We start from the raw sequence: 144179 nt of genomic DNA on the forward strand, positions 1-144179 counted from the left end.
TCTTTTCCATTGACGTGGGCGTTCCCAGCGAAACTCCTATTTTCCAGCTGCTATTCTCTTTGGAGTAGGTACTAAAAAAATTTTTTACATTACCATTAGGTTAATTCGAAATAAAAAAATGAAGTATCACTCGAGGAATAAAATTAATATAAAGCAAACAACGAGTTATTTTACAAAGGGACCGAGAAAACGCCCATCAATCCACAACATGCTACAGATGTCATTCAGCCTGTCAATCAAAAATGGAAAAAATACTATTTTGAATTTAAATCATTCAAGTACGCATACACCTCGATGATAACACAATCTTAAGTGCGCTACAATATTACTATTTACAAGACTTCCCCTAACCTTCTACTGTTAAGTAGCTTTGAATGACTTAAATTCTCGTCTGTGCTCCTTGGGTCTCATCACTTAATGATTTATGTCGGCAATTTGAACACGAGACACCAATCTAATGCTTTAAGTCCATAAACAGCTCAAAAGTAATTTTCTGATATTTAAGAGCGCTTTAATTTAGAGGCGGCGCTTGTTGGCAACAGAGTAACGTCGCGACGACACTTTTTTTCAATCCCAGTAAAAAAAGAGTTTGAGCAGGAACCGAGTTGTGTATATGTAGCAGGGGGGTCCGGCTGCATCTGGGGGGTGACTGTTGATTTTTGTATCCCATTTTATTTTTATTTTTTATTCACTCCTAATTGTCCTCACTTCGATAAATCCACTGCGGACACGCGCATCTGGACGTACAGCTTTTCGTATAGACCATGAACAAACTCTATGTAGGGAATCTGAGTCCTTCAGTGACCGTGGAGGACCTGAAGCAGCTCTTTGGCGAGAGGAAGCTTCCCGTGACCGATCAGGTCCTGCTCAAATCCGGCTATGCTTTCGTGGACTTCCCCGACCAGAACTGGGCGATTAAAGCCATCGAGACTCTATCGGGTAAGTGCGTTTTATATTGCTGAAAGTCTGGGCTTACATATACACACACACATACATATAGTACTGACACCACCTGACCTCTCGTGCGCACTTTCTTGTAAATTTAAACAAAAGTAACAATCCCGCATCCGTCTCGCGCTGTTCCACTGTCAGAGTTGTTCACGCGATCGGAGCAGCGTGCGAATGAACGCCCGCGAGCACAATCACAATCGCGCTTCCTACACGCGATACAAGTTGGATTTTTGATAGATTTCTTGAAATGCACGCTCGTTTATCCAAGCCGGTGTGCTGAATAGGTGCGACTTCTCATCCTTGAGCCCATAGGAATGCATGTGATGGGTCTGATGTTCGGGTGGTAGGCATAATTATTTTTTCAGTTATTATTTTTTTTGGATTTTATTGAAAAGAAGCGAGCGAACTAACCATGAAGAAGGCGTCACATGCGTGTTCCTATGATGTCCAGGTATGTTTTTACGAGGTGCCTTAAAGGTGGGTGAAGGGGGTTTAGAGGAAAGTGCTAATAAACAGGTAGCTGGGGGGAGAGACGGAGGTGAGATGCCAATTTTTGTGCTGCGCCAGGCCACTCATACACAACAGGACCCAAGATGCACAACACCTCTATATTCTTATTGCGTGTGAGTGAGTCGTTTGCACATGCCCACGGACAGTAGTACAGCTCTAAACATACTTCAAAATATACGAAACATTTAGGACGAGCCTTTATCCTTTGACCTCTCGTTGTCTGTTCTTCAAACTCTCCTCATTGCTCGTATGTGGTTTGTGGGAGTGGAAAGCATGGCTGCCCATTATTCTTCATCGTATCAGTTCATCAAGCATTTCGCATAATATTATCAACCATAATAAAAAATAACATAAACGTACTACCTTGCACGTAGACGTCATAAACTCATTACAGTGACGTGCATTTATAAACACAAACTTGCATAAATACAAATAGCTACGTCCTATGTCATTTACGTTGCATGTCCAAGTTGCGTGGCGGCGAGGTCATGTATTTATTGGTCAGTTTAGATATAAATATGACAGAAAAGCTGAAATATGTAAGTTTAGTCGATAATGTACTGGAATGCTCAAGTTATGTGTACGTTTGGATTGTATTTATGATCATTTTGTTCTATTTCCTGCTCGCAGGGAAAGTTGAATTACATGGAAAAGTGATAGAGGTCGACTACTCTGTTCCTAAAAAATTAAGGTAAACAATTTTGCTTTATTTACTATTATTTGTAATTCAAAGCAGGATACACTGTACTGGCAAACATCTGCATTTGGGAGTTCTGTAAAAGGTTATCTTTATGAAGTGAGTTGTGATTTGTACTATGTTCAGGTAGTTATTAACCATTAAAAATGTTGTGTTGCCTATTAAATATTGCTATAGGCAGAAAACTCCCTGTATGTTTCGTATGTTATTTTAGTGGTTCATGATGTTGTGATGAATGCATTTCTAGACAGGGTTTATATAATTGCAATTTACATTTTTTTGCTTTTTGGGTCGTTTGATAGTGGACTTCAAACGTAAAAAAATAATAAAAATCACTAAATGCTCTCAGGAGGTGTTTCCATGCATAAGGAATTTTATAATATATTTTTTTATCCGCTAGTTTCAAGATCAGTTGATGTTTTTACGTATAGCAATTTAATCTACAATAAATCGAGGCAGTTTATGCAGACACAGTAATGGAGTTTTAAACCAAAAACTGCGATATAATGGTTTTGTTTCATCTTTTGAAAAAAATAAATGAATTCTTATTGTTGAATTGTACAAGAGTAAGATCATTGTGTGTGTGTGAGCCTGTGAGCTCGCGTGTTTAGGCCTTTCGTGGGCCACGTGATTTCCCCTATAGTCGTTCCACGGGAGGGCAGCATAGAAATGCCTAGAAAAGCCCCAACCTTGAGAGTTGATGGATTATTTTAAAGCACATGCACAGACGTACAGCTTATGAATATCGGATGGAGTCGTCTTCCATACACGTCATCATAACCGCGCAAAGCGTTTCCAAAAATGAATCATATTAGTTTTGAGTTGTGGTGGTAAAGCGTTTTGAAATTGGTCTTTGACGCCTCAGAGGGTCACTGGTTACTCGGGAAGAGTGTTGCATAATGTGCACAGTCAAGATGGCCAGTCTTTGATATGGAAGAGTCGGCCATGCTGCTGCTGCTGCACTCAACCTAACATGACTGAAAGCAGCATGCACGAGGAGAATGTGTGTAGCGCGTTCTAGAACATTTCACACCGATCTAGAACCAGAGGTGAAATCTGAAGCGAGGCTGAACTCCTTATGTTACACATATGCGATATTTGAACGTGTTTATTGCGTAATGTAATCCTCACACGCCTCTCTCTCTCACACACAGGGCGTGTGTGTGTGTGTGTGTGTGTGTGTGTGTTTTATGTGTTAGCTATGTTGCTTTTCGTGCCCATGTCGCCGGTAATAAAGATATGTCGCTTTTACATTAATGTTTATGTTGTGCTGCATTTATGTACTAATTGACAATGTATATATTACTTACTCATTAGGTGGGGCAGCACACAAGCTGTTGTTGTTTTAATTATATTGTGTAATCTATAATGCGAGGTTTTAAGTGTTATGCTGAAAATTGAACGATACAGAACTGTGTATTAACACATTTCTAAATTTATATGATATTCCAGTCTTACACGGAGCTGATATTGTAATCTGTAGTTTAATAAAGACGAACCAGAATGAATAGTTTTGACGTCACACTGGTATTTATGATGTATTAATGAAGGTGTCACAATAAAACAGAAGGTGTCTGTTCATGAGTATAATGAGACTTGTCAGTCCTGTATGCAGCTTACACCCTGCCCCACCTGTTTACATACGTGTTATTATACAATTTTAATTGTTAGTTATTGTTTGTGTAGCACTTGGACATTTATTCTATGCAAGACTGTAAAAAGATATGTTTTAAATATTTGTACATAATCAAAATAGTCAACTCAATTTTATTACTATTGCATTTAAATTAAAATGACATAAAATAATATTTTTATTTGATGTTTATACTATATTATATTTCAGTAAACTGTGTTTAATTTACACAATAGTTTAAAACATAAATACACTTAATTCAGCTGATTTGATTACGATTTAATTTTGTGTTTTTATATTATATATAAAGTTTCTAAATTAAGAAATAAAAAAAGAACAGTAAAATAATACAATACAAAATGCATGTTTATTATGGACTTGACAGCCACACAATGTTAAGTTTAATGAGTGAATATACTTTATTAATTAATTATTTCTTTGCAGAGTTATTGTTTTTTGTATTTGCCATTGTTTTCACTTGTCCATTGCAATAAAACAAGCCAGATCAGGATTTTACTATTTTAAATGCTTTAAAAACCTTGCTTTCTGTACATTAAATTACATAACTTAATTATATCATACAAATCAAGTAATTTAATATTTAATAAATTAGAGTTTGATGAATGTAAGTCATTATAAGTCATTATCTTTTTCTCCAGTTGTCAAATTTAAATATCAGACAAAAATAAAGAATGATTTTCAAAACAACATTAGTTACATTTAGTTTAAGATGTCTTTTTAGGGCAGAAATGTGTTAGTCTTTATTTTGTTCTTTTATAAAACATCTGCTGCAGCAGTTTGAAAGTTTTACAATAGATTTGGAATTACCAGTGCTTTTTATTGAAATATGAAACTTTTAAATGACTAAATAGTTTACCTACAATAAGCAGTAATAAACAAAAAGCATAGAGTTGTGCTGGAGACTGCTGTTTATTTGTGTAAAGTGAAAGCATGGAAAGGTGGAGCAGAGCTCCAAGTATGCAACAGATTGCATAACATGCTTTAGACAGGTTCACATGTACCTCCAGTATGTGATCAATTAAATTATCAATTACCAGTGCATGAATAATTTAATTATACCACTTATATTCACTCAAGTGGCTAAATTACATGTTATTTGGACACGGTTTATCCACCCATTCGATTAGTCAAACCACCATGTTTTACTTTTTTTTTTACATGTTTACTTTCATATAAATGTAATCACAGTTAAGATATGATTTAATTGCATGTTTTTATAATTGTCTAATTTGTTTAGGTAGTCTTTATTGGTTGCTAGACAGTAATTACTAATTCATCTTTAGTTTAAACCCTTTATCGAGTTGCCTTTTTATGTGAATTTATTAATAGACACAAATAGACTCTTAATCAGAATGGTAAAGGTTAGACATAATTTCACTTTTCATTTGTCAAAAAATGTGGCTGAATTTATGTGTGATAGAAAGGCTGATATTTTTTAAACTACTTTGTAAAAATTAACTTGTTTTGATATTAAACAGAGTAGATTTTTGTTGTTACTTAAAACTAAAACTAAACATTAAATTTGTGAGACAATTTAAGTTGTTAAATTGAATGTAGTTAAGTCGTAAAGTGTATAAAATGGATGATCACGCTAAATTCTTATAAAAGCATTTTATTTTATTTTTAATTTAGGATTTAAGTGAAATGATTGTTATTGTTTGATATGATTTTAAAAGGTGAATGGTGATTATTAATAGTTCTTACCTGCACATTTAAAAAAAATAAAAATAAAGATAGCAATTATTTTGACATTATAAAGAGTTTTATTAGGGCAGTTTAAAACTAGTTAAACCTATACTTTGATCAACCCTGTTCTTTATCAGTTCATTTATACATTGCAATTTTAATAGCTATATCTGGATGGCTAAAAATTATTTTTCTCCATTGACTTATGGGTTAAATAGATTGAGATACATACTTAGAAAGGGAATCAGTAAAAGTGGGTTACGAAGTTATTGAAATCTGAATTGAGGGCTAGTCACAAAGCCCCAGGGCATTAGAATCTAAGAGATGAAGTCTTTTCAGTAATGCCCCTTTCCATCATCAAAGCTTTATTGTCACTTTTGGCAAGCCCATTACACTCCTGTCTGTAACACTTCCTGGAGTATTTGTGTAAAATGATAAAAGATCATTTAGAACGAATCCTACATCAAGTGGATTCTCATCAATGTTTGATGTAAGTGTTACAATACGGTTTCTGAAAAAGTATATGTAACAGACAAGAATTCATATTCATTTCACATTTGTCATGAGCTTGCTAGAACTTAAGTAATTCATTTTATGCATTAGTCTTGTTTGTTTTCTCAAATCTCAAATGTGTTTGCTCTCAGTGAATGAAACATTTGCATTATCCTTTTCTCCGTCCGCAGGTTCATTTTGTGTTCGTTTTTTAACTTAGTATTTTTCAAGCTTGAGTCTCAGTTTGTTGGAGGTTTAAAACAGGCACCTGCATGTATCGTTTCCCAATCGTTCCCTATAAAATGATGAGATACTGTTTTTGTTACCTAGATCTACTAACCTTAAAAAGGAGCTCACAGACGTGCCATGTATTCTTATATCTGTTAAAATTATTTTTCAGTGGGTTGCTCAATGCTTTGCTATAGATAGATAGGCTGCTTTCCTGGACATCAGCAAACTTGTTTACTTTCTGGACAAATTATGCTTTGTTACTTTGATTTTTTAAATGCATTCTGTAATTTCCCACGTTTTTGCGCCGGTACTGTGACACGTAATTACTCATTTGTTAATGCTTTTATTGATATAAAGGGTGCAGAGGGTAGAAAGGGGATTATATCATAAAGAATGTGAGAATGATTGTCGCAGAAGCTCTTTGGTGTAATCTCCCATGAAGAGGCTTTGGCTATCCTCACCGGCTCTTATCAAATATTTGTTTGTAGACTAGCAGGCTAATGATAATGCTTTTTTGGATTTTATATTAAAGAATGTCCTCTGAGTGGCAAATAGATGATAGTTAGTGGTTTATAGCTGTAAAGAGAGCATGTTTGCTAGCTTTGTTGTCATTTGTATGTACCTTCCCAGACCAAAACTTGATACCATCAAATTAAACTGCCGACTGCCCATATGGCAGCAGGAAGCATACTGTAGGAAAGGTATTGAACTGTAATCTGTACAGGCTTTGTTTCTGTAAATATAATCAGATTTAATCTGTGTCTTCGTATTTTCGGAAGAAAAGGTTCAGTCATGTATTTATACAAAGCAATGTTTATTATTATTAAAATAGAAAGATAGAAACTTAACAGAGATAATTATTTGCTGGGATTGGCATGTTTTTATTTAATTTTCTTGTTATTTTATTATTTAAAAAAGTGTATATTCTAATATATATGGTGCTGTAAACTAAAGCATGGCAAGCCCTAGTTGTCATAGAAGTATGTTTTTGAATAGCTTAGACTTGGGGAAACCCAACATTTATAAGGGGATCTCTCAGCTGAGCCGGGTGCTGGTGGGCGGTAGTGGCACGAGCGTTCGCACATGGTACAGTGGCACTGCTCTGGGGTCTGGCAGGGCAAGCGGGGGAAACGGGCAGCTGAGAACCCAGCAGGTGCCGTGTCTTGCACTTCAGCCCTGATTGGCTCATTTTTTGTCTGAACACTATAAGTGTGTGTGTCTGTGTGTTGAACAGTTGTGAGCCCCCAGCGCTGAGATGTGTCAGACCACCTGTCCGGTAAAACCTCTCCCTCTTCTAACCATTCTTGCTCATGGTACTATCAACGTTCATTTGTTGGTCCATTGAAGATGGCAGCGAGTTTTTCCCAATGCCAGCTATCTTGTCCTTCTAAACAGCTGTCACGAGAAATATGTATCATAGAGAGAGAAAGCTGTGAATATTTAATCGCAGCTGCATCAAGGACACGCTGCCTTGTATTGCAGCATCGAGGAGTGCGTGTTCTAAACCCGGCGGTGTTTGCAAATATTACCAGTGCTTTTTACCCAACAGTGATTCCTATGGTAATCCTATGGTCGCTATGGCAAACCGAATAGGAGGCTTTTTGTTTTTTCGCGAGGTCACAGACGGATAAAAAGGACGCTGTTGCATTCTTTAAAGGTGGATGTACTTTTTTCTATTTTGGCGTATAGCTGCCCAGAGAGGAAAATTTTATTGCTCTGTGGTTGTTCTTTCATATCTCGGGAGACTCAAAGAAGTGTTCAGTTATGTTTTATTTAAGGGGCAACTTTGTCTCAAAGTTTTCTCCTTGAGGGAATTAGAGATGTTGTGGAGACAGGTGAGACTTTGTTGTCATACAGTAAGAGTACAGGTACACATTTTTGAAAATAAAAAAAATGGTTTTGGAGAAATATGCTGATATGTTTTGGAGTTAAAAACTTTTCTGACATTGTCGTGAAACTCTGCATTTTTTCTTTTCCTATTATGGAGGGTGCCATAATAAATACTGTTATTCAGAAAGGTTTTGGCTTTTGTATTGTAATTTGTTTTATTTTATTAAATAAAAATGTTAAAATCTTGTAACAATTAAATGATTACTGTCCATCCATCATGATCCACCTGCATCTCTTCATTTGGCATTTAGAGCACAATGTATCTGGTGTTAGTGGGGTCTTACCCTGTGCAACCGCAGGACGTTTTTTATTCATGAATCCCACTCATCCATCGTCCATTTACATTTTGCCTCTCCATATGTATGACTGGATGGGCATCAACAACACGTCCTCAGAAACCTCTGAGCGAGTCAGCACCCACCAGCTTTCTGGACACAACTCTGAGTATTGTTTTGTACCGTTTGATTCGTTATGAATGAAGAAGCAGTTTGTGTGAAGCAAAGAGATGGAGGGATCCCAGTCATGCACAGGCCTTAAGAAGTTAACTAATGTTAATGACTCATTCAAGGTGTGTGCTTGGATGATCATGGATTGATAATGTTAAATTTTGGCATAAAATTAAGTTGTATTTAATGTGCAATTTTTCAATTTGTATATAAGGATTACACAGCTGTGTCGAAACCAAGAGGTCTCCAGGTTTTGCTATTGTGCATCCTGGATTTATTTGTGAGCTTTTATCAAGTGAGCTGTAAATCCCATGTGACTACTGATGCAGGAAAATAATATAATGAGAATGCTGATTGGCTGACGGCACCACAAAAGCTTGCACAGTTCGAAGTCCTTCATTTACTCTAGCTTGAGTTGTGATGTCAACGACAGCAGACATGGAAAATAAGTTACCTCAGCACAGCAGTAGTAAGACAAATACTACAAAATAATCAAATATTTGCAATTTGTATGTTTTATTTAATAAACAAGGCAGATATTCTCTATATTGTCACTCACATGAAAAATGTTGTAGTATATTTTAGTGTTTACTGCAGTAGACTGTGGTAAATTGTATGTTTTAGTAGGGCTGGGCGGTATATCGAGTTTTGGTAATATATCGTACAGGATGGGCCAGTAGCGTCTATATGAGTATATGAGCCACGTTCTATGCTATGGCTCTGACAGAAATTTGCATTGTGGCCGGATGTAAACTTTCTGACCAGCTTGTGGAGATGTATTTTATTTTCAAACGGAGGCAAAGCCTTACATTTTATTGTCATCATGGTGGTTTAATACGGGTGTTTGTGGCATCTCACGTGGTTTTGACGTGCATGTACTGTATATATTTACTGTATATTTTTTTCCAGTTTGTAAAAAAATTATTATATTTCACCACCTATCCCAAAATGCCCGAGATATGCATTTCTGTCAATTTCATTTAGCCCTGTTTACTACATTGTCAGAAAAAAGGTACACAAGCTCTCACAGTAGGGTACTTTTTTAAAGGGTGCCGCTTCAGCGGCAGCCTTTGTACATTTTCTGATAGTGTGCACTCTATTTTGTATTTTTTACTATATAATACCGTTTTATTTACCAATAGATAAACTGTAGTGAATAATACTGTAATATACTTGAAATTTGTCTGACAGTTAATTGCCTAATAAATTGTGATGATTATGGTGATAAATTGCCTGTTTTAGGACTTTGACGATTATGACGATTAATTGACTCTTTTATTGCTTTGACATTTAATGTTCATACATTTTTTGTTTTTGTTCACACAAATATATATATATATATATATATATATATATATATATATATATATATATATATATATATATATATATATATATTTTTTTTTTTTTTCATAATTAATAAACACAATAAAGTGTCTGAAGATAAATAATCAAAATAAACTGACTATACCAGAACAGGCCTTAATCAGCAGGGTTTCCCACAGAAAATGTGTTAGTTAAGGTGGTAAGGCGAGTGTGCGGGACAGAGGGCGTGGCAATCAAAGGGGCGGGCGTCTTGATGAAAATTAAAATATTTTTATTTAAAACACTCAAATAACTTAATTTTGAGGGACTATGACAGAAAATGGACACATACTAGATTATTAATGAATTAAATGTTTTAACAGATACCTCTAATGGGAAAAGCTGCATGATGAAGTGAAACTAAAGGGTTAATAAACACAAACTAAAGCAGATGTAGTAGAACGTCTGGTGAACGATGATAGATAGCGCAAAGATGGTAAAAACTGATTATTTCTCACTATTAATTACATTATCTTAAAGAAGTGTAACTACTGTAGCATGTAAATAATGCAAATAAATAGCATGAGCAAAAGGGCTCAACAATTATTTCTAATCGACAGGCACGTGCCACCTAGCTAGCAGGTTGCTCAAACAACAAAATCAACAGCTAACTTACTTTAAATTTGCAAGAACTATAGACGAATACAATAACATAAGTCCACTTACAGTTCTCACGGACACGCGTTTTATCAACTGGCCATCCTCCAGACATGACGGACCACGTCTTTATCTCATTTCGGCCATGTGGCGAACGTCCACTCTATTCTCCGAGATGTTTTATCAACTGGCTAGTTATCCTCCAGACAGTGACGGTCCAGACCTCGTCTTTTTCATTTTGGCTGTGTGGCGTGCGTCCCCGCTCGCGGTGTGAAGCAGGTACGTGCTATTCTTCGAGATGAACTTGACGGCCTTTTGTGCAGTGAATTATTATTATTTTTTGGATGACCTAGTTGAGGCGGGAGGGTTTCCAAGCTTAGGCGGGCCACCTGAACTGAAATGTGCTACGGGAAACCCTGAACAGCAGCCAGTTTAATAGGAGACATCTAGTACTGTCTTGTTATACAGGCGCTGCAGCTCCCCCTTGTGTTTTTAAAAGAGATGCGCAGTCATTGCGGTGATCTGAAATAGTCACTATGAGGTCAAACAATCGCGATGAGCAATTATTTAATAATTGTGACAGCCCTAATATTTGATAAAAACACAATAGTATTTTACAACAGATTACTACAGTGAATACATCAGTATTTTTTCATGTGGGCAACTTTGAAGAAAAATGCTTTTTGTGTCCAGATGGTGTTTTTTTATCATCTACCTCCAATTCTCCCATGCTGACCAACTCTGACCCCTTGGTAGAAACTAATTAAAATTGATTAAAAACATTTTACACGAAAGCGTCTGGCGTTGCAGAAAAGGGAGAGAGGTCTTCATAATCGTTCTTCGGGAGGGAGTGAAGCAAATTAATGTAAAAATATTGTGATATAAAATGCTCTTTTAATAAAGCGCGTGGGCTGTCTGCTCATTACATAGATAAGTAGTTTATTGTGTTATAAAAGCATCATCTTACATTATGTCATCGTACAACCACACATGCCACATTCCGTCTTCAATCATATGCTGTATTTGTGTCAGTAAGTTGTTTTGAACGTTTGGTAAATTATTTAACTGCTGCTGCTTGTTAAATTCCCATTAAGTCATATTGAGATGATCATTAGCTGTTGGCCTCTGGGCTCTTGTTTAGCATTGCTGAATCGGTGCTGGGAGCTGCTGGCAGAGGGCAGTGTTTCAGAGGTGACAAACAGTCTTACCTGCTATGTGCTGGTGACACACATAAAGGCACGTGTGAGTCAAGACGCTCAGTCAAGTGTACTGAAGGTCTTTATTGCTTTAGGCTCCTTATAGACGCTCTGTTGTGGGTTCAGTTTGACAATGGACGAAACGATGTCAGTTGCACCGTTTTTGGACAGTGTGTCTTTGTCACCCTCTTGCTGACTTAAACGCCTCTGCCTCAGTCTTCATTGTGGGAATCGGTCAATGAGTACATTGAATGAAACTGTCACTGATAAACATTTAGCCTGTTCAAGATGACTTTGAAATGATCATGTTAGCGAGAGGCTGTTGGTGATAATCTCACAGCGTTATAAACATGTAACCGTTCAATTGACGTTCAATGTTTGCTTAGGCTTTGTTGTATTTGGTTGATTTCAGTCGTTGATGTGCTAGCTTTGAACGGTGCATGTTTAGTCTGTGAGGTAAAGTTTTTCAAAGACTTCAGTCATCTCACACAGACTTTACAGACACCATTGTGTGTTTATTAGCCTTCTATAAAATCTTGAAAAAATACAAAGAGGGACGTATCCCAAACAAGTTGAGACAAGGAAGAACTTATTAAGAGGCACAATGCAAAACAGAGTTCACTTGTTTACTGTTGTCAAGCCATGTCCCAACTTGTAACAATGAATTTAAGTGACGCAGCGTCACAGGTATGTGTATAATGACTGTGTTTATTTATTATTGACTGGAATTATCCCCCTGCCTACATTTTTGCATAACCTGAAATACATTTTATTGTTTCATCTTTCGGTTGGAGTGTCCATTAGAAACATCGGAGGCGCTTGTTTTTTCTCCGTTTTGATGCGGGTTCTTTCAAGGTTACAAAGCAAAAAAATACTAAACGTTAACGGCATATATTTTTCAGTTCATGCTTGTGTGACTGACTTTGGGGGATAAACGTCTGATATTGTTACTATCTTTATTCGGCCACGATTTGTCGAGAACTTGTTGAAAGCATAGTGCCGACTTACAAAAGAAAGAGTAATGAATGATCAAAATGCATCTGTATGCCTTAGTCGGCTGTGATTAATTAAAATTAAACCGCAAGGACAGCGCAAGTCGCTTAGGCATGCTAGACATTTTCATACCAAACAGCACAAATTGACTTAATAAAGACGAGTGGGTATTATTTTGTGTATGTGTCTGCTTCGTAATTTTTTTCGTAAACCAAATGCCTCTATCGGATATTCCATGAAAATGTGCGTTTCAGGTTATGCCGAAATGTAGGCAGTGGTACGTATGGTGACTGAACCTGGATTTGAATAGTTGCATCTCTTGTTTATTTTCTATTAAGAGAAAGAGACAATAATCAAATGAGACTAACCTTTCATTTTTGAAGTAGGTGACTTGGTGTTTATGTGTTGCAAAGGCCATGTTTTGAAAAATTACACAGCGTTTCCATATTTTATATACTTGCCAAATGTCCCAAAAGTAACCATGCTTTTACTACAAATAAAACATGGTTAGCATGTTAAACCATAGTTACCACAAAATAACCATGGTTTTGCTATAGTAACCATATTTTAGTTTTGTAGTAAAACCATTGATTTACAAATGGTAATCAGTACGCCAAAAAACATTATATTATCAGGGGTGTGTAAAGACCTTTCATAATGAACCGTTATGTTTTTATTACCTTAGAATGAGATGTTTTTATCTACATACACCGAGGATCCTCTTACGTGGAAGTCGCCATTTTGTGCTGCCATCTTTCTACAGAAGCCCTTAACGGACAAACTTTTTTTTACTAAGTTGTCTCCGACGATGACATGTTTTTCCGGCGATGACTATCATAGCTTCTCTATGCCATTCAAAAGCGAAGGGTGAGCAGTGGACTGAGCCATTGGTTGCAATTCGCAACCTCACCACTAGATGCAGATTAAATTTACACACTGCACCTTTAAGTAAATAATCATGGCAAGTTTTAGATATTGAACTTATCGTCGCTGCCCGATGAAACTCATGTATGTCCAAAACAGTTACTTTTCAGGAAGTGAAAAACACACTGTATATCAAAAGCAGTTAAATGTAGTGTTGTCATACTTGGTACGGCATCTTTACATGTAACCATATTCTTGCCAGTGTAATGATATAATCCACATTTGACCAAAATTGAGTTTAAATGGACATACGTGCATATTTTACAGTAACTGTGGTCGATACGTGTTCTTCCGATCATTAATTAGAATGGCCAAGTCGCGTTTCATATTGACAGATGAATATGCTCAGTTTATTAAATAGCCTACGTCTTAGTTAAATACGCGTACTTTATTTAATATTAATTATAAGTGTATTAAATGTCTCTTGCAAGCTATGAAGGGACAATGAATCAATACACTGACATGGTAATGCTAGACAGCAGGGGCGTCAGTTTGTGTTGAAAAGTGGTGGGGACAAAAGATCAGATAAAAAACATTATTGCAGGATGGGGAAAATATTGAATAACGGCGCATCAAAAATGAGCATAGCGTAGGCTAGTCAACAACAAAAAAATAGTCAGCATAAAACCCTCAACAATGTCGACTGCACCCATGTAACAGTCCCTGCAACACCAGCTCAACCGAACAATGCCAAAGCACCATACCGTAGAAAACAGCAGCGCGTTTAGTCAATGATTGCAATGAATTTCATTACATATGTACAAGAAAACACACCATAAGCATACAATGCAACACATGTGACCCTGGACCACAAAACCAGTCTTAGGCATCGCTTGATTTTTCAGAACATTTTAACCAAACGCCTTCAAAAAGCGGTGGGATGTTCCCAGTGTAAATAACACTATGCTAGACAGATACTTTATTTGCACAGTCCTACCGTAATTTAGTCACTCCTAGACGTACATCTGGCGTCAGGGGGAACGTTTAGCTCGATGAAGGAAAGATATTGTCTCACAGGCTATGTTTATTCGGCTATATCCAGTGCTGAGCTTCAATGAAACTTTACGAGACCGGCGAGACGCTTCACAGGCGGGAGACACGTGGCGTGATTGACAGCTTTGAGACCAAATGGATATACGTGAAAATTAGATGACATGATTTTACAACTTTTTATTGGCCATTTAGGTATGTGACGCATACTGTATACAGAAATGAACCTGGACATTCAATCCGTCTAAAAATCTCAAAATCTGCAAAATGGACATACGTGGTTTTCATCGGACAGCGACGTTATGTTTGTAAGCTTCCTAAAACGTTACACATTGCCTCAACTACTTGTAAGTTGAAACAAAGCGCATCTCTACGTTTATTTAACCTCCTAAGACCCGGGTTTTGGTTTGTCTTTTTTCAGATTTCTACCTGCTATTTTGGGGTTACGAAGAACCAAGAAATATAATGACCAAATTGTTTTCTAAGAACATAAAGAAGTGTAATTGTCCATGTTTGTGTACAACAGGTTCCAGTTACACAGAATTAAGTATTATGGTGCAAACATTAAAAAAATTCATGTCCACATATGTGGACATCCAGGTCTTAGGAGGTTAACTCACATTTTTAAGGCAGCAGGTGAACTTTTGTTGTTTAATTTAACCAGTTTGAAATGTTTTACAGTGTTGAAATAGTCTTACTCACTTTTGGACATATGTCATATGCCTACTTGCATGCTTTGTTAGTGCGATCCCTGGCTGTTAGATAAACACAAGGATTCAAAATGGCAGCCGGCATTGACAGAGCATTTCTCTCAGGTTCCTCTGTACAGACTCGTAAGTGACTCAGCTGTCAAGTTCATTAAGTGATTCATTCAGAATGTATTGGGTCATGCTGTTGACTCAATCGTCGTAAGAAAACAAGTAGCATGTGGACTTGTGCGGCGGCCTTGTGGCCGTAATGAAGAAGTGAATTGCTAGAAAGGCATTTACGTTTATTTGACCCCTCTGTGTATTCATTAAAGTCTCTCACTCACTTTTGAGGATCCAAACAGTGATAAATCCTCAGTGATATTGTTCTGTAACCGTCATGTTGCTAGGATACAAAATGACTTCAGTTAGCGGTCTGATATTGACCATGATGAATGTTTCATGTTTTTCAATCCACTTTGAACGTGTTTATTAGGCCTAATAAATGCTTTGAATATCCCGTTCACCTTGTTCAGCCAATAAACCTTAATTTGTATCTTTCTTTTTTATTCGTCTCTCAGACCATTCAGCTTTTGTGTCCTGGAATGTAAATGTCCTAGTCTTTCCCAATTTTTACAGAGACTTAACTTTTTCTAAGATGAGAGACAATTTGACACATGAACAGCTTTGGCAGGTTTATTTTTTCAGTGCCCCCTAATGGTTTTGTTAGATAATGAAACATTTTGTAACCAGCAAGAATCACAAAGTACACTGTGATGTCACTGATACATGGAAAAGTCTGACTTTGGCTGAATTCCTTAAATTTTAGGATGCTTAGAATGAAGTGGCAGAAAAACTCAGGTTGTTTGAAGAGCTGTTAGAGGTGCCATGGTGCTATGATAGATCATGTTAACTTGTGTAATTCAGGTAATAGGCTTTATGCCCAGCTGCACTACTTCCTGAACTTTAGCCAGCTCCTTGTTTCCTGTCTGCCATTATTGGACCAACTGATTAATCCAGGTGTTTTTGACCTCAGTAGTCAAAAACAAACTGATTTATCCAGGTGTGCCTGACCTCAGTAGTCACAATAACAATAATCAGACACACCTGGATTAATCAGTTTGTCCAATAATGGCAGACAGGAAACAAGGAACTGGCTGAAATTCAGGAAGTAGTGCAGCTGGGCATAAAGCCTATTATCTATTCAGTATAAACATTTAGTTTGTTTTAAAAATAGGTGCTGTGCTTAAGATAACAGCGCCCTCAGTAATAATTTAAATAGTATTTTTTTTAAATAAAAAGAGGTTTGTGGCAACTGGGCAATGACTATATTAGGGCTGCACGATATATCGCATGCGACACCACGCACATTACGTCAGTAATGCCGGTTCCTTGATTGGTATTGGGTCGCCGGCAGCTGCTTTCGGATGGCGCGACGTTGGCTGTACGGAGCCGTGGTTCCCTGGCAGGCTGGGCCATGTCACATACATATCGCAGGCGATACATCCGCGATAATTAATGCGAAATTGCCCCGATTATCAGTGAATTACTATAAACATTTTTTAACAATTTGTTTACACTTTTTTAAACACTTTTTATTAAAATATAATAAATAAAATATATATACAATAAAAAAGAATAATAAATAAAATACTGCTGCAAAGTTCTCCACTAAATAACATACTTTTAAAAATGATTTTATAACAGTAGGTAAATCTTTTATTAACCTTCTCTTAAACTTTTTCTAGTAAAACCTTGCACTTAACTAACATTTATGAACTATTAGCCTACATTTTTTGCCACCAAAAAATGTTTCTGTTTTGATTTATTTTGGATTTTTTTAAGTCACAGTATTGAATTGGTTATGTACCATCTCTGTATAAAAATAATATTACTGCTCTATGTGTAACTGCAAAGCAAGCAACATCATGATATTCTACTTATTATACACTCATATTGAGATGTGTGAGTTGCATACATAGCTTTTAACACGCGCTTTTAGACGTGACACGTAAGCGGCCCCGTAAACGTTTACATCAATTATCAAACGAATATACAACCAAGTAAATACAAATCTTTCTGCGTGCCGAATTATGTTATATGTTTGACAGAAGACTTGCGCTGAACGCAGAGACTTCCGCCACTTAATACGTTCGTGTGGAAACACTAAAATTGACCTATGTTCCGCACACAAAAGATTGCATTCGGCCATTCGGTGCACATGTGCACCGTGCCGAAAGCCCTGTACCGAAACGGTCCAGTACAAATACACGTACCGCTACACCCCTACTGTCAGAAAATGATCTCCTGTAAATTTGTGAAAAGTTTAGATTTGTATAGATTTTTTGTCTTAATTGTGCAGCCCTTTCTATTTATATGCATTGATGCATAATACAAGGATGATTAGATGAAGGATCATGGATGGATGAATTTGTGGATATCTATCTATTATAGGATATATAAACAATATCCACCTTTAGTATATAGACAGAATTTTATTGAATTATTTGTTTAAACAACATTTTCTAGCAGGTGTTACAACAAACCCTCTGTTTGTTACAATTAAAGGAACAGTATGTAGGATTGTGGCCAAAACTGGTACTGCAATCACACAGCTGGTGGCCAATACACAAAATGACAACATAAACATCAGTTGAGGGCTGCAACTCCACTTTTAAAATGACAATATCCTGGCTGGACCACTGTTGTCAGTGATATAAATATTTGAAATGAAAATGATTTCTTAATGTCTAGTGACATATCAGAGCCATTTTATGATTAATTGATATACATTTCTTACATACTGTTCCTTTAACTTTACCTATGGGCTAAGTTGTAACGTTTGGACTTTTGTAACTTTCTGTGTAAGTGTACGATAACAGTAGGTCCCACAAACAAACTTTTAGTGTTCATTTGTAGCAAAGATGTGGGTGTTGATTGTGTAAAAAATATTAATCTATCTTAAATAATTTTTGAAAGCCAAAGCCAAAAAGCGTTAGTTTGTGCCCCGCTATCCCCTACATATTAGGACCTTTTTAAAGGGTACAGGGACAGCTAGGGACCATTTGTTCTTTCAATAAAGTTTTATTTTATGTTACTGATAGTTGCTGATAGTTTAGACATCATATTAGCTATATGATCTGAATTGTGTCATAGCTAAATTCTGTTGGCTTGAAGCAGTATTTGGCGTTGTGAATGTTTGGATATGTACAATGTAGGGCTGCTGTCACAGTTGATGCACATTATCAATTGGTCATTGCGATCAATTGTCTTATGTAAATAATATATATTAATAATAAATAAAAATATTTTTTGCCATTTCGTGTTCCTTGATAAAATTGTATAATAGCCAAAAGACAAAAATGCTTAGTGGGGGTTAACTAACAAAGCTACCGGTAACCAAACTATGATTCTTAGGTGCTGTTTAAGTCTGCAGGGCCAGTTTGAGAAAATTTGTTCAAGTTCTTTATAGTAATATGACACTACAATTTAAAGAGGACATATCATGAAAATCTGACTTTTCCATGTTCAAGTGCTATAATTGGGTCCCCAGTGTTTCTATTAACCTAGAAAATGTGAAAAAGAACAACCCAGTAACTTAGTTTTGGTAAACCATTCTCTGAAAGAATGAGCAAAAATAAACCATTATCAGTTTAGCTTCCCTTGTGATGTCAGAAGGGGATAATACCGCCCTTTGATCTGCACTGTCCAACCACAGCACTGTCATTTAGTGCAGAGATCAGCTCATTTGCATTTAACAGGACACACCCAAAATGGCACATTTTTGCTCACACCTACAAAGTGGCAAATTTAACATGCTATAATAAATTATCTACATAGTATTTTGAGCAAAAATTCACATATGTACTCTGGGGACACCAACGATTTGTTTTACATCTTAAAAAAGTCTTGTGAAATGTCCCCTTTAAAGTGCACAGTGAAATAATCATGATGAGTCAATTATGTAATAACCTCAACAGAAGTGGTACATCCTAGAACGAACACAATTTACACACCATCACATCTAATTCAAGGATAAATCTTGTTTTTTTTCTTCACATAAATTTCCTTCAACATTTCATGTCACCTAAAGAGATGTACTTGACATTCTTCTTTTATTTTTGCAAACTGAGCTGCTATATTGTATACAGAGACATGTCACACTGTTGAAGCTGATGGTCTGTAACTCTTTGCATACAGGTGGATCCTGTGTGTCAGATAAATGTCACTTTATGGAGTGGGAAAACTTGCGTCCACTCAGAAAACCCACAGGCTTGCCAATGGCAGTTCATGCTATCATCTGGCAACTGACTGAGCCAACTGAGTCTCAGACGAGCTACAATCTGTCTCGTTCATTCTTTCTGTCAACATCCCTTTTTAAGGCAACACTAACATTTGAAAACGCTCTCTACTACTTCCTTGTTCTTTTTCAGGTCTGTAGTTTCTTTAAAAAGCTGAAGCGTCTTCACCGCTGGTGGTCTTCTGGTTCTGCTCCTTGCTAAAGGTTTAACCTTAGTATTGGGTGTGAGAGAGGCCCTGTCATGTGGCATTGAGTTCTACCAGTAAGCCCACGACCCTACAAGGACTTAAATTGCTTTAGTATCAAATTAGAGATTTCAGAGTAATTTAAAACAGCTTTAAGAATGATAAATGTGGCGTGCATTCATTTAAAGTAAGTGCTGCCCTGTTAGGTGTTACATCTACAGGAAGATTATCTGTTGTTTCTCTTTAGTTTCTCATCACTACACATCTGTGTCAGTTTTATTTATAATAAAAATTCTGTCATCATTTTCTCATCCTCATGTTGTCCTAAACCCTTTATGAATTTCTTTTTTCAGATGAACACAAAATAAGATAGTTTAATAAATGATGGTAAGCCAGGGCTCCAGACTGCCACCAAATGGGGGCATTTTGCCACCAAAATTTCAGAGTGTGCCACTGAATTTTACATCCAGTCGCACATGTGCGACCAGTAAATTTGACCTTTTTTGTGACAATGAATTTGAAACAGCACATTGTACTTTCTGCATCATTAAAGTATTTATTAGTAATACAGTGGAAATTAGTAGAAATGTGAATATTTGGTCAGCATGTTGATTTACGATGTGTGCCCCTAAATTTTCAAGTTGCGCCCCTAAAATGTTCAGTTGTGCTCCTAGTGAAAAAAGTTAGTCTGGAGCCCTGTAAGCACACAGCTGATAGTAACCATTGACTTCCATAGTAGGAAAACAAACAAGATGGGATTCAATGGGTACCATTAACTGTGCGCTTACCATCATTTATCAAAACATCTTCTTCATTATGTATAATCAAGCATCATAATATTTTTTTCCTACTATGGAAGTCAATAGTTACAATCAGCTGTGTGCTTACCATCATTTATCAAAATATCTTCTTTTTTGTTCATCAGAAAAAAATTCTTACAGGTTTTAAATAATTTTTGGAAGAACTATCCTTTTTACATCATATAAACTTATGATTACGGTCGCCTAAGCAATCATGCATTAACTCATAACATCATAATGTTTATCATCTCATGATGAGATATTTAGGTAGTGATGCTCAGGCATGATTTTAGTCTTGACTTTCACCCAGATTACCGGTTCTTTTCACATCCCCAGTGTTTTGTAAAGTGTAATGCTTAAAGTGCCTGCTGACTTCTGCTTGAATTTACATCATTGTAAACCGAGACATAAAGTGATCTTGATGCCGCAGGCCCACTCGAGTAAGGGCTGCTTCCGCTTGCTGCCCGAATACTGCTGAAGTGTGCAAAGACATTAAAATAAAAAAATTAATAAATGCTCAGACAAAAAAATACTCTTATAAATTTTAGTTTTTAGGCACACTGTGCTTGTTTTATTAACCCTCTTTAGAGATATTGTGATGGTTGTAAACACTTCTTCCCACCTCATCATGCTGTCTCAACCATTAATATCCTGACAAGCACTTTAGCGGAACAACTCTTTGTGTTTCTGTAATCGGGTGGCTATTTACGGCATTTGTGTCTCGAAGAGGAGAACCAGCACATCACCGTTGGTTGGGGAAGATGAAAGCGCAAATAACCGATAAATACTTGCAGATTCTGTTGGCATTTTGCGCGGCTGACCCATAAAACGGAGCAGGACTGGAAACAGCTGGCCGACTGTACATTTATTTACCCAACAACAATTCTGCACCATTCTCTTTCAAGGCAAACTCCCTGCGTGCTGATTACTTAATGCATCAGTGCACTAACATCCTGCCCTCCCTCCTTCTAAATCCTGTGTTTTCCTCAGCTCTCTTTAGTTAGCCGAGGGTTTAAGTAAACAGTCAACTGAATCTACCTGCAGGGACAGTGTGGTGGTTATGCTATTTACTCTGTAGTATAATGCAGTAGTTATTTCTCTTGTCATTTTTTTTCATTTAACGTTGGATCTGATTGGGATTTATGGAGGTAAGTGCTACTGTATGTAGTGGCCAGTCTGTCATGTGATGACCAGCAGGTGATCGGAGATGCACTGATAGGATTTATTAGTTTTAAGAGATAGATAAGGACAGCAAATCCGCAACGTATTTAGCTTCAGTGTGACGTATTTCCAAGCGATGCAGCACATTTAGTGGGAAATAATGTGGGTCAGGATTTTATTTTTTAGGATTTATTTGAATGGAAACGTTCTGACTGAATGTCGTTGTTTGAATGTCATTATTGTATTTTACTGTATTGATATGTGACCCAGTCTGTGTACTGTTTGCTACATAAAATCATCCTACATAATGTAAAGAAAATATAAATTATTGCCTGAGTAAAGGCCATGTCAGAGATTAAAATGAATGTTAAATTAAATGACTGTAACAAATACAGGGTCACATTATATAAACAAATGTAGAAATAGGTAATACCATAATAGTATTATTATAATACTAATTTGTACTAATATAATCACTATAATAATAATAATAATTTATTATAATATTGATATTATATTATATATTTTTTAATAATTGTATTTTATTTGTCATATAAAAAATTTAGTCACTATGTATTTAGTAATTTTTTTAAAGGGTGAGTTTTGAAACATAAAATAAATGACTTCTGGAGCGTCATGCTCCAAAAGTATCATACAAGTTTGGTGTAATGGACAGAAGATAAAGAAAGAGAAATAGACCTGCAAACATGTCACAAATAAATATAATGATGCAAATGTAATTCTGAATCTGTGTTTGTGCTCTTTGAGTCGGTGCTAATCTGTGACAAACCCATTTTCAAGAGCGCATAAGGAAAACATGTTCGCCAAAATAACTGTTATAACAGCAGTAACAATTTATCTGGGCAAATGATGGAGTTGTTTTTTTTCAAAAGCATTACCCAAACGTTACCCAAAACAGGTAATGTTACCCAATAAAGGTAAACAAACCATTGATACTAAAGCTTTACATTGGAGTGGTTTAAACAAGATTTGTTACAATTTCTACAGCTGTGGATAGTCTCAATTTCTCCCAACTAAAATGTATACAGGAGCACAGGTGTCCTTATTTAACACGAGTGCTGAAAAATCCTACATAATTATACAGTGTGTACTGTACATTGAATTTGTAATGCTGCAGCTGTGGTCTTTTTCCAAACATACTGTATGACTCAAACATTCAGATTTATTTAATTATTTTGTAGACATATAATGACTATCGTGACAACTTTACTGCTCTGACCTTAAACATAAGTTTAATGTGTAAAGAACTTGATTTTTGGGTTGTAAAATATAAGCTTGTTTTCTTCTGTTTGAGCAGCCTCCCAATAAAAAACTGTTTACTCTCTTCTGAGCCTTCTGTTACATCAAGATGCTGTTGGTGTATTTGTGCTCGTGAGTTTGCTGTCTATCTGTTTCAACGTCTGTGCGTCCATGCTAGAGCTGCATGTGCAATTAATTGTTTTTGATTTTCAATTTTTGATTCAAACAAAAGATAATCGAGGTCAAATTATTTTTGTGCGCTTGAAATTTTAATTGCGTACTGGCACTTTGCAGGCACCACTACTTTGAAACATGTCGCCTATTGCAACACTTACTTAATAAAAAGGTTAAATAGATGCATGTTTTTTAAGTCACAGAGTAACCATGTTAAATAATCATAATTATGATTTAAAACATAAAATAACCGTAATTATAATTTTGCTCATAATCAAGCAGCACTAGTTCATACACTTATAGCATTGAGAGCTAATAAATCATGAAATCATAAAGCATGTTCATAAATCCATGTAAATTAAGAGTTTAGATCAATTTTTAGCAGTGGCAGGTGATTTCTTTATTCGAGGGCGCACGATGCGAAGTTCGTCACAACATGTATGTAGCCCGTCATGTGTGTGTTTCGTAATTTCAAAATATGTGTTCGGCGCAAGGAGTGAACCGATGTGCATCATGTGTCTTGTCAAAATAAGTGCCTGCTGCAGACGCGTCTACACTTAAAAAAATATATTTTTGCACCTTGTCTAATTACCTTAAATGAAACAAGTTAATACAACACAATTTTTTTTTGTCTCAACCTATTTTTATAATGTTCAATCTGCTTAAATTTAAAAAAATTACTTGAACTTAATAATTTTATATTGGGAACACATTAATGATTTTTGTTGCTATTACTTACTGGGCCCTGAATCTGTATTTCCCAGCATGCTTTGCATGCAACTGCCTTTGGAGAGTAATTTTTTTATTAAGTGTTATTTCATGCATTTTTTGGTAAAGAGAAAGACTTTATAGTGTTTAATGTTGGTTTATCTTATTGATTTAGAAGAGTTTGTGTTATATTTTTACAACTTGTTTGGTTACCATTGTGCAGAAGAGTGGTGCTTGTGGTTAGGTTGTGGATGTGACGTACTTCTTTAACTGTGTTAATGCCTGTTTGAAGATCAATCTCTTCTGACATGTTCATCCAATCTGTCATTAGCATGCTAACGTGTGCTTATGCTAATTAGTATTATATAGAAACTGACAATTGGTTTAACTAGACTTTTTTGTTTGAATGAACTTGTTTTGTCTTTGTTGAACAGACCAGAATTAATTGCGTGGAAAAGTTTTCCTTAACTGAATTAAGTTTATTGAACAAGATATTTTTATGACCAATGAAAATATATTTATTAAGTTGGTGCAACAAAATATTAATTGTTTAAATTAACTTATCGTATTCTTGTTGTACAAGCTAAAACTAATTTTGTGGAAAAGTTTTCCTTAATTCAATTATGTTGAATGAACAAAAATTTTTTTGAGTGTAAAGGGTTTATGATAAAATCAGGGGCGTCATGCAAATTTTTTTTTAAGGGGGCACAGTGTGCACAGCTCACAGAAATCTTTGCATACACAGACATGAAACGAAATATTATAGAGCTTTCAGTGTTTTCCATGGCACTTACATTTCTAAGAATTGAACACCCATGCTTTCAATCAAAAACCTCCAAAATAAAAGTGTTGACTAACTTTCATATCAAATACTGTTCAACCAAATAATGACATATTGGTATCATATTTACATCTGAAACGTTTTATTTATTTAAGTTTTAAAAAATTACTTGTTTAATTGTGTCATTAATGCATTTTGCACAACAACTGCATTATCCTATAAAATTAATGTAATTTTAAATCCATAAAGTATATAAACAACGAAAATGACATAAGCTATAGCCACGTCATTGATTTTAATGTTCATTAATGATTTAAAAAAAATTATTAGAGGAACACAGTATACTGCATCAAATTTTTTACCGCATATGTGAACATGTGTGATTCAGCGCCCCTGTGAACTCTGACGAACTTTGGCATTGTACCAGGATGAATCTAGAAATCTACTAATATAATGTCGAGACTGTCAAATTTTAAACCATATTTTCTAAACAGAGGAGGTTAACTGCACATTACCGTACTGGGGTTTGGAAATGTTGTGAGCTGCCACCAGAATAAAGTAATGTAACACGATCAAAACACTATCAAACAGCGAATATCTCCGAAAAGTGACAAGGATGCAGCACAAAATTGATAATATTGTGCATATTAAACTTCTTTGATTTTGAGGTTGCATGCAAAATGTTTGAATGGGCATGACACCTCTGGATAAAAGAGACGCTCACCATAATCTCATGCGTAATCAGAGTTTACTGTTAAGGGAGTGTCTTGCGTGTATTTTGTGAACGTGAACGTCTCTTTTATCATAAATGGTTTTGTCGCGTGTGCAGCAGGCACTTATTTTGACAAAACACGTGATGCACATGGTTCACATGACTCAACAAACACATATATTGAAAACACCAGCAACACACATGAGACTCCGAAAACTTATTTTGAATTTGCACCCCTCGGAAAAAAACAGTCACGAGCCGCCACTGATTGTTGGATAATATCTGATATGTGAGATTAAGACAAACCCTAAAACATTTGTAGGAATGTGGTGCTCATGCTTCTTTAGAGGAGACTGAAAAATTAAAAACTAGATTGTGAATTGCACTTAATAAAGCTTTATCCTTTCCTTGTGTAGTTTTTAAAGCATTAGCAGCATTCATAATACAATAGAAATTGGCAGTTTTTAAAACACATTAAATGCATTGGCTGCAAAAAACACATGATCAGGGGCGCACTGTAATGGAGATCAAGATTCAAGATTTTTATTTGTCACATACAAGTTTTAAGGCATACAACAAACAGTGAAATGTAGGTCTGGCATACTCTTTTTAGACTGTGCAAAAATAGAGAAGAAGAGAAATAAGTAAGAAGATGATTAATAAAATATATACAATATATTAGGCTACTACACAGATCATGTGCAGAGATGTAAACAGTGTACAGTGAGAATGAATTAAATGATGCAGAAATCAGTTGATCTAGTATATTTTAGAAGTTTAGCCTTCTGTGTCTTCCTGTGGCAAGTAGAGTTTTTTTTACTGCAATTTGGTCATTTTGGTTTCATTTGACTAATTTATTTCGACATTCAGGGTCAGTTTAGCCTGATGTAAACACTATGGGGCCGTTTCCCGGACAGGGCTTATCCTAGTCCCAGACTAAAATGCATGTTTGAGCTGCTTGAATTTAAAAACACCTTGTCCTGTTTAATTTTAACTAGTGCTGGGCAAAGATTAATCGCGATTAATCGCATACAAAATAAAAGTGATTTTTGGCATAATATATGAGTATGTGCTGTGTGTAATTATTATGTATAAATAAATACACACACATTCATGTATGTATTTAAGAAACATTTACATGTTTATGTATATTTATTTATATTTTTATATATTCTATATTAAAAATAAATGTAAAAAAATTATATATAAAACAATTCTGAAATGAATATATGAATGTGTGTGTGGTTAAATATACACAATAATTAGACACAGTACACGCACATATATTATGCAAAAAAAATCACTTTTATTTTGTATGCGATTAATCGCGATTAATCTTTGCCCAGCACTAATTTTAACATATTTCGTTGACATTATTTTGTCACACCTGTAGTGTTTTTGTAAGGTATGTTTGTAAAAACTTCATAAATAACCTAATATTAATAAGGCCTAATCCTGGATTAACCTAAACCCTGTCTGGGAAACCCCCCTATGATCAGGACTTTTAATTTTATCCTAAAATTCTATTATAATTCATTTCTAAATGAAAACTTTGTGTTTTATTGTTACAGCATTGCTTGCTTGCTTGCTGTGCAAATGGGTATATTTATAAATGAAAATTGCCTACATTAAATTCAGATGAATTTACACAAGGTTTTGATATTCGCCAAGGCATTTCTTTTATAATAATTGTAATGCATTGGGGAATATTCAAATAATCTTGCTGATTTTGTCTGGAATATGTGAAGCATTTATGAATTTACTTAACATTTGTGTGTATAGTAGACTTACATGTTAAACATTTTAAAAATCTTATTCAAGGGTGTTTTGATGAATGAATTTGAGCCGTAAGACATTGTTGTGGTTGCTGGTTATAGGCTGTTTTAAAACCAAATGAAGTATTGCCCTTACCATGACAGTGTATTCATCGCTCATTCTTCATTTTCTATTAGCAACCGTGCTAAAAAATTAAGTGTTGTTACTGTAGGATAACTGACAGATATTTAACAAATAAGGCAAACACACTTAATGGCTATACTGTAACTCATTGTGCAAAACATTTACCCCTCTTAAAAAAAGAAGTAAAGACTTCCAGGTTCCTTTATGTCTTATAACAGACTCATTACTCACAGCACTCAGTTTTAAGTCTGACTGTAATTGTTATGAGATTTATTGCTGTAGACCGTGGATTTGTTGTAACAGTAACTGTTAAGCTGTCAGCACGCTCGAGGACAGAATGCTAAAACTCTCCCTGAGAAGTTGCATTTTTAAATTCAACCTGTTTAAAGCGCTGCCCCTAAAAACAAAAAAGTGCTTCCTCCATGTGCCCATGAGAAACATCTGCCTCATGCACACTGCATAATAATGTGGGATCCCAACCGGGCAGGTGAACACGCTGCATTCTCATTAGTCTTTTCTCTGAGAGACAGAGCGACTGTGTGTGAAAGAGAGAGAGGCCAAAAGGGTGTGTACACGTCTGGCCTTATGGAGAAAAGACAGAAAGAGATATCGATGACATCTTTCATTTTGCCCATTAAAGAATTGTGGTATCGATTTGACCCGTGAGAACCAAAGAGTTAAGGGGAAATATTGCTGCTAGTTTTGCGGTGCTTTTTTGTCTTGTGACTTTTATGTTAATAGTGAAAATTGCGTGATCAGATTCTGTGTGGTTTGGCCTGTTCACACTGTTATAGTCACATATTTGACCCTGCATGTGAAAATCCAGCTGAAGTCATTTTTTTTGGTGGTTTAATGTAAAGAACATTCTGTAAAATAAAACCTTGATATCTTTAATATTGACTAAGTGAGGTCAAAAATTTTAAAGATTAAAAATCCATGAGTGAAATCAAACTTTGATGCTCTTAATCTCAGAACTAGATTGCCTGGATATCACGTGACTTTTGCCAGCATGGTTTTTTTTATAGAAGCGTAACAAAAGTACACAGTGTTCCAGTGACTCTCGTGAGAATCACTTCCTATCGGTAGTAATGTGGTGACATCTGAAGACGTCAATGCATTGTAACAGTTTAAGTGTAAGGAAGTCATTCGTGTGTGTCCTTCTAGATGCATCTTCAGCAACTTATCTAACAAGAAGGCTGACCCACTCATTTCTTAACATGTTAACCAAAAAGATCTGAAGAACCAGTGTTGGGGAAACGACTTTGAAACTGTAGTTAGATAAGCTTCAAGCTACTTGTCAGTAAACTGCAGCCAAGCTACCCATCTGAAAAAGTAGCTGAAAACTACTTTGATTTTTTTTTACAATGACATTACTTTACAAATAACTGAATATAATTGTTAATGAAGAATGTTTAAAGAAAATGGTTTAATTTGGGGTTTAAATCAATGTAATGTAATACAATATTTTAGTATTGTTTTAATTTGTGAACTACACAATATACAAATATTTATCTTAAACTGTCAGTCTGCGAATTTGCCAATGAATAAGCATAAAAAATAGAGAGCAGCAAAACATTTTAAATGACTAAGAAACACTTTTTTCAGCTATTTATAATAATAATTATGAATTGTTATTAACAATTATTAAAACAAACTATAATTAATTCATGTTGTTTGATAAACGCATAATAATTATAATATAAGTTATATCTGGATTTATTTTTCTGTTTGATTGACAGATTGCAAAGCAGTGGAGCAAACCCAACGTTATGTTCTTATATGTTGTTACAAAACTGTGGCAGGAAAGATTCGATTTTGAAATAATGGGAAAGAGGAATTCATCACTGTACTTAAAATAGAAATAGGCATTTGATATTGAAGCAATAAAGCGGGAGGATTCATTTCAAATGGTTATTACTCACTTGCAAACAGACAAATCTTTGGTTTGCACAGTAAGCTTTACTGTTTGTTTCTTTGGACTATACCCCGCGTTTATTTAGAAAATGATTTCACAACATCCAAGCCCAAGAACAAACATTTAATCTGGAAAGGCAAGTTATTCAACTAAACAATAGCACAGAACAGCAGGCTGAATAGATGTCTGTACACGTTAAAGTAACATAAACAGTTATTTACATGATAAACAATAGAGCATACAGAACATACCTGGGAGGCTGAATAGGCTAAATTAACACAACAAGCCAAATCAAGTTCAAAAAGGTCCCAAAGTCATTCTGCATCACTGTTGAATTACATAAATACAGGAGCAGAATATGCGGACTCTCGCGGCTGTAGACGGTAATGCTTTCTCTTGGTTCATATAAAATCATTTTGACGTATAAGTCACACCTGAACTTAAGTTCCAGGACCCGCCAAATATGAAAAAAGTGCGACTTATAGCTCGGAAAATATGGTAGATAAAATAATCTGGATTTGGGTTAATTTGATTAGAAATGTTTGAGTTCATATACATTTTTTTAACTATATTGACTTTTGATTGCAGACTCATCTGTGCTCAGTTTTGACAATCTTGAAATCTCACCCGAGTCTTTTTCTTAGTAAAAATATCTGAGACACATGCAACTTTAACCTTTTCCCCGCTATTGATAAGTTATCTTGTCAATTAACAGAAAACATTTTTGTGCCAATGACACTTACTTGACAAGTTTTTACGGTAATCTGTAATTCCGCTATTATCCACTAGATCTTACCCAATTTAGAAAAAAACTGAAGTAAAAATGAATTTACTAATTTTAAACTCTGCGTATGTTTTGATAATCGTTCTGAATCTGATCTCTAAAAAAATTCAATTATTTAGACTTTTTGCTCAAAATGTTGTGTTTTTGTTGTATAAAGAGAACAAATAAAGATTATGAAACATTTTTCTGTTCTTTCATTTGATACATTTCTTTGATGTATGTTTATATATTTATTAGGGCTGTCAATCTATTAACATTTTTAATTACATACTCTTTGATTAATTAGTCTAAATTAATCTTATACATAATTTTGCTGTGAAAGTATTAAATATTTCAAGTTAAATGAATCAATAAATAATCAGCATTAGTGACATTAAAGTTCAAAAACTCTTTTATTATTATTTTTACTATTCAAATAATGGCCATAACAATCAACAAAATGACCTACCGTAATATGCTATGGAAATAAATTCAAAAGTGCTTCAGGAAGATTATTTAGCAAAAGTTTAACAGTGCAATTGCAGGTTTTTTTTGTGCAATTGAACATAAACCTTAAATAAAAAATCAGCCCCTTTACCTTTGGTATTACGGGACGTGCTAGGTCGTACCTCCGGATTAATGTTAACTCCTGTATGCTTTGCATTGATGTGGTACTTTAGAGTGAATGAACTCTAAAGGTGTTATTTAAAAATTCCTTGCTGCAGACGACTTTATTTTTATCATCACTTCCATCAGGCCGTTTTTTATAAGTAAATATTGCAATCAATGATACAGTCACCACCGGCGTGTTCTCGTCTCCCTCCTTCATTTAACAGTCGAATGGTGGCTAGAACGTTTACAGGTTCAAAGGTCAATACGGAATGGATTAATCGGCGTTATCTTTTTACGCGTTATTTTTTTTAGATTAATTAATCAAAATCAACGAGTTATTTTGACAGCCCTAATATTAATAGAAGACAATTTCCTATGAATATCACAAAAAATGCTGGCGGGCAACTTTAAAAAAAAAAAGTCTGGCGGGCAATGAGTTAAGCAAAAGTCTTCTTGCCACCCCATTTAGTCCCATTAATGTCTAGGTGAAATATTAAAGAAATATGTGATTATTGGTGGTGCTTATAGTATAGTAGTGTGTTGATTGTGTCATGTTTTAGCGTGATACAGAGTTTTTTCATGGCTTTGTTGTTGCATCTCTAAATACATTTGAATTTAAGCAGAGCGCCATCTTCATACACATGCAGATGCTGCATTGTTTTGCGCTGTATTTGTAAAATCTTGCACCGAAAAAAGAAAGGTCCCGCACACTATCCACTTGCAAAAATAGAAATTGCTTTATTGCAACGTTTCGATCTCTCAATCTTCTTCAGGCATCAAACATATATTAAATATATAGGTCACTTCCGTGTATTTAAAAAGTTATCTTACATACACGGAAGTGACGTATATATGTAATATATGTTTGATGCCTGAAGAAGATTGAGAGATCGAAACATTGCAATAAACCAATTTCTATTTTTGCAAGTGGATAGTGTGCGGGACCTTTCTTTTTTCATTTGTCAATATTTGGACTTTCGTGTCCTGCTCTCCTACGCCCCTATCGTACACAGGTGTGCGACGTTGATGTGATTAATATCTTGCACTGTACATGGCACTATAGTACAACAACACAAACATATTTTTCACATTGATAATCAGGTAAGTAGTTATTTTAATGAGAATGCCTGGTGGAACTGTAAGAGCAAAGTACGTTGTAATTTTTTATAAACCCTATCAGTTCAAATCTTTATTCACTACACCACAGCACTACTTAGCATTTAAGGAAATGTGGACTGCCACATTAAAATCCCCCATCATGGGTGAGTAAAGTTAAAAAGTTCATTCCAGTGTCTCCAGAACTACGTTTCCACATTTTTCCAATCTCTTCTCCATAATCTCTTTGCATCCAAGAAAACCATGTTGGAAAGAAAACACGCAAATATAGATGCTTCTTTATCATGGAGCTACTGGGGATGAGGAATTCAACCCAGGCTTTTTACGTTCCTGTGCATCCAAAGCTATAAAATCTAGGAATGTAAGCTTTTTAAAGCGTCTGCTTGGCTTCACAGACCAAATACGAGACATTTGAAGTAGGATTCTATTTTATGCATCTAACTTAGGGGGGAGCAAATGTTTCTTAAACTTTTAACAAAGCTCTTCTTCTGTTTCGAATCTGTTTTACTCTTTTATGAGGCCACACTGTGGGATGTATAGGACAGAGATGGAATATTGGCCGTCTGTGGCTTGCAAGCTGCGAGTCGTCTGATGTGAGTTTTGCACTGTGTGTGTGTATGTGTCCTGCCACCCATATGGAGTGGAGCCACTATGTCTCATCTCTGGTTATGAGTGCATTTTTTGTTTCGGTAAATGGTACTTATCATACACGTTTGCTTCCCCTGTGAATCTGGTGTGTGTTTTGTTAAATGTAACATTAAATGGCCATTGTGTTCGTCTGTGCTGCTTTCCCATCTAATTGGCACCTGTGCCTGCATGTTGGCTGGTCGGCAAGAGGATTAAAGCTGAATATTTTAGTGCTAAAGAGAAACAATATTAATGAATGTTTCTGGTGTGATTGTTAGACATTTGTATTCATTAGCATTGTTACCAGGGCTCAGGTGAACCTACGCTCTTAAAAATAAGGGTGCTGGTGATTGGGCAAATCCAAAACCGCTCCGAGTGAATTGCAACCAAATGTGGTATTTTATGCTTTTATGACTGGCAGTGTTTTTTCACTGCTTGTTCTTCCGTACAGATTGCAGTCCACTTCTTGTCTTTGTTGTGTCCACAGAAAAGAAACGTGAGGTATGCCTGCTTTCCTCAAACTTTATTCTCCAATGGGGAACAGCTGAAAGGTTTTTGCTCCGTTCGACACGGCATCAGACGCCTCTGCTCACGTGCCCGTGGCTTGGTGATTTATGTATGGTGAATAAAATTTTGTCTGGCTGACAGCGATGATCGGACGGTGGTCGTGAACAGGTCTGAGAGGTCCTGGCCTAAGGTGAATGGTCCCATTCTGACCCGTCCGCTGCACGACACGCTAAGCGGTGAACGTTCCTTCGCACGGTCGGCGCGGATGTGAGGATCTGTATGTGAGCGCGTGCATGCCGACAGGGTTTTCGAGCTCCTGCGCTGCAGCTGGCTGCTGTAAATATTAGCTTTTCAAATGAACGTGGCCACCCTCAGATATTCAAAGGCAGAAATTGAGCAGCATGTTTTTTTATTTAGTTGTCTGGCACCCTTTTCTAAACCAGCAGCAGACAGCTTGGTTGCGTTCGACAAACATAAGGTAAGCAGCGCATTCAGACTGCATCTTCTAGTGCTGGTGGTTTTGGACTGGGGTGAAGGGGTCTGTGAGACTGGTTGCACAAGGGCATTGGGTTCAGCTCCATTACACATGAATATAAACAAATACTGGGTGAAGAGTTTCGAAAATAACAAGCTAATAAAGCTGCCCCCTCCCGATGGCACATCATAAATTGATCCTCAGAGATCCAAAACTTCTCCATGTTTGCTTGTGAGCTCATTCGTAGTTTCTGAGTGCTTTTATGTTTAAATGGCGGCATGCATGTATTTATACAATCTGCTGAAGTGTTTTTGAACTTTTTTGATACTATTAATAGGCACAGTGGGGAAGGCACAAATTAATAGGACTCAAAACATATCAGCACCATCCATGCATACGCATATCCATTTGCACTAACCTCCAAGTCACACAACATGGTATCCATGTGTATGCAAATGTGTTGATGGGTTTATTAAAGGTAGACACTATTGTGTGTCTACCGAAAAGTGCTGAGGCTTAGCAGGATCATCCAGTGATGGGCAGGGCGTGTGCATCTGAGCGAGTGTTCGTCCAGGAAGGGCTCAGTAATCCAGTGCCACCACAGGCATGCTGAATATGAGGAGCCCCTGAAGAGTTGTGGAGAGCACTGTCACTTTTTCCACCCTAGCAGGGTGGAGGAGAGATGGAGGAGAAGAGAAGGAAAGAACATGGATGGTTTTAGCGGTTAGAAAGCGAAAGAGCGAGAGAGACAGAAAAAAAGGCCGTCCACTTGTTGCGACGTTGGCACTTGAACCTCAACACTGGTTGCCGCATGGCATGAAAGAGCATTGAACCATCACTGACATTCCTTCCTTGCCTTAGAAATCAACCCGCAATCTCTCTCTTGCTTTTTGTAGAAAAGAGACACACTTTTATTATATTTACCTTTTAAAGACCTTTAAGACCTTTTGATAGCAGAGGCATTTATATGAAAAAATATAGCAAAATTGTTTTGTGGTGTTTAACGCACATATAAATGTTACAGAACATGTGCTTTATTGAATGAAAGTAAAAACGATCGAATTCAATAATTAAAACGACAGAAATGAACTACATTGAAAAGCCTCGGTGTACAATAAGGGACATGCGACATTTAAGAGTGGTGGGTATTTCAAAAATTAATATAAATTATTCCCATGCATCGATTTGAATGTTCAACATTTGTAAATCCAAATGAATCCATATGGAATATAATCCCGACAGTTTAGGATACGATCTTTGAATTTTAAAGTCGAAATTATCTTATTTTTACACCGCCGCGCTGGAGGCATAGCAAACTGAAACAAAACTTTAAAGACACAAATATTACGTTTACGTGTAAAAATATTTAAATGAAACCCTTCAATTGAAAGGTCCACTAATAATCGCCTTAACTCGAGTTTCCATGTTAGAATTTAGAAATATTAAAAACTTAAGCAAACAACAACAAATATGTTTTCTTACCACTCGCCCATTGTAGCAGTGAGAGAATTTGGCCATTGATAATTTAATATTTATATGCTAATGAATTAAATTATGTGTGTTTACAAGGCGGAGTTCTAAGAGCATTCAGCTGCGCACAATTTTAAGATCATTTGTGATTCATACACCTGGAAACATCTGGAAAAGAGGCGTATGCACATTTTTTTGTGCGTACGTACCTTTTCTCTGAATCACAAGTACGATCATTTCAGAAATGGTCTTAGATTAAATGTAGGATAGTTCCTACATTGCACTTTTATAAATGTGGCCCCAGGTTCATGATTGGTTTGAAGACGGACGTTGTCATCACCTAACGGAGGAGATTAACAGAATTGACATCTAATCACAAGGAGAAACCTCTCGCAATACTATGGGACAAAAATAAACTTTAACCTGCTAACACTTGAGCTTTGCTTTGTCTTTTTTCAGACTTAATTGAACTAGAATAGAAGCAGTGTAATTGTCCACGTTTGTGTACAACAAGTTCAAGCTACACAAAATAAGGAATTATGGTGCAAACAACAAAAACAGGTCTTAGGAGTTAAATAAGAATAATACACATTTTTTTGCAAAAACGCCATTACGGTCTGGGCCAAATGTAACTTAACTAAATGATATTATTGTGTCTACAGCAAAAAGTCTGTCAGCTGATGCAAAGATAACATTTATTCATGCATTTGAAAGGTTTAATCTGTCCATTTTATTGACTTATCCACTGAAGAGTTGTAGAAGATGGATACACTGAAGCCTTTCCCACCATATCTGACTGCTAGGCATTTTAAACACTGAATTTTATTTTGAAATACTGTTATTTAAAGGGGACATATCATGAAAATCTGACTTTGTCCATATTTAAGTGCTATAATAGGCTCTCCAGTGCTTCTATCAACCTAGTAAACCAGTCTCTGCAGGCACGTGAACAATTAGGTCATTGAAATTTGGCTCCCCTTGTGATATCAGAAGGGGATTTTATTATATAATACCGCCCCTTAATCTGCACTATCCAACCATGTCATTCAGTGTAGAGAGAAAGAGAGAGAAAAATAATTGACAGCACAATTGTGTTTCAATTTCAACAAACCACCATCATTGTGATCAGCTCATTTGCATTATAAAGGACACACCCAAAACGGCACATCTTTGCTCGCACCTACAAAGTGCCAATTTTAAAATGTTATAATAAATTATCTATATGGTATTTTGAGCTAAAACTTCACATATGTACTCTCAAAGATTTATTTTACCTCTTAAAAAGTCTTGTGAAATAATCCCTTTAATACTTTGTTTTGTGTTACAATGATAAATTCCTACAAATTAGAAACAACAAAATAAGCATCTGCCATTCATTTTTTAAATTTATATTTAAACAGCAGTATATTAGAGAATATTAGATGTCCACATTTTTTTTTATTTCTAAATATATTTCTAAATATATATTTAAACAGCATTATATTAGAGAATATTAGATGTCCACATTTTTTTTTATTTCTAAATATATTTCTAAATATATATATTTTTGGATTTCAAATTAAAGTTTAGACAGCAGTATGAAAATGTTTTATTTGTAAAGTGCTTTAAATTTCTTTCAAAGAAAAATGATCACACTACCTTTTCTCGGGCAGAGGCAGAAGATATTACACTTACTGAGCATATCCTAAATGAATGTCATTTTTTATTAAACTATTTTGTGTAGACCTCTGGTCTACCCTATGTAATGTCAGAATGAAGTGATGGAGGTTTGGATGTACTAGCCGAACTGGCACGAACTACTGGGATATCCCAAATTGCCCCTCCTCAACAGGAGGCTTAGAAGAATTGACAGTTCACAGGCCACAGGGAAGCCAAGGGTGATGCGTCTGCTACAGCCGAGGCTTACACGGCGTGGAAGAAGTGTCACGGTTTACAGAACTGTGTGAGTGCTAGATTTCACGTGGAGCACAGCTCTCTACTGGTGTGAAAAATTTCTCAGGGCAGCTTTAGTCTGTATTAAATTCCCTTTCTATGTTTGTTTTCATCAAAGTCTACCTGTAGAAAAGAGATATAATGAACGTTGAAAGCACCTCTCACATGTCTCGTTCTTGCTGTCTCTCTGCTGTTTGAATGACTTCCCCCGGCCAGCTCGGTTCCACTCATTTTAATGTAGTTGTTAACAGCTTGCGGTGGAGCGGTTTGTGTGGCTTTGGTGTCGGTAAGCTTGCAGGCTGCTGGGTAGTGTCGGACCCGACGAATGAAGGAGAGCAGAAACAGTCTCGCTGGCGAAAGCGAGTGAACGTGGGACCTGCTCACTTAAATAATCCATTTGAGTCACTCGCTCGCTCATACGCTCTCTCTCTCTCCCAAGCATGTGTCATTGGATAGGTGCCCGCAGTGAAACGTTGAGGATCGCAAATTTTATAGTGATGTTTTTACATGACAAAAGTGGTATCTGTCAATAAATGAAAGCACATTTTTTCAGGGCATATATGTTGTTTTATAACATTAATGTCATTGTTCATATTAATAATCATAAAAATGTATAAAGGTAAACTGTGCCAAACTTTTATCTTAACTAAACTTTCACATCACAATGGTCACTGTGGTTTATTGTTACCTGCGTCATCTTTGCTGAAAATTGCTGATTTCCTTTTTACCACATCTCTTTCTTTCTCTTTCTATTTCTCTACCACACTCTCTCTTTCTTTCACTTTCTGTCTATGGTCCCTCATCATCTCTTTAACTTTCAGTTTTGTGTCTCTTTCACTTTCTGTTTTTTTCTCTCTCTTTTGCTTTCTTTGTGTCTCTGCTTCTCTTTCTCACACACTTTCTGTTTTTCCCTCTGTCTCCGCAGGAGTCGGAAGATTCAGATCCGGAACATTCCTCCTCATCTGCAGTGGGAGGTAAGTGTGTAAGCGCTTAGTGTGTGTGTGTGTGTGTGTGGTCAGGATTCAGTGTGCATCTTCTGTAACTGACAGTACACATTTCGATGCTTGAGAATTTCCCATCCGTATACACACTTGCACTTCCTCTGCAAAACACATCCATGTCCGGGCACAACAATAAGGGCGGACCGATTGGCTCAGTGCATGTGTATCTGAGTGATGAGCCTTGATGAATTCAATGACAAAAATCCTTATGACGCAAACACAGCAAGTTTTTTTCTCAAGTTGTGTGAAAATCTAGACTAAAGACTTATAATCTAATTATTAGATTATTAGGAGCAGGGTGTGATTGCTGGGGGGATGGGGGGATTATCCCCCCTCTTGTCTTTATATCCCTGCCTCTAATTAATTATTTTTATCCTCTGATTTATGGTTAATAAACAGCCATAAAAAAAGTTAATTTAATATACTGGTAAGTTAAAATGCTACCACGCAATAGTGCAAACAACACTAAAATCAGGAATGTAGTGTTACTGTCAGCGCTTCCGCTCCTGTGGCAATAGGTGACAGGTTATATCATGATCCTTTTTTAATCCATGCCCAGATTTTCCAAATGTCACTAAGTACCAAGTTTATAGCGCGAAAACAGCCAAATAATAAATGAAAAGGATTCCAAGCAGCATATCATCGTATTTTTACAGAACCAAATCCAAGAAATAATACATGAGAAAACAAATCCAAGAAATAATATATGAGAATGAAACAGCAAAAACTACAGTCAATGGGATCGAGGGGAACTCCCAGGATGACACAGGAAAACAAAAAAGTCTGTCATCAAACAGGCTATTTTCGAAGTCTGACATCTTGTCTAAGTAGGCATATATAGCCTATTTATTGTTTTATTAAGATTGCGGCGTGCATTGCATTTTTCCTATTAAATTAAAAGTATTTTTTAATGTCTAGCGCAAAGCATAAAGAAGGAATGCATTCTGCACTGTAAAAAAATCCGTTAAAAACTGTAAAATAATACCCGTAAATAATAACTGTAAAATACTGGGCACGATAAATTACAGAAGTTTTCCATAATACAAATTTTTTTCCTGTAATTTTACATTATGCACAGGTTAGGTTCCGTAATTGTTTTATTTAAGGTGCCGTAGAATGGACAACTGTATTTATCTCGACATAGATGAATATTAAGAGTTGTGTAAATAGTAATGACATATTGTGAGCCTCAAACACCACTCTTAGATGTAAACCTTGTGCATGCAAAAGACCTCTGGATAACAGGCCAATCTCAACATAACATCGACCATGACGTTACAGTCAAGATGCACGCCCCAACTTTAAATTAATTAATTACAATGTGGTTACAATGCTAAAACCAAAGTGATAACTTTTGAGTTAGCACTATATGCTAGCGTTTAGGCTAAATTATTGATGTTACAGTTATGTTTTGCAGTTCCATAATGAAAAAACAAACAAACAAACTTACAACTCAGAAACGTCCATTTACAATCTCCAAACAATTGATTATTCCTCAAATTCTGTATCTTTGTCTGATGCAAGGCTGTGTCTATTTACACACACACAATCAGAGCAGAGCTCAACATTATTATTCATGACCACTTCAAATAAGGTAATAATAGACCATTTTATTCTAAAGGCAAATCCTAGGGTTGTAAATGGACATGTAAACAGTCTCTGGGTAATTTTTGCACTTAATAAAGTCACATTCCTTCTATGTAGATATCAGAGAACAATTTAACAAATTATTTCAATGCATTCTATGGCATCTTTAAATTTCTGTAACAGATGCCAGCTAGTCAATAATAGCTGTGCAGTAAAAGTAAACCGCACTTCCTAGTTCCTACCTCAAGAATTGCTCTGGTGACAGACGTTATCATGGCTTTAGTCTTCTTGTTAGAGCGTCCGACTCTCATGCCAGACCAGAGCGGTTCGAATCTTGCTCAGGGCGGGTGCGAATAGGACTGGTTACATTTCTATAAATATTTTATTTCAACAGTTACATGAAATAGCTTAATACTCTGAATAATCAATATAAGCCGGTGCTTAATATTTTATTTTTAATAAATAAACATATTTGAAAAACATCCCCCTCCGATTTTTTCACAAATCGCACCCTGATTAGGAGCATCAAGGAATCGTAGATTTAATTTCAATCCTTAAAGGTGCAGTGTGTAAATTTTAGCGGCATCTAGTGGTGAGGTTGCGAATTGCAACCAACGGCTCAATCCACTGCTCACCCCTCGCTTTTGAAACACATAGAGAAACTTTATAAAAAAATTTGTCCGTTTAGTGCTTCTGTAGAAACATGGCTGCACATAATGGCGACTTCCACGGAAGGGGACCCTCTGTGTATCTAGATAAAACGTCTCATTCTAAGGTAATAAAAACGGTTCATTAAAAAGGGGTCTTTATACACCCCTGATAATATAGTTTTGTATATTATTTTGCAGTTTTGTCAAGAGAGCCTTTTAAAAATTACACACTGCACCTTTAACATGGCTTTAAGCAGTCAATATTAAAGATATGAAGGTTATATACAGAGTACTCTTTAGGATGATTTTATGTAGAAAACAGTAAATCATAAATAAATAAATAATTTTAGCTCGGTTTTCACAGACAGGGTGTGTGTGTGAGTACTGTATAACTTATAATACTCTTCTCATTGCAGGTCTTGGATGGCCTTTTAGCACAGTATGGTACTGTAGAAAATGTGGAACAAGGTAAAGACTTCACCTAAAATATGTTGAATAAAAACATACTTTTTGTCTTATGTCAGCCACCCATTTATAAAACAATAAAGAGTCTTTTCTTTCAGGGAACGAACAGACCATGTCATATACAGTAACACATGTGCCGATGTACCCATGTGGCTGCATATAATTACAAACAGACTGAACTACAGAGACAATGTGTGCATTTGGATCACACATTATCCTGACTTAAATCACATCAACACATGCTAGCAAAAAAACAACAACAGTTTGGAGGTTGTAATTGTGTGTGTGAGAAAGAAGTGGAAGTTATATGGGCAGGGTGTTGGAGTGTGAATGAGAGGAAGTTACAGGCAGACAGTGCATGAGAGAGATGAACTCAGTGCTCTGGTCAGAATGAGCAGTGTGGCGGAGCGGCAGCATGTGGATTGAAGTGGGAGACTGTGGCAGGACTCCAGCTGTAATGTGTGTTTTTTCAGGGAGGTGCGGCGTGGTAATGTGAAGGTAAATGTAGGTGCCTGCGGTCTATCTCTCTCATATACAGTACTCCCAGTTGAGGCAAATCACCATTTACACATGGTTTTAACATGTGTGTCATGTGACCACTTATTATTTAAGGGGAGGGACTCCCCTGATTTGGAGGCTCACCAGAGTGAAGGGAACCCGAAACAAGAATGTTTTTGGATGCAATTTTTTTTGTAATTTTTGTATGATTGTATGAATTATGACATGATTTGTGATTTTGTTTTGGAAAAAATAAATGTTACGGCATATTTGTGTCTGTCCATAACACGTCCTGTCTGGCAGGAAGCTTTTGGTGTGTAATCGATGCATTATGTTTTTATTACACTTCCTATTCCTATAAAGTATAAGTAGTTTTGGTACGCCATCCTGTTGTTGCCTGTTGAAAAAGAAGAAAGCCTTGTCTATCCTTTATCAACTGTACAAAACATTTGTATAGACTTTCTTTAGACTTGTATTGTCAACATTCACAGTGAAACCTAATTATGTCTAGGGATGCACAATATTATCGCCCGAAAATCGGCATCGGGCAGATACTGAAAGTTATGCCAATATTATTTACACGCAGATGTAGAGATGTGTTGGTATAGGGATGTTGCTAGGGGTGTTAACAATTGGATCATGAACAGTTAAAGGAAAACACCACCGTTTTTCAATATTTTACTATGTTCTTACCTCAACTTAGACAAATTAATACATACCTATCGTAAGTATGGTGGCACAAAATAAAACGTGGCGGATAAAAAATGAGAACTACACTCACAAAGGATTATTAGGAACACCTGTTCAATTTCTCATTAATGCAATTATCTAATCAACCAATCACATGGCAGTTGCTTCAATGCATTTAGTGGTGTTGTCCTGGTCAAAACAATCTCATGAACTCCAAACTGAATGTCAGAATGGGAAAGAAAGGTGATTTAAGCTATTTTGAGCGTGGCATGGTTGTTGGTGCCAGACGGGCCGGTCTGAGTATTTCACAATCTATTTAGTTACTGGGATTTTCACGCACAACCATTTCTAGGGTTTACAAAGAATGGTGCGAAAAGGGAAAAACATTCAGTATGCGGCAGTCCTGTGGGAGAAAATGCCTTGTTGATGCTAGAGGTCAGAGGAGAATGGGCTGACTGATTCAAGCTGATAAAAGAGCAATTTTGACTGAAATAACCACTCGTTACAACCGAGGTATGCAGCAAAGCATTTGTGAAGCCACAACACGCACAACCTTGAGGCGGATAGGCTACAACAGCAGAAGCCCCACCGGGTACCACTCATCTCCACTACAAATAGGAAAATTAGGCTACAACTTGCATGAGCTCACCAAAATTGGACAGTTGAAGACTGGAAAAATGTTGCCTGGTCTGATGAGTCTCAATTTCTGTTGAGACATTCAGATGGTAGAGTCAGAATTTGGCTTAAACAGAATGAGAACATGGATCCATCATGCATACACTTTATGCCCCTTAGTGCCAATTGGGCATCGTTTAAATGCCACGGCCTACCTGAGCATTGTTTCTGACCATGTCTGTCCCTTTATGACCACCATGTACCCATCCTCTGATGACTACTTCCAGCAGGATAATGCACCATGTCACAGCTCGAATCATTTCAAATTGGTTTCTTGAACATGACAATGAGTTCACTGTACTAAAATGGCCCCCACAGTCACAAGATCTCAACCCAATAGAGCATCTTTGGGGTGTGGTGGAACGAGAGCTTCGTGCCTTGGATGTGCATCCCACAAATCTCCATCAACTGCAAGATGCTATCCTATCAATATGGGCCAACATTTCTAAAGAATGCTTTCAGCACCTTGTTGAATCAATGCCATGTAGAATTAAAGCAGTTCTGAAGGCGAAAGGGGGTCAAACACAGTATTAGTATGGTGTTCCTAATTATCCTTTAGGTGAGTGTAAATTGTGTGGCGGAAGAGCACTTAGTTTGCAGCACTTCAACCTTGGGCGCAGTAATATTAACAGACGTTTGAGTGAGAGGGGGAGTAGTCAGAAGTGATGATGTTACTGCGCTGCTCTTCCGCTATACAATATAGTTCTCATTTTTTATCCGCTTAAAAATCGCCACGTTTTATTTTGTGCCACCATACTTACTCGTGTAACTACTCATGTAACAGTCTTTAAATAGGAAAAACATGGAAGTGTTTGGTGACTTCTAAATTCATCCCTGTTTGGATCCTAAGGAATGAATTGGGTTAGGCTTTTTTTTAATATATACTAATTTTCCAGCTCTGCTAATTTTCCAAATTATGCACTGCCCGAAAATAGTCCCCTTGGTTACTTTCAATAGCAGGGTACTATTTTCGGGCAGTGTGTAATATCACTACGCCTGCTGCAGCCATGTTACATCAGCAAAGTAATTAATTATTACGCCAGAATGAGAGTATAGTTACTAGCCATATCTGCCTAGAAAATCGCATCTTTGAATTTTTCGTCTGCCTTAGTACACAATGTAACTACAGAAGAGTCAAGTTTAAATAGGAAAAATATAGAATCTCTTGGGTTATTTTTAGTGTGATGCTAATGGTCTAATCAGATTCAATGGATTGTGCTAAGCTACAGTATGCTAAAAGTGCTAGCGCCAGACCCGGAGATCAGCTGAATGGATGGTAAGAAACAAATGTTTAAATATAGGGGAGCTGGAAAATGAGCATATTTTCCAAACAAGTGGAATGTCCCTTTAACAAATGAATGTACATAAAAAATCCAATATTGTGCATCTGTAATATGAGCAGTCATAGTCCACCATGACACTTCAGTTGACATTCATCAACTCATAGTCATGCCTCAGAACAAGCCCACAGTTTCCTACTGGTAAATACAACTTTGTGGTGGCACATGTACACTTATCTCGTAAATATTATCATTTTGACATGATTTAAAGGCAGCTGTCACCAATTCTTTAGACTTTATGATTTGATGTTTTTTCATTGGTGACAGTCGTTGGTTCTGAGATTGATCGCATAAGCTGCCTCATACTGGGCTTGGTGGGTCTCTTCTTGTGTGAAGCATTGGATTTCGGCCCAGCCTGTCCCACTCAACTTCCTCCAGACAGACTGTCTAGTTCTTCAGACACACAACTCCATCTAAGCAATAAAGAGGCGGGCTTTCCTCTGATGTGTCAGGAGCGACTTCTGTCTGTAATTATTGAAATGGCTTTGAAGAAATGTGGCGAAATCTTTGTTCAGCTCATTTATTGGTTTTGTAGCTCAACTTGTACAGCATGGTGCTAGCAACAGGAAGATAACCGGTTCGTTCCCAGGGAGCACACGAATCAATAAAATGTCTTGAAATGCGAAACGTACCCTTCATACAATAGAATATAATACAACTTGACCTTTAACAGTTTCAGAGCTTAGTTAGCAGGAGAATCGTGCATAGCTGTATATAAACTTTTGTAATGAAGAGTGCTGTGAAGTTCACATCTGACTAAAACACAGTAATCCATGTTTTATATGCAGTCACACAAGTGGGTTTTCACAGCACTGTGTTTGTTTGTCAGAATGAACCATGTGAAGCACACAGTCACACTGAGATACCACTTCTGAACATACTCTCTCTCTCACTTTTCCTTCATTTGCTCTTTCTCTCCTTCTCTTTGAAGTTAACACTGATACAGAAACAGCAGTGGTGAATGTCACATACTCAACAAAAGAGGAGGCTAAAATGTAAGCGACCAATTAAAAGCCTGATTTACTCTGCATAAAAAAACCCAGGGGTCATTTGTGTTACGCAGTACATTTTCCTGTTAACATGTTACTGTGTGTCTTAACATATTGGACATCATAATCTCAACATTTTTAAGGATGAAAATCAGTTCATAATCGATGAATTCAGATTTCAAAAGCCACTTCTGTCAAAAATGAGATAATGATATTAACCAGATGCTCTCGACACATTATACGTTCATCAAATACTTTTACTTCAAATTCGTTTAATCCTGGCCATAGGCCATTCAGAAATACCGCTTTGTTGGCAGAATCCGCTAAAAGCAAGCCATGTCGATTTTCCAGCAAAGTCCTTTAAGTGCACAGAAGATTAAATAGATGAACGAAGGTGCTCGAATCAAGTGTGGACCACATTCACATTTGCAGCGAAAGACAAAGTCAAATTTGTTAAATACCAGTGAAAAGTGACATTTTGTGAAAATAAGGCATTTCAGTTACTAACTATTAAGCCCTATTAAGCAATATCTTTTGAAAACACTGTTCTTTTTGTGTTTTGGCCAACGTGATCTGCCGTAAGGTCTTACTAATGCGTGTATATTGTACTTCCTGAGTCCCATTTATTCTAATATGGATGTTTTTCCCATTCGGCGGAATAAAATAATTAAATCAAGACGAACCAAATCTGGCCACTGTAATATCAGTATCAGGTAAGAAACTCAACCTAATTTTGTTCCACTCCGGAATAGTAATGTTAAATAATGAAGATAATAAATTGTTATTAATCATGATTTCTTCTTCTTAAGGATTAAAGCAATATTTCAAACATTAAAAACAAGCATATCCAGAACATGTGAGCTTCTGCAATGCGCAAACGCATGAAACAGACACTCCCATCTCTGGAATAGCCTAATAATTTTAGTTGCATCCGAATTTGTACATAAAATTACAGACTTCGTGGGGGACATGTTAATACTCAAACGACGTTTTGAAACCGAATAGTACTTTAGATGCACTTAGAGGGTTTTGCATTTGATCTTCCCATTTTTTAATATCCCTACATACACTAAACTTTGTAATTTGTTGAACTAACAAAAGCCCAGTCCTTAATGACATCATCCTTTAGTAAGTGACATCATCATTTATGGTGGGAAACAGCAGCACAAACATGTGCAAGTATGGGTATGCATTGACGTCACTTTTTCACGTGACCTCGCCCTGTTGAGTGGCAAACGTTCAACAAAATGGCTGGTTTTCATAGCGACTGCTGCAAAAATGCCAGTAAAACTGACTATTATCAGCTTAAATTGAATTTAGTCGGACTTGATAGCAGAGGTGGACAATACTTAGTTACATTAGTTACATTTTCCAAGCATCTGTGCTTTATTAGGGTGTTTGTATTGTGAAAATCTTTACTTCACTACATTCTAAAGCATAGAATCATACTGTAGTGTGTATTCTTTTATATTGGATATTAAAATTTATTTAATACCTAATTACATTTAAATTGTGTAATTTTACTTGAGTAAAAGTATGTTAATGTACTTAAATATTAAATGTAAAACAAAAACTCGTATTTATGAAATGTAATAGAGTAAAAATAATGATAATATGCTTTGGAATGTATGTTTTCCAAAGAAAAACATGAATAAAATACAAATACTTGAAAAAATACGTTTAAGTAGAAAGTAAAACCTCTGGTTGATAGTGACCCTAGCAGCTTATCAACACACCTGTGGTCTGTGGACGTTGGAATGAATGATCAATTTATTTCTCCTGTCGGTGTTTTTGTCAGTCTGTAAAATGATAGCTCTTGTTAATCTGTTAGTACAGTCTATCGCACAACAGCTTTTTCTCATTTCGACGCATTTTCACTGATTTCACACTGTATACTCATTCTGCCGCTCTGTCTTTTGCCACTCAGTGGGCGTAACCGCAGTCACTTTTGCCGAAGGTGACATATTCATAACATATTTACATAGAGGCTGGTCTGAGTTCGACTCTAGAAATGCTTCCTTAAATCACAACACAGACTTTTTAATAATTTGTTAAAAGTAACAGAGCTCAGTAGGTACTGCATAACAGAAATAAACCCTGGTACAAACACTGTAGCATTTAATTTCCATTGCATTCTGTTGGTAATTGTTCCCCTCTGTTTCTTAAGAGCTGTAGAGAAGTTAACAGAAGAGAAGTTTGAGGATTACTCCTTTAAAGTGTCTTATATATTGGATATGGATGCTGCTTCGCCTCTGCCTGCGACTCGGAATCGTCGGGGTGGACGGTCATCACGGGAACAAGATTCCCAACCGGGGACCTCTGGAGGCTCCCTGGGGCTTCGTCAAAAACAGCCAGACTTCGCTCTGCGTATGCTGGTGCCCACACAGTTCGTGGGGGCCATTATTGGCAAAGAGGGGCTTACAATCAAAAACATCACCAAACAAACACAGTCTAAGTAAGTGTGAGAGTGTATTGAAGAGCCCATGTAAAATACCTGTGCTTCATAAGATTCTAAAGAGATATTGTTTTAAAAAAATAAACACAACAAGTTGTTAATACAATATATAAACATGTGCATTAAAGGCAGGATAGGCAGGAATTATCTAAAAACTGTTTTACAAATTAGTTAAAACTGTCTTTATATACCAATATATAAGTAAAATGTAAGTACTCTGAAAAAGAGAGTATAAAACTTGAGTGTCTGTAGACCTTTGACGACTGTTTTAAACACAGCTCATTATTTCCATTTGGGACAAAACAAATGATTGGCTTGCGCAACTATCTCTCTATCGCAACCATGGCACCACCCCTGTTGCTACAGGATCTGCCCACACATGCGCACACCCGATTGATTTGAACGTGCACAAGGCACTCTAGGAAGAGCAAAAGTACGGCAGAAAAAGAGCATTCAGAACTAACAGTACCTGCATATGCATTTAGCGAAGGCAAAAAAAAGGAATAAACGAAGAAATCAAACGAGAGTGAATATCGCGTGGCATTTCCCCGAGTCGACGATGTGGTCGTGGTATTGTCTCCGATGTGTAGTCCTCATCAGAGTCAACAATGCTTTTATCACAGAAACTCTTACATGCAAAACACATGTTATGAATCTTCCACGAAATTCACCTTCATCACAGTGTAACTGATGGTAATAAAAAAACGTGTATCAATGCAACCTGTTTTTAGCTTTGTCTTATAAATATAACTAGCTTGTTTGTTACCGGATCCAACAAAATATTTTTTAAACTTTACCAGTATCGATATGCTAGATTAATAGTGAGTACTAAAAGCCATCCTATTTGTTTATATTCATAGTGATAAAGTTAGGTGTATTATTACATGTGATTGTGACATGATGTTACTACATGCACAGTGCTCCTTTCTGTCCGCTCGTCTCAGGTAAATGCTTCTCCCAGCAGAGCCGGTCAGCGTCGCGCGTTCATGTGTTTTGGGGCATGTGTTTAGAAGAAAATCAGAAGGGAGGGGTGGAGTAAATGGAAATAATTAGCTGTGTTTAAAACAGTCATGAGAGGTCTTACAGACACTCGATTTTTATACTCTCTTTTTCAGAGTACTTACATTTTACTTATGTATTGGTATTTAAGACAGTTTAAACTTATGTTTTAGACTTTTTTTAGACTTAAACTTGCCTACTCTGCCTTTAAATATGTGCTCAGTGATAGAGCATTGCGTTAGCAGCACAAAAGATCATGGGTTCTAACCAAAATTCATTGACTGGGTGTGTATCAATCTGTCATGCACATATCACTTACATGCTAGATGGTAATGATGACTATCATGATGTTTTGATTGATCCCCGTTTAATACTTATTGATTGATTCTGATAGGGTGGACATCCATCGTAAGGAAAATGCAGGAGCCGCAGAGAAGCCGATCACCATCCACTCCACACCTGAGGGCTGCTCGGCTGCGTGCCGCATGATCATGGACATCATGCAGAAAGAAGCGGATGACACAAAAGTGTAAGTCTAAATCTTCTGAAGCTACTCTTTGTGTTTATCTCACAGGGCTTTTTATTCACATCTCTGGTCTTGCTTTTGTAGAACTGAAGATATTCCTCTGAAGATTCTGGCTCACAACAGTCTGGTCGGAAGACTGATCGGGAAGGAGGGCAGGAATCTGAAGAAGATCGAAGAGGAGACAGAGACCAAGATAACCATCTCCTCGTAAGTGTCTGATGGTCTTAAACATGCACTCATAGCTGGTAGCTTATGGCTCCAAAAGATGTTGGCTTGTTTTAAAAGGAAATGTTTTAAGTCAAATTACTGATCATAGCAAAATCATCTCATACAGTAGCAGCTTGACCATCCACAGCACAGAGTTCCCAAATATTACTGTGTCAAAGTTTCAGCTCGAACCTTCTGTTGCAGGTGAACTTATGTGTTTTCTAGAAATAAAATGTGGCTTGATACGAGACACCCAATTATACCAGACCCCTATTGTCATAGCTTAGCTGTACCTATAAAAGCAGCTTCATTCAAAAATGCTCATTATCCCGAATTTCCCTTCAAGCTGGGCACTTGTGCTATCTCTATAAAATCACTGTTTCTGCTTTCTTTTCTAATTATTTACCTGTGGTTATGCTTTCATTTTTGCTCTTTCACTCCTGTTGTTTTTTTTTTGTAAAGTTTACAGGACTTAACTATTTATAATCCAGAGCGAACCATTATAGTCAAGGGGAGTATTGAGGCCTGTTGTAGTGCTGAAGTGGAGATCATGAGGAAGCTGAGGGAAGCCTATGAGAACGACGTTGCTGCTATCAATGTAAGTGGTTGGTTTTTGGTTGAATGACAGTAATGATTTCCATCTATTTTGAATACTCCACCTTCAAAGTCACAAACAAGAGATTCAGAATGAACACTGATGCACTAAACACGAGAACCTCATTTTGTACAATTGTGAGTCTGGCGTGAGTCAGCGTTCTTTATATGACGGGGCTTTTATGGGGTTCATTTGTTAGCTGGTGTTCACCTAATAATGTCTGTGTGTGGCTTTATGGGAAACGGCCCTGACTCAATTCATCCCATCTAGCGCAATGAGAGCGCACTGATACCACCATTCACATGACTTTCACCCTGTTTATACTGATGACATCACTGCCTACATGACATCATCATTCTGTGCCGCCAAAAACTTTTTGCATAAAAATGCTGAGTGCTGAGACCCCCTTCATCTTGAATGAGTCATTTATTGTAAGGAAAAGGCCAACTACACAGATCAAATGAAGCCCTTTCATTTATACTCAAACATTAGACAGTCATCAGTCTGGCATACTTTAAATTATTCATGCTCAGATCAAGTGTTTTTGTGACAGTTTCGCTTGTAACTGTGCGTCAGTTGATCCTGTAACCTTCTTTCCCGTCTCAATGAAATAGACAGGCCAGATGAACCAGGCAGAACAGAGAACTTGATGAGAAATGACTTTATTAATGAAATACCAGACGTATGAGTCCTTAAGTGCTCGGTCGAGAGTAAACAGCTTATAAACTTTTTATCTACAAAGCGCTTGCCAGATGAAATGATGAAACGGGTCGATGGAGCCACCTAGCGTGACAGTAGAGATATTGCAAGACTTTGCTACTTAATGTAAAAAAAAAACATCTTGGTAAGATTGTCAAGGGACCGTGTTTGTTTTGTAAGGTTTTCCATATGCCCATAGTCCGTTCACAATGTTTTCAAATCATCTGAGGACATTGCACTTACAGTGCTTTCAAGATATACATTTTATGAATTTTGTGAGTTCCTGGGGTAAATTTTTTTTTTGAAAACGTTTAGATCTCAAAGTAGTCTCAAAGTTAAAGTTGTTGTCAATCCATGACGTTATTGCTTTGTTTTGTAGCAACAAACCAACCTTATCCCTGGGCTAAGCCTGAGTGCACTGGGCATATTTTCAACTGGCCTGTCAGTGTTGCCACCAGCTGCCGGGCCCAGAGGCGTTCCACCCGTACCTCCAACCGGCTACAATCCTTTTCTTGTGAGTACAGGCCAATGTATGGACTACATTGTATAACTAGTTATTTGGATGTTACAACCTGAGCAATGGAATTACATAGGGTTGCATGATTCTTGCTAAAATGTGAGTCACGATTTTTCTCCGTGGGAAATGAGGTCACGATTTTCTCACACGGTTCTCATTTTTTCAACAAAAACATTTATTGCACTCAAGTAAAAAAAATGTGCTACACAGGATTTTCATAAATTAATTAAAATAACTAACTTAAAATTTGTTAGCTGTTAAATTCAATTCAATTCAGTTTTATTTATATAGCGCTTTTCACAATTCGTAATTGTTTCAAAGCAGCTTTACATTAATAGAAGCAGGGAAAAACACAGAAAAATCGACAGACAATATAAGTAGCAAAATACAGCGGCTATGAATGAACTTTACAAGCGAGCGTATTAATAGTGTATCGTATACAAGGGGGTGCTAAGTTAAGCATAACAAGTTAAACATAATCAAAAATTTATTGACATTAATAAATAAAAAGAAATAAAATAAATATCATCTGTGCTTTTTGTACACTCAAACTGACCAACCTTAAAACAGGAAACCTTTAAAACACGATGACACAGAGGACGTTTCTCAATCTGAAGGCTGCAGCCTCCAGAGGTCGCATTTCTAAGCTGCATCTGCATTCAGTGTGTGTGTGTGTGTGTGTGTGTGTGTGTGTGTGTGTGTGTGTGTGTGTGTGTGTGTGTGAGCAAGTTTAACTGACGTTGTTTTTATGTAAATGTGTAAAAACTTGAATGCTGCATACCGTAAAACTTCAAATAATGTTGTTATTACACGAACTAATTTGTTAAACACATTCAAATTAAAAATAAAACGTAATATGTGGTAACCTCCTGCTGTCATGCTGGAACAATTAAATTAAAAGCCTGTCTCTTATAGACGCCTGTCTCTTTTAGACGCCTGGTGTGATGATAGGTTTGGGAAAATAAAAGCCCGGGCTATTATTTGAAGTTTTACGGTATACAGGGAAATACTGTAAATGCAAGTGAATTGCCGTCATTTAGAAAGAAAATCTCATTTATGGATGAATCAATATCGTGATTATTTTTCCGATTAATCGTGCAGCCCAAGAATTACATTCAAATTTAAGAATTGGGGCCCTTTCAATTTAGGACTTGGAATTTAAATTGAGATGAAAGGAAAATAAATTGACTATATTGAAATGCTAAACATTTACAGAAGAATTTCTTTATTTTGACAGTGTCGCCTCAAAGCACAGTAACTTAGAAGAAAAATATATTTCTTGTTAAATGTGCTAAAATATATCTTTCTATAAATTGCATTTCATACATTTATCATCTGATGTTTCTAAAACCTTCCCACTCCTTATGTTATGTGTAAAACCTATATTTTACTGCAGTTGTATGAATTCCTGTGAATTTGAATCCATTTTAATTTGACTTTTTCACATGTTGACAATTAACATTTTGTTTTCTGCCTCTATTCAAATTTAAAAATTAAATTGAAATGTAAAATGCTTCTTGTAGCCACTTTCTCAGTGACTACTCACCCTAATATGCAGCACACCTACTGATACTGTAGCTGACTTATGTTAATCAAGTGGCTGGTCTGCAGTTTTTCCCTGCATGTTCACAGATGAATCACACACAAGAGCCTATGGCTCATGGATCATCTAATGAAGGTTAAATGAGTGTTTGAGTTTGAGAGATGGCACCCATTATCCTTAGCAGTATTTTTTTTAATTAAAGAGTGATAATTTATTGTTCATTTTAGCAATAGATTTTTATTAGTGCATTTGTTTGCTTGCCTTTAGATCAACATCTGTAATATTGTTTTAGTACCTGGTAATTTATTATTAAAAACAAATCATATTTGGTCTGGATGTTGGTGTTCTCACCAGGGTTTTTAAAAGGTTTCTTTTGCATTGCAGTTGAGGGTGTCACGATTTTGATTTTAAATCAAAATCGCTCAAAATTAAGTCACAACATCGAACTTCGAATTAAAAAATTGGATCGTCGATGCTGCCACGCCCCCATGTCGGCTTGCCAAGTGGGGAAAAAACCTTACAGAGGTGCCTTTAAACACAGAGCGCGATTTATATTTTAAACACGAGGGATGTATTGCCTTGAAATGTATATCATAAATAGGATTACTACCTAGTGATCAGACTTCAGACAGAGCGCAGCTCTCTGAACGTGCGCGAGAGTGAGAGAGGTACCAAGATGCAGCGGGTTATATTTTAAACAAAAGGGATAGTTTGCCTCAGCTTGCATGAAACACATAAAACTAAACAAATACGTAAGAATTACTACCTTAGTTTATGTTTAGACTTTGGACAGATGCGAGAGCGCGTGCACGTGAGACAGAGAGAAGCGCAGCTGCTTATGACGCACCGGTTTTATTTCAGATGATAGGAGTCTAAGACGTGCACATTAAGTCCATGTGCCTGCAAGAAGGAATCCTCTCTCTACAAGCACTCTCACGTAAAGTAAAACCCACAAACCCTCATGTGAGGAAAAGCACGCAATGTGCATGTTAATGTGAAACAATAATAATAAATAATTATGGCATTGTCTTTTTTTCGTCTTTCGAAAAAAAGTAAAAATCGAGAATTGAATCGTGACCTTAAACTCGGAAAATGTAATCGAATGGAGGATTTGGAGAACAGTGACACCCCTAATTGCAGTACATTCAATCCTTAATTTTTTTTGTCATGTATACAGTAGGTGTGCTCTAGGAATCGAACCCATGAGCTTTGCACTTTGCTAATATAATGCTCTCCCAATTAAGCTACATTTACATCATATTAACATAAATGCATTTGGAATGATGCTGTGTGATTCCTGGGCTCAAATCCATGACATTTGGACTGTTAACACAGTACAGAAATACAGAAGTTTACCTGTAGGATGCACTTGCACAGCCAGGTGAAGTGTTTTTGAAACTGTACTTTCCGAAGTTACAAACTGTCATCTGATAATGTTTATGAAAAAGCTTACTTAGCTTACTACTAAAGATCGCACTTTTACACTAGGGTGCACTAGGTTTACACTAGGTTTCTTGTACTTGAAGTGGACTATATTATATAAGGCCATTATATACAAAGCACAATGTTCTTGTAATGTAAAATGTATACATTTCATGTTTTTCAGGGTCACTCATCACAGCTGAGTGGGTTGTATGGCGTTCCACCTGCTAGTGCCGTTTCTCACCAGCACACAGTGAGTATACACGTCATCTAATATGTTGAAATCACAGCGATGAATGATGTATTCAAGCTTCTAATATAAATAGTATTGGATGCTGATCCGTCAGTACAGTGTTCCCACCTTACCAAAATACAGTGGTGGACCAATATTGATTTTCTACAGTAGAGGGTGGCTTATGTAAGGAATAATAGACGACAGGCCATTGAATTATTTGAAAAATATGCACACCCAAAGTGGTTATGCCATTATTTTCAAATAATTCAAAGGACATGAGTCAATTATTCTGCTTATACTACACTTGCCACAAACATTGCTAAGACATTATTTTAAGACAGGTGTGCGTTATTGAAAAATAATGCGTACCTGTTGAACATTTTTCAACCAATCAGAATAAAGCATTCAACAGCCCCATGGCATAAAACTGATATAATGCCAAAATATACAGTATATTTGTTTATTTATTTGATATTAATCTGAAGAAGTTTTTAAACACAATAAGTAGATTGTCCATTTGAGTTTTACCTAATAGGACTTGGTTTTCCGCCCAATGATGCTAAAATGTTTTCTTAGTCTACTTAAAAAGCGACTGCGATGTCATTTTGATACATTTACCAAATGAAACCAAGTGTGTTGAGTTAAAATGCTGTTAACTCCTAAATGAAAAAGCTCTCTGACGTTCATTTTATCACAAATGCCTTGATTCTTAGCAGTGAATCATGGGTTTACTATGGTTCACACGCACATGTCAGACAGCTCAGTCCTTTAAAAACAGATAAGAGCTTTGTGTTTTCAGGTTGTGTGATAAATTGATTTGTTTTTGCCATTGCAAATCTGTGTAAACAATCCTGTCTGTGGTGGATCTATGGTTGGTAAAACCAAATGTAAAGAGACACAAAGACCTTATAATTTTACAAACCTCGTTTTTAAAAGACGAATCTGCCGGTATGTGCTCGAACAAACTGTAGGAACAGGACACCACAGCGTATAAGATCATTTTTGTTTACCACAGTATCATGCTAGAGGTAATTTTTTTTGTTTTTGTCTTGTTTAGTTTCTTCTGTTTCATCTTCCATAGCAGGCTCCTGAACAGGAGGTGGTCTACCTCTTTATTCCAACTCAGGCGGTTGGTGCTATTATTGGGAAGAAGGGCCAGCATATTAAACAACTGGCGCGATTTGCAGGAGCCTCTATTAAGGTAGGAGTTGCTAGCTAGCTGTCATGTTAAATCAAACATCCTTTTGTTGCCTGAATCTCATCTCATAGTTCAGTAAAACACATATAACCTTTGAAATTGATACGGTCCAATGAGACACAGATTTGGCGTGCTGTCTATGCGTGGGTGGGCCAATCAACCTCAATCTTCTCTCTGTTGATCCAGACAGTCCTGTGGGCTTGACGGATAATCACCAGAGGTGAAACGGTTCACCACCTGCGGTTCAGTGCTTGTTTGTACCACAGTTCATTTTATGTTTAATGAGATATCTGAAAACATAAATATAAACTGGATGTGAATTGTAAGCCGTCAATTCGAAGCGTAATTACTGTATAGTCATTCTGTGTATTGCTGAGTCACTCTAAAGTTTGTAATAAACAAACAGAAGGCCCTATAAACGTGCATTAGATGAAAAAAATAGCTTATCTGTATTGGTCTCCAATTACTTTTTAAAGATGCACCTGTTATAACAATGCAAAGTGTTTATGAAGCAAAACATTGACCACAGAACTGCGATACAAATCTAAGCCATTTTGTTTTTTTAAACCGTTTCACCACTAATATCAAAAGGGTTGTAATCAGTGTTAGCAGATTCTCAGGAAACATGCATACTGATAAAATATATACCAACCTGAGTGAGTCGCTTGGATATAACCATCAGCCAAATGCATAAATGTTGATGTAATGCAGGCCTATAATTACAATAGACATTGAGGGGTACACGTCCCGCCATTAATTAGAAATGGCCAAATTGTCCCCAATATTTGATGTTTTTAATTTACAGTACAGACTGAATGTTTTGGTCCCCCCAAATTTTAAGGTGTGGTTATGGCCTTTAAATGTAAATTAATTATACAGAGCCCTCTGGTGTCCATTTAATGCAACTTTAACATTAAAATGAGAATCCTTATGTAGTAATTGATAATCTCGGCTGTATTTCTTTGCTGCTTGAGCCTCCATCATTGGGGTTGAGGTTAATATACTGGATTAGTTTTGACTAGTGACCTTTTGTAAAGGTTGAAATTCAGCTAATGTAGTAAGTCACTTATGTCTGAAGCTCTGTTGTTGACCTACAGATTGCACCTGCAGAGAGTCCTGATGTCACTCAGAGGATGGTCATCATCACTGGGCCACCAGAAGCTCAGTTTAAGGTTATAAACATACAATATTATTTATTTTTGAATGTATTTATAGAGAATGTAATTAAAGAACATTATTGTCTATAGCATTGGTTCTCAAACTTCTTATCGTGCAGGCCCCCTTGTGTTGGGTGCATCCCTTTGTGGCCATGTTACACAAAACTTAAAATTCTCAAACTTACTTAAAATTATAATTAAATTAAAAAAACATTTTAAGTATACAATGTGGGAATATCTGTTCTGTTGTTTGATTTGTGATAAATTAATATATTTCATAAAAAATGTCAGAAAACTGGGGCGCCACTTGGCAGCATCGGGGAGGCCACTATGCCCAGTTTGAGAAACACAGGTACAGTGATGAAAATAAATATTTGACACATTAGCATTAGAGCTGAAGATCTTTGCCCGAACCCGACGGGACCCGTCGGGACCCGACGGGCTCGGGCGGGTTCGGGCTTCATTTCTAAAATTTTACACGGGCTCGGGCCGGGCTCGGGCTTGCGCTCCGGCTTTGTGAGGTAAATGAGCGGTCAAGTTCAATGCTGCTGGATGCACTATCAGTAGCGCAGGACCGCGCTGAAATCATTTACAGTGGATTTAATGATTTTCCTCATCAAAAACATGTAGCCTAATCTTGGTGAGTAGGTTTTTCAATGTATAACTAAATATGAATCGAGCCTTAAATATATAATTTAGACAGAGGATATAGACGAATGCCCGCGGAGCCTTTCTCTTAATTTCGTTATTGCCAAATTCCCATTTTAATTCAGAATGTATTATCTTAATTTAATTCGTTAAGAAATAATAATTTTATTGGCATATTTATAGTGTATTGCATAAGCCTATTTAGAATGAGATGTTAAAATGTTACAGATGACTTATTTTATTTCTTTGTTTCAACTTCCAAGTGGCGTGTAGATTATTAGTAATGAATAAATAATGTTAAAACCTGTGTAAATTTCTCATTCTTGACAAAAGCTGTGTGTGTGCGCACATTTAAATAATGTCGGGCTGTAAACGGGTTCGGGCTTTTAAAAAGCTGTCAATCTAAATGTACGTTCGGGTTCGGGCTGCATTCTGTCGGGCTCCGGACATTTCGGGCTTAACTTTTAAGGCCCGATTACAGCTCTAATTAGCATAACTTTATTTATTATGACTCAACTTGTATACTTAAATGTTCAGATTTTTTGGTATGAATTCAATATTTGGCCTGATGGCTACATCTGGTAGCGTCAATAGCCAACTTAGAAATCCCCTTACTGATAAAAATGCTGATGTGTCAAATACTTATTTTCCCTGCTGTATATAGAACGTAGAGATATTGAAAAATTACAGCATACTATCAGTGGCAGTAATATTCCGAGTGAATTAAGATAAAATTTTCACTGTTCTGTTCTGATGATGTAATATGATCAAATCATTTATGTATAGTGTATATGCTCAAGAATAGCAGAGGCTGATATGTGAATTGGAAAATATTTTATATGAAGGACTGTTTATTTGCTTGTTTTGTTTACTGTATATTAAGTAATTGTAAATGACATAAAACAGGGCACAAAAACATTTAAATCTTAATTAATCCTGATTTATTTTTTTAATGTAGAATCAAATCAATGGAGTTTAGGATTAAATCATACATTCATATTATAAATAAGGCCCCAGAATATTAGTATCATTATTTGTGCCTATTAACTGAGTATTGCAGTTAACTGTGTTTTGGTTTTCACATTTCAGGCCCAGGGTCGAATATTTGGGAAACTGAAAGAGGAGAATTTCTTTACTGCGAAGGAGGAAGTTAAGTTGGAGACGCATATAAAAGTGCCGTCTTCAGCAGCCGGGAGAGTAATTGGGAAAGGTGGCAAGACGGTGAGAATACAGCGGATTATCTTTTCTTTTTTTCTAAAGCAGGGCGTTTAGAAAATCTTGGTAATGTCAGCGTGGTGGCACATCCAATCACAACTGTTGCTAATATTTCTTTCATTATGCCCCATTATGAATGATTGATTGATATGAATTAATGCACTAATAGTCTGGTTAACATTTGCTTGGAGAGATAAACACAGTAAGATATACAGCAATTCGAGGAATCGATTAAAACGTTCAATACTGATGTACAAAAATGACAAAATGTGCATTATTAAAGAATGGGAACACTGTTCTTAAATCACAGTAATGTGTTTCCCGAAAGAGTTTACGGACATATGCAGAGGAAATTATTATAATATAAAGGTATTGTTGTCATAGCAACACCTGACTAATTGTTCTTTACCTTTACTTTAACATTTTAATGGAACTTGCATTGCTATTCACTAGAACGACTGAAAACCTGTTAAAAGCTTTTTAAAACTCTTTGCTATTATTATGACTACATTTCAGTTATATAATTGCTATTTATGATGTCTAAAGCTCTGAAAAGGACAGACTGATCAAAATCATTGTGACCTGTTACATTCTGGATTATTACATGTTGCAAGAACCGCAGGTTTGTTTGTCCAGGTTTCTAGGAAATTTGTGGCTCTATTCAGAGACAGAGACGCAGACATGGATCATTTGTAAAATAGTTTTGCCTAAGAACATAACAGCAGTAAAATTCTTACGTAAACTCACATAGTGCTGCATATACCGATGACTTTAAAACACTTTGACCCAACCATTATGATTGAAAGGAAGTAATGCCATCAACTAGTTCTTCTGTTTTAGGTTAATGAGCTGCAGAACCTCACCAGCGCAGAGGTCATAGTGCCGCGGGACCAAACCCCAGATGAGAACGATGAGGTCTTTGTGAAAATCACTGGCCATTTCTTTGCCAGCCAGGTATATTATACATGCTGCATTATACATACTTCATATAAAACATTTCCTACATTTTTTTAATTATTTACATAGACACATTCAGGACACTTATGGTGCTTTTCCATTGCATAATACCGCACGGGTTGGTCCGGGTCAGCTTACTTTTGGGGGATTTTCCACTGGGTGCAGTACGTAGATACTTTTTTAGTACCACCTCGGTTGAGGTTCCAAGCAAGCTGAGCTAATACTAAAACTTGATGTGTAAACACTGTAGATCACTGATTGGTCCGAGAGAATCGTCACTACCAGCGTCATGCTACAGGCAAGTTTGCTTTACCTCCGTGCTTGCGCTGTCTTAAAGGAATAGTCTACTCATTTTCAATACCAAAATATGTTACCTTAACTAAGAATTGTTGATACATCCCTCCATCATCCGTGTGCGTGCACGAAAGCGCGCTGAGACGCTTCGACAGCATCCAGCCTAGCCCCATTCACTCAACGGCACCATCCAGAGACAAAGCCAGAAGTGACCAAACACATCAACGCTCCTCCCATTCAAGACGAGCAGCCACACGAGCAAGTTTGGTGGCACAAAACAAAACGCAGCGCTTCTCCAAGCGGATTCAAAAGAGGAACCATACTCCATGGCGCAACAGCACTTTTGGGAGCACTTCGACTCGCCTGAAAAGTCCGCTCCCCTTCTCCCTCTCATAATGGGAGAGGGAGGGTGTTACTGCGCCGAGTTGAAGTACTCCCATAAGCTGCGCCCCCTATTCACCAGCTGCCACTGGCATTAAATATGTTATCTGTTTTGATCCTATAGACCGCACAGAGGAAAATCAGGGAGATCATCCTGCAGGTGAAACAACAGGAGCAGAAGCACCAGCAGGGCTCCTCTGTGACACATCACTCCAAGTGACCGCCAAGGCAGCCCCAGCGAGCACCTGCCGATGAATGTAGCCCTCCCAACTGGAATCAGACCAGACCGGACGAAGGGGACCGGCTGGGCAGACCAGCAGCCGCGGGATCAAAACCAAAGAACTTCTTTCTAGGGGAGATGATGGAGCCACAGGCAGAAGGGCTCTGAGTGCACTGCCAGCTTGGGGAGAGGGTGGGGGGAGGATGGATGGATGGATGGAGTGGAAGACGACAAATGTTTTATTTCTTGTTTTAACAAACCCTGACTAAAAGAAAACTGGGCTTATGGGGCGTCTTTTATCATGACAGTTAAGAAAGAAAACATGAAGTTTGCTCCAAGTAACTTTCTAATTTAGGTTTAGTTTAGGCTTAACTTACAGATAAGAAGCTCCATTAATGTGTACACTGATGCGTTTTGAATGAGTTGTGTTTTTTTTTTCGGGTAGGGATAGCGTGGGTGTGCACAAGCAGATGGGACAGATTTTTTTTCCTCATTAAAGGACCTGAAGTTTGCAATTAAATTTTTTCTTAGCAGTATTGTCACCAATACACTAGAACAAATACACTGTTATCTTAAGCGAAAGTACGGTTGTTCTTGTTTTGCACAAGCCATCAGACGTGTAGTGCACATATGCATTTGTTTTTGAGATGGTTAAAATGATAAGGGTTACTCTATTTGCATTTTGGGAAACTTTATCTAAAAAAAAAAATGAGAAAAAACACGTAAAGTTTAAGAAAGACCGGTGGATTATTCTGAATCTTTGTTATTTAGCCTGTGTGTGCCAACAGACATTTCTTACTGTGCATATCTTACGGTTTTCATTTTTAGCTTTCATCTTGTTTAGTTTGCGCTTTTCTTCTCTCAATTATATCAGCTAATGGTTTCTAAGTGAAAAAATTTCCCACAAATGTTTTCGCAGCCTCTGTTTTAAGTCACCAATCGGCGCTTTACAAACACACAGAGTTGGGGGTATTCAAGTTAAAGTGACAGGCCTGTATGCGTAGTGATGTTGTATTTGTGGATTAGAAGCACCTCTTGTTTGCTTTAGTGGTGTAAAAAGAATATAAAGCAAGTATTAGCGTCTGAAAGACAGCGCACCTTTACTGGTTTGGTGCACCAAAAACTCTGCCTTAATCTGTGCTGAAACAAAACGAATAGGCGACTCAAAATGTGATTGGAGCATCAGGTTGAAGAACGACGGTGTCACATACAGTTTGAGAAGGCACTCATATGATCTGTGGTACACACACGACATTGTTTGGTTTTAAACCTCTTTGTCAGGGAGCTTTCTAAACGGCATGACAGCTGTGAATGTACAATATGCAGCCTTTTAGAAAGAATGGCACCTTGCAGCGATCAGTGAGCCGATTGGTCAGTCGACCGTGCTGGATGGCAGGCATGGATATCCCTTTGTGTTTTATTTTTTTATTAATTTGTTTTCTTTTGACCATGGAAGCTTGTGGCCTTAAACGTCACCGGTCTATGACATCACAGACAGCTCCCTCATCCAATGAGAGCGAAGCCTCATCTTCCAGACGCAAGGGTTTATGCCAATACGCACAGCTTCCATATGTGTGTATGCGTGTGTGTATATAGATACATATATATATACATATATATATAAAGAGAAAGAAATATTTATGAATCTATTTTTCCTATTTTGTGATGAGAGCTATTAATAAGAAACAAACAAAAAAGTTTTTTTTTTTTGGTGGAACACTGCCATGTTATTCTGAAGGGAAGTGTTTATGACTATGAATATTGATAGTATACTAACAAGAAGAACAGTAAGTGAATTACCACAACACTTTGATCAGAATGTGATCAGTGCGCATGTCAGTATTGTGATCTACCTCAGGCGTCAGGGTACCTCAGTCCAAACTTTAAATTCCCTTTTTTTCCACATTTTGTATGCCTTGTAAACTGAATCTTTTCTGGTTTTCCTTTTAATAATAAAAATATCAAGAAAAATTATATAGTCTAAAGTCTTCAGGTCTGACGAAAAATGAATAGACCACAGCTTTCAAAACCGAACTTTGTATCCGAATTTACCGCATTTACCGGACACAAACACAAAATCAGTGCTAAGATTTAAAGAATGTGTGATAGAGTCCACGTGACCAAATAGAAAAATTACAGGGGTACCTGCCCGAAAGGGATTTTAAATGTGGATACTGTGTACTGATTTCTAGATCAAGACAAAAAAGGATAAGGGACGGTTCACATTTCGCATCTAAAACTAAGCAGAAAATGCGACCACGTCAACTTTTCTCCTTTCTTTCTAATGCTGCGTTGTGCGTTCACACCAGCCGTGCTAGAGGCGTCAAGCGCGAGTTATTTCAATGTTAAGTCAATGTTAAGACGCGTTGACGTGCGTCTGGAGGTCTCGCGGCGCAAGTGAGACGTTTAGCGCTGCACGGTCTAGTTCGCGCGAATTGAGCGTTGCCACGACAAATGCACGAGTTGAAAAATTGGAACATTGGCGGAAAAATGCGTTAACCAATCAGGAGGTTGCTCTAGTAGTAATGTGATTACAGGAAGCGAGCGGAGTCGCAGAAGCCCCTCCCATGACGCGAAGTTCCACGTGAATGGCTCGATGACTAGGCTTTCACGCGCGAGTAAACTCAAAATGTTCAAGCCCCAAACTAGACGCAGTAGACGCGAATTTGACGCCTCAAGCGCGGCTGGTGTGAACCCACGGTAACTGTGGGTTCACACCAGACGCAAGTGCAACAATTTGCGTGAGTAGATTACATACAAAGTCAATGCAAAAACACGATCAGACGCGTCCTCGCGTGGGGCGATGCGAATGACGCAAATTGGGTGGCGCGATTGCAACGAAAACATAACATGCGCTATTCGCCTCAAACGTGCCTTTGCGCAAATTGAAAATATTTTAACTCTTAATGACAAAGTTAAATCGCGATGCTACACGTTTGGTGTGTACGTAGCATAATGCTGCGTTCAGAGCAGCCGCGGTAGAGGCGTTAAGCACGAGTGATTTCAATGTTAAGTCAATGTAAAGATGCGTTGACTTGCATCTGGAGGTCTCGCGGCATGAATGAGGCGTTTAGCGCGGGCGGTAGATGCATTTCCGCCTCATTCACGCATCTAGTTTGCCGAATGGCGCGAATTGAGCATTGCCATGGGTTGAACAATTTGAACTTTGGCGGGAAAACGCGCTGTGTTAACCAATCAGGAGCTTGCTCTATTAGTGACGTGATTACAGAAAGCGGGCGAGTCGTAGAAGCCCCTCCCATGACGCCAATTTCCGCGTGAATGTCTTGATAACTAGAATTTCAAGCGTGAATGAAGCGTGTAAACTCAAAATGTTCAAGCAGCAAACTAGATGCGAATTTGACGCCTCAAACGCGGCTGGTGTGAACCCACAGTAACGCGCTTTCCGACACGGCAAGTTAATGTATTTTTAACTGGCGACGTCACTATTGATTTAAGTCTTCAAAAACATTAAAAATAACGTATTTGTGCTCACAAAATGTGAACCGCCCCTAACGGAGTGGATTATAAAATAAAATGGCTTATTGTAATTGTAAAAGTATTATCCTTGCCAGCTTTCTCTTTACATTTTATAAAACATACAAAAGTACAAATTCAGGAATCGCAGACCAAATTTTATAACAAAGGTTTTTTTACAGGCCTTTCACATGACTCAAATATAGGGTTGATAAAAAATATTAAAGAAAAATATATAAAACAGCAGTCCATTGAGTAGTCGATCTAGTAAGTGTTTATCTGTGCTGATAAAGCAAATGCAGGTCTCAGATGTACACATTGGCTTTTTCTCATCTTCATTTAAAGTCACGGTGGATCTGTTGCCAGATATATAGTAAATATACTGTATGCTGTAATCTGTGTAACCTCTCAAAGCTTGAGGTATATGTCACATAAATGAGCTAAGTATGGAAAAGTCAACGAAGAGAACAGATGGTGACTAGGTCCAGGTGCATGTGCCTGTAAGGATGGTTTGCTTTTATACAGTAATTCACAACTACTCACAATTGTCTATGGACTGAACTGCAAAGTGATTTTAGTTTTTTCTAACGTTTTACTGTTTCCACTGGGGTTTGATACTCAGTTGATGTGTTTTACCAGAGACCTGTGTAAATTGTTAGTTTTTACCTACACTGACGCAACTTGTCCACATACGCTTATACCCACGAAGAGTAGCACAGATGTTAGGTGCTAAAGACCATGATGTTTTGTTAGGTTTTTTTAGCAGAGTCAATTGTTTCCATGAAGTTTCTATGAAGGCCCATACTCTTCTCTTATTTTTTTGTTTTACTTAAATAGCTGACTATAGGTTCACGGTTCTTAATTCTGTGAAGGGTTGTAGACGTTGCCCGATGAGGCATTCATTTCCCCGAATGATCGATTTTCTGCTAAATCTCAGGTGTTTGCTCAGTGATGGGTTTCAGGTTGTGTAGCAGTATGATAACTCAGATTACTTGTAACTGTTAGTGTAACTGTAATATGCGCCACGCTGTTGATAGACTTCTAAGTGGTTCTTAACTTTTGCTTAAGAGTTTGTATTTCAGAGCTTCGTCAGGTGTGCATCGGTCGGTATTTAACTTTACAGAAGCATTAGTCTTTACATGCATTAACTAACACCACACGGTTATATTGTCTCTGTAGTCTGGTAATTTAACTGTCTTGCTATCCATTATGATATCCTGTAACATAACGCTAGGGTGAATCGAGGTCTTGCATTCTTTTTTAGGCCAACAAGCGTAGCTAATAAATCAAACGAATCGGGTCGGTTTAGGATTAGCTGTTGTTTGTCGTGTTGGCATGAATTATCATCTTGAAACGATTGCGATTTGTACCCTAAAGCTTTAGGGTGAAAGAACACTTAAATTAGGTGCTGTTCTATGTTATTTGCCATAGGTTGATATTAGAATAGGCACCACATACAGACACAGCTGTAGACGCTCACAGTATGACAGCACCGTTCTAGTTACACTTAACTCGGCTTGAGAGGAAAATCAGAGCGATGCACGAGACATCAACACAAATCATAGGCTGTGAAAAGAACTCCTTTATGCCTTTTCTACATCCACGGCAGATCCATTCCTACGCGGCTCACTAGCTTCTCATGTTGGTTCATTTTGAGCGATGTGAAACGTTGACTGAGCTCGCTGCACTGCCTGTATTGCCCCCCAGCTGGATTGTGGGTAATGGGAGGGGGCAGAGAACTGAGAGCTGATTTTTTGCTAACAACCATGTTGTTTTGACATGTAGGTGAACTGTACTGCTGATCAACATGGATTTGAGCAATAAAAACTGTTTCTAAAAATGTTTGTGTCCAGAGCTCATTTTGTCACGTCAATACACAAATGATAATGTCATTGCAAACATTAACAACATTGATGATATTTATATATTTTATGTTAAAGCTATATTTTCTTAAAGACCCTTTTACTGTTTGTACACAATAATGACGTAGCAACATATGAGCGTGCAATTTGGCCTCGGAAGTATGGTGAGAATCAGCAGCGTGTCAAGCTACGGATTAAGCAACACAGAAAGTTATTTTAAAAAGTTGACTTTACCAAATGGTATCAGGCTACCAGAACCGTGTATAGTGGTGTGGATAGAAGATGTTAGCAGATGGCCAAATCTATAACATGATAAATATATAATAAAACAGAAATATTAGTGCAACCATAAATGCAACAACCAGACATTTTGATGATGGGAAACTGTTTTGATAAACTTTCTAGTGGGGAACCACTTGGGAACACCACCTCTTCCATTGCCAAAATGCGTGTGCAACTATTTGATCATGTGGGCTGTAAAAGGGTCTATAATAAATACAATTAACCCCTTAACTGTCAACCTCCTTTTTTAGTGGGATGGTGAAAATTGGAAAATTATATAGCTTTGGCATTCTTTAGAAGCCTAATCTTGGTCTCTTTCTAAATAAATCTTTCACTGAAGTGTCTGTAGTTGTTAATATTAAATAAAAATAGTAGCAGTTTAAGTTTATTTTAATAAATAAAAATAATGCATTAAGGTATATATTTAGTATTTAAAAACAATAATAATCAAAGTGTCTCATGCCCAATATGTTAGTAAAAAGCCAAAAGTCTTAGCTAGTTTTGATCCAAATTTCAAGTTAAAATGACAAAAAATTTGGTTTTTGTGACACTTTTATTAGTTTTACCAACAAAGGCCACTGTGTGTCATTGGTTTGCTGCATACTCTTGTCACAAATGAATAAATTACTGTCATTGCATTATTATTACTGCAAAAAGGTTTTGAAATATAAAAACTATATTCTTAGAGCTTTTCAAAGTTATAGAGGTTGTCAAGATTTTTGGAGATTTATACTAGGACATTAGTGTTATAAATATGTAATAACAAGCTGGCCCACCTGAGGGCCCATGGAATTTTAGAAGATTGCTCTCCCTATCTCATTCTTCTCTCAAAATATAAAGAAAAGAAGGTAAAGAAATAGGTGGGCTGGTGACAGTTAAAGAGATAGTTCACCTTAAAATGAAAATTATGTCATCATTTACTCATCCTCATGTTGTAAATCTGTATGAATTCCCTTCTTTCCGACGAACACAAAAGAAGATACCCCGAGAAACGATGGCAAACACACAGCAGATAGCGACCATTGACTTCCATAGTAGGAAATAAATATTTTGGAAGTATTGAGATAAATGATGAAGAAACTATTTTGAGAAATGATGGTAAGCACACATTTGACGGCACCCATTAAATTCCATATTTTTTTATTCCTACTATGGAAGTCAATGGGCACCATCCTCTATGACTACCATCATTTCTCAAAACATCCTCTTTTGTGCTCATCAGAAAAAACAAATTCACACAGGAACAACATGAGTATGAGCAAATGATGACAGAATTCCCATTTTAAAGTGAACTATCCCTTTCAGTGCACAAACCTACTAATTCACCATCCAGGTTAACTTTAGTAAGTTGGATGGGCTTTTGTTCACACTGGCCATTTCAGGGACCATAACTTAACACATTGAATGTTTTCCTTGTACAGAAACAGCAACACTCCTATTCTGTGTATAAGGGCTGCACAATTAATCGAAAAACTAACCAGGATTACAATTACGGGTGAAACAATTACATAATCGCCAAAAGCCTTAATTACAACTGCCCATCTGTGCTCATTTCTGTGCATTTCGCCAGTATGTTTGGGCACCAATGGTGAATCAGATTTTAAAATTGACAAGTTGACGGGTCTATTAGCCATTCGTTAACAACATAACTTCCAAAATTATTTGTGATTTACATTATATTATTTAGTTTTTGATGTTTAGAATTTACCATGTAAGCTGCTTCACAGAAAGTTCTAAAACATTTCAAAACATAAATGTAAAATCAAGGTGAATAATCGATTCAAATTGTGATTTTTGTCATAATCGTGCAGCCCTACTGTGTATGTACATTTTGCCATATGTACAAATAAAATATAAATATTTTCTGACATCTGCTAGGTGGTTCACAATTTAAGGCTACGTAAAAGCATATTTACCAACAGTAACCAAACACCCAAATGTGTGATTCTCGCGAAATTAGACTTATGAGGTGTCATGAAACATTTTGATAAATAAAGTAAATACAAAGTAAGAGTATCAAAATAAGAAGCATACAGTTACAAACATCTCTTCATGTACTATTTTGCACATGATTTCAAATGACATCATACAAACCAATTTTGTTGTTTTTTCCTTGTTTAAGGGGAAAATTTTCATTACCGCAATGTATCCATGACTGGATTTGGGTTCGTTGACATGGAAATATTTATAATTAAAAAATAAAAAGTTTCAGTGCATGTTATACTATAAACATTTACAGTAAAGAAATATGTAGTATTTGGTGATCATTGGTAAATGTAGAGACAATAATAAGGAATATAAATGAGTCCAAAACCAATTTTCTCATCCTCCACAACAATTTTCAATCATTGTTTGAGCCCTCAAGGAACTAACATTTTGAAATAAAAATCTGACTGGACATAATTGACTGTGACACTAAAGATGGCTACCAGGTAAGCGGTTCTTATTTTTTCTCTCCAGATAAAAATTTAAATTTTGTTTGTCATAGTAGTTAGACAACTTTTTAGTTCTCATTACTGAAACATGAGTTTGTAAATGCATATATTTAATGTAATATCATGTTGTGGTTTTAATAATTTTTGATAATGATATTCTAAAAAATGTAAATAATTTTATATATCCTCTAAAAATAATGGTTATAGTAAGTTCAGACCTTAATCTTATATGTGCAAAAAATTTGGTTTCAATGGCTTTTTAAAAAAAATCTGATGCTGGACAGCTTTTAAGTCTGGACTTCGTGAGAATCACCCAAATATGTAATATTAATATTACAGTCTGTACAGATGTAATGTATGTATTTATACTTCAAATATCTACACTACACTGCAAGACACCACTAATTTTACAACACAAAAACCACACACGCTTCCCAAAAGACTGTGCAACAGTATTTGTAAACGTAATAATGTTTATATTTTCACATCTCTGTTGATTTGTACAGTAAAGGCTGGATTAACATTTCACATTACATATACACAACTCCCAAAAATATATGCTATTTAACGACAGTAGCCTCCTGAGTAGATGACACATAAAAATTACACTTCCATTTTTGATAAAAACTTTAAAAGAGTCCACGAAAGAGATTCTCCAATAATCCCTCCAAATTTTAATGCTCTTAAATGCAAACAGCAGCCAAGTGACCAAAAACAACGATCCCACATTGTCCCTTATCTTATCTTTCCTTCTTGTCTTTGCCGAGTCCGTTTGTTTCAAGGCCATCTAGGTGGAGATGTTTGCTGCTGTAGTGACGTATGAGAGCTCCGGGTAGCAGTGCAGCACAGGCAATCAAAAGCAACTGCAACACTACAGTCCAAGAAAGCAAGTCGTCCAGAGAAGAAATATCAGACAGCATTGAACCCGTCTGGACACAGATGAAGTTGTACGGTATCAGCCCTGAGATAAATACAGATGGGTTAACGCAATGTTCAAAATGTTGCTTCTGTCAATATAAAGAGAAATTTAAATAGTTCACCCCAAAATGATAATTAGCACATATTTTACTCACCCGCCTCGAGCCATCCTAGGTGTATATGACTTTCTTCAGTCAGACGGTCGGAGTTATGGGTTTTTGTAACGCTGCGTCAGAGGTCAGCCTTCATCCTGACTCTCTCGTTAACATGCATGCATTTCTAAACTTACAGAGACCCATCAGTTCACATTAGAAGACATTTAATAACTGCATGGATTAGTTTTTGATTGATTAATTCAATTTTGGAGAGTTTAAAAAGGGGGCACTATGCAATGCCATTAAAACGCTGAAAAGAGGCATGATACTATTTTATATAACTCTTAACTGCTTTTGTCTGAAAGAAAAAAGTCATATACACTTAGGATATACACTTTATTTATTTATAAAGTAAGTTAATAAATAAATAAATAAAGTGTATATCCTAAAGTGAGTAAAGTATGGACAACTTTTCATTTTGGGGTGAACTATCCCTTAAACATAATTTAAAAATGCACAATAAAAGATTTACTTCTAAAGAACTTTTATAAAAGTATGTTTACAACCATGTGCACTCACAAGGAGATATGAAATGACGTTCATTTAAGTAAGTTAAGGAGTAGCATGGTCAACTTGTCAGCGTAAAGAGACCTCATCAGTATTTATAGCCGTCCGTCACCTCTCAAGTTTCAAATCAGTGCCCTAACTTAAGCAGTTTTATTTTACATAGAGTATTTGCATAGAGTTGGGCTACCATGTTGATCACATAATAATGCTTATTTTATCTCCCTTTCGTTAGATACTTTTGCTTAAAAATAAAAATTTCTAGAATGGCCCTGGTAACCAAACCTTTTGCATAATCCTACATTCGTGTCGTAAGGCATGAAAGACGAAAATAGATTACTGAGTGCACATTTAAGACTTTTAACTACGTGTTTGTTTACCAATGAAGACAGCCATGAAGAAGAGAGTGACTGGGATGTTCAGTATTGGGGACGTCACGTTTAGGAACCAGTTCGGACTCATGGGAAAGAATCTCAGGAACAGCAGGAAAAAAAACAAACTGCTTCTGTTTTCCTCAACCTAAGAAAGAAAACATTTTTTTTCAGTCTTAACTTATTAACATTTAATGATCTGATTAACTCGGATGCAAAACCATCTTAGTGGTTCTTACATGTTTTCTTATACTGTAAATGAGCATTTTTTAACAAACTCAAAGTGTTCATATGTTCTTGAAGGCAGTGATCCTGAGTGAAGATTTGAAAGGCATACTTAAAGACATTTTACAAAAACAATGCACTGTTAACAATTTACTTAAAATTAAAATGTAATGATAGATTATTTACTCACCCACATTTTAACCCAAACTTAAATGCTACAAAGAAACATTTTGAAGAACCTTTAACCCAGGGGTCACCAACGTGGTGCCCGCGGGCACCAGGTAGCCCGCACAGAGTCTGTGAGGTGCCCGCCAAAGCACATTCTATTAATAGTCTCAACTGTAATATTTATTCATTGCATATTTTTTTATATTAGCTTGGCTTGGTTTACGTTACAATTTTAAATAATATAAAACATATAAACAACTCAAATAAAATAAAATAAACAAGTAAAACAAAAAAGTTTTAAGTAGACTATATCAAAAAGTAGCCCTCCAGATTGTTTTATCCATTGTGGTAGCCCTTGCTCATAAAAAGGTTGGAGACCCCTGCTTTAACCTATATGGTGTCTTTTGGGCTACAACACTATGAATTGTGTTTGTATAAAGATTTGCATATTAATTCTTCAAAAATAATGTTTTAGAAGAGTTTGGTTCCAAAACCCAATAAAGGCTTTTTAAAAAAATGAATTACCACCAAAATCATTGTATCAGGTCAGTATTAAAAAGTAAATTCATAATTTTACGCAAAATTCGATATCCGCCGTGTTATTCTGGCATCTTTTCTCCCAAAACGCGATAAACGCCAGTCCTCCTTCTCTGCAGAATGCAATAAATCCGCTCAACAAATCACAGCGCACCATTCCACGTATTGTAAACAACAATGGCGGGGCGTTGAATACAGAGACTCCTAGTTTTACTCATCTACTTTGCACTTCGTGATCAACAAACAAACAAAAACAAAATAATACTTTGATGGCATCGATAAACCTGTGGTGGTTTTATGTGGTGGGGAAGAAACGTAAGCCACTCGGGCATTCAGGCGATGGAAAATGCCGGCTGTGTTCTCACAAGACAGCATCAAGTTTCTGTCATGCTAACACATTGACCCTAGAGGATCTTATGAAAAACTTTCCATAATTTTACTCAAGTCAACGAAAATCGAGCAGGACCAAAACATTTTACAGCTGATCGCTGTCAAAAAAGTTCAGCGACGACGTCACAAGGATGACAGCAGCAATGACAGTGTTCTTAATATGACAAAGTAAGTGTTTTGATTAATGCCATTAATGTTTATTTTTTTTAATCAGTGTGTACAACTGTTCAACTAAATGAATATAACATGGCAAAGATGAAAACACATTTATATATATTGATTCAATAGATTTATAGCATTTTGGAAAAAAATGTATAATAGATTTATTGCATTTTGCGGAAATTTGTATAATAAATCTTTGAAAATCAAATTATGGATTTGAATTTTTAATGTTATTATAACCTAAAGATGCTATGGGACAGTTTGTAACAGAAAATAGTGGTTTTCATTTTGTCACTTTCTTGCTATAGAAAACACGTTTTTAACAATATTAGTCAAAATGGATTTATTGCGTTTTGGAACCAAACTCTTCATTTGTATTAAAAATAATAGTATGCGAGTGTGGAACAACAAGAAGTTGAGTAAATGACTACATTTTATGGCGATAGCCTATTTCTCTACCAAGACATACGCACCTTCTTTTGCAGCATGGCCACCTTATCAGGGAAAAGTCTCACAATGCGTTGCTTGCCAAATGCCTGCGACAGGAGAAAACACATAGTAGCACCAACTGTGGTGAGAATACAGGCCAGCAGAAGACCATACCACCTCCCAAACAAGGCTCCAGCCAAAATGTTCTGCAAACAAAAACAACAAAATTGATCAAACATACCATGTACATTAGTTTTCAGTAAATTTCTTTGAATTTATTATAGATAAGTTACTGTGTTCTTACTAAAAATGATGAACCGGGTATGGCAAAAGCCTGCTTGTAGAGGTAGGCACTGCAGAAGAGTAGCAAAACATATCCAGTGTGCTCTGTCTTATAAAACCGCAACAACTCGGCAATCTCTTTCAGTTCTTCCAGGTCTGATGGGAACTTCAACCTGGATCAAATAATGTTCAGTACTCATACTGTTAATAGATCATACTTTTAAATCACTATTCATTATGAGCAACACACAGCAGATCTAATAATTTCACTGCTAAATGACAAATGAAAACAAGAACATAGACAGCATTCAGTTGGACACTTTAGTTTCAAGTAAATGGCGTGTTCACCATAAAAGGCATACAGTAGTTAAAACACGTGCATGTAAGAGGCAGACCTGGAGGGAGCAGCAGTCTCCATTTCACTTTGCTGGTTGTCATCGACAGATTTGTCCGTGTTTTCCTCATTGCTCTGTTTAGTTACCTGAGGTCCAGGGGGCAGATGAGAGGAAAGTATGTAAAGGTATAAAGTAGCTGTCACTACCACAGCGATCAGCCCAAACAGCGAGCGCATGTCGAAGAAAACACCATGTCCAATTCAACTGCCAGTGTCCAATAACTTCCGGGAGCGAAAATATAAACCCTGCGTTAACAGAGGAATTAATGAATAATGATGAGGTCGTGCAGACGCTGATTGGAAGCCTTCTAAACGCGTCACGCATAGACCAGTCACGCAGTCTACTTAATATTCATGAGTTTGAATTTTACAGCGGTTGATTCGGCAGCTTTCTACCGCCCACCACCAATTACTTTTTAAATTCTTAGTAAAATAACATTATGCGTATTTTTACTAAACTGCTTTTTAAAAACAAAACCGCGAACAGCTAAATTTACAAATTAAAAATGCAAAACAAAAAACTTCAACGTCAACTTTCACACCAAACGTCACGCTACTTGATTAATATTCATAACCAAGCCTTGCCCATTCTTCTGTTATTTTTTCCGGGGAATGGAAGCGTTCTTTCAGCAGGAATGCTAATTCTATTTTCTTTATAAAGCTATGCGATTATCATCACATTTAATATATACCGTAAAGGCGCGCAGATGCGATGTATAAACCACATACTCAAATATTAAACAATAGGTGGGTGTGGCTAAATTGACGCACCGACTTTGTTTGCGACAAGTATCAAAGTTCTTCAGTCTGCAGGTGACACACACAATACAACTGAACGCAATGGCCCGCTATGAGCTTGTTAAACGATCAGTAGCACTGATCACCCTTACCAACCCACCAGTCAATGCCTTGGGGTGAGTGACAATACTTATTTTATTTTTTCTCTCACAAAACTTGTTGCACTTGTACGGTACTGTAAACCTGGAAACATCATGAATATTTCATTTTTTATTCGTGATCATATGTGACATGTCACCACATTCAGTATTTCACATCTGCATAGGATTTACACAACATTGTGACTTTCTGTAAAGGCCAGCTATAAGAACATTTCTGGCAAAGTGGACTGTCATTTTGTCTTTCAGGCCAGTGCTGTCTAATCAATACATCTTTAGTTTGTTAATCATTTACTGTGTTTTCATGGCTTGCCAACATTTGTTTTTGTGAATCCTGCTGATTTCTGTTACCACCGTTGTGCTATAATAACAATATATCTGTGCTTATTGTTGTTCTGACTGGGGCACAACTAAAATAACAGCTTAAAATGTATGCAATGAACTTTTCCCATGATATTTTTTTTATAAACTGAGCTGTGTCTTAAGTGCACTAACTATTATGAAGTATTTAAAACAGTGATCTGATGACAGATGCATGACCTTAACCTCCCCTTAGTGCTGCAGTGCGTAATGGCATCACAGAGACTATTAAGCGTGCGTTGGGTGACCCAAAGGTGACGGCTGTGGTATTATGTGGAGAGAATGAAAAATTCTGTGGAGGTAAGATAATGAAAGACAAACGCCCACCTACAAATGCATTTTCAAGTTAAAAATATGTAATGCATTAATGCATGTACTAAATATAGGGGATTTTGGCTTAATATTTGGCAAGATCTTGGCCAAATATAATTTTCTGACATTAAGTTTAATAAATAGTCCACTTAGGATTTGATAATACATTTTTCCCAGGTGCAGACATCCGTGAGTTTGCTGGGCCTTTAAGAGGACCTTCCTTAATAGCGTTGCTGGATGGCATAGAGGCAGGAGAGAAGCCTGTAGTTGCAGCCATAGAAGGGGTTGCTTTAGGTGGAGGTTTAGAATTAGCTCTCGCCTGTCACTACCGTATTGCACACTCTAAGGTAAACCATCCTTGAATTGCTGTGTTTTGTTTTTAACTTTGTGCACTACTGTCAGAGTGCTAACACAAAGTGTCTAGTTAATAGCTTAAATTTTGATACCATGGTTTAATGGTTAGGAGAATAAGGCAATGTTGTTGTTTTTTAGTTAATGCATTTAGTACAGCAGGTACTATGTTTTCCAGGCACGACTTGGACTTCCAGAGGTGACTTTGGGTCTTATGCCAGCTGCTGGAGGAACACAGCGTCTTCCCAGGCTTATTGGCATTCCTGCTGCTTTAGAATTGATTACCACTGGTAAGTCATAGTCATACACTTAAACCTGTGGTCACACCCACACTTTTCCTCTACACATATTTGTTTATCCAAGGCAATATTTTGTTTTTAGTAAAATAAAATAATACAGTTGTTTTGTTCCACCAGGGGTCAGCATTGTACATTGAATCTGATTGATGATCAAGGCTAAAATATACATGCTGTTGTGATTGTAAATGTTGTTTCTAACACATTTGCTGTGATCATTTTAGTAAAACACAGAAGGATGTTTATTTTAATTTTTGTACAACACCTGTAATGACCATGTTTGTCAAGTTCCAAAAAGGGCAGCAAAAGCTGGGATGTAATAAAAGTAGAACAGGATTTATTAATATATATATATAAGTAAGGGATAAAATATAGGCAACCGGTTGTTATCGCAGAAATAAGCCCCAACAGTGTGATCAGGACCCGATGCGAAGCGAAGGGTCTTGTATCACACTGAAGGGGCTTATTTCGCAATAACAATCGGCTGCCTGTACACAGCTGTTTACCTCATAAGTAGGGTAAGGAACATAAAATATTGATTTGAAATATTTTATTTGCTTATTTTTAGTGAATGCAAGGAAAACCATTTACTTTTGGTTTTAAGACAAGATGTTCATGTCACGAACACATTATAATATATTAATAATTTGTAAATCTTGGGGTGGTTTCCCAGACAGGGATTAGACTAGTTCTAGACTACAATAAATGTAAGAGCTGTCCAAACTGAAAACAACTTGCACTGACATATCTTAAATACATCAGTGCCCTTTGTTTGGCCTCAAAATGCGCACAAGTAATGTTTTTAGTAAGGCATATTTGTTAAAACTAGTTATATTTACAAATTTAACTAAGGCCTAGTCCTGTTTTAAGCCAATTCCTGTCTGGAAAACCACCCCATAATGTCATACATGTTTTTAAAATACATATTTATATTTCATTTTTGTGTATTAAAACTGTACCTGTCAAAATGATTTGCAGCCTCAGGGTTACCGTGTGTTATTAGTTTTGAGCAGTTGTTATCTGGTAATAACAAATCTGTAAATGTGGCCAATCAGAATCAAGCATTTCAACGAGCTGTAATAATAAGTGATATTAAACAGCACCAAAACTTAGCTTTGCATTTTAGCCTTTCAGTTCATGTTAAATATTAGAAGGAAAAACAATAACAAATTTCAAATTTCATATCATATACCATGCCAGCGTTGGGTCGAAAAGAGAAAAAAACAGAAAATGTTTGTATTTGACCCAACAATGCATTTAAACAACCCAGCATTTTGGGTTGAAACAACCTAACAGTTAAATTACAACCCAATGGGTTGGGTTCGTCCCTTTTTGACCTAACGCTGAAAGTAACCCTGCAATTTTTTGTGTACACATTTTGACCAATGTGTAATAAAATTAACAGTATAAAAGTTTTGAGGTTTTGATCCTATCAATTTAATATCTATTGCAAAAGTATATATTTTTTATAGATTAATATATACAATAGAAAAACTTTGTGTAAGAAAAAACTCAAAATTTTGATTATTTACTAAAATTTTCCCCTCCACTTTAGATGTAAAATATAATATATTTTAATTTGGGAAGAATACAAATTTAGAGCAACATAAGAAACACTTTTCACAAAAATATCATTAACACATATACGACTCAATCAGAGTTGTTTTCTACTTCTGCCGGATCTTGTCATATTATTTTAAACAAAAAATGAATGTGAAGCATCTCACATCTATCCATCCTTGTTGCAGGTCGTCATATCTCTGCCCAGGAAGCTCTGAAGCTGGGCATTGTTGATCAGGTCACAGATGAGAATGCTTGTAAGATGGCTGTGGAGTTTGCACTGAACACTGTAGGTATGTGATGGGCATGAAAAGCACAAGAAGCAGAGTTTTTATAGTCTGGAAACATAGCAGCTAAATCCTTTCTTAAAAGAAATGAATGTTTCATATCCTTGTCAATGAATTTCAGAGTTGCTCGGTGCTTTTGATCAAATTTTCAAGAGGTTTAAAGGAACAATCATTGTTAGAATATTCATTTTGATCCTTTAGATCACTGAGCAATTATTTAAATATATGAAAACGTATATTAGTGAATTTCAATGTGTTAAGAAGTACTGATCTTTTATTCCCTTTCATGATGTGATGTTTTTATATCACCTCATAATGGATTAGAAGCTTTTAGCTGCTTTTTTGGGAACTTCTTGCTTGTACAAAGATCTGTATTAAAACACTTGGTTTTGTGGGTCAGGTCAAGTCAAAACTCCTTTTTATATGGTCAGTCACTTTTCCTACAGCAATAAAAAGTTGCATAAGAGTTATTAAAACCAGGCTCTCTGAAGTGTTTCTGTCAAGTGATCAAACTTTACTAGATCTACGGTAAGCGCAACTGTTCATTGACTGCTACAGAAGTGCAGAGGAAGCATTTGAGGGAGTCTCCATTGAGGGAAAGTAAAAGATTAGAATGAGTACAGCCGAAAACAATATTGACTCAATGAGGTAAAATTCTTGCTGAAACTGAAGGAGTCAGAACCCTCATAATGTGAATGTTGTGAGTGACACTCTTACAGAGAGATCAGGGTTCATATAGAGTCAGGATGAGCTTTAGAGGGAGATTAAAGATTGGCCACGCAGCTAATGCGCTCAATGTAATCACACGCTGAGCAAAGATCAGCCTGGCCAAATCCTGGCAACTAAATGGAATTGCAGAGCAGGCATGGTTCAGGTATAGGGTGGACAAATATGACTGGTTCAGTCACTTATGTCAAATGTCTATTGTAGCAGTCAAATCTCTGAGGACATATACAGTAAACAAGTTCATTCTGCCTAAACTTTGACCATATAGAGAAAAGCCTTTGTTTTTCTTTACTGATTTTGATTTACTGGGGTTGAGCACTAGCCACATACCATTATAAACAACACAGGATTTACAATGAGCTTCGTGATTGTTAAGCAATGGCATATTGTATGCTTCTGTAGAAACATAAATTTTGGAAAACGAAGGTTTAAAACCAAATGCCCATTGAAGAACTATGAATCCTGTCTCGATTTCTGTTGAGACATTCAGATGGTAGAGTCAGAATTTGGCGTAAACAGAATGAGAAAATGGATGCATGATGCCTTGTTACCACTGTGCAGGCTGGTGGTGGTGGTGTAATGGTGTGGGAGATGTTTTCTTGGCACACTTTAGGCCCCTTAGTGTCAATTGGGAATCGTTTAAATGCCACGGCCTACCTGAGCATTGTTTCTGACCATGTCCATCCCTTTATGAAGCAGGATAATGCACCATGTCACAAAGCTCGAATCATTTCAAATTGGACATGACAATCTTGAACATGACAATGAGTTCACTGTACTAAAATGGCCCCCACAGTCACCAGATATCAACCCAATAGAGCATCTTTGGGATGTGGTGGAACGGGTGCTTCGTGTCCTGGATGTGCATCCCACAAATCTCCCTCAACTGCAAGATGCTATCCTACTAATATGGACCAACATTTCTAAAGAATGCTTTCATCACCTTGTTGAATCAATGCCACGTAGAATTAAGACAATTCTGAAGGCGAAAGGGGGTCAAACACAGTATTAGTATGGTGTTCCTAATAATCCTTTAGGTGAGTGTGTATGTATATATATATATATATACAGTTGTGTTCAAAATTATTCAACCCCCCAATGCTGTTAAGGGTTTTAGGGAATTTAGTGTACATTTGTAATTGTATTCAGAATGAAATCCTACAATGACTTCTTAAAGAACCATATGCAACTAAAATGACATTAATTGGTTTTGTAATATAGTAGTAAATGTTTCTTTTGTGAATTCTTCATTGACACAATTATTCAACCCCTTAAAGAACTACCACTTTGAAGAACAGAGGTTCATTGAAGTGTTTTCAATCAGGTATTGAAAACACCTGTGGATGTCAGGGAACAGCAATAAAGCCTAATAAGCACCAATTAGGCAGCTTTAAAATGACTGTGATACTCAACTCCTTCTAAACATTTACTGGTGTGGTTACAAACATGGTGAAGTCAAAAGAATGGTCCAGGAAGACAAGAGAAGAGGTGATTAATCTTCACAGGAAGGGCAATGGCTATAAAAAGATTGCAAAGATGTTTAACATACCAAGAGACACCATAGGAAGCATCATTCACAAATTCAAGGCAAAGGGCACTGTTGAAACGCTTCCTGGTCGTGGCAGAAAAAAGATGCTAACTGCGACTGCTGTGCGCTATCTGAAGCGTAGAGTGGAAAAAAGTCCCAGTGTGACTGCTGAGGAACTGAAAAAAGATTTGTCAGATGTGGGTACTGAAGTTTCTGCTCAATACGGCGCACCCTGCGTACTGAAGGCCTCCATGCCAAAACTCCCAGGCGCACCCCCTTGCTGTCTCCAAAGAATAAGAAGAGTCGACTGCAGTATGCCAAAAGTCATGTGGACAAACCACAGAAGTTTTGGGATAGTGTTCTGTGGACTGATGAAACAAAATTAGAACTGTTTGGGCCCATGGATCAACGCTATGTTTGGAGGAGGAAAAACAAGGCCTATGAAGAAAAGAACACCTTGCCTACTGTGAAGCATGGTGGGGGGGTCAATCATGCTTTGGGGCTGTTTTGCTTCTGCAGGTACAGGGAAACTTCAGCGTGTGCAAGGTACCATGAATTCTCTTCAGTACCAGGAGATATTGGATGACAATGTGTTGCAGTCCGTCACAAACCTGAGGCTTGGGAGACGTTGGACCTTTCAACAGGACAATGATCCCAAGCATACCCCCAAATCCACTAGAGCATGGTTGCAGAAAAAAGGCTGGAACATTTTGAAGTGGCCATCGCAGTCACCAGACTTAAATCCGATTGAGAACCTCTGGTGGGACTTAAAGAAAGCAGTTGCCGTGCGCAAGCCTAAGAATGTGACTGAACTGGAGGCTTTTGCCCATGATGAATGGGCGAAGATACCCATAGATCGCTGCAAGACACTTGTGTCAAGCTATGCTTCACGTTTAAAAGCTGTTTTAACTGTAAAAGGATGTTGTACTGAGTACTAAGATTGAATGTCACTTGGGGGTTGAATAAAACTGAAAATGATGTGAGCACAGAAAAGACATTTGTGGTTATTTCATTATAAATGTTATGTTATATTTGTCTGACCTACACATGCCTCTTTGATGTAATTGTAAGCAGGATGACTGAATGAACAAAGTCAATGTCAAACCGGCCAAAACAATCAATTTCAGTTGGGGTTGAATAATTATGAACACAACTGTATATATATATATATACTCCAGATACTCCGGTTTTCTCCCACACTCTGAAGATATACGTTAGGTGAATTTTAGATGCCAAATTGTTCTTCCCATTTTGTGTATAGATTAACTTCTGTAGACTAAGGCTGCGTCTGAGATCGCATACTGTGACACTATGTACTGAATTATATGAAGTACCTACTCATCAAACGTTAAAACAGTAGGTACTATATAGTATGAATATGGATAGTATGTATGAATTTGGACGTACTACATCCACCATGTTGATACAACACGTGACATACGTCGTCATAACAAGTTAGCTGTTAACTGGAATAATGTTAAACAAGCGCAAGGGAGGGACAGCTGTTTAATATATGTATTTGGATTGGAATAGAGCTGCGTTACCGCTTTTAGACATTCTGCATTTCCTTGTTACCCCATTTTTTGGATTATCTCTCTCCCAAGGGCTCACAGAATAGTAAAGGGTCCATCGAATGAACACTTTGTGATCTTGCCGGAAGTAGGAGGTTATCCGTCTACTCTTCGCCTACTGTTTTTGAAATAGTATGAATTAGGACATACTACTCGCCTCGCCCACTGCGTTTATTATATAGTATAGAAGTAGGCTATTTCGGACGCCGCCGAACTGTGATTAACTGGTTCTTATTGATTAACTGGTTCCATATAGCCATAGATGCTGGAATGATGGTTAAAATAATAAGCAAAGTAATTTACTGAAATGTTTTTGGTTTGTTTTTGTACCTACTGTATAATAATTAATAGTAGTTATATTTGAGGAGATGCAAAAGCCATTAAGCGTCACCTCCATCAAAATGAGCTAATGACATTGACCGAATGCACGTGGCATGTATTATCAAATACTTTCACTTCAAATCTGCTTAATCCCATTCAAAAAATACAATTTGTTGGCAGAATCTGTTATATGCCACAATGATTTTTCAAGTCTTAAGTACACGGAAAAATAATTGGATAAATGACAGCACGTGTACGTCAAAAAGAGTTTTTTACCTGGTTAAAGTAGGTTTACTGAATATAATAGGATGTTTACCATCTTTTTTAGCCTTTTACCTTTATTTAGAGACGTTTTGGTTAAATACCAATGAAATTACTAAAGTGATATTTGTGTAAATAAGGCATTTCAATTACTGACTAATAACTTTGTAATCATCAATTTGCATCATATTTTTGTACTATCACTTTTAACTTTTAAGATCACTTTTTGAAAGGTTTCTAAAAAAAGTTTTTGTTTGTTTGATCCTTTGTTTTCACACTTTTCAAATACTTTCAACCATTTAAATCAAAGTTTGCAGTGTTGATTTGCTTTTTGGATTAAAGCTTTTCATTTCAGAAAACTGAAAGTTAATTGAATGAGAAAAATAATTGCCATAGCAAGGTTGCTGAGTAGGTGATCAATCTTGCGATCTATTGAACAAATTTAGTCCATGTTTCATGTTGATTTTGTTCTTTTCATTACTTTACTTAGGTGAAAGGTGTGTGAGAAGTAATCAATAGTGCTAACCTCAAACTCTCACAACACTCTCTGCAGAGTCTTGATCTCAGCTCTCGCGGTTCAAGAGATTTATCAGGTTTCCCAATCGCAGAAACATCTGCCACAAGCCCCTAACAGGATCTGACCCAGTCCTACTTACAATAAATCTCAGCATTAGATTCAACTCCTGCCCACAGAATCACAGATTAAGCACTGATACATCTGTATAGTCCATTATACCACACATAGTAAACTAGACATCCAGCTCAAGGTTTCCATTACGCTTTGATGTCTTACTCAGAAAATGTATTACTTTTCCAAAGAGCTTTTCTGTGATGAAAATATTTAGAGATTTATTTCACAGGTTATGTATGTGTAGTGAAACCTACTTTGATTTTTTAGAGAATGAATTAAGTATGTAAGCATTGTTTTAAAGTGCTAATTTCAGTCAAAACACTATGAATAATTAATAAAGTAAAAGAATAATAATGCATAAAGTAGATAGTACTAATGGACTTTCCGTCATGCTGGCCCTTTAAGATACATCACAGTGACCCAGATTCCAGAGAGAGAGAGATGAATCTAATGCAGTTAGAAGGCATAGTGAATCAAACCCTGCCCTGTGCAATTCATTCACCGAGGCAGGAACCTCTGATAAATTACTATGAAATTACATTGTGATGGGATGCTTTATATGTGTGTGTTAGTTTGCTGAGTGTGGATTTCTGTGCGCCTGTGGGAATAAGTGTAAAATGACTGTATGTCAGAGACGCAGACACGTTTTTCAAGTAATTGTGTCAGCCACACTGAATTTGAGAGTTTTTGAAAGCTAACTTATTTTAGCGATACGGATTACCATGATTTTTGGATTATTCAACTACATTTCATCACTCTGTGAATTCTTGTGTAAAAGTTTAACGATTCCGGGTAATCATATTTTAGGTCTAGGAGTTTCTATGTAAATCCGTCAGTCCGATCAGGCTCTTGTTCATTACAATACCTTTCATCTTGCATAGATTTAGACATCATATCCTTTTGAATCTTTTGGGTTCTTTTACAGGCAAGCCGCTATCTTCCCGAAGACTGAGTACGCTCACCACGCCCTGTCCTCCGAACCTGGATGCCGTCTTTGAAGCAGTAACCATGCAGGTTCAAAAGAAGGCTCGGGGGGTCATGGCACCGTTGGCATGTATTCAAGGAGTGCGGGCAGCTGCAACTTTGCCTTACAGTCAGGGTATGAAGCGAGAGAGTGAACTGTTTGCCACTCTCTTTAACTCCGGCCAGGCCCGGGCTTCACAGTACTGCTTCTTTGCTCAGAGGACCGCTGGGAAATGGACTCTGCCTAGTGGAGCGCAATGGAACAACAGCAAGCCCAGAGAGATCCGGAGTGCAGCTGTCATAGGTACAACATCTTAATGCATGTGAACGACGCCTAGGGATGTTAACGGAAAAGTTCACTGGAATCCCATTATTTTCTTACAAGTTATTTTTACAACTTGCGGTGAAATAAAATTTGATCAGCTCTAGACTGTGCAAAACATTTATAAGATAAAACTAAAATATAAGGGTAAATTATACGCACAACTGGCGCAATGTCATGGAATGTCTCTGAACAAGTTCACCCCCCCTTTGGGGGAAAACAAAGTAGACTTCCCATAGACTTCCATACAAAATAGCGGAACAAAGGAACGTTCGTACACAGCCGGCAGGCGTAAATAACTTAAGAAATCACTCATATTACACATGTCAATGTCCAACATGCCTGTCATAGAGCGCGAAAGATACATCAACAGATTTAATTTGGTCAATTTAAAAACATGTCCCTTTCATTCTCCCAGCGTCAAATTTGTGTAACAACGCAGTGATAGCTGGAAATATCGCTAAGCCAGTTAGATGTATGGCTGGATGGAAAAGTGCACTCAGTACTTTAAATATAAAGACATAATATATAAATACGAAGTATTCAAATTCGAAGTAATATCATTAACTGGCTTCCCTGTTGACTCAATGAGGTAAAAGTAAATGTCCGGGTAAGACAACTCTGGCCAATAGGGAGCGTTGTTACTCAAATTTGACGCTGTGAGAATGAAAGGGACATGTTTTGAAATTTACCAAATTAAATGTGTTAATGTTTCTTTCGCGCTCTATGGCAGGCAGGGTGGACAGAAAATTACTCTACATGTTTAATCTGAGTGATTTTTTAAGTTATTTACACCTCTCGGCTGTGTACGAACGTTGCTTTGTTCCGCTATTTTGTATGGAAGTCTATGAGAAGTCTAGTTTGTTTTCCCCCAAAAAAGGGGGTTACAAAATTGACAGTCAAGTTCCCGGATGTGCCGGTAGTCTATATACGATCCAAATAAAATAAATTATGAAAAACATAAAAATTTTAAACTAAATATTAAAGTAAATAATATATATTAAATATTAACGAGGTGAGGGACAGCTATTTATAGACACCTCTTTGCGCTGATTGGTTGGATTACATGACCGTGCTCCTCCCAAACTAGTTTAATAAACTTCATTAAGTATCCTGACTCTTCCTAGCTTTTTAATGCCATTTAAAAGTGGTCAATGTTTTGAAGCTTCAGTAATTACATACACAGGGCTGGAGGGGGCGAGGCGGGGCAGAGTCCGGGAGTGAATTTCGAGGAGTTCCACCTCAAACTGGTTAGAATTTTTGAAATGGTGGAATTAAAACATCCAAATTTTTACATGCTACAATTTTTTTTATTGTGTGACTTAAATAGTCAAGAAAACATAAAAATTGTAATGCTTTTAGTTATTTCAAACCCATCTTACAAGTCATCCAACATTCCCCCTCCCGATTTTCCAAACTAAAGTCCCCCCAGTGATTTTCTGCCATTCCCAGCCATGGACATACATCCATCAAAGTAATTCAGATGACTCCAGTGTCTATACACTTTACTAACATCGAATCTCATTGGTTCTCGCACGTCTCCTGATGCATTTGACAACTGCAAGAAATCTGCAGAACCATTGAGAATTGATGCTATGGATGTCCTACCATATTTTAACTTGCAGTGATAATTTATAGGCTTACAATAATACCCATATGGATAATTATGGGATACGTTTTATTTTATGGTAGCGTATTCCTTCAATATTCCTATGCAAAAAAAGGACAAATAAATTAGACATTTCCTTGATAATTTAATGTAACTTTCTCTTTATTTTGTCCCAATAGTATTATTTTTGACAGCCCTTTGCTCACTTTTAAGTTGTTGCTATGGTTACATTATGTAAAGCATTTTTCTCTGATAAACAGACATGTTCATATCATACTAAAAGGAAGCTGGTATTTTTATGATCTGTTCCATTGCACCAGCTGACAGTTTTAATTGTGTCTATATTTTTTTATTAGTACTTTTGTTTTTATTAAATGCTGCCCATTTATTTGTTTTTTTTTAGGTCTGGGCACTATGGGAAGGGGCATTGTTGTCTCTCTTGCACGTGTAGGGATTTCTGTCATAGCTGTAGAGTCAGAAAATAAACTCTTGGACACTGGCAGGCAGATGGTGATTGGTATGCTGGAGAGAGACGCTAAAAGACGAGGAGTAACCGCCTCCCTTAACCTTCTCCGATTCACACTCAGCTTACAGGACCTGAAGGATGTGGACATTGTTATTGAAGCGGTCTTTGAAGATATGGCACTTAAGAAGCGTGTTTTCGAAGACCTTTCGAAAGTGTGTAGACCAGGCACTTTTCTCTACACCAACACCTCCGGGTTGGATGTAGATGCATTAGCTGGTGTGACCGACAGACCTCACATGGTAGCTGGGATGCACTTCTTTTCACCTGCACATGTGATGAAGCTCCTGGAGGTCGTATATGGGCCACGTTCTTCAAGTGAATCCATTGCCACTGCGATGAGCCTTGGTAAGAGAATAGGAAAGGTTAGTGTTGCCGTTGGAAACTGCCATGGATTTGTTGGAAACCGCATGCTAAAGCCTTACACAGATCAAGCCAACTTTATGCTGGAGGAAGGGGCCACACCTGAACAGATAGATAAGGTTCTTGAAGAGTTTGGTTTTGCCATGGGTGTCTTCAGGGTGTCTGACCTCGCAGGCCTTGATGTCGGTTGGAGAATCAGAAAGGAAGCCGGGTTGACTGGGCCTAAGGTTGACTCAAAGGATCCTCCACGTAGGCGCAAGGGGTCTAGATACAGCCCAATTCCAGACATGCTCTGTGAGCAAGGCAGGCTGGGCCAAAAGACAGGGTGTGGCTGGTATGTTTATGACAAACCTGGGGGTACAGATGCAAAGCCTGACCCGCTGATCCAGAATCTTCTTGAGACATACAGGAGTAGGTACGGCATCCAACCTCGCAATATCTCGGGTCAGGAAATAATCGAGCGATGCATTTTCTCCCTGGCCAATGAGGGCTTCCGTATCCTGGAGGATGGCATCGCTGCTCAGCCAGAGGATATTGATGTAATTTACCTGTTTGGTTATGGTTTTCCGAGGCACAGAGGTGGGCCTATGTTCTATGCCAGCATGGTGGGCCTGGAAAGAGTACTCGAGAGGTTAGAGCATTACCATCATGTCCATCCTGATGTGCCTCATCTGGAACCCAGTCGTCTGTTGAGAAAACTCGTGGCTTGTGGCAGCCCTCCTATCCAGAAATGGAAAGAGCATATCAAACAAATACACAGCCATCTGTAAGATGGCCAACTTGCCAAATACAGTGGTCTTAATAAAAAGTTTTCTTTATCAACTTCTTTTCACTTCTTCCTTTTCTTTTTCTTTGAGCGGTATTTTCACTAATAATTACTCCATCTCATGCCCCACTGCTGTTTCATTGAATGCATTTGATTTTAACAGCAGAGTGAATCAAACACCAGCAGTTTTCTTTTATCTACAGGATAAAAGATACTTGGAGAAAAGCAGAGTTTTCAAATGTTACCCATACATCTCAACAGGAAGAGCATGACGCTAACAATGTCAAAGACATAGGTTTGATTTCTAAGACAGACACAGACTGATGTGCCAGATTTGTGAATGCCTAACTAAGACAGCTTAAAATATGTCAGCTAGTGTTTTTTATTTTATTTATTTCATCCGATCTCCGGGTCTGGCGCTAGCACTTTTAGCATAGCTTAGCATAATCCATTGAATCTGATTAGACCGTTAGCATTGCGCAAAAAATTACCAAATAGAAAAGAGTACCAAAGAGTTTCGTTATTTTTCCTTTTTAAAACTTGGTACCGCCAGACCTGGAGATCAGCTGAATGTATTCCAAAACGGTAAAAATCAAATGTTTCAAAAAAAGTGGAGTGTCCCTTTAAATTAAAACCTACTTGTTTAATTAGTTAAATGGCTTTGCATTGCTTTGAAAAGAAACTTTTTAATTAATTTGGCTTTATCTGGGTAGAATAGCTGGTGTGTGAGGTAAAGGGTGTGTGAGGTGCTTTGCTGGAGGGTGAGGTTAATTGCTATTGGTGCCAAGCTGCAACTCAAATAAATTTGATGTCCTTTAATTAAACGCTGCTAAACCTCTGTGTTCACCCTGTTTGAACTGTGTCCAAGCAAGGTGTGGAAATTAAACTATGAAGACAAAATGATTGCTTCACAATTTTCTTCGAGCATATGTTGGTGAACAGGGGTCTAGATTTGGTTTAAACAATGGGGGGATTGCCAGTTGTACGTTTTTTCAATTATCATTGAATAAATATTGATTGATATTTCTCGCCTTTGTACAAGTGAACTGGGGAGCTGAATATTTTCTGAATGAAAAGCACAATAACGCTACCATTTCACCAACCATTTAAATAGTTTAAAACTTTTGTCTCCAGTTATATATAATCTCTATTTAGACTTCATGATTCATTTTTGTATAGTAATAATAGTGAGGATGTTCTTAATGTAATTAATTTTTAATGTTTAATTTTATGTGTAAAGATCTTATGCCCATGCTTCCATTACATTTGTTGTATTTGCAATGGTATATTGATAATACAGTATATAATTATTTATCTCTCTTTATTAGAATGCAGACAAAAAATACAGGAAATTTGTATGCAGCAATTAAAAATGAATAAAATAAAAGCTGAAGTGTCAAGTATTTAGTGTGACTTTCTCTTACACTTGAGCACTAGCAGGAACCTGCAGGCTCTGTTAAACCTTAAATGAAATGAAATCCTATTCTAATCTAATGACTTCAGGACTTCAGTCTCCTCAAAAGAGCTCAAGATGGGCTTAGTGCCAAGAGATGTCACACTAAATACTGACATCTGCCAGAAGAAGCTATTTTGTTCTGATTTTTTATGTTTTGTGTACATATTTGCTGTATGTTGTGCATGTATCTTAATAAAGCTAATGAAACTTAAATATGGATGATCATTAAAACTCTGCCAAAACAACAAACCTGGTGATGGCTTACAATGGTTGCTCAATACTGTTGGCTGTTAATTGTATCTTTTCTTATGTTAGAACACAGCTTATTCACACATTTCAAATAGAGAGACATCTATGCTACAACCACCCTAACACCTATAGAGTATGTGCTGAATGAAGTGTTGTTTTGTTTGTTTTTACACTTGGTATGTATCACTATCACAAGGAACAATACTAGGCCTTTTGTGACACCAGATGTGTGTGGGTATTGGTTTAAAAGTCTATAATAACGTTGTATACTAATATTACCATTAAAGACCACCAATTGTCCGATTCACGATTTTACATTTCAGTACATGTTTACGATATGCAAAAGGTACATACCCCAAAGTAAATAATGAGGCGTGATCGTCTCCAACGTAAATCTCTTTTCTTTGATATACAAAAAACACACGGATTGTAGGCAACAGTTTACTTCCTGGCATTGGTGATTTAGGGAAGACAGACATTATCATAATTCCTTCCGCTTGGACTCACAGCCTGTAAGTTAACTCCTGTTAGCATTGCATTGTAACCGAATCTTTCAAACATGGTAAGGAGCGTCACATTTCTGACTGATGTCAGAGGTATTCAGGTCAATCACAACGTACAGATTAGCTGGCCAATCAGGGACACAGAGCTTTTCAAATTCATTTCAGGAAGAGAGTGAAATCTGGAGCTACAAGAATGTACGGTATGTGGAAAACAATGTGTTTTTTAACCATAAACCACGCAAACACTTTGTATTATACCAAATACACAAAATAAAGTTGTTTTTTTAGCAATGAAATAGGGGCTCTTTAAGTTTCACTGAAATGCCTTGAAGTGTGCATCTTTGCTTCCATGAAACATGAAGTTGTGGTGGCTCCTTTCCATTTTTAAAATAGCCAATGGCATTTAGTTTACCTCACAGCCTGAAATTGGAGTGTTTTTTATTGCAGAACTTATTTAGTAGATATTATTTCAGGGAAGATTTTTTTTATTATTAATAATCACAATGACAATACAGAGAGAAAGCAAAATCATTATGGGTTTGTGTACATTGAAATTTTAAATTATTAGCTCAATAAGAAAATTACATTTTTAAATAAATCATCACAATGTCTTAAAAATTTTAAAATTTTTGCTGTTTAGAAGTATAAGAAAAGAAACAACAAACTTAATTTCAGCAAAAAGAGTGGAAAATAAAGGAGAGATTTGGATGAGAGGCTCAAGAGTAGAATGACGTCATAAAAAAGTGAGAGACGGTAAGTTTTGAATGCTTATATCTCCTAAATGTGAATTTTGTCAATGTGTTGGAGAACGCTAATTCATAGATATCTTTAAGACTAATATATTCACAGTAATAGACAAAAAATAAATGTTGATGTCAAAGGGACTTTTATTAACATTAATGATAAAATAATGCTCTCTACTACTACACTTGAATAAAGTTGGTGACGTGTACTCGTACTGAGGAGATTGCAGCGCCGTTCACTGGACAGTTATTGTCAGTGCAGATGTTTGCAGTATAATCTTTGTGTGACTGTCAGACATTCAGTCAGTCTGTGAACAGCGCTCCACCCAGAAACATTCATCGACACACACAGTATCTTTACGACACGCTGCTTTATTGAGCTGTTTCTAAATAGCGAGTCCGTTACGTTCACGCGCGTGATTTACACGGCATCCAGCTGTTTTTACACTTAATACTGAATAGAGAAACCAAAGGATTATCCACATCAAGAAGCGACTTGGCAGTTTCCTTTGAAAGAATGCCACTCTTCATATTTATCACGACTAAAAAGGGAACTGCTTTGTTCGGGTGAAGTTCAATGCAGATGTTGTGCCATGGTAGGACATCAACTGTGAGCGCGTTAACCTGAATTAGGGAGTTTAAGCCAACAAAATATTTACAGGCTGTACTTTTTATTTATTTTAATGTGTAGTATTTTGCATTACATTCTACATAACCAGTTCATATAGTATTAACAATCACAATGTTCATGTAAATTGTTAAAATAGTTAGGATTATTAATTAGCCTATGAACTATGTGTTTGTACTGTTAACGTGAACTAAATGCATTTATCACTTTAAACTGAAACTGTACTGTCTCTAATTGATGTTAAGTCAGTAGATTGACAGCTCATTGCATGGCTCTTATCTTTCAGGGAGTGAATAATCATGGCTTATTCAGGAGCGCAAAAGCCTCTGAAGAGTGATAAGTTAGATGAAGCTCAAGCTTTGGCTAAAAGCTGTGCAGGCAGGCCGGACTTCCTTCCTTGTGATGGACTGTCAATCTGCGCTACTCACAGCCATGGAAAATGTTTCAAACTACACTGGTGCTGTCATTTGGGCTGGTGTCACTGTAAGTTACCTACTGTACCTTTGACAATATAGAGACAAATTCTATTCTATTCTATTCTATTCTATTCTATTCTATTCTGAAAATGTTGAGTGTTGATCATTGCAAAGAGTTATTTGTAATAAGGACAATCACTGCTTTACCAAACAGTACATCGGAAAGACATTTCTGTCATTTTTTTTCTGAATATCTACACTCTATAAAATGCTGGGTTATTTATTTACTCAAACTATCCAGTGTGTGCACAATCACACAACCTGATTTCCTACTGTATTTTCCCAGCTGTTTTGTGGACATTTATGAACCTGTGTTGTCATCAGAAACTGCTGTCTTTTATTTCATGGATGCGGTTTTCCACATTCTCTCAGCGCTATGTGCTTTTATTTGAGCACAAGCAAGATAATTTCTTACTAAGCAAGATGGGTGAGAGATGAATATCTTTCCAGAAATGTCCCACCAGCATTTTCAGTCAGACTTTACCATTAGGTTAACATTTTCTTCTTGACTATATCAAAACAGACATCACCCCACATAAACCCTGAAATAACCTCTATATTGTTCAGTCTTTATTTAGACATTCTCCTGAATATGGCGCTTGATAGCATGTATTATACGTAGGAAGCGCCTGCTGTGCTCCCTTAGCAGTTGTTTACTTCCTCTAGTTCACTTCACTTGTGAAACTGACGTCAGATCCCAAGTGTTTCATTGTGGTAAAGGGAGGCCATGACAATTAAACAGATTAAACAATATTTAATAACGTCTCATGTAACTTAAACTTTTTTAAGTTCAGGCACAAAAATAAAAAATAGGCTAATAGGTTTTCCACAATGACCAGATTTTTTTTAACACAGAACCTTTGAATTTCATCTGTATTACACTGAAAAAATTATGCATTCAATTTACAAATTTAAAATTTGTTTTGTTTTTCTAATTTTTTTGTTTAAATGTAGCCTAAATAAATTGATTGCGACCACTTACCTTAAAAAATGGAGTAAATTGAATGAATCATTTTTTTTCAGTGTAGCTATAGATTAATCTGTTCACAGCAGTTTTCTTAACTTTGTGCTGTTAAGAGACAGATCCGGTCAAATATGCTGACACTATTAATTCATGAACTAATAATTAACAATATATCAGCATTTACTAATACATTTTTAATCATAACTGTTAAGTAAGGCATAATGTATAGGCAGCAGGTTGTTATCGCAGAAATAAGCTTCAACTGTGTGATCAAGTTGTGATTTTGTATAACACTAAAGGGACTTATTTCGCTTTAACAACTTATTTCGCTATAAGCTGCCTGTACATTATCCCGGTTATTACATGCCTATGTACCTCATAAGTAAGGTAAGAAACATTTAATATTGATTTGAAATATTTTATTTGCTAATCTTTAACGAATGCAGACCTACTGTGAGGAAAACCCATTTACTTTTAGTTATTAGGTAAGACAAGACGTTGAAATGTCACAAACACGCTATTTGATAATTCATTTGTGAATATAATGTCATATATGTTATTAAAAGACATTTTTATATTAAATTTTTGTGTAATATTAAACTGTCCCTATCAAATTAAGTCTCAGTCGTGTGTTATTAGTTTCAGGCGTTTTTATCTCGAAATCACATACCTTGGAATGTAACGACTGGCCAATCAGAATTAAGCATTTCAAAGTGCCGTGTAATAACATTAATTAATTCAATGAGTAATTTGCATTTAACAAAGATTAACAAATGCTGAAAACCATATTGTTTTCAATATGAAGAGTTTCGTTGCAAAACGAGATAAATCAATTTTTTTACATTTTTGTCAGAACATGTTTATTATTATGTTATCATGTTATTATTTTGTTTTATGGTGCTACTTAGCTGTATTTTTTAAGTTATGAAGGTTTAAATCAAAACAAACCAACTGCAGTTGCATTGAAATGAATTGGAATGCACAACCTAAAAACAAGATTTCTATACAATTAAAAAAACGGTGGTTATCTCGTTTTGCAACGAAACTCTTCATATATAGTCTATATTACCAAAACAACCTTATTTTAAAGTGTTTCCAGTTATTCTGTTGGTTTATTTATATATTTGAGCAATAAAAGCTTGACTGTAATATAAATCACCTTATTACATAATTACATATTGGTTTACAAATGCATTCATGCATACCTACTGTATATTTATTCGGTTCGTATAGTGATGACAGTTTTAATGTGCATTATTGCTGTAGAGACACACTATTATTATAATGTGCTCATGGTTTTTCATTCAGCATGCTTCTCCTGTAATAAACTATTGACCAGTGCACTATTGTGAGAAGTACTAAATGTAGCAGAAAATTGTAGCAAAGCATGCTCACCCTGATGTGCATTGGTTAAATAATCTACGGCTGAAATCATCGAGCATTGTTGCATTACATTATTAGATAAGATGCTTGAAATTACACCAGGCACAAACAATGAAAGCTATTCACAATATAATATGATGAATCGCCCGATTGTCAAGTCCTACCCATATGTGACTCGGTGAAACGCTTATCGTTTTCTGCCAGATCTTTCCATTTAATGGAGATGTATGGTTGTGTCAATGCTGTTTTTCATGGGCAAACTGTACGCTTGTCATTGCCACTGAGAGTTTACCCCACGGATAAGACCTAAGCTTAACCTGTCAAATAATTGAATGATCTAAAGTCCATAACAATTGCATGACCTTTCTAAATTTCGAATCTAATGTGCTTCTATTTCTGTTGGCGAAAAGTACAGTCTGCTATGTTCCTGCTTAACTTTTCTTATACTGCAAGGAGAATCCCAATGGGACAACACTCTGTGATGATTTATTAATGTTGCACGTGCACAGCACTCACTGTACCGGATACAGAAAGCTTTGGTGTGTTTGCTGTCAGCATCCATCTCTGAGCAATTCCAGAGCAGACAGCATAGTCTGCGCTCCAGGTGTGTACCCGCTGTGTAGTGATGTTATATGGCCATGTGTGAAGAAAGGAAACCTCCTGGTTCTGGTCCTGTGCCTGCAGCTCCAGCTGTCAGACATTGATTTCCTCTGTGAACTCTGTGGTCTGCCTTGGAGATCCGGCACTTTTGTCCAACAGTTTTATAAAACAAAGAACAGAAAGAAGTCTATAAATGAACGCCAAACTGAACAAGTGTAACCTCTATTGTTCATCGCACATGAAGAAACCACACAGAAATACAATCCCACCACTTGTAGTTTGCTTCCTTTGGAATCTTTTGGGGGGACCTTTAAAATCCTATTAGAATTCATTTGTTGACTTTCAATTTTTTTGCAAAATGCACAGTTTTTACGCTAATTAGATTCATTATATTACATATTTATTACATTAGATTTATGCATATTTCAGTTAGACTTTATTTTACCTTGTACTTGTTAGAGTGTAATTATATGTTTAAAGGGATAGTTCACCCAAAAATGAAAAGTTTGTAATCATTTACTCACCCTCATTTTGTTTTAAATCTGTATGAATTTCTTTTTTTCTGATTCTTAAGAAATTTTGATAAATGGTGATAAGCACACAGCTGGTGGAAACCATTGACTTCCATAGTAGGATAAACAAATACTATGGAAGTATGGTGATAAATGATGATGAAGAAGATATTTTAATAAAATATGGTAAGCACAGAGTTAACAGTTCCCACTGAATTACATAGGATTTGTTTTCCTACTATGAAAGTTAGTGGTTTCCAGAGTGCACTGAAAAAAATGATTCATTGAATTTAATCAATTTTTTTGAGGTAAGTGGTTGCAATCAATTTATTTAAGCTACATTTAAACAAAATATTTATATTTTATTTTACGTTACTAATCTTTTTTGTTTAAATGTAGCTTAAACAAACTGATTGCAACCACTTACCCCAAAAAATTGATTAAATTCAATGAAACATTTTTTTTTTAGTGTGGCGGCTGGTGACTGCTCATCGAGGGACGCTAATTTAAAATAAGTGTTCGGAGTGTCATGTGTGTTGCTTTGTGTTTTCAAAATATGTGTTTGATGCGTCATGTGAACCACGTGCATCACGTGTTTTGTCAAAATAAGTGCCTGCTGTACACGCGTCAAAACCGTTTATGATAAAAGAGACACTCACGTTCACAAAATACACGCAAGACACTCCCTTAACAGTAAACTCTGATTATGCGAGTATCTGGCAAACGCAAGCTTTATTTATCATAAACCCTTTACTGTAGACCCGTCTGCAGCGGGCCCTTATTTTGACACATGAAGCAAAATAGCACATAGGTTCACTCGACGCGCCGAACACGTATTTCAAAATGACAAACCACACACATGACAGGCTGCATGTTGTGACGAGCTTCGCATCGTGTGCCCTCAAAAAATGAGTCACCGGCCGCCACTTGGTTTCTACCAGCTGTGTGCTTATCATCATTTATCAAAATTTCATCTTTGTGTTTACTTTAGAAATTCATACAGGCCTAGAACAACATAAGGGCGAGTAAATACATTTTTGGGTGAACTATCCCTTTAAATACTGAGTAATAAGGATTAAAGGGCACCTATGGTCCGATTCACGTTTTTACATTTCCTTTGGTGTGTCCGTATTAGTACATGTTAACGATACGCAAATGGTACAAACCCCAAAGTAAACATTGACGCGAGTTGTTGTCTCCAACGTAAATCTCTTTTATTGAACTACAACAAACACACAGATTATAGGCAACAGTTTACTTCCTGGGATTGGTGATGTAGACAAGACCAACATTATCACAATTCCTCCTGCTTTGACTCACAGCCTGTAAGTTAACTACAGTTAGCATTGCATTGTGACTGAATCGTTCAAACATGGTAAGGAGCGGCACATTTTGTACAAAATCTGTGCGTTTCAGGAAGAGAGTGAAATCTGGAGCTACAAAATGTACGGTATGTGGAAAATAATGTGTTTTTTGAACCATAAACCATGCGAACACATTGTATTATACCAAATACACAAAATAACGTTGTTTATTAGCAATGAAATAGGTGCCCTTTAACAACATGTAGGCTACTTACTATAGGGTTGGGGTTATGTTTGATTTAGGGTTAGTTGCATGCAATTGTGCATAATTTACTCTCATAATAATTAGGGGTTAGGGTTAGGTAAGAAAATATCGACTCACGTGCGTACAGTGATATTTTGTTTGCCAAAACTGTATTGATTCTCAAAAACGCATTATCTTTTTTTTAATCATACAAAATTCATGGCAGTTGTTTCATTCTGAGTTTACCTAATCAACCACTAAATAGCAGTCTTTTCTAAACTTTAAGAGTGACAGGAAATATTTGCTAAGGTTTGCATATGTTGATGTGTTCTAGATGACAGCTTTCCTAAAATTGTATTCTACTCTATTCCAAAAATAAGAAATATCCCAAAATATCACCTTTCGTACAGCATCGCATCATACCGTTCCGCAACCCTTTATCGTGATACGCATTGAATCGCCAGATACACAGCCCTGATAATAATTACACGTAATGTGTAACAAATACACTGTAAAATCAAGTGGTACTGATATTGTCTTATATTTATTTGATTTGTATTCATGAATAGGTCTACACATAAACAGAAGAAAAAAAAAACTATTTGTGTAGCACCTATTGTACAGCAGTGGTTCAGGTTATGTGGTTCAGGACTCAGATCTTTTGAGCGGAGACCCAACAGAATACCAGAATTGTTTTGTACAAAATTGAGTTTTGATGTTTCATGCTCATAGCAGTCAATAATTCACAGCTCATAATACAATGTGGGCGGAACAAACCATGTTTATCCTTGTTGCCAGTGAACCAGGTCATATGTGACCCAGTCTGTGAAAACCCAGCTAAAGTTTTTTTTTTTTTTGTTATTTACTGTCTACATAAAATCATCTTACATAATGCAAAGAAAATATAACCTTGACATCTTTAATATTGACTGAGTAAAGTCATGTCAAACATTAAAATTAATTTTGAATCAATAATTGAAATTTAACTTTGATGCTCCTAATCTCATAATGACATTATGAGACTTTAGACTGGATTGCACAGGCAGAATCAACATTTTTAACTTACAATTTTTGACGATAACGGAAGTCAGTTTTACTTGTGTTTTGGGTCACAGTCCACTAGTCCAGTGGTTCCAGGGCCGGCCCTGGCCAATTTGCTGCCCTAGGCAAGATTTCACCTGGTGCCCTTTAGAATCACAGAATCACAATTGTGTTCCAATCATTTTGTTCATAAACTTACACAGAAAAAACCTGCACAGCTTTGTCTTGTTTTTCTTTATTTTGAAAATATTTTGGAAACACACACAAACACACGAACACATACACACAATACCCTGTTACTCAGGCATTTGATCTTGACATTATTAAAATCTTGTATTGTTTACATGTTTTAACACTGTACATTTAACTTAAAATATTTAATTGTGTACAAGAAAACAGCTCTTATTAATGAATTATTAGTAGCATGTTGTAGTGTCTCGGGAGATTGTGCTCATTGTTAAAAAGCTTTGTGACTATACTGCACTGAAGCGGCAGTTTAAAATATAAACCCAGAATTCAGCGAACGTCAAGAATAAGAAAAAAAAAAACAATAAGGCCAAGACGCGGGATTTAAATTACGTTACACGGACCATGTATACATTTTAATGTTTCTGGACAGAAATACCAACTTTGTCTGGTATTAATAAGCTGCACATTGGAGTGCTGGCTGCTCCCCGCGGTGCTGAAGACGCGTGATGGCACATATACACAGATATCTACGTGCAATCTATTGGAAAGCGGAGGAGTCATTAGTTGGGTAAGTAAAATAACGAAATTACAGCTTTTAAATAGAAGAAAAAAGTTTTTTGTAAAGAGATATTTTTTTTAAAGTTTAAAAGTGCAGAACTCTTCTCAAAGGGAAGAAAGCTATACTTTTCCTCTTACGTGCAACCTATCGGAAAGCGCAGATGAGTTAGTTGGGTTAGTAAAATAATGAAATAATAGATACAAAATAGTATTTATATAAAGAGAAATATTGAAATAAAAAGTGCAGAACTCTTCTAAAGTGGAAGTAATAAAGTAAAATAACGAATAATAATTATATAATAACGAATAATAGTTTCCAATAGGTTGCACGTAAATATCTGTGCTGCCACCAGTACTCCGTCCGAGCGCGTCTTCAGCACCGCGGCCAGCACTCCAATGCGCAGCTTATTAATAACAAACAAAGTGATACCAAAGTTGGTATTTCTGTGCAGAAACATTGAAATTTAAACATGGTCTATGTAACATTATGTAAATTCCGCGTCTCTGTCTGATTGTTGTTTCCGTTTTCTTGTTCTTGACGTTCGCTGAATTCTGGGTTTATATTTTAAACTGCCGCTTCAGTGCAGTATAGCCACAGAGCTATTTAACAGCATGATCTTCAGAGATACTATGCTAGATTCATTAATAACTGCTGTTTTCTTGTGCAAAATATTTATAAAATTATAAATATTTATAGTTAAATGTTTATATACATATATAAAAAAAAATAATAATTTGGGCGCCTGGACGCCCCAAGGGGTCTGAGGCGCCCTTAGCATTTGCCTATTCCGCCTATGCCCAGGGCCGGCCCTGAGTGGTTCCCAAACTTTTTCAGCGTGTGGCCTCCCTTGTGTACGGTGCATTCCTTCGCGGCCCCCCAAAGAAAATTTGTAACAATTTGTGACGTTCTAAAACTCAAAATTTTAATAAAAAAACATAAAATTATACAAAAAAATAGGGCTTTTGTTTAGTAGCCTTATTTTTTTAGGTTTAATTACACAGAATTCATGATATATTAATATATTCAATAAAATGTCACAAAACTGGGGCCCTCCTGGCACCCCCAGTTTGTAAACCACTGCACTAGTCGAAAGGCCTTGTTTTATGTTTTATATCACTGCATGATAACAAAGAAAGAGTCTTTGTTAAAAAGTATATTTTGTTCATGGCTTACACATCTACAGCTTTAGTATGATGTACAGCACACATAGGTAGCACAGTATATGCTATAATCCTCATCCTGAAATTTATTTGCGATAAAAAACATCCCGTGAGCAGCGCATTTCAAAGAAACATAAGAAATATTCCCAGTGCCTCAGTCATACAGTATGGTTACAGCCAACACCAAACGTGAGATCTTTGACAGGCGCTTACAGTGCATTCTTAATTATTCAATATAAATCTGTAATAGGGAAACAAATGGGATGAGGCTTCTGTTCATATTTTATCTCCGTAGAGATGCCTTCTGTATAATTCATCTGTTTTTTTAACAGTGTGTGGTGTGTGTGTAAAGGATTTTAAAAACATTACGCTCCATATTTTTATGCAGTTCATCTCAGATTCAGTGTTAAGCCTTTAACAACTACAGTTTTCGCAGTTCTGTATAAAGCACGAGGATTTAATGTGAATTTGGTTGTCCCCGCATGACTTTTCAAGGATTATTTTGCTTGTCGAATGCTTTGTCGTTCTCGTAAATAAATAAACACTGTGTGTACAGAATGAGATTAAGCACAGTAGCACCTGTATTAAAATGCAGTGTGTATCTGGCTTTGTATAAAATGCCTTGAGCGAGTGAATGCATGTTGATCTGGGCCTTAGATAACAGTGGATTAGTGTTGTCATACTGTAGATCTCCTGATCACACCCCGGTTGTGTTCTGACAGATGTGTGGAACGGAAATGGTACCGTTTGTCCCATCCTTTTCTAGGACACCCTGTAAGTGTCACTTGACTGAATGGATGTGCACGAGTGAAACAAGGCCAAAGATCTGTCTGTTCGCATTCAGTAACGTCAGTACATTGTGACTCTTTTCACAGGGAACCAAAGACTTAACATTATTAGTCAACTATTTTGCAATATAATAAAATATTCAGGGTTCCCACGGGTCCTTGAAATCCTTGAAAGTTTGTGAATCTGTTGGGGGGGATCAAGGCCCTGCAAAGTTTTTGAAAATATACATACATAATTACAGGAAAGTGCTTGAATCTATTTTATGCAAGAAGTTTTCTGGGGGAAAAATCCATATTATTCCCTGTGTAGTGTAGGATAATATCATAAAAATTCTAGACTTTTTAAGCACACATGCTAAACTGTTCGCTTTCAATGCTTATATCTTCTGTATGCGAATGTTAATTTATACCAAAATGCTTTTTGCATAGTTGTGTTTGACAAATGAAAACGTCTCGGGTTACGTATGTAACTGTTGTTCCCTGAGAAGGGAACGAGACGCTACGTCTCCCTTGCCATACTTCCTGCATCAATGTACCGCCATCTTTGGTGGCAATATTTCAGATATCAGTATACTTCCTGGCTCCCGTGTCACCCTGTCTTTGTCGTTAAGCCTCACCATTGGTTGACTTTGATATACACATTCAGACGCACTTACCCTTAGAGGCGTCCCCAAAGTGTCACCGCAGTGACGCAGCACAAGTTCCCTCAAAAGGGAACTGCAACAATGTATCTTTAAAGGTAACAAAATGTAACCTTGCTCACACTTGAAATGTATCCCCACATTTAGTCCTTGAATTTGATGGATTTGGACCTGGAAAGTCCTTGAAAGGTCCTTGAATTTGAAGTTAACTAAGGTGTGGGAACAAAGCAAGAGTGCATTGCAAGGTATACATTTTTATTTTGCTTATTGGTGCACTGCAATACCATTTAGCTGGATTAAAGCATAACCTTCTGTTTTTTGTCTCTCTGACTCTACGCATGTTTTAATCCGTGGACTCTATATATTATGTAATGAAATTTGTCTCTTTACTGAGAAAACATGTAAATCTAAACATGGAATAAAGCCAATAGTTTTCATTGGGATGTAAAGGCTCACAGTTTTGGGAAAACTGCCTCAATGTCAAATAACAATGTGTATGATTTAATGAAAACAGCTTTTTTTTAAAAGGATGATGAAGTGGGCAGAGGTTGGTGTCAATAGTGCAGCACACTGCGAGCATGCCGAATCCACTAAAGCATCCTCTCACTTTAAATTTGGTATTAAGTCCGTATTTCTTTCTTTCTAGTAGCACCTCAGGTTTTAGCACTTACATGTCATAATAAAATTTTAATGCACACGTTTGGATTTGTTGTCTGCTAGATGTTCAGTTATTAAATCTCTTTCCACTTTGTTTGTGCAGGTAAATATGTGTACCAGCCCATGACCAATGTCGGCCAGCTTCCCAGCACATCCGTGCCGGCTGCTCCATCTGACCGCACAGACACCATCGATCTGTCCATCTCCCTAATGGAACGCTTTCTCCGTATCTCCCCTTGCTTCCTGCCTCCACCGTGTCCGGAGTCTCCTAAATACTGCAACATTGCAGAACTCTTTATCGATGACTACATCGTCAAACGCATCAACGGCAAAATGTGCTACGTTCAGCGGCCCCCGGTTCACACGGAGGCCCCTCCCACTCCGCCTCAAAGAAATCCGACCAAAGCGAATCCCCAGATAAAGCACATGGAAGAGAAGCAGACTGTTGTCGTGGATAACGTTAAGGGACCTAAAATGGGCCACTGCTCTTCTCCTTCCAGCTCAGAGGACTCGGGGATCAATGCTTTGGAAGGTCACTATCTTGAGTCTTGTGAGGAAGAGTCCGAGGAAGACGATGAGCTTAGCATGGATGGGAACTCCAGTCCGGGAAGTCTGTGGGACCAGGATGAGTGCACCCTGCTTTCCCCTTCCAAATCCATTGTGGAGATTATTGAAAATATCGAAACCACTGTGTGACACGACTCACTTTCTAGACTTTACATTTGCTCTTTTTGTTTTTTACGACTCTCTTCAGTTGTGTTTAATGAAATATCGTACGTAGAGGTTTCTCTTTAACAAATTCACTGTTAACCCCTTAATTCACACATCTACTCTTTTTTACACCTCACGTGTTTGAGGTTTATAACACTGTGCACAGCCTTTGAAAACGATTTCTTACACTATTTTTCCAAAACCTAGTGAGCCTATAATGGCAGCATTTTAAGGCATCAGACATGCACAAAAGCTTGGCAACATGGATGTTTTTTCATGGATGAAGGCAATGCATTTTGGTGAGCTTACTGAAAAATCAATCCAAGATGGCGGATTAGGTGATTTTAAACAAAAATGATTACAAAAATGATGATTAAAAGTATTATTTATCTGTATTATTGTATCCTGACATGTTGCCATGTATCCATAAAAGCAGTAAAGAAGCTTGCTAGGTTTTGGAAGAGGGTTACCACTTGGTCATCATTATACTGTATGAAGTTAGATGTGAATTGTCTGTCAGATCTCATTCTCACTTACTGCTGGCTTTAGGTCACCCATGAAGTACTTCTGTAGAGACTCGATTTAGTGCTCTGTGCTTCAGAGCTATCATTTTCGATTTATTAAAGGGGGCAGAGTTACAGACAGACATATTGTATAAGGTTTACAATTGATCAGCGAGTGTTGTGTTCCCTGGGAGGAAACCTGCATTGCTTGAACAGTGGATCCTGTCGGGTAGTAAGCAGTGAAGATATATGATGCTTGATTTTATATAATGAAGCTTTAAGTACTATATGCCTCTGTAGGTTAACTCTATCCTAGGTTTGGGAGAGAAAAGGGCTTTGTTGGTCTTTGATAATTGAATATTCTCTGATTGTGTATATGACTGTCCTTTTAAATCGCTGACTTATGTAAGACCACTCAAAGCCCTTTTAGTGCTATTACGAGACAACGTGTAGGCTAATCCTATTCATAAACACAGTACATGAAAAGGGCACATTATAATGATGCAAATTATCTTCATTGTACTAAATTTGATTATAGTCATACGTCTTCCCTTCAGTTATGGCCATGATTGTTAAATCCTTCAGGTGTCTTGTCAGGTTTAACAAAGGAACGGTTTAAAAGTTTCTTTGAAGTCAGCAGATCCGTCCCAGAGTCTACTGATGTCTGAAAAAGGTTTCTTTATTCACTATGATCTCTCTGATAAGCTTGTCAGTCTTGTCTTGTTGTAACCTCTCTAATTTTATATAAACACAGTTCAAATGTTAATATCCGTCTCATTTGTCATTTATACTTTGTCTCGTAGTGATTTATATGATACATTTTTATTACATGAAATGTACATACATCTCTAAAATAATTATTCCCAGGCACTGATTCAGAAATGTTGGTATAATAATCATAAATTCTCATTAAACATAAAAGTTGTCCAGATGAAAACCAAGCAGTCAGCCAGCTGGCTTTATTTCTTCCATTTACTGACACTTAATCAGCTTACAGTCATCTGAAAAAATCTTACTCTAAAATCAGTAGATGATACAAAAAGCAAGCAAAATGTCTTATCTGGGTACACGCTGAGAAATAAATGTACCAAGCTGTCAATGGGGCACAGTACTGTTAAAAAAGTGCACTATATAAATTGTGCATATTAGTACCTAAAAGATACATACTGCTAAATGTATGCATATCTGTTCCCTTAATAGTAGATATTGGGACCTTTTATATAGGGCTGTGCAAAAATATCGATACAGCTAACTATCGTGATACATTTTCCACGATAGTGTATCGATATTTCAATCTATCAATATTTGTTAAAAATCCCTCTGTGTGCGTCAAACGACCTCCTCCGCCGCTGCAGTTGTTACTGTCCAGTTGTCTGTCATATACAGCCATTCGACCAATGTCTCTAAAGAAAATGGCAGAAATTTAAAAAATGCCTGCAGCTTTCAAAGCCAGCTCTATTTTTTTTACAGTTTTGATAAAAGAAAAAGTACTGCAATGTATTGTAACATCCAGAGTATTGTATCGTACCATAACGCGATACAACGCATCATGTATCGTGATATGAATCATACCGTGAGGCCCTTGCCAATACACAGTCCTACTTCCAAGTGACAACTTTTGTACCTCAATATCATTTTCATCCATGGTTTAATCAATGCTTTAATACAACAAGACCTACAAACTTTTCCCCTAGTCTTTTTTCATAGATACAATCCTCAGCCATAAGTATATAATTTATAGTAACAGTGATGACACAGTAAGCAGCATTAATAGAAAATACTAATAAAATAAAAAAAGGAAATTATTTTTTTTATTAAAATTAAAGACGGGTCATTTAAATAAAGAAATAAGTACACTGTAAGAATTATTCGATGCCATAATTTTTGTGTTAATCAACTTTGTTTTTTAAATGTGATTATGCATGAATACACAATTTTTTTTCCAAGATGTAAATCAGTGATACTAATTCTAAAGGGAATTGTTAGTAACTTTAGGTGTCTAAATAAACAGATGATAGCTTACTAAATACTGTATACTTCAGTGGCGCCGGTGACTTCTTTTATCTAGGGCGCATGATGCGAAGTTCATCACAACATATATGTAGCCCGCCATGTGTGTGGTTCGTAATTTTAAAATATGTGTTCCGCGCATCGAGAGATCCTGTGTGCATCACGTGTTTTGTCAAAATAAGCTGCAGACGCGTTCAAAGGGTTTATGACAAAAAGACGCTCGTGTTTGCCAAATACTTATGGAGCCCCTAAGGGGACATGGAGCCAAAATGAAAAAAAGTTTTGTTTCGCGTGCACACGTAAAACTATCGTGTGCTCACATGAAACTATCGCATGTGCACGTGAAACTTTCGCTTTTTACGTATGCGCGAAAGTTTCACATAAGCATGCAAAATGAAACTTTAATTTTTTATTACTCCAATGTCACCTTAGGGGCTCGGTAGATACTTGCATAATCTGATGCGTAATCAGAGTTTACTGTTAAGGGAGTGTCTTCATGTATTTTGTGAACGTGAGCGTCTCTTTTATCATAAGCGGTTTTGACGCGTGTGCAGCAGGCAATTATTTTGACAAAACACGTGATGCACATGGTTCACATGACACAACAAACATATTTTAAAAACACGCGCAACACACATGACACCCCGAACACATATTTTGAACTTGCGCCCCTCGGATGAGCAGTAACCAGCCGCCACTGATATACTTTATCTGAGGCATTTATCCAATTAGCATGAAATAGAATATCATAATGATCATATTCTCTAATAATGTACATAAAAATACTCAAGATATTCTGCATAGCTTTTCTCCGAGACTTTAGAGATCCAAGCATTCCCTTCACTAAGCCACTGATTGATTATCTCTCCTATATGGTGTCATATTTCTGTAGCTGTCTCTTGTCTCTTGCAGTTTTAAGACAGCACTGCAATGCTGCTCAATCTGCTCTCATGAATACAGTTGCCATCTTTTACATAAACATAGTACTGGTTTAGTCAGCAACTATGTGGGTCTAATTTGAGCCAGACTGGAAGAGATTAATTAGACAAAATACACAGTCAATATACTGTACAGTTTATTAGCATTTTTCCATCACCCCCAATATAAATAGCTCTGTGTAATCCAAATGAACATGGCAGGTTGCCATCATCATCTTCTGCAACAAGTATCCTTTTTAGCACTGACATATTCCTCTAAAAATATACAGACACACTGATTCAACTCAGTGAAGCCCCACTGTGAAAAAGCAGACCACAGAACCTCAAAAGGACAATCTTTATCCTCACGCATTATAATAATAATAGATGACTGATTGAGGTAAATCAAGCCTCTAGGATGGAAACTCACCAAAAGTTCACCTGATAAACAGCTGCCACGCTCGGCGAGGTCCATGTGCAGACCTCTGTGGGAGATCTGGGTTTGATAAGCTCCATAAATGTCTGTGAGTCACCCCGCTGGGCCCACCGCTGCGCTCGCCCTGTAAAATATTCATTGCTTTTCTCTGCTGCTCAAAGATTGTTTTTTTTTTTTGGGTTTGTTTTTTCTATATTTTGGCCTTCAATTTAGTCTAACCATTCAAAGAGCTTTTTAAAAGAAAAGTGATGCTGTGTGATAGCAATTAAAAGGAATAATATTAAAATTGTAGGGATGGGTGCTATGCGAATTGATGTGAATTGTATGATGTGGTCAGTGTAGAGTTGATGCCTGGCTCATGAATTGGAAGTGACACAGATATTTATTGGTGTGTGTCTGTGTGTGTGTGTGCCTCTGTCTGTGTGTTATTAGCCTTTCTGGGTGGAAATACATATATAGTAGGGTGAGTCATGGGTGTCAGGTTGATAATGACTTCACTGTTCAGACCATGAATCTGATTAAGGTAATAGATTTGAAGTGTTGTTTTCTGTCTAACCATCTATTCACGCAAGCCTAAAGTGTTTTGACACTTCAGCACTGTGATGGAAAAGATGACAAAAATACTGAGAACTTTATCTTCCAATTTTGCATGTTTACTAGGAACAAGCTATTTTATATTTGGAGATTTAAATGGTTTTAAACTTTAGTAAGTTTATAAAAAAGAAATGGAAAATTGATGAAAATAAAATAAATATATTAGCATCAACATTTTACAGTATATATTATCTATACTTGATACTGTACTATAAATTGTATTGTAAACATACTGTATACAATTAATACCCAATGTGAAACTTTTCAAAAGCATTACCAAGTGATTCTCACGAAATCCAGACTTAGAAGGTGTCCAGCATCAGATTTTTTTTTAAAGCCCTTGGAGCACATTTTCTTTTTTGCACATATAAGATTAAGGTCTAAACTTACTAAAACCACTATTTAGAATTAGAATTATTTAAATTTTTTTTAGATTATCATTATAAAAAATTATCATTACCGCAACATGACATTACATTAAATATATGCATTTAAAAACTCACGTTTCGGTAATAAGAACTGAAAAGTTGTCTAGGTACTATGACAAACAAAATTTCAACTTTTTTTCTGGAGAGAAAAAATAAGAGCTGCTTACCTGCTAGCCATCTTGAGTGATTGAAAATTGTTGCGGAGGATGAAAACTTTTTTTTTGGACACATTTATATTCCTTATTATTGTCTCTACATTTACCTATGATCACCAAATATCACATGTTTCTTTATTTTAAATGTTTATAGTATAACATGCACTGAAGCTTTTTATTTTTTAGATTTTTTAATTATAAATATTTTCATGTCAAAGAACACAAATCCAGTCATGGACACGTTGCGGTAATGAAAATTTTCTCCTTAAATGTGGAAAAAACAACTAAATTGGTTTGTATGATGTCATTTGAAATCATGTGCAAAAAAGTACATGAAGAGATGTTTGTAACTGTATGCTTCTTATTTTTATAATCTTACTTTGCATTTACTTTATTTTATTTTTATCAAAATGTTTCATGACACCTCATAAGTCTAATTTCGCGTGAATCATCCAAGTGTTCACGCAGGATACATCCATTATTCATTAGTTATTTAGCTCAGGAGGAAAGAAGATCTAAGATCAAAGGACATATACCTTCTAAAATGGTACATTTACTTTAAGGGATTTGGCAGGTGGTTGAATCTGAAGCAACTAACAGTGCATCACAAGGTATACATTTTTTTATCAGTCTGGGTTCGAACCCAAGAGGTTTTGTGCTGCTGCTACCACTGACCTATACAAACGACTGTTGTACCAATCTGGTATACTTTAATAGAATAAATCATATTTATAAAATAAAAATGTTATCTAAGATCAAAGTGCGTTGTAATTTTCCATATTTAAAAACATATTCAAAGCAGAAGGGGTTTGATGCTTAATTGTAATCAATGATGGATAATCCATAGTTAAAGAAATATTCCACTTTTATAAAAAAGTCGAAATTACGTATTTTTAGGAAAAAAATCCAGTATTTTTCTCTAGTGGACTTTAGTGCACAACGATATTGTAGTTTTAATGCAGTTTAAAATTGCAGCTCTAAACGATCCTAACCAAGGCATAAGGGTCTTATCTAGCAAAACGATCATGATTTTCACCAAAAACTTAAAAAAGAAGTACTTATAAACCACAACTTCTCATCTTGCACTAGCCTTGTGATGCACCAGCGTGATCTTGCACATTATGTAATCACGTTGAAAGGTCATGCATGATGCATGCAAAACTACCCATTCAGTTTATATAAGTGTGAAGAAAGAGGACTGATCCGAAGATGTTGTATGTGGAATGATACTAATTCATATTTTTATGTCAGTTTATTGTTTAAAATGATCTGCAGTATGTGTTTTACATATGCATAACCTTTTGACGTGATTACGTATATGTAAGGTTTTGTTTTATGAAAGTGGAGTAATCATTTAAAGCCTGCTCATTTTCACTGTTTATCATGGTTTACTGAAGTGTTCGCTACAATAAAATGATGAAAGTAGAATACATAGGCTATTGGGTATAAAAGAACGGTAAAACGTTTTAGTTCTGCTTTTTATGTGTATTTTATGAAACCCTTCATCGCATGCCATAATTGCATCATCAAGAAATATATTGAACTGTTTACTATCATTGTGCTGCCTTCATTGATTTAGTGTAGCCATTTTAGAACGACTTTACGATTGTTATTGTATATTTTCCAAGAGGCTGTGCAGTTTAGGAGGAGAAAAACACTATTTGTATTTATCTTTAGATGAGATCAGGTTTAGATGTCACACTTTTATAAAAAATTCTCAGGGTATGTTTATTTAAAAAAATAAAAACATTTCTGTATAGGAAAATGCCTAGTCATACAAAAAGATTTCCACCATTATTGTCTAGGAAGAAAGATACAGATCATTTAACACATTATGATCTTTTGTGGCACTGATGTAGCCTACATGCGAGTTATAACAATATAACCTTTCATTAAACAGGAAAACACAATGTTAAATACAGTATTTATGAAAGAACAAACATTAAAGATAAATACAGAATAGTTTGATAATTCTAGATGTTAAGCGCAGAAAATTATCTTGAAATTTAAGTTTAAAAATAAATAATGAAACTTATTCTAAAAATTAAGATGGTTTGGGGTTTGAAAGAACAAACAGTACCACTAGCAACATTTGTGCAATTGGCCTTTATTGTTCCTGAAATATTGCTGTCGTGACATCTAGCCCTGGTCTCCCCTGCTGTGCATATAATTACGTCTCACGCATTCATGAAAGCCCTTTGCAAATATGTCTTCAAACTGCACATTAGGACATAAAAGTGATAAAGGTAGAGACAGCTTTAAAACATGCAAATGTGGAGCAGCCACACAATTTCACCGGTACTTCTGATGTCTCTCTCTCTCCTCTTATTTCCTCTCGTATCCAAAACTGAGCAATTTTCTCCTTCATTCAATATATGGAAATGAAATGGTAACAAAACCTGGCGGCCAGCGTCAAACTCTCGAGGGAGTTCAGTGTGGTGCACTCATTTGTGTTTGAACGGGCGAGCGCAGTGGGGGTACTGGGATGGGATGGGCTGGCAAACAGGGCTGTGCTGATGAAGTGGCATGTAAATGGGCCTGTAGACGCTTTAGTTGAGAGCTCAGCAGATGGTTTACCACATCACAGGGACACGTGCCACCCCGACCTGGAATACGGCTCTTCCCTCTCATCACCCCTCCACCCACGGGCTATTATCATGAGAAAGAGCAGCATGCTCACGGGCAGGGAATACTGATGGGCTTTGTGCTGATAAGTGGAAGGCCATTGTGACTGAATTATGTTTTTTTACTGATGTGCTTTAAAAACGTGTTTTGTTTATTTGGTTTGTGTGCTCTCATTTGTCATGGGTTATATTAGGAATGCATATGTAAATGGCATGAATCTTGTAAACGTACAAGTCAACAAATGATTAGGCTGGAAAAAACGCCTGTGTCAGATAACAAGGAGCAGTGAACACTTGCTATGTGAGATCTGTTAATGAGCAGTTATTTTAGTTCAGTCATTTTCACCATCTCAGCAGTTCTCTATTGTCCTGTGCTCATGCAATGTTGATGATTTTTATGATTTTGAAATAAAGAAGAAGGCCGACGTCAAGATGTTTTGAGGCTTAATTGGTTTCCTTAGAGTTGCACAGTAACCTGTGCATTTAGTATTAATGATTAATGTAAACAAATTTGGCTTGCTGCATAGTGGAAGAAAGAAAACAATGAAGGAGGCGATGGGGAGGATGTGTGATGCATACGGCACACTAATCTGGAAACACTTCAGCAACTTCGAAGACATCCACTAATTGGTTGAATTACACAGGATTTCCTGGAGACATATGTGTGGCGTTCTTTGATGGTCTGCCTGGAAACTATACAAATTCGTCTGATTTAGGAATTAGAGGTTCACAGTCTTTAAGCAAAACTCTTGGGTGTCTTTTAAAGGAAGCAGTAGGTAGAATCTAAAAGAGATTTTTTAACTTGTTTGCCATTGTCGTTATAAACTTTAGAGACGCACACTGGTCTGTTATTGTGGCGACATCTCCAAGCCCCTAAACATGAAGTGGCACAATGCGAAACGTGATTGGTTGCTTTACTGTACGTGTCAGTCATATTGACTCTTGGGTGGTCCTTGGCCTATGTAAAGTGGTGTGAAGGTCTGGCTATGCGAGACTAAGAACACTGAAACTACACTCTTAAAGAGATAGTTCTCCCAAAATAAATAGTCTGTCATAATTTATTCACCCTCATGTTGTTCTAAACCTCTATGAGTTTCTTTCTTCTGAAAGAAGCGACATCACTTTGCTATTTGCACTAAGTTTAAATCGCTGCTGCCTTACTATTTTCCTGCAAGCCTTTATTATTGAAGTGTTTTAAACAGTATCTGTTTGTATCAGACACAATGCCTTTTTAATCAGATCTTTAAGTCAGTCAGACACTAATAATCAGTGATCTTTCCCATGAGATCTACATACAAACTGTCTTTGCTGTCTTGAATACTGTTGAATATCTGTCAAACTGTAAAAACGATGGACACAAGCATATTTGTGCAGTCACTGTTAACCTGATGTGTTTCTGAAGAATCCTAATCGATGCCGAACGACTGACTGACTGATGGATGATCACCTTCACCTATTCCCTCTCATGTTTGTCTCCTTAGACTTGTTAAGGCTAGTTTACATTGGTCAAAGTTAGCACAGAAGATGCATCTGAAGTGGCATTAAAGTGTATTTACACAGATTGTTTAATGCTGCTCAGAGATGACATTAATACATTTACACAGCAACAGCATAAACATTTTAGGAGGTGGTTTTGAATTTAAAAATATGTTTATAGATATGTGCTTAGCTGTGTAAAGATGCATCATCTCAATGGCTTTCTAAAATGTCTCCCTCCTTTGTTTTGTTAAAGGAGTATTCCATTTTCTTAAAAGAAAAATCCAGATAATTTACTCACCACCATGTCATCCAAAATGTTGATGTCTTTCTTTGTTTAGTTGAGAAGAAATTATGTTTTTTGAGGAAAACATTGCAGGATTTTTCTCATTTTAATGGACTTTAATAGACACCAACAATTAACACTTAACTCAACACGTAACAGTTTTTTTCAACTGAGTTTCAAAGGACTACAAACAATCCCAAACGAGGCACAAGGGTCCCATCAAGAAAAACGACCGTCACCCTTGACAAGAAAAACAACAAATATACACCCCCAAAGCACAACTTCTCATCTAGATCCGGTCGTGATGCGCCAGGTGACCCCACGCAATACGTCATGACATCAAGAGGTCACAGAAGACGAACGCGAAACTCCGCTGCAGTGTTTACAAGTGTGTTGAAAGAGGACCGTTCCTACGTTGTTGTATGTCAACTGATACTAATTAATGTCTTTGTGTCAGTTTATTGTTTACAATGGTCCGCAAATGTGCGTTTCATATATGTAACACGTGACCTCCCTACGTCACTACGCATTTACATAAGGTCGCGCTGGACCGGACCTAGACGAAAAGTTGTGGTTTAAGAGCATATTTTTTATTTTTCTTGTCAAAAATGACACTCGTTTTGCTAGATAAGACCCTTATGCCTCGTTTGGGATTGTTTATAGTCCTTTGAAACTCCGTTGAAAAAAACTGTTACGTGTTGAGTTAAGTGTTAATTGTTGGTGTCTATTAAAGTCCATTAAAATGAGAAAAATCCTGCAATGTTTTCCTCAAAAAACATAATTTCTTCTCGACTGAACAAGAAAGACATCAACATTTTGGATGACATGGTGGTGCAGGGCTGGCCCGAGGCATAAGCGAACTAAGCGGCCGCTTGGGGCCCCGTGGCCACCAGGGGGCCCCGAATTGTTTTTTTTACAATTAAATAACTTAAACAAGTAATATAAATGAATAAATGTAAATGAATAATTCAAGACAAAAAAATCTGATTTGCAGACAACTAGCTAGAGTTTGCACAATATAAACACCTCACGTGCATTGACAATTCGCGCCGGTGTGCAAGTGTGCGTAACTGTAATAAATGATAAGCCATGTCACAAAAAAGTATTTATCCCTCTGGGGCCGAAAAGATAAAAAAGAAAAGGACAGAGGAGGAGAAAAAAGCAAGATAAAGGTATGTTTGCATGATTATTTACAGTATGTTTAAGTGTTCAGCATGAGCTAGTGGTGTGACAGATCGCAGTTGATCGGTGATCGACCCACAGTTCAGGTCGCATGCGATTTGCGGATTAATATGCAAATTTAAATAGGGTAAGTTTATCATTCCACATGCTAATTTTAGCCCTTACTTAATGTGCAACTTTATTCTTTTAATAAATGTTTGTAATTTCATTATTTAAAAAAAAAAAAGGTGATGGGGCCCCCAAACAAATTCTGCTTTGGGCCCCTAAGATGCTTAGGCCGGCACTGTGGTTGTGAGTAAATTATCTGGATTTTTCTTTTAAGAAAATGGAATATTCCTTTAATATAAAGTTACTCACACTCAAAAATGCTGGGTTATTTTTAACCCATAGTTGGATCAACCAGTAAATTATAAATGAACCTAGGCTGGGTTTAAGCCCAGAATGTTGTGTTGTTTAAGCCCATGGTTGGGTCAAATATAGACATTTTTGGGTTTAATTTAATTCAACTGTTGTGTATGTCCGTGTATGACCAAACTATAGGTTAAAACAACCCAACATTTTTTTTAAATGTTGCTCAATTGGTAGAGCATCGCATTTGCAATGCAAAGGACATGGTTTTGATCCCCAGGGAACGCACAATGTATAGCTTGAATGCATTGTACTGTATGTCGCTTTGTGTAAAAGTGTTTGCCAAATGCATAAGTGCACTTAGAAAAATTCGGGAATATTTTCAACCCAGCGTTGGATCAAAAAGTAACAATCCCAACCGTTGGGTTAAATTAAACCAGAAAATTATTATATTTGACCCAACAATGGGTTAAAAGGATACTCCACTTTTTTTGAAAATCAGCTCATTTTCCAGCATCCCTAGAGTTAAACATTTGATTTTACAGTTTTGGAATCCATTCAGCTGATCTACGGGTCTGGCGCTACCACTTTTAGCATAGCTTAGCATAATCCGTTGAATCCGATTAGACCATTAGCATAGCGCTCAAAAATAACCAAAGAGTTTTGATAGTTTTCCTATTTAAAACTTGACTCTTAGTTCGTGTACTAAGACAAAAGTTGCGATATTCTAGGCAGATATGGCTAAGAACTATACTCTCATTCTGGCGTAATTCTCAAGGACTTTGCTGCCGTAACATGGCTGCAGCAGGGGCAATGATATTACACAGTCCCCGAAAATAGTCCTCGGCTATTGAAAGTAACGAAGGAGACTATTTTCGGGTGCTGCATAATGCGCTATGCTAAAAGTGGTACCGCTAGACCAGAAGATCGTCTGAATGGATTCCAAAACTGTAAAAATCAATTGTAACTTTAAAGCCCAGAATACACTGCACGGTTTTTGGCTGTCCCAGACAAAAGATTGCCATTGTGAAACAATCGTCGTGATTTCTGTGATTGTGGCTCTTTATTGGTGGTCCTATGTCGGGCAGTGAGAGAGGTTCAAAGACGGCCGTTTTCCAGGTCTTGCGTCCAAAGATAGCCTACGATAGTTTTCTGAAAGTGTCAGAAATTCAGCATGATCAACGCACAGTGTGTTTGCTGCTACGACCTGCGTACTGGTATTTGTGTACCACTAGCGCATGCTGGTGACGTTGCGATAACATGTGACGCAGCCGTCGAAGCCTCCGTGTCATCGTACAGTCTACATGCTTTAAACGATCCATTTCGCACAGTCTGATAAGGTAATGATCTTATAGGAGTGTAAAAATCCTACAGTGTATTCAGGGCTTTACTCTAGAAAATGAGGCTATTTTCAGAAAAAGTGGTGTCCCTTTAAAGCGACCCAGCATAGGTTAAATTACATCCAGTTGGGTTTGTCCCTGTAACCCAGTGCTGTGTTAAAAACATTTATTCATGTTCTTATGTTTGTAATGTAGATACAATCCCAAACAGTCAAAATATTTGTATGAAACATCATTAAACTCCAGTAGCAGATTGCAGTAGCACTCAGCAATTTAGTAGCCTATTTCTTCTCTGAATAATAGTCAGATTTGATGCAAAACACTTTCATCTGTAATCAAGCCAGCAGCAGTCACTTTAAAAGCTGGACAACTCAGGAGAACAGCGCTTTCTAATTAAGCTTGGCCGCTTATTGAAATTTCCACTGGGTGTCTTGATTGTCAGCAGCCGAGAGCTTGATGTTAAAAGTTGGGCTTTTGAGAGCCTGTCTGAGGAAAGACGACGCATGTTTTCTGCACAGACAGCTGAAGTTGCAGGTCAGTTCAGTGAATTTAATGAGGTGGATGTGCAATAAAACTCATGACACAGTGCTTGGCACCACACTCCCCTTCTGCACCCTGCACACCCAAATCCCACATGACTAATCCTTTAAAAGGTAGACAGGACCCTATATGATGTGTGTATATGTGGAGAGGTAAAGGAGAAGAGATAAAATATAATTTTGAAAGGTTTTTCAAGATCATCTTTAAAGACAATACAGAGTTCATTGAAATGCTAAATGCGAGAGTGAAGATAGGTCATTCTTTTAGATGCTTTGAAATCCTGTAACCAAACATTGACTTTTTAATTAAAAATGGAGAGAATAATGCTTTCATCACTTTATTTTGTGCCTTATCAGCTCTTTTCATCTGGATTGCCTTTATCTGTTTAGTCTGTCAAGACTCTAAAGCACATTTTAAGTCCCCATAGTGTTTAACAATATTCATTCTCCGTTAAGTTTTGCTGTCTAAGCACTGTATTTTTGCAGCGTGTCAGTTCTGTAGAAGTACATTCTGAGTTAAAATGGTCTTAAGACATATAAAGACATATTTATTTGGATGCCTAATATAGAATTTGAAAAGCAGAAATATAGTGAGAGACACTGCAATATGCCATTTTGTATGAAATGCAAGTGCAATGCCGTTTGGTGACAGTTAACAGTCTGAAATGTTTGTGCAGGTTCACACTGTAAAAAAATAATAATTGTTACACTTAAACACTAAATTAGTTTAATTAACTTAAATTTAAAATTTAATTACAATTTTATTGACTAGTGAGGAGGAATTATAAAAAAAGTTATTTCAACTTTATTTCTATAATTTATAACAACTCTTCACTAGTCAAGTGGAAATTCATTGTATTCTCAAGTTGATTAAACTTAAAAATTTAAGTTTTGGTGGGTTATCCTCTATCATCATTGTTCCCTTTAGGAAGACCTGTAAATTGTCTATAATGTGTGCTGAAAGGATAGACTAATCTTTGACCATTACAGCAGGATGTGTAAATGCATATTCAATCACATTATCTTTGCATTAACCATTACAGTGTTACTTTAACCTCATGTTTTACAGTATGACCATGACTTAACTCATAAACACCATTTATTCTGTTACACAATCTAATTTATCACCATCTCAGACAAAAGAAGGAGGTTGTCAGTACTCTGAATTCCCACGTGCATTTCTGAATACAATCCAAGTAATCCATAGATATTTTGATCTTTTATCAGCTGGCCAAAGTCTATCTGTGCTTCACAGATTCCAGATGGATGTTGCGGTTCCGGTTAGACTCCGCAGGATTGAGACACTTTGATCTTGAGAGAGCTTTTTGGGCTGTAGAGCCTGAAATGGAACAAAATTGCACGTTGAGTTGTAATGAGGAAGATCAACAAGGCACTCTCAGAATCAGATGGATTTGCAGGGGTTTTGTATGATCCTCAGGACATTTCTTCTCCTGCTATGATTGGAATGACAATAAAGGAGAACATTTTGTAAGTATTCAGAGCTGATCCTATTTAAAATTGTATTCCTATTCATTTCATAACTGGGTACAGCTGTAGACAGGGCTCATTTACACTATGACATCTTAATGCTATTTGTTAGGGATGCACGATATATCGGCCGACATATCGTTATCGGCCGATAACTGCTTATTTTTAATATAATCGGTTATCGGTCTGATAGCAAAATTAGGCCGAAAAATGAAAGCCAATAAATGATGGATTATTTTGGTTTGTTGAACCACTTCACTTGCTCATTGCCGGCCATGTGAAGTTTTGATTGGTGCTTTCTGTGACATAGCACAAAGATGACACGTGTTGCGGGCTTAAGAAGAGTATGCTAGTCTAGCGCAAAGACAAGATGTCCGCGGTCTGGGAGTTTTTCATTGTGAAAATAATATGAATATTTATCGGCCTATATATATCGGTTATCGCCCCCCAAATATAAAGAGTTGTCGGTATTGGCCAAAATTTCCATATCGGTGCATGCCTACCATTTGTTCTGTTTTTGATGTATTTGAATGGGATTTAATTGTCCACAGTAGTATAATGTAATGTATGTTATTGTTATTTACTGTTTTAAAAGTCATCCAATATAATGTTAAGATCATTCTGTAAGCTCATGCCAAATATGTAAATCAGTGTAAAATCAAAACTTTAAAGCCCTTATCTCAAAAATAGATTATGGGCCTTATTATAACGATCAAAGCACATGGTCGTAAGCGCATGGCGCACATGCAGTCTAATAGGGGAAATCCGAATTCAGTTTTGCTAGTTTAACGACAGGAATAATGGTTTATGCGCCTGGCGCACAGTCTAAAAGTGTTGTTCCTTTTCTAGTAATGAGTAATACGTGTGTTTTTGGTGTAACGTTTAATAAACCACTCTCATCTCTCATCCCCTTTTAACTCTTTCCCCGCCAGCGTTTAAAAAAAAAAGTTGCCAGCCAGCGCATTTTTCATGATTTTCACAAAAGTTTAATGCCTTCCAGAAAATGTTCTTCTTTAAATATATAAACAAACAATATATCAAATGAAAGAACTGACCCTCTGCTTTAAAAAAAATGTTTCATCCTACCTTCATTAGTTCTCTTTTTATCACCTTTCAAATATGGGTAGGTTTCTTCAAAAACACACATTTTTGGACAAAAAGCTGAGATAATTCCATTTTTGTGAAGGACTTTTGATAGAGATCAGATGCAGAGCGATCTTTAAAACATACACGGGCCATTTCTCAATGTCAAGGATACTTCCTTGGCAGGACTAGTCCTTACAAGTCACTTCCTTCAGAGGCTAGGTGAGGCTCCTCTTAAGCATTCGGAGAACACGTTAAATGGAACAGGCTAGCAAGTGCACGGCATTGCGTCGTTGCGTCAATGAAAGGTGTGCTTTCGGTGCTGCGCGCATAGGATTGTGGGTGATTTCAGCGCGCGAAGAGCGTGAAGGATACACATACGCATCCTTGACTGTATATGGGATATTTCTCGAACAAAGGACTCAGTCCTTGGCTGAAATTCAGAGGATCCTCGACATTAGAACAGTCCTTCGACGGACGTCAATGACGTAGCATCTTCGAAATTCTGGCTTCCGAGGATCCTTCCTTGACATTGAGAAACGGCTACAAAGTTCTTTCTCTTTCATGTGAGGCGCTACTTCCGGGTTGTATAAGTTGCGGATAATAGCGGTATTGCGGAAAGCCTCAAATTCTCGTCATTGGCAGGGAATCGTTTTCTCTTAATTGACGAGTTATCTTGTCAATGGCGGCAAAAAAGCCAGCTGCGTTGGTGTCAAGGCAGATTGCCTATTAACATGTCAGAGTGAAGAAGACCACAAATTTAAGATTGATGCTTGCCAGGCTACAGGTGAGGCAGCTCTTCACGCCAGTCTCGTAAATTGTCCTCATTTATGTCCAAGAGTCTCAATAATAATCTTTTACATTTTAATCTTTACATTTTTCTTTAAAAAGGGTTTGTGTGCTGCTGTGCTTGATTGCGTGTAAAAAGCAAATGCATGTTGTTGTTCCATTTATAGCTGCATATTACTAACGCACTCTTTAAATAACAAAACAATAATGCGCCATTGATGAGGCTTTAGTTGGTCATTATGCCGTTGTCTATTTAAATTGCCTCAAAATAGCAACGTGCCAATAATGCGCCTCAACACATCTCATTTTCAGACAGGAAAATGAGCCATGGACGTACAAATGGGCCCCAATGCATTTGCTATTTAAACAATGTGATGCCTGGATTTCCCAGGGTCACATTGTCTTTATCTTTAATTTATTAGACTAATACCTGATTCATTTATCAGACTTCTCGATAACTGCATGGATATCTGCGATTCAGCACCAACATCTTAATTCAGTCAGGGATTACAAAGTTTGGAGATGAGCAGATGTTTTCAGTTCAGTTTTGAAATGTTCACACAAGGGATTGTGGGAGTTAGTGAATTCCAAGTGAAACACTTGGAAAATTCACAACTTTAAGTGGGAGGTAGAAAGTGACAGATGTCAGAATAAAACCTAAACCCACCCCAAACCCCAACAATAACCCTAACCCTATATATATTGTTTATTTCTATCAAACAATAGAAAATTCTAGGTTCATTTTAACCAAACGCTCGTGTTTGTTTGTGTTTTGCAGACACTTTCACAGCAGCAGACCCGCTGTTTTGTGCAGTATTGATGGTAAGTCATAAAAAGTGACCATAGTACCAAACAGCAGTTTTATATGCAAGTGTAAGAGCAAATAAATGTTCACACTGGCCGTTAAACTCTTGTGGGCTTGAATGTTGTTTGGTAGATGAACCCCATAGGACCGGTGGATCTCTGCTAGTTCAGCCCTATCAAGCACTTCTGTTTCGCACATCTTTCCAATTGCAGGCTGCCTCTACAAATGAGACCCATGGGGAGGAGAGAAGACCAATGAAGCACATGGAGACACATAAGGAGATGCTGTGCTGCAGATAGGACATTTTCACAAAAGTGAACAAAAAACTGGGATTAAAGCTTTCAGTTTCACAGCCGGTGAGCACAGGTGGCGTATGGATGCTCATCTACTCTGTTTGTTTTACTGATAAATCATTGCTGACATCCTGGATACAGTTAAATAAAACGGTGTTAAATGACAAGCATGTCCATCCATGTCTGAACCCCAGCTGACTGGCTGCTGTTTTACTCGGTGCACATCTCAGATAATCAATGCTGTTGGGAAATGCTTGCGTACTTCTCTCTGTCTAACAAATTGTGCCTCAAATATTTGGCAAATGTGCACTGATTGTGGAACCTGCAGATTTTTAAACATAAATGATTTTATAGCTTAATAATTCTTCAGTAATCTTTTTAGATTACTTTAACTTTTAGCCAGTAAGCTTGTTGATTCAAAAAAGTGTACACCTGCTCCCCTCACAATGCCGCTGAGACCCACAGATTTCGTTTAGTATTGCACACACACTCAAGAATACTGCCAATGCTTTTCTTTGGCTTTAAGAATGTTTATCATCAACTGTTAGGCGTGTTGCTCCTTTGTGAGCTGAGTATATCAGTCTGTTTAATGTTGTGTATTAGATCCAGTAAAGAACAGCTGTAGGTGTGTAAAAGGGAGAGAGAGAGAGAGAGAGAGAAAGAGAGAGAGAGAGAGAGAGAGAGCTGGCAGAAGATGATGATTCTGGAGTTGTGAGGCTGAAGCAGATGGGCTCTCATCTCTGCATGTTTCTTTGATGATATTCTCCATTTTGTGAGATTAGTTGAGAATCAACCAAGCTGCCTACTAAACGGTTAGCAGATGGTACTTTACTCTCTGTCTTGGTCTTTCCTAGTGTATGTACAGTATGTGTGTGAAGAGGGGGATCGAGATTGGGTTACTTGGATATACTTCAGGGACAAATTTGTCCCAGACATTATATAAATCTGACACAAATTACACAATACAGATTGAAAAATGAGTAGTAAATAGCAGCAAAAATACACTGTAAAAATTTGCTGTAATTATGCAGCTGGTTGCCAGTAACTTACTGTAGAAGATAAAGACTGAAAATATTTCATGTTCATTTAACTTTGAACAAACTGTTGCCAGTAAATAACATAAATGTAAAATCTACAGTAAGTTACTGGCAGCTAGTTGCCAGTAATACCCAGTAATACTGTAATTTCTACAGATTTTTTTTACAGTGTAATTAAAGGTGACATAGAATGACTGAACGGGGTATTTACCCTTGTTCTGTGATGTGACATGTAGACAACAAAATTTTGGTTGGGTCTGTGATGCCTTAAAAGCTTCCTAAAAACCTCTCTTAGAAAGCTATATTAGGGTGGGGGATTTTAAAAGCGTGGTTTTGCACCAATAGTGTAACTTCGGGCTTAACTGGCAACCTCATTATGAAATGCAAGCACTTGATGCTGATTGGCTGCCTTTGCTGCCACTCAAAAGAATGTAAACTTCGCCATTTACTTCATTTACTGCTGCAATTTACTTCCCAAGAGGATGGATGTATGCAATTATTTTGAAGGGAAAGGAATTGAATGAGGGGGGGGGCAGTGAGATGCATTTTACGTAATATGTATTTATTGTTCAGATTGGGCCATTTTCTGACTAACATTTCTAAGCGAGGAATTTCTATGAAACAGAGATGTTCAGAATGTCTAGCACTTTTCGTATGTTCGTGAATGCAGGTAGACTACCGTTATTCAACTAAGACAAGGTATAAATTACCACCTTGGTGTGCATTATTTTCTTATAATTCAAAGGACCGGAGTCAATTATTCCTTACTTATTTAAGCTGTTAGTAAATCTGCCCCATGATCTGTAACTTCTGCCTTTCTATTGCCATCTCTGTTTGAAACATAAAATTGCAGCTGTTTTCACAATCTTATTTATGTGCTTGTCTTTATAAAAAGCTAAGATGCAAAACCCTCTAAATGCATCTGATATGTTTTCTTGGTATTGAGCAAGACTCATATTGGATTTTGCCAACAAAGCAGTGTTTTTGTTGGTCAATGGCGTAGTCTATTTTAGTTCGCTCTGATTGGATTTCTTCACAAGTTGTCCCACAAAATGAGTAGCTCTGATTGGATCTCTTCTCTATTCGTCCCTCCCTAACATTTTCGTCTTATTTTTATTCGTTGACTAAAGTGTCGGTTATATTTCGTTACAGTCTTCGTCATCATATCTGACTTTTATTTCGTTTTTATTTAGTTTTCATCCGTAAAAAAGGTTAGTTGACGAATATTTTTGCATCGTCTTCATCAAAGAAATTAACACTGCAACAAAGTGATATTTCGAGTGACATGAGACCAGGAACCTCTTACCATCTGAGGCTATTTTGGGGATTTCCAACCTGGATTTGGCCTACCCAATTTCAAAAGCTTCCCATACCCACATTCAGAGGTGTACATAAGGTATTTTTTTACAGGAAACCCTTTTAAATTACATAAAACAATGTTAAAAGTGCTAAACACCTGTGTTGTCAGTCCTCTAATAAACACAAAAATAGGTTCTTTTTGATATTTTTTTCTAAAGTCTGTATTTAAAAGTGTATAACTCTGTCCCTGGGTGCTCAAGTAACCTTGTATTCAATTTCCGCCTAAAATATTTTATGTGTCCCCATAACCATACAGTGGAATAAATGCAATATCTTTATATCATTTTACAGAAAACACTTTAAATTACATAAAAAGCTGCTGTTTGTGACAAATATTGTTATTTATGATGTTTTTCATATGATGAAACACCAAATTTTCTTTTTTTTATGTTGTAAACACTGTCTTTGAAAGTGTATAACTCTGGTTCTGTGTGCTCTAGCAGACTGCATACAGTTCTAGTTGTTACCAGCAGCAGACAGTAAACACCCAAAAAAGAATGATCTCTTTAGCATGTCAAATTCAAAAGTTATTCTTATTTTACTGAAGGGTGTGCAAAATAAATTTTTCATATAAAATTCTTTTGCACATATAATAAATAGCAAGGGATTATTCATGCACACAACCAAAGAAAATTCTGTGTTAATGGACTCATTTTTAGAGTAGGGCCTAAGATAAAAGATGGGTAATAGTGTAAATTAAGTGTAAATAACTTTCTTACAGTAAAACACATCTCAAAGTTAAAAAGGTAGAAAAGAAAGTAGAGATTCTAAGCTTTCAAACAGTATCTCATATGTGGTATTGGGTCCATGACAGACCATTAAAAATGAAAGGAATATTTTATATTAAGTCATAATAATTAATTTTGGACCTGGTACAGGGTCCGAAGAGTTAAATAAGTTTTCAGCAGATTTGAAGTGAAAGTATTAGATTAATGTATAATACATGCCGAGAGCATTCAGTCAATACCATTATCTTATTTTTGACCGATTTTCAACAGCAGAGTTCCCTTTCAGTCGGTCACTACGACGTCACGTCGTGACCGACGAATTGGGAGCTCGCTTAGAGAGACCAATCTGCTTCGAATACTACTAAAACGCCAATGAACTTGGCATTGAGATATTTGCATAATGCTGGCGCCGCCCCGCCAGGTGCGCATATAAGGCGCACGTGCAAATAGGGAAATCAGCTTTTTTCGCTTCGAAAGCCGGCTTTATCTGACTGAGAAGCTACTATCTGCTCTTCGGGGAACGGTTGCTGAAGTTGATTGACAAGCAGTACTAACACAGCGGACGCTCGCAGTATTCCACTGCTCTGCATATTTTTTGTTTTGAGTTTAGTGTGTGCGTTGCCTTTCCCTGTGCGCATCATCAGCTGAGCACCTAAAGAGTGATTTCCCTAAAAGAGTGATACGTGAGAGCTCTGTGTCTTTTTAAAGACAGCCACTCTCTCGTATATTCGGAGATCAGCGTCCTTTTCAGGATTGCTTTTCGTCCGTGCGATCTTGGATGTGAGAGGTATAAGGGTTCCAGTTACGGTCACGAGCGCTGTCTTCATGCTTGGGCATCAAGCACTCTGAGGCTGCGCTCGTGGAGAGTTTTTGTTCTCTCTGTGAGAGCATAACCCTCTTGGATTGCGGAGACGACTGACGTTTCTACGGGAATGCTGTCCGCGTCTTTGCAGTGCTGACACCGCCATGGTGCGGCTGTCAAGCGCTCGCATGACGCTCTTCGCATCACTACGCTGAGGAGGACGGAGGGCGCGTCCTCCACCTACCGGCCTTTCATCCTCAGCCGGTTGAGGTTCCGGTGGGGACGGCAGAGTCGTGTTCTACGATGTCTGCCGAATCCATTGGACCTCCTTCTGGTCCCGTTCACTTCTGCAGCATCAGAGGGGTGTCCAAATTTCCTCCGGAGTGGAGTCGTTCCGGAGATGGCGGCCGTGCCCGCTCGAGCGGCGGTAACGGTAGAGTTGGAGGGGTTAACCCCTCTCCGCCCGAACCGTACCGCCCACGTGATTGGTATTTCGGAGCTGCTCGGGCCTCTCGGTCCTCTGCTCCTGTGCCTTTCTTCCCGACGGCACGAAGAGCTGACGTGGTTTGCGGCCATCCGGCCGTTCAGCTTCAGCTTTCACCCCTCACCTCCCTCACCAATGGAGCTGCTAAGGGCAGGGACCCTTCAGTGGAGCGGGGGGTTGCGATGCAGCTGCGTTCCTGGAGGGACCACCCAACCCTTCCCTCCCGTGTTTGTAGATAGTCGTCCGGTTACGGGCGCTGTCCGTCAGGCATGCGGAGAGGCGGCTTCAGCCCTGCACGCAATAACGTTGCTACGGGTTCACCAAGGATTTACGAGGGAGGCCGCGACCTTCAGTCGTGCGATGTTCACGACAGTGGTTCAAGATCGCCACCTTTGGCTGTGTCTGGCTGACGGACGCAGGCGAGAACAACTTCTTGAATGCTCCTGTCTCACAGACCGGCCTCTTCGGCGAGGCCGTGGAGTCGTACAGCTCCGCTGCGCAGACTGAGGCGATCTCTGTGGTCACGCCCCGGCGAAGGAGAGCTGCCCTTGGTAAAAACCACCACGCCGGTTCCTCAGTCTGCCTCTCGCCGTCGGCGTCCTGCGGCGACCACCTCCGTTCCCCTCCTCGGACTCCATCTCGGCAGCGCGGGGGAACCGGTCGTCAGCAGCTCGCCCCGCCCGCTTAGCCGCTTCCCGTGAATCGGGAGTTTAAGTGGCCAGTAAGCGGGCGACCTGGATTGGCAGAGGATCACTCTTCAGGAGACGGTATTCGCTCCTTCCCCCGATAGAGGGTCGGGTGGAAAATTCTTGGTTTACATATGTTCCACCGGCTGTTTAGCCGGTGCCCACTAACCACACACAGAGTGCATTCCTCTTCCCTCTCCAGGTCTCCAGAGGATCGAGAGAGCCGTGAGCGGGCACACACCAGCTCACCCTACCTCTCCTCTATCGCCAGCGGGTGTTCTGAGGAGTCCGAGCCCTCCACTCAGGAGACCGGACCACCAGCAACCCCTTCGTTGTCTGCGTCCTCAGCTGAGGAGACCGGACGACCGTTTCCCTCAGCGGGCTCAGGTCAGTGTCACACACACACATACTGTGATGCTTATGCTGTCACGGCAGACGCACCGGCAGTCTCACCTGTCTCGCTTCGCTGCCCCACCGCGGGTACTTTGGTAGTGTCGTTAATTCTCCTCGTACGGTGCCTGGGTGCTTGGCTTCAGTTCCCAGCCCGTTTCGTTGGGTTTTACGCACGATCCGCCTCGGTTACGAAATACAATTACCGGCACAACCCCGAAATTCTCGGGCTTTCGTTTCACTATAGTGAAAGTATCCGATGCACATGTACTGCGTGCATAAGTCGATGTCCTGCTGGCGAAGGATTATCGAGCCGGTCCCTCTTACCGAGATGATGATATGATGATAGGGTTTTCCAGCCTTTATCTCATAGTACCCGAAATACGCGGTGGGTTACGATCAATTTGATTTACGCCCGGCTCTACGGAGGTGGTCTTTTTGGATGATAACGCCGAGGCTCGTATTTCAATATTCAGATCGGTTGCAGCTTTAGACCTGTAAGACGTGTACTTTTGTGTCCATCTCCCCTCGCCTTAGACCGTTTTTTCGCTCTGCGTCGTGGGGTGGGCATATTAATATTAAGTACACCATTCGAGCTGTCTCTCTCTCTCCGTGTCTCCATGAAAGTGTTAGTCACGGCATTAAAATATCAGAGAGAGAGCGTTGTTCGCATTCTGCTTTATTTACGTTGACTTATAATAGCCCGTTCTTGGCAGACGTGCGCGAACACAGAGAGTTAATGCTTCGGCATCTCGCTCGTTTAAGTCATCAGGTCGACTGGGAAAGAGCAACTTTGCCCCGTGCAGAGGATCCTTTTTCTCAGTATGGAATTAGACTCGATCAACTAATTGGCGTGTTTTACAAGAGCGCGCAACTAGTCAGTTCTGACTTGCCTCGGTTTAATTCGAGGGAAGTACGCGGTCCCTCTGATACAATTTCAGAAGCTCCTGGACATATGACAGCATGCTGCAGCCGTGACACTGCGAGCTGCGTCATATGAGACCGCTTCAGCGTTGGCTTTACGATCGAGTCTCGAGGAGAGCGTGGCGCACCGGCATACATTGTGTAAACACTACACCTGCGTGTCATTTAAATTTCCCCGTAGTAGACCCAGCATTTCTGATAGCAAGATATGCCTCTGAGGGGTCTCCTGGCATTCTGTAGCATGCGATGCCCTAAGCACGGGATGTTCAGCCACGTATGACGGGCCTGCAGTCTGGGGTGTGCATAGCACCCCAACTGCCGCGAGCGGTGCGCTGTATATCTGGGACTTGTACGCTCCGCTATGGAGATGCGAGGGAAGGATGTATTTGTCGACACCGATAACTTTGCGACTGTTGCGTTATTTACCGTTAAGGCGGTTTTTGCGCTCTCGTCACTTGTCGCATCTCGCTCGTCATCTCCTCTTTTGGAGTCAGAAGCATCTGAGGTCCCTTCGTGCCATTTACATCCCGGGATCGCTCAATACAGCGGTACGCGCTTCCGAGCTGCGCCCCCGGCGAATGGCGACTCCACCCCCAGACGGTCCAGCTAATTTGGAAGAAGTTCGGTTGTGCGTAGATAGATCTGTTTGCGTCGCCGGACGATACCCACTGTCGCCTATTTTATTCACTAACCGAGGGCAGCCTCGGCGTGGATGCGTTGGCACACAGCTGACCGCGGGGGGTGCGTAAATACGCATTCCTTCCAGTGAGCTTTATTGCGCAGACACTGTGCAAAGTCAGGCAGGACGAGGAGAGCCTTTTTATTAATCGTCCGTACTGGACGACCAAGAATTGGTTTTCATAGTTAATGCTCCTCGCGACAGCCCTCCCTGGCGGATTCCCCTGAGGAAGGACTTTCTTTCTTAGGAGGGGGCACATTTGGCACTCGCGCCCCGACCTGTGGATATCCATGTACGGTCGTTGAGCGCGCGCAAGGTTTAGGTGATTTATCGCAAGCGGTATCTAACACCATCGACGCGGTTCGAGCACCGTCCACAGGACGGGCTTACGCGCTTAATGAAACCTTTTCGTCACCCGGTGCTCTTCGCAACGCGAGGACCCAGAGAATGCCCTTTAACATTATGCTTTATATCTTTAACATGGGTTAGATGGTAGGCTGTCCCTCCGCCATTAAAATTGATATCGCCGCTATTTCTGCTCATCACTCACTTATCTACGGCAGATCAGTTGGCCAGCATGATTTAATTATTACATTTTAAAGAGGCGCTCGCAGGCTAAACCCCTCGCGCCCTCCCTCTTTTTTCCTGAGACCTGTCCATGGTGCTGAAGCCTTCAGGTCTCCGATTTAGCCTTTGCAGTGTGCGAGTCTGAAGTTTTTATCAATGAAAGCTCTGACCCTGCTAGCATTGGCCTCCATGAAGAGAGTAGGAGATTTACATGCATTCTCTGTTGACGATTCGTGCTTTTAGTTTGGTCCTGCTGTCTCACTGAAGACCCAGACCAGGCTACGTGCCCAAAGTTCCCACCACTCCCTTCAGAGATAAGGTGGTGAGCTTGCAAGCGTTGCCTTTGGAGCAGGCAAACCCAACCGAGGCTTTGTTGTGCCCCGTACGCGCACTGCGATTCTACGTGGTCCGCACGCAAAGCTTCAGGACCTCAGACCAGCTCTTTGTTTGTTATGGTGGCCAGCAGAAAGGGAAAGCTGTCACTAAGCAGAGGATGTCTCATTGGATAGTTGATACTATCGCCCTGGTTTATAATTTGCAGGGCATTCCTTGCCCCTTAATTTGAGAGCGCACTCCACTCGGAGTGTTGCCTCATCTTGGGCATTAGCTCGTGGTTCCTCGCTAACAGACATCTGTAGAGCTGCTGGTTGGGCGACACCTAATACGTTCATTAGATTCTACAATGTTCGTATCGAGCCTGTATCCTCTCGTGTTCTGTCCTCACCAGGGAGGACACGGAGGGCAGACTCGCAAGTCGGCTTGCAGCCTCCGACTGAGGCTCCAAATTGAGTTTCAGTATGGAAGGCTAACAGAGCAAAAATGCGTAATGGTTTGATTTGCTCTCTCCACTGCCTTGACAGACTTTGTTGCGGAGCATTGGCTGTCAGCCTTTCACTAGCTGTATTCTTACGAACCTACGTGTTTGGCCAGGGCCCCACATTGTGTCCCAACGGGGTCCTTTGTGAGTATTATTCCGTGGGGTTAATCCTACCAGCCCACGTTTCCCTTAGCAGAGCACTGCTTTGCTTACACAGCCACGGCTGTCATTATACCTCAACTACGGTTGACTTTCGTCCACCATTAGCCCTTAACGGGGCGGTGGCTTCCGCAGCGTCCCTATACCGCTCAGTTAGGGCGCTTCCCAGTCGCTGGCACTACTGTGGGGTTAAAGGAACATCTAGGGCCCGGCCTTCTGCCTTGAACACTAATTCTCCTATCCTTAAGTGGAACCGGAGGGCTTTAAGCAGACACTGGAAGAGGTCAGCCCCTAGTGGCGTTTTAGTAGGGTTTCCCAATTCGTCGGTCACGACGTGACGTCGTAGTGACCGACTGAAAGGGAACGTCTCGGTTACGGATGTAACCCTCGTTCCCTGAAGGAGGGAACGGAGACGTCACGTCCCGTCGCCACAGGTGCTGCCACCTGCTGTTTAGGCCGGTCACCTTCCGGCTTTCTCAGCGAACAGAAGCTGATTTCCCTATTTGCACGTGCGCCTTATATGCGCACCTGGCGGGGCGGCGCCAGCATTATGCAAATATCTCAATGCCAAGTTCATTGGCGTTTTAGTAGTATTCGAAGCAGATTGGTCTCTCTAAGCGAGCTCCCAATTCGTCGGTCACGACGTGACGTCTCCGTTCCCTCCTTCAGGGAACGAGGGTTACATCCGTAACCGAGACGTTCTTCATTCATAGGTTGAAGTGAAGTGTCTTTAAGCAGACATTTCCCTTGAAATTGTACCTGACAGCTCTAATCAAAAATCATTATTATAAACTTACCGTTACAAATTGGGGAGTTGAAGTAAGGAGACCCCAAGTGTACTTTCTCAATTGATTTTTATTTATTTTTAATCAAAAAAAGTTACAGATTGCATTTTGTAAATGAATGTCCTTGAAGTCTGTTCATAGTCATTTCAATAATGATGCTGGAAGATATGAATAGCCAATATTATCCTCCTGTGAGAATTATGTTCCTCTACCCCAACACCACATTTATTTTAAGAGACCAATATTGTTAACAAGCGAGGGAGGTGGAATTAATGGCACTTGCAGCTCGAGTCATGTCCAAACCTGAATCTCGGGTATATATAAATATAATCTTGATATCTTTAATATTGACTGAGTAAGTCAAATTAAAATGTGAAATCAATGAGTGAAAATCAAACTTTGATGCTCTTAATCTTATTAGCAGATTATGAGACCTTAGCCTGCCATTCACAGACATGGTGTTTAACTAGCTACCAAGAGTCAAAGAGGATGAGAATATTTGTGTCTGTAACAAGAACATACTGTAGGATTACACACGACAGCAAAGCTGCTGGGTCTTTTTGAGCCTAATTGAGGAGAATCTCCATTAAACTGGATTTTGTAAGGTTATTAGCATACAATTACTTATTGGGTTAATGAAGAGACCACACAAGCCAATTCATGATGCAAAGGTCATACGCATTTCCATTCATGCATGCTATAAGTACATTTTCTTTTATGTCACATAAACCTCACTTGACTGCATATCTGACTCTGCCATTGTATAACTAATTCACTGGGACTTTAAAGGTGTGTAATTTCCACACTACAAGCCGCATCAAGAGGAATTTAAATTAGCAATAAAAATTTGTCTATTTTGGTCCAGCGTGAGCTCATTTGTATTTATATGTCTTGTCTGCCCCAATAACAGCTGCTGTTGTGTACCAAGTGTGCATTTACCAAGTTAGTGTGCATGACAACCAGAGCCACAGTGTTTATGCTCTTCAACAGCCAGCCATCTATGGCAGAGTAGGGTTAAACAGCAAAAAAGCTTGTTTCTCCCCAAAATTTGGGTCTTGTGGTTAAACAGGGGCAATGCTTTCATTTTTTGGACACATTTGGTCACATTGTCAAGGAAACTGAATGTGATGACAGGCTATTACTGCAGCATTTCATCTAATAGGCAGCATCAGGCGGCAAGGGCAGCTGGCGACATGATTGGCGTCAGGTCTGATGTGAAAGAATAAGTAGCATGAAGAGACTCAACAATGACCTGCTGTGACTCAATGCTTCACTCTTATATCAATCAGTCCAGCACGGTACCATATCGAGTCCTCATAAGGACATTACAATGCATAATAGTAACAATAATGCTTTTACTGACCTGAATTGTTTGCTGTATGAAACAAGTTCAAAGTATGTATTTGTCTGTGTTCAAAGATTGACATTTACATTATGCATTTGGCAGACACTTTTATCCAAAACGACTTACAGTGCATTTCAAGGTATACATTTTTATTAGTGCAGTATGTGTTCAAACCTATGATTTTTCCGCATGTTCCTCGCTACTAATGCTCTACTGAAAAATGTACAGTGGAAAGTCTTAAAGGTGCAGTGTGTAAATTTAAGCGACATCTAGTGGTGAGGTTGCGAATTGCAACCCATGGCTCAGTCCACTGCTCTTATCTCGCTTTTGAAACGCATAGAGAAGCTACAGTAGCGCCACCGGAAAAACGTCATCAACTGAGACAATTTAGTTAAAAAATTTTGTCCGTTAAGGGCTTCTGTAGAAACATGGTGGCACAAAATGGCGACTTTCACATAAGGGGATCCTCGCTGTATGTAGATAAAAACGTCTCATTCTAAGGTAATAAAAACATACCGTAATTCCTCAAATAAAAGCCGTTATTCAAATAAACGCCGGGCCTCTGATAGTGGCCGGGGGCGTGGTCATCGCGGACAATTAAAGGCCGGTCTCAAATTAAGGCCGGGGAACGATGAGTGGCGGGGAAAAATGAGTGAGAGCTTAGCGCGTCAACTTTAAACGCCTCTAAGAAAAGTGTGTACACTACGCTGATACTCTCTCTTGAATACAGGAGTCTAAGATGGCACCGTTATTTTAGTTTATAAAGTTTTAAATATGGATATTTCTACAACAAAACTGCACGGATAACCCTCAGAAGGCCTTTGTTTATCATCATAGAGATGTTTGGATTTATTTTGTGAAGGATGGATGCACATTTTTTGGACTTGAAGGAGTGGACCCTGTAACTTTACATTTGATTAACTGAAAGATCAAATACATTTTCTAAAATAACTGAAAATGTGTTCATCTGAAAAATGATGGACATATGCATCTCGGGCGGCTTGGGGGTGAGTGAATCATGGGTTTAATATCATTTTTGGCCAAACCATCCCTTTAAGTACCACGTAAGTGACTTTGTTTCCTGGCAGATTGAATAAAAAATTGCGTAAAGCCACCCATTCAGATTAAAGTCAGGTTGCTAGATTGCAACAATGCCTCTCAGTTCTGTGTGCAGTACGCATTAGCGGGTCAGTGAACAGACAACGGGTGGTTTGTGTGCATGCCATTTGAAGCTGTGACTATACCATGACTACCAACTTGTGCAACATATAGACCCCTTCAAGGTTTGTAAACATTGATTGACTATCGGGCGCGCGCGCTGCATGGGGTCAAACTGTTCATACCATTTAGGCTTTCTAGTTTAATCTAACAGGGCTGAACTGAACTTACCTGAAATGAGGTGAGCACTACAAACACAAGCTTCTTTGATCTTTGCATTGTCCCAGTCGGCACGTTCAATTGCTTGCAGCCACATATGTTGTATTTTTTGTTTTTGAGATTCTGCAGGAATCCTTTTCAAAGCCCACGACGCAAGTAGACATTTTTGACGATACCGATTAATACGCAACTCAATCTGCTGAAATGACTTTTTTGACCCCGACATGCACAGTGGGAACCGCCTGTGACGTGAACTGTGAAGGGGTCTATAGTACATGGATACAAGATTTCAGAAGATCCAGTTCGTGTTTCCACGTTTCCTTCATATATTATCATTTCAATTACTGTCCTTTCTGCTTGAGTGACCAGGCAGAGCTAAATGCTGTTTGACCGGCAGCGCTGATGCCTGCAGACACCAGATGGGTCACCTAAGTCACTAAAAGCTTCTTCAGTCCCTCTCGACAGCCTGAAGAAACTACAGTCACCACAGCGGAAATGAAGAAGGAAAGAAACAAGCAGTTCCTCAAATAACCGTATATTTAGAGTCTTGCGTAACATGCTTTTAACGGAAAAAAAAGAAAAGCACAGAAAGAATGCATTTTTAATGCCGATAGGGCAGGAGAAAAATGAATAGACTTAAGTATTTAATCTCTTCTGCTGCTGTGTGGTATGTGAGGGGGCACAAATACATACTGTAAAGAGGAACTAAAACGCAAATGGGTCCTTTAGGCTTATGGTAGAATGCTGGTAAACAGAGCAGCCATTCTGACTGGACCGGTAGTTGAGTGTAAGGAAATGTCTGGTCTATTTTTTTCATATTGCTACCAAATGGTAGCTACAAATTAGGACCTTTTTGAAGGGTACACCCCAGTAAGAGCTTATTTTTTTAACAGGACAATTTTTTTAACCATTTTTTTCTGAAAGTTTAAAATAACCCAGCATATATATATATATATATTAATGGAATTCAAGGTTGGATTAAACATGAAATGCACTTGATTGTTGTCATCAGTGAGGTGCAGTGATGGGCAGTAACGCGTTAGAAGTAATCCGATTACTTTTTTTCAAGTAACGAGTAAAGTAAGGATTTACAATTGCAAAAACAGTAATTAGATTACTGTTACTTCTCGGTAAGGAGGCTGCGTTACTGCATTATTTAACATTGATTTTGTTTCGTAAGACTGTCTCGTATTGTGACGTGAGTCGAGTGACAATGACTTATGAGCACCGCCCCCGCGGCGCCCCCACGCCGTCAGTCAGTGTAGTGTTGAATAAGAAGAGACAACATGGAGCCCGGAAGACAGCAAGACTATGCATCGTTTAATGCTTGAAAGGTACAGAAATTACTTTGAGTTTAACTCACTTAAAGGTGACAAAAACATCAGCGTCTGCTGTCCACTTTGTGTGGGAATAAAACTCCTAGCAAGCCGGCAAAGGAATGTGAAACTTACTGAAAAAAAACCCCTGAACCCCCAGCTGACATGACCGCTGCGGCTCCATCTCATACTGTTTTACCCTGTAAATAGTCCTCAGATTGTATATTATATTCTATTACAAGACTTTCATGCGAAATCTGATGTAAACGACAGACTATATATCCATATTTCATGGATTATACACATTTGTGGACAAAAATGGTCATTGGATGTATTCTATTAGACGTTTTTATGGGTTATTCACACATCTGAAACAGACTGGATTCGACTCGGAATCGTTATATCAACACAAAGGTAAGAAGTCCTGTTTATATTTTGCATGTTGTCATCTGGACTTCTTTCACAAAATACTACATTTATAATGCTAGAGCATCTGTATCTCAAAACAGAGATTATACACTGATGCTAAACCCGTAGACATTTTAAACGATGTACTGTATAGTAATGTTAATATTATTAATGTTTGTAGACAGTAGGCATATAGATATTGTTAGCAGCGTCAAAAAAATGACATCATCACACCCACGAATTAGTGCGCGTCGAGAGGTTAAAAAAGAGAAAGTTTCATTTGATTAAATTTTAGATGATGGAATATGCCGAAAGAATAGAATTAGGCTGAAAGGTCTGTTGCTTTATAGCATATTCAGGCTGTGCATCATGTTCTTGAAAAGTAACTTAGTAAAGTAACTAGCAAAATAACTAATTACTTTTGAAAATAAGTAATCAGTAAAGTAACTGGATTGCTTTCTTGGAGAAGTTAGCAGTAATCAGTAACTAATTACTATTTCCAAGTAACTTGACCAACACTGGTGAGGTGACCAATCATGAAGAGTTATGTCGTGCAGCCACTCGGGAGAAGATGCACAGGCTGTTCTCAAATTGCTCTCGCAATACTTTAATACCATACGTCACATGCCATCAGTGCCAGCTCAAGACAAGTCAGACAAAATGTTTAACTTGCATGCACTGCTTTAAGCCGGCCGGCGATTGGTCTGCACATTGGCCCTGTCCCAAATGACACACTCCGGACTTGTGGACTTCCTCAGAGTCCACACTTTGAGACCTTAGGGACCTTTGACACCGGAGTCGTTTTTTGGGACAGACTCAAGCATGATGCCGGAAATAGGAAGAGAAGTGGTGTGAACTCTTTCCATCCGTCATCTGATTGCTCTTTCGCAAGGACTTCCGTGTTGATAAAGTGTGTGGAGCCTGATGACTAACTTGTTATAACAAAGTATGTCACGAGATCATCAACATGGCGGATGTAGTATGTACGAATTCATTCATATTATCCATATTCATACTATATAGTACTTACTGTTTTAACGATCGATGAGTAGGTACTTCATCTAATTCAGTACCTACTGTCACAGTATGCGATTTCGAATGCAGCCTTGGTCTTTTCAACAGGGTCTTTTGAATTCAAAAGCACTTACTACTATATGCAAGTCAACCTTATTTTTCATCTGTTTGTGTTGCCAAACATAGCATTTCCAAATCTGATGCTGCGGGCATAAAATGAATGCCAAACTTAATTCTGCTTAAACCAAGGTAATGTTTCTTACTTAACAGACACATTTTGATGATCAGCTTCAGGCATTTTTCAGTCATCCTTAGAAGCTCAGCTGGTTTAAATGCGCATTTTTCTGAATAACATTTCAATATGTGAATTCCTGTGGTGTTTGGCTGTGGATGGTTCAATCAAGACTGTCTGGGGTCATGCTGGGTATCTACTCATAGCTGTTTCCATAAGTGATTGTGTGGTCGACTGGGGCATGCTGGACATATTACCCCTCTGCTTTTTCCTTTCATTTGACTAAACCTGCAGCGTTTAGTGAGTAACAGCCAAATGTAAACAGGTTAGATAATTCCACTTGAATTATGGCACTTTGCTGATAAACATACCGACTCCATAAAGTGCAGATAACTCTGGACCCATATGCTGGTTCTTAAATTCTTATTTGTAAGAATCAAAAAGAGTTTTTGTTTCTGAAATAAACCACCACACACACAAAAACTGTGGTACTGGGTAGCAGCCCTGTTTTTTAAATGTTTGTTTGTTTGTTTTTAATATATGCAGAGAACAGAGCCAGCGGCTTGCTCACAACACTTTGAACGTCCAGGCTTAAAGCCACTCTGGGTATTTCAGACTCTTTTAATCAAACATGTGAGAAGTGCCTTTGGTTCAAAGATAGGGATGTATAAAACCAACTAGCAATGGTTCATATTAGGACCTTTTTAAAGGGTACATGGCCCAGTAACGATTTTTTTTTCTAACAGGGTTTTAAATGTTGAGGTCTATACAGCTTTGCATGCTGGATAATATTTTGTTTTCCAAGAAGCAAAGATTTCCGAGTTTACCTCATAAGTCAAATAAAACGATATGTCAGAACAAACGAATGTTTTTAGTTTTTACTTTTCTCTGCAATCTTACTGTATCTAAATTACCTCTGAGGGTGTCAAAATCCAAGGGCCATTCATCATTCAACCCACAATACTGTGACAAGAAAATAACCCTGCACGATAACTTGATCTATTCTTGAGATCAGAATGACTAAAACAACATACAGTTCATACTTCTTAAAGGGGTGGTATAATGGTATTTCATGCATTCTTACTTATTAACACAGTTTAAGTGTTGATTCCTCATGCTAAATGTAGACAAAGTGTCAAAAAAGCAGTTGGGCATGTTACAGAGTATTTGTGTGCCGAATGCACTTCGCAAGGGTTCGTACAAGTTTCGGAAAAGTTTTTTGCGATTACGGGTCCAGCTGATGTTGCAGGGGTTTCTATATGTCTTACTTATTTATATGGGCACTTCCCCCAGAAAACCCCACCCACTCGTCAATCAGCGTGAGACGCTAGAACTTTCAAACATCACATCACGCGACAGCTATGCTTTAGTTTCAAAACTCAACAATGGCATGAAAGAAGAAGTGTGTTTTTGGATGTAAGGAGAAGAAAGCCAGCCTAATGGAAACAATGGATATAGTTTATTATCCGGGGTAGCAGCGGAGTTTGGTGTTTGATGCGCTGGATTTCTTTGAAAAGTCCCAACCGGGTCATAAGTTGCATGCGGTAAATAAGACTTCTGTCTTATGTTGGAAATAGGTGTGTGCATGTTATATAAATGACACGAACATGTAGTGAATCATAAGTTAAACAGTGGCTGTTTCTCAATATGTGTTCTTTAGCAATCTTGCGTCCTTGTGTCCGCTCTACGTCATCATTAACAGTCGAAGTTCAATTCCAATTCTCAAGAACGCAAGTACAGAGGACGCGTGAAAATACCCGGATGTGTTCTTGATATCGAGGATGCATCGAGTGCAGACTTGCGCGTTGAAATCTGAGGAGGTCTACTCGGAAGATCGCACACATCTCAATTCTCACAAGTGCGTTCTGTGTTCTCGCGACTTTCTGAGTTTGTTCTTCCAAGGTCGCTTTGCAAGACCAGTCTCCACGAGAACGCAAGTCTGTTCTTTGCGTTCTTAGAATTGAGAAACAGCCAGTGTTGTATAGTGTTGCATGACTCGTACTCGCTCCTCCCGCGGTAGTAACTCCTCCTTCCGAAAGAATCGGTAAGGCTAATCTTTCTTTTATAAGTTTGATTAGACTAAAGACTCTTCAGAGATATAAAGGATGTAATACTACTCTATAGGTACTCCAGATTAACATCAGAAATGCAGAAACAGAGTGTGTTATGTGAGCTTTAATACAAATTCTGTATCAAAACCTCGCCACAGCACAACGTGAGTGACGTTTGGGTTTCATTTTTAAGATCAAACAAAACTCATTTCCTTAAAGTGCGTATCACGAATGTGCCGTTTTCATTTAAAGGGGAGTGGCCACAGCAGGTGCATTCACGAGGAATATGCGAATCTAAACTCCGACACCTGCATCTGAACATTTTTCATCTGCTTTCATTCTCCCTCACACCAGGACTAAACTGCAGATGGAAAGTTGGACAGCAGGAGATGTGAAGTGCTTTTGCGTGAGGAAAATCGAAATATTTTAAAAACATCAAACTAAATAAATTTGAATTAATATGAGGCATTTGCAAATGCATGAACCTAAAACATTAATGGGCATCACACTGATGTTTTTACTGGTTTGATTTATCATCTTTTGTTACCCATAATGCACCGCTCTCTCACCAGTCTCTTGGCTAATGCTGGAACTGAAGGACCCATGCAGTGCTATAAATGAAGTGGCTACCAGGCTCAGAGCGACTGTCATGTCATTGTACATCATCTCATTGAGGTTTGTCTTTCCTCAAGGCTTTTTTGCAGTGGCTTGGTTTACTGTCTAAAATTTTCACATTTATCTGCTCTCACCACCACAATGTAGAATAGCAGCTGAACATGACACTGGTGTGATTATTACGCTTCATCTGGCGGCTTTATCGTTTAGTTGGATGTAATTTATTGAAAAAACAATTTACACAAATAGTTTGGAAATGCATAAGGTACAACTGTTAAAATCATCCGCAATAATCAGTGGCAATAACAAATTAGTCAATGTTCTGGTTGTCACTATATTTTAAAAGGATGCAATCAAAGACTTTCCCACATCAGAAGAGCTTTTTGGTACGGTTACCCTGGTGACGGTTTATGCCTAAGAGTGTATGTGTGTTTGTGTGCATGCTTGTGTGTATCGTAACCGTCACTGATTGTGGTCATTATCCTGTCCTCAGCTGCCTGTTGGGAAATCCTGGCAAAACATGAAAGTGATTTAAACAGTCCTTCTTTATCTGTCAGACATCATTGCAATCATGGATCTCGCTAGAGATATCCTTTAAATTATTTCTTCATAGCGGTTTGGGGACCCTGCAGGTGGCAGATTTTACATTGGATGCCAAATGCAGATGTTGTTTGTTACACAAAAATGAGCAAACTGCCCATCAAACATTCATTTTTTTAAACTGATGTAATATACAACAAGCTTGTTTTCATAGTTGTGTCACTTTGTATTTCTAGGATTTCATACTCCCACAGGGCAGTGCAGCCTATAGTGCACAAAACAAAACAAAACACATTGTGGACATTTACAGCACGTTTTCCAAACCATTTAGCATCTTTGTTTCTATTTATTTTAATATCATATTTTGAAGTATACTGCATTTGTTTGTTTATGGACAATATGACCCTGCAGAAGATAAGTGAGTTTGGAGAATGGATAGATGGACTTTAAAAATTGCCCCGTTATGTCAACAAAAAAAGATATGCGAATCATTTTCACCGTAATGATACACAGTTATGTGGTGAATTGCATTTTTAGTACCTTGCTTGTTTCATTTCTTTTATCCCTGCTGTCTGTGACCCTATCATAGCAGACCTGCAACCTAACATTTTCTGCATCGTATCAAATCTGAATAAAGTATCAAGTTTCTAGTTTGCTATTTGTAGAGATCATGTTAAACCACAGGGGCAGCTGAAGTGCAATTAACAGACTAAAAAGTTTTGCGCCTCTCTAACACTTGAAGAGGATAATGAGCAAAAAAGGTGGCAGAAGCTCACTGAGCAATAAGAGCAAGTGTTTTGGATCCAGCCGCGGGGTTCGAGAGGGCCAATCAGGGTCACAAAGTTTACTTTTTTCAGTAGCAAGCTCCATTATCACTACAGAGGCACAGATGCTCAACCAGTTGACTGCCAGATAATGACTGATCTATAAACCTTGAAATGGTGAGAAAACACTGCAATCAGGGACCCGATTGACTTTTTACACGGTGAAGCAGTACCTCCAAATAATACACAGCAAAATACCATTTCTGTTGGATCTGACAAGGCAAAACAAGTTTTTTATCCTTATGTGATCAATTATTAAACTCCAAGAATAACTGGCCATTATTTTCCTCTGTCAGCGAGTGCAGTTTTCGCCACACAGAAAGGCCACATTGTGTTCTTATCTGTCAAATGCACCTCCACACCAGCCCTAATCCTGCTTAAAGATTTCATGCAGTAAGTGTAGCTTTTACCCACATTATGCTCAGGGACTTTCACATGTTTATTACCATTTTAGGAACATTAGAATACAGTGGCGGCTCGTGACTGCTCATCCGAGGGGTGCAAATTCAAAATAAGTGTTCGGAGTGTCGTGTGTTGCTTGCGTTTTCAAAATATGTGAAGAGTTTGGTTCCAAAACGCGATAAACGCCAGTTTTGAAAAAAATGAGTTACTGCCAAAATCAGTATTATATCAGGTCAGTAGTTAAAAGTAAATTCTTAATTTTACGCAAAATCCAATATCCGCCGTGTTATTCTGTCATCTTTTCTCCCTTTTTTCCTAAAATGCGATAAACGCCACTCAGAATGCAATAAATCCATTCCTGATATTACAGCCCACCAGTCACGCAATGTAAACAAACAATGGCGGCGCGCTGAGTACACAGAGTCCTAGTTTTCCTCATCTACTTTGTACTTCGTGATCAACAAACAAAACAAAATTATACTTTAATTGCATCGCTAAACCTGTGATGGTTTTCTGTGACGGTAAAGAAACGTAAGCCATCAACATCTAATAATTTCCGCGAGAGGCACTCGGGTGCTTGTTCTCCCGACAGCATCAAGCTTCTCATGCTAACACATTGACCCCAGAGGATCTTATGAAAAACTTTAACATTATTTTACTCAAAGTCAACGAAAATCGAGCAGGACCAAAATATTTTACAGCTGATCGCTGTGAAAAATGTAAAGAGACGACGTCAAGTATATCTGCAGCAATGACAGTGTTCTTAATATAACGAAGTGTTTTGGTTAATGCCATTAATGTTTATTTTTTAATCATTGTATACCACTAGTCAACTAAATAAATATAAAATGGTAAAGATGAATGCACATTTATACATTGATTTAATAGATTCATAGCATTTTGAAATAAAAAAACTGTCATGGATTTATTGCATTTTGTGGAAAAAAGAATTTGTTTTTATAATAAATCTTTGAAAATCAAGTTATGGATTTGAATGTTTTTATAACCTAAAAATGCTATGTGAAAGTTTGTAACAGAAAATAGTGGTTTTCATCTTGCCACTTTCATGGTATAGAAAACACGTTTTTACCGAAATTTGTCAAAATGGATTTATTGCGTTTTGGAACCAAACTCTTCATGTGTTTGTTGCGTCATGCGAATCATGTGCATCACGTTTTTGGTCAAATTAAGTGCCTGCTGCACACTCATCAAAACTGTTTATGATAAAAGAGACGCTCACGTTCACAAAATACACGCAAGACACCCCTTAACAGTAAACTCTGATTATGCATGATATTATGCGAGTATCTGGCAAACACGAGCGTCTCTTTTATCATAAACCCTTTAGACGTGTCTGCAGCAGGTACTTGTTTTGGCAAAACACGTGATGCACATAGGATCACTCGATGCGCATAACACATATTTTGAAAAAAGGAACCACACACATGACGGGCTACATACATGTTGTGACGAACTTCGCATCGAGCACCCTCGAAAAAGTCATCGGCCGCCACTGTATGACAAGGAAGCTGAATCTGAAAAGGCTGCTTGTCATGTCATTTTGTATTTATCCCTACCGAAAAATCCAGCTAAGACCAGCATAAGCTGGTGAGCTGGTTTTAGCTGGTTTCCAGCTTGGTTTTAGCTGGTTTTGCTGGTGTAGCAAGCTGGTCTAGCTGTGTTTTGGTCACATTTTAAGCTGGTCTAGCTGGACTTAGCTGGTCAGGCTGCAATACCAGCTGGCCCACCAGCATGACCAGCCAACGGCGTAGGTTTGATTCTGGCATTGGTGGGGACATAAATAAAATGATCGCATTGCAAAAACTGTTTATCACTGTTTACTTGACATAAACAACAGACAACTTAGTATGCACTTTACTCAGTGACATCTGACTCGCCATCCCAAATTTAATGTACTATAATAAACAATTCGTTATGTCCTAGAGCCTAATAAACAATAACTGTTTAAGTCTTTGTCAAAAAAGAAAATCACATTGTAACATATAATCCATATTTACTTTATAACATTGAAGAATATGCAATTAATATTTAATTCTTAATTTAATTTTGCCAAAAAAATCCTAGTGTTGAAGTAGGTATGTATATCATGTTTCCTGAACAACGTTTATTAACGTTTCTGTAGTTCACATTAAATCTTCTTTTCATTAACAGACAAAAATAGTTTTAAGTTTAAAATGCAGCCTTACATTATGTCTACATCTGTGCATGTAATGACCACAGTGCAGTAATGTAAAGTATTCAGCAATCATGACATGAATTGTTTTTACCATGTTGGGGTTATTTTCTTTCATGGATTAGGGACCCCCTAAATAACCTTGCCACCCCATTTATAAAAGGTTGACACAAGTTTGCAACTCATCAGGTTAACATGGGATTGTCGTGTATTGGTGAAAACACTGTCCTTGAATCATTATGTGACACAACTTTTTTGTGCATGAAACAGTTACAGTGGGTATAATAATACTTTCTTCCTCACTTACCTGTAGCCCGAATAATCACGCGCGTCTTGTTGAGTGAACTTTGGCACGTTGTACAAAGTGAAACCATCCTATCACACATAGCGAGTAAAGACAAGCCCATCATAAAGTGATGTGAGTTAGAGAGGCGGGACTAAAGAAATGCAAAGCCAATCATATTAGCGATGTGAGTTACTGAGGCGGGCATTGCAGAGAACGAAAGCTGTTCACCGTTTGTGCACCACAGAGCGTTATTTTTACAGAACGGGATCGCAAAAGATTTCTAATCTCCTTTAAATGATTCCTGAAAAAAAAATATAATAAGTAAAAAATTGAAAACACAAGAATAAGACAGACATCAGTGGTTATATATAAATACAGATTAATTGTTTGGTCGAAATTATTGCTAGGGACAATTCAGTCTTCCCTGAATATTGGTAAGGACATGTCCCTAGTGTCCCACCCTAAATCTACGCCCATGTGACCAGCTTTGTCAGGCTGGGAGGACCAGCGTAAACCACCGTAAACCAGCTAAAATCAGCTACCAGCTTATGCTGGTTTTAGCTGGATTTTTCAGTAGGGATGTTATGTAAAAAAATGTAAAACTCTAAAAAATGCTGTTTGGGGTCAAAAATGGACAAAGTGTTGGAACAAACCCAACCTGCTGGGTTATTAATAAGCCATTGTTGCAGCAAATAAAACATTATCTCAGTTAAGTTAACCCAATGACTAAGTTTGTCCAATACTAATGACCCAATGCTGGGTAGAAAATAACCCACCAAATTTTTTTTTTTGGGGGGGGGGTCAGCTTGTTTTAATTCTTAAACATGTTGATCCTTTATCAATCTGATATCACATTTGATGCCGTAGAAATTTAGAAATCTAAAACATGCTCTTGACCAACACCTAACATAAGTGTGTGAACTAAAGATTTGCGGATTGTGTATCCCTCTCTAGGGAGAAAATCCCTCTAGGTTAAAATTTGGAGCCACAGTGCTCTGATTTCACTGAACTGTAAAATAGGATGTGAAAGAGAAGCAAACTGCAGCCTTAAGGTATTAGACCTTACTTGGGATTTTACTCCATGGGCACACCTGGAGCACAGGATGGCACAGATGGTAGAATGAAGAGAGAGAACCTCCTCTATAGTGAAGGGAAACAGGGTCAGTCTTTGCTCTTAGATCTGCTTAATCATGTATATTAAAATATTATCATAATTAAATTAAACAGTGTCTATGTACACTTAGCTTAGGTGTAGTATGCAAGAAGTCAGCATTGAGTCAAAAAGCATTGAACAAACCCAATGTTTTGTCAAATTAACCAGACAATAGATGTTTCTCAATGTTAAGAATACTTCCTTGGCAGGACTGGTCACTTCTTTCAGAGGCTAGGCGAGGTTCCTCTTTAGCATTCGGAGGACACATAAATGGAACAGGCTAAAGTGCACGTCATTGCGTCATTACGTCAGTGAAAAGGTGTGCTTTGGGTGCTGTGCGCCTAGGATTGTGAGTGATTTGAGAGCGTGAAGGCTACACATATGCATTGTTTCCTGGATATTTTTCGAATGAAGGACTCAGGAAATTCCGAGGATCCTTGACATTAGAACAGTCCTTCGACTGATGTCGATGACGTAGCATCCTCGAAATTCTGGCTTCTGAGGATCCTTCCTTGACATTGAGAAACACCTATCGTTTTAATTGAACCCAACATTGGGTTAAAACAACCCAGCATTTTTCTGTTGAAACAACCCAGCAGGTTTAGTCCTTTAAAATAAAAATAGCTCAGTTAAAACTTACTAGTGTGATGCATTCTTATTTTGTTTAGATTTTATCCATCACGCAAATGTTTCTTTTAGTGTTTGATTGTGAGACTATGGACTTCGAAGTGAAATGTCAGGGAAAACAAGGGTTTATTCAACCATGTCGAAATTTCCTGGCAGCTGTGTTTGTCTTGTTTAAAAAAAAATTCAAAGAGAAATGAATATGATCTCAAATCAATTTTAATTGCACACCAGTTACCCACATTGATTCTTTTTTCACAGTAAGGACAGTACCTTCAATCAAACTGAATCCAGATGGTTATGTGTGTCATCTTTTCCAGAGTTGACATGTTGTTTTCAGATGTGGGGTGAGCAATCAAAGACATTATGATACAGCATGCATGATTATCAATATTGAATACAACCAAAACCTAATTTTCTAGAGAAATCATCTAAAACAAACAGGCTCCACATGCACTGTAAAAATAGTCTGGAAAAAATGTATCAATATATAGCCGTCACTTGGACCGTACCCTTCAAAAAGGTCCTAATATCTACCATTATGTACAGATATGTGTACATTTAGTACCAGTATGTACCTTTGAGATACCAATATGAACCCTCTAGGTGCAAAGATGTGCATTTTGAAAGTATACAGTCCTAGTGACAACTGAGGTACTGATCATTTTATTCTAAGAATGTACCCAGTATTTGTCCATTTTGGGTCTGTATTGGTTCCACTGTGCTCGTGAGCTTATCCTAATTCAGTGTAATTTCACTACATTCCTGCTAAGTGGGCCGCGAGGTGACTTTACCTTGAAGTGGTTGGACAGGGACTGATCACTGGGCAGCCATGTGAGCAAATACCATCTGCTGCTAATAGGCCTTACACATACAAAATTACATGAATTTATTCAAGAACTGAAGGTAATTTAGAGATAGCGATTCTTTATAATGCTTTTAATTCACAATTCTTACTCACAAACAATGCATTTATTTTTTGCTTCTATTTATTTTTGCTTTGTATTTAAACATCAAATATAAAAATATCACAGGCTCCTGCTCTGTAATTTATGTAAATCTGTGCAAAGGACATTTTGTGATTTAGATTCACAGGTGTTTCATAAAACCATCTTCAATGCTCTGCAGAACCTGCATTCATCTTGTGTCCTCAGAAAAGAGGGCATCTCTGTTGTTTTTGTTAGCGTGTGCGGCTGAAGAAGCAGACAGAAAACTGTTTGTGTGTTTAGTTGCAATCTCCATAGACTAGGACTGGTTAAATTGATATTAACTTCAATTAGCAGATGAATCAGGGCTAGCTGAACCCCAGGGTGAACATGAATGAGGAACTGATTTATTTTGAGATTTAATTAAAGTAAAATAGCAGTTCACGATTTTAGATGACAATAATTTAGATGACAACAAAAAGATTGTATGATTATAATAATAGCATTTTCCTGGCTCATTTGGTAAAGAATTGCATAAAGCAGCCCGAACGTTGTGTGTTCGATTTCTACATTTCAGAAAGAAAGGTACTGTCTCTGGGACAGTACCCTTTAAAAAGGTACATTTTGAAAGTGTGCTATCCCAATGACAGCTTTTGAACCTTTTTCTTAAAGTGGTGTACACATAAAATATTATACTAAATGCACTGTAAGGGGCCAGTCACACCAAAAGCATTTATGGCAGTTGCAGGTGCCTTTTTTGAATGATATTCTATGGGCAGGTCGCGTTTGCGCGCTGTTTATGCGCACCGAGCGCCTTGTGTTTTTTTGCCGCCTGGTGCGCATGCGTTTTTGAAGGAGCGCTGAGAGCGGAGAAGCGCCCGACGTCATTTGCGTCTTTCCATTGTCCAATCGAATGAGGGGAGACGCGGGCCTTACGTTGTGGTGAGGGAAGTTTACAGTTGTGTTGAAGAACCGGACTCCACTCGCTCACTCTCTTCTGCGTGTTTGTGCACCTCTCACCCTCAAACAAGGTCAGAGCAAACGTCCTCTTTTTAAAGTTTCTGCTAATATGACAGTTACCAGCAAAACAGCGCTCACGCCTCAATATTTGATTGACAAGACAGCTGACTCGGTGGTTGCTTAGCAATATGAAAAGCCGCGTCGCACTGCTCTTTTTTTTAAAAAGGCAGTGCGTCACGCCTTGCGTTTGCAAGCGTTTAAAGCGGTTTTGGTGTGACTGGCCCCTAAG

General features: G+C 37.7%; 4 protein-coding genes across 8 annotated transcripts; 3 read left to right on the forward strand and 1 right to left on the reverse strand.

The window, feature by feature from the left end:
• The first annotated feature begins 394 nt into the window (after window positions 1-394).
• Window positions 395-65182, forward strand: igf2bp2a (insulin-like growth factor 2 mRNA binding protein 2a). Of its 3 annotated transcripts, none has more exons than XM_055216133.2 (16): window positions 395-939; window positions 2092-2152; window positions 37631-37679; window positions 40360-40411; window positions 44543-44606; window positions 46768-47055; window positions 48449-48583; window positions 48665-48787; window positions 49250-49385; window positions 50461-50595; window positions 53748-53816; window positions 54883-54999; window positions 56094-56168; window positions 57891-58022; window positions 58857-58970; window positions 59773-65182. In XM_055216133.2, exons 1-16 carry the CDS (start codon window positions 765-767, stop codon window positions 59866-59868), a joined length of 1821 nt encoding a protein of 606 aa, XP_055072108.1. In that variant the 5' UTR covers window positions 395-764; the 3' UTR covers window positions 59869-65182. The 3 variants fall into 3 exon arrangements, with proteins under 3 accessions (XP_055072108.1, XP_055072107.1, XP_055072109.1); XM_055216132.2 differs by having other exon boundaries at window positions 402-939; window positions 54880-54999; XM_055216134.2 differs by lacking the exons at window positions 395-939; window positions 2092-2152 and adding an exon at window positions 33124-33306 and having other exon boundaries at window positions 54880-54999.
• Window positions 65183-68376: 3194 nt separating this feature from the next.
• tmem41aa (transmembrane protein 41aa) lies at window positions 68377-72694 on the reverse strand. The gene is made up of 5 exons (XM_055216135.2): window positions 72458-72694; window positions 72085-72235; window positions 71825-71986; window positions 69879-70017; window positions 68377-68882 (listed from the first exon to the last, which is right to left on the reverse strand). The coding sequence occupies exons 1-5, from the start codon at window positions 72631-72633 to the stop codon at window positions 68662-68664; spliced, it is 849 nt and encodes a 282-aa protein (XP_055072110.1). The 5' UTR covers window positions 72634-72694; the 3' UTR covers window positions 68377-68661.
• ehhadh (enoyl-CoA, hydratase/3-hydroxyacyl CoA dehydrogenase) lies at window positions 71333-86158 on the forward strand. 3 transcript variants are annotated; one of them, XM_055216128.2, is made up of 7 exons: window positions 71333-71357; window positions 73909-74012; window positions 74202-74371; window positions 74554-74665; window positions 76420-76524; window positions 82482-82823; window positions 84854-86158. In XM_055216128.2, exons 1-7 carry the CDS (start codon window positions 71350-71352, stop codon window positions 86104-86106), a joined length of 2094 nt encoding a protein of 697 aa, XP_055072103.2. In that variant the 5' UTR covers window positions 71333-71349; the 3' UTR covers window positions 86107-86158. The 3 variants fall into 3 exon arrangements, with proteins under 3 accessions (XP_055072103.2, XP_055072102.2, XP_055072104.2); XM_055216127.2 differs by lacking the exon at window positions 71333-71357 and adding an exon at window positions 73045-73370; XM_055216129.2 differs by lacking the exons at window positions 71333-71357; window positions 74202-74371 and adding an exon at window positions 73045-73370.
• Window positions 86159-89149: 2991 nt separating this feature from the next.
• Window positions 89150-102274, forward strand: LOC129452189 (UPF0524 protein C3orf70 homolog B). Its single transcript, XM_073855050.1, has 3 exons — window positions 89150-89684; window positions 89966-90164; window positions 100303-102274. Exons 2-3 carry the CDS (start codon window positions 89981-89983, stop codon window positions 100893-100895), a joined length of 777 nt encoding a protein of 258 aa, XP_073711151.1. The 5' UTR covers window positions 89150-89684; window positions 89966-89980; the 3' UTR covers window positions 100896-102274.
• Window positions 102275-144179: the final 41905 nt, after the last annotated feature.

This window comes from Misgurnus anguillicaudatus, chromosome 17, assembly GCF_027580225.2.
Source record: "Misgurnus anguillicaudatus chromosome 17, ASM2758022v2, whole genome shotgun sequence".
NCBI lineage: Eukaryota > Metazoa > Chordata > Actinopteri > Cypriniformes > Cobitidae > Misgurnus > Misgurnus anguillicaudatus.

Excerpts from the sequence above, each read along its gene's own strand:
- tmem41aa (XM_055216135.2), bottom strand. The coding sequence starts at position 72,633 with ATGCGCTCGCTGTTTGGGCTGATCGCTGTGGTAGTGACAGCTACTTTA. Across the intron at positions 71,987-72,084 it reads TACCCGGTTCATCATTTTTA|AACATTTTGGCTGGAGCCTT; the intron begins GTAAGAACACAG and ends TTTTGTTTGCAG. Across the intron at positions 68,883-69,878 it reads CTTCATGGCTGTCTTCATTG|GGCTGATACCGTACAACTTC; the intron begins GTAAACAAACAC and ends TATTTATCTCAG.
- igf2bp2a (XM_055216132.2), top strand. The coding sequence starts at position 765 with ATGAACAAACTCTATGTAGGGAATCTGAGTCCTTCAGTGACCGTGGAG. Across the intron at positions 44,607-46,767 it reads ACAAAAGAGGAGGCTAAAAT|AGCTGTAGAGAAGTTAACAG; the intron begins GTAAGCGACCAA and ends CTGTTTCTTAAG. Across the intron at positions 48,584-48,664 it reads GAAGCGGATGACACAAAAGT|AACTGAAGATATTCCTCTGA; the intron begins GTAAGTCTAAAT and ends TTGCTTTTGTAG.
- LOC129452189 (XM_073855050.1), top strand. The coding sequence starts at position 89,981 with ATGGCTTATTCAGGAGCGCAAAAGCCTCTGAAGAGTGATAAGTTAGAT. Across the intron at positions 90,165-100,302 it reads TCATTTGGGCTGGTGTCACT|GTAAATATGTGTACCAGCCC; the intron begins GTAAGTTACCTA and ends TTGTTTGTGCAG.
- ehhadh (XM_055216127.2), top strand. The coding sequence starts at position 73,297 with ATGGCCCGCTATGAGCTTGTTAAACGATCAGTAGCACTGATCACCCTT. Across the intron at positions 73,371-73,908 it reads CCACCAGTCAATGCCTTGGG|TGCTGCAGTGCGTAATGGCA; the intron begins GTGAGTGACAAT and ends ACCTCCCCTTAG. Across the intron at positions 74,013-74,201 it reads GAATGAAAAATTCTGTGGAG|GTGCAGACATCCGTGAGTTT; the intron begins GTAAGATAATGA and ends CATTTTTCCCAG.